This window comes from Drosophila willistoni, assembly GCF_018902025.1.
Source record: "Drosophila willistoni isolate 14030-0811.24 chromosome 2L unlocalized genomic scaffold, UCI_dwil_1.1 Seg196, whole genome shotgun sequence".
In the NCBI taxonomy this organism is placed as follows: Eukaryota; Metazoa; Arthropoda; class Insecta; order Diptera; family Drosophilidae; genus Drosophila; species Drosophila willistoni.
In genome coordinates, this window is record NW_025814048.1 from 5393349 (window position 1) to 5522913 (window position 129565).

Below are 129565 nucleotides of genomic sequence, written 5' to 3' on the forward strand. Positions count from 1 at the left end.
GAGCAGTTGAGCTAAGTTTGTGTCTTCAGTCATTTGATTAATGCCGTTAGACGTCGCCAAAGCGCAACCGCCACCGCCAGCACCAACAACAACAACAGCAACAAACAACAGCAACAAACAGCCAACAAGCAACACCAGCCAAAGTAGTTATTCATTTTCTTTCTCCTCTAATGCCTCACACACACACACACACACAGACACACCACTTCGGCTTCTTCTGTTACCTTTTGGGTGTGCGTTCTATTGTCTTGCCACTTGGCCACTTTTGTTGTTCATTTAGTCTGAACTTTTAGCCAATCGAACACAGCAAAGAAAAAAAAAAAACAAAAATAATGAAAAACCAGATTCAAATACAGATTCGCTTTCGGTTTTTGTTTGCTTTTGCCACTCAAGCGCCATCAAATGGGTATATTAACTATGACCAGAAGTTTGTAATTCAAAAAGTGAAGCCAAGTCTAAAGAGACTGATATAAGTTACTTATTTTTCTGTCTAAGTTAGTACAGGATTAACTCTTTTGCTTTCAAGTTATTTTCTTTTTCAACAAAGTTTACTAAGATCAGTAGTTTTAATCGATTTCCCATCGATTCCCATTGACATACCAATGGGTTATCCTAATACTTAAAGATACAAATTAGAAGCTGCTAATTAAAGATTTTCTAAAGTCAATTTCTCATAGAATTTACTATATAATGCTTTTAAGTATTATAACAAATCTAAGCTACTAAGTATAGAACTAATTGACAATTGAGTCTGTAATAACTTTAGGAAGAGAAACGTTCTAAATAAGACTTAGCAAACATTTCTTTGTAAGTCAAACAAAAATATTTGTCAAGCTCTAATTACGTTACGAAAAACTTATTACCTTAAATGTAGCTGCTTCTCGTTATTGTTTAGATCTTTAGTACTATAAAAGGTAAATTAAGTGGAAAATCTAGATGTTTAGCTCACTTGCCCAGTGCGATTATGAATGAAACTATATCGTATGCCATTTAAGGCTAAAGCCCTGAAAGATCTGTCTAAAAGTCTATAACATTTATATAACTTTTATAATACAACTTTTTATATTCACTTTAAGTCGCATTGATCGTTTTTAAATTCAACTCTTTCGTTAACATAAAGTAGATACGATTTTTTGGTTTTATATCGTTTTCCAATTAATTTTATTTACTTTAGTTTCGCTTTCAAATTGTCTCAATTAAACTAATTCAAAAATTAAAATAATTTTGAATAACTGTTTTTGAAGCCAATTAATCTAAGTATCTTTTAAATTTGTGTAGAGTATAGAAACTGCGGTGTGTGTGTGTGTGTTTGTAGAATATAAGTCCGATCGCCTAGTTCATTTGTTTTCGATTCTCTTTAGTGCCAAATTATATAATCATTAGATAAATATTCAAATGTGACTTTTGATATTTGGGTTTTTAGCTATTATACCATATTTCACGTGTTTGGCACAAATTTTTTGGTTGCTTTTGAGGCTCATTTAAAAAACGAATGTCTTATTAAAAATTAGAACAAAAAGTCAGCAAGTTTTTCGAATGGAACCAGCCAACGAAATAAAACTGACTAAAACAACAACAGAGAGCCATAAAAAAATATAGTTAAAAGATGTACACACACACACAAACACACACACAGAGAAGGAAAGAGGAGGAGGAGGAAGCAAAAGGTGTAGGCCTGGCAGTAAGCCAAGTTAAAAGTTATTCAAAAATTCAGTTTTAAAACCCAGGCATGTCTGGTTCTAGAGTAAGAGAGAGAGAGGGAGAGTGACAGAGAGGGCTAGATATTATATATAGATAACCGTACGTTGAATTTTTTCTTCTCTCGTATTTTTTGATTTGAATTGAGCACTTGTTGCTTACACTTAGTTAGATTCGTTTTGCAGTAGACTTGGCGAAACAAATAGATAGACGGAGGGTGGAGACAGAAAAAAAAACACGTCCAACGCGCACGAGTTGCTCACAGTGACTGAAATTGGCCAGCTTTGGGTTTAAGCCAAGTTTCGAAACGATCGAAAAAGCTTTTTAATTTGAGTTGGCAAGTGGCGTTGGTTGGGGGGGGTGGGGAGAGCAGAATGAGCTTGGAATGAGAGAAGAGCATAAAGCAAGACGTCATCATTTAGAGTGAGTGAGCGATTTGATCTTGGCTTGTTTTGCTTGCCTGGTTTGGTTTAACCGTTTTTGTTTTGGGCCCTCAATTCGCTCACGTTGTGTTGTGTGACTCTGTCTCTGTCTCCTTCTCACTCTCTCTCTCGCTTTGGGATTCTCAACTTTGGGATATTTAATGGACTTACTCGACTTTAATTGCAGGCCAAGCATCGGCAATGAGTGTGTGGTTTTTCATTTTTCCACATTATTGTTTATTTTTTTCCTTCTTTTTGTATTGTAATTGAACAATTTTTGCGGCTTTTTACCTTTAGATGTTATATTGATTACTTACCAAATGCAGGCAACAGCTAAAAAGCTCAATTGCTTGCTAATGTAACTACGTTTAGATACCCTTTACATATGCCTACGTTTACACAGTTCAAATGTTAGACGTTAGTCTTATTGTATGTATAATGGAATAGACCTTAATACTACTTTACGTTTTTGCAATTCCTTATTATTAATAATATATTTTTTTAAAACATACTGCTTCTGAATCCTTGATTTTAACAAAAAGTTATTTCAACAATGTAATTAACTAATAAAGAATGGTTTCTGGTCGTATTGTTATAATTTGAGGATTCGAAAATGTTTTAACAATTAATAAACATACAGAACAGATTGTTTTTTGTATACTTTTATTTTGGATAACACTTTCGACTAACAATAAGAGTAGATTAAAAAGGATTCAGATAGATTCTGATAGAATTGCAAAACGAATACCTAGGTATTTTCCTTGTTAGCTTTTCAATGCATTAAAAGGACTGTTGGAGGTATTAATGTACATACATGAAGTTACGGAATATAAAGGTATATACATTTTCCTATTATAAATTATGTACTTAACCAAGTCATCATCAATTTGGACCACTTTCGACACTCCAAAATTTTTTTTTAACAACTTCCGGAACATTTTATATTTTCCATCTGAAAATGCGTTTATAACGACGTTCAAGGGACCAACCAATTTTCGTCGTTATATCCGTAAGACGTACTAACCGGAGGCCCCTTCATATAAGTTTGTATTGGGACCAACTAATCACTCATCGAACTTTAGACGGTATAACCGGATTCTACTGTAATAATAATTTTATAAGTATTATTTTTGATTTCTATTTTGTCCATCAAGTATAACCAGTATTTTTTACTTTTATTATTTTTAAAATACTTTTACTTACTATACTTCAATACTTTACTTTATATTACTACTTTATTTAATGAAATATAATTTGTATTTAATAAAATTTAATAAATAATCAGACATAACACTTTTATTCCATATTGACTGATCTCAAAAGGATGATTACAAAGTAGTTTAAAGCCAAGAAACTTAGCATTCAAATCTATTAAAACTATGTGAATATATTTGCAATACTTACTTTTATGGAAAATTTTAACTTGGATAAGTTTGCATAAAATTCTACCAAAAATATTAGAGTTGTCAAAAATATATCGAAAATATCGATGTATCCAATTGTTTTAAACGATATATATTATATCGTATTGATATTTTTCCAAAAGCTAAAATATAATCGATACGATATTTGAAAAATATTCGACAACCCTAAAAAAGATACAAACATTAGATGTATCGAACCTTCTAATGATGATTTTCATCAGTCCTATATAAATAAAACCAGAGAGTCCCATCTTTATCAATTTGGTTTGATCGCTTTTTCATTGAATTGCTACTGCAATTTAATATACCCCACTTTTTTCTGAAAGAGTATTAATCGAAATGTAATAATGCACTTTACACATTTCATGCAGCTAAAAAAGACAGAGAGAGAGAGAGAGAGAAAGAGTGAGAATAAAAAGTCAGTTTGAATTTCTTAAGAATTTTTTTTTAGGTTTTGTTTTTATTTTTGTTGTTTTTTTTTCAATTTGTTTGTTTTTTTGTTTTGTTTTTGGTTTTATTCTTTTGTTTTGTTTTACCCTTTGTGTGTGTGTTTTTTCTTTTTTGTGTTTAGATTTTATTCCAGAAATGCCTGTTGCGATTAAGTTATCGCTATTCAGCAAATCCGATCTTAAAAATGCCATTATCTTTCGATCTGATGATGAGTTTTGGTTTCGGTTTTCTTGTGTTATGTTTTTTTTCTTCTTTAGTTTCTTTTTTTTTTGGTTTCTTTTATCTTTTCGTTATGACATCATAATGAATTAATTTGTTATTGTATAATACTTAATTTAATAGTGAAAAATAAAGCTATAAATGTTGTTAATTAAAAATTATTTCCTTTTCTTTTGACTTTCATGCCTTTTCCTCAACATCATCATCATAATCATCATCATCATAATCGTAATGATCGTAATCATCATCTTCATGATCATTCTTCATTCTTAGCAACAACACAACCGAATCGATGTAGTTTCTCTTTGCAATTATAATATAACAAATATATAGATATAATATGTAATTAAGGAAAAAATCTAACAAACATTTGCTGAGTATTATTTCAATTCTTAAGCCATTAAATTTAATTGGTTTTTTTTTATGCTTTTATATCATTCATCAATTCATCTCCTTTACGCTTGTTTTTCTTTTTCCCATTTGTTTTATATTATTTAATAATAACAAACATTTTGGCTAACTAAAAAATTATACATACATACATAAATCGAAATAATCTCTATTAATGTTTTTGCCACTTCTCATTGTATTTTTTGTTTTTCTTTTTTTTTACATTTAATATTTGTTTTTTTTTTTGGTTTTATTTTCTTTTTGTCTTAGATGAAACCCCATTTGATGTTTTCTTTTTTATTGTTATTATTATTTATTAATTTTTAGTTTGAATTAGGTTTCAAATGTTTAGGGAAAACAAAATGTCAAAGTTTTAATTTGAATCGGAAATGTTAATCTAATCAGAAGTGAATTGAAAGAAGCTAACAAAATATCAATTTCATTACAATCAGCAGCATGAAATAAAAGTTTAACTATATAGCATCTGATCATCATTCCATTAGAGTTAGTTTTTCTATATACCTTGGCAAAAATTGACAAAGGCTTCAGTTAGGAATTATCTTTGTAGTATAAGTTTTTAGAATGATTTAGACGTTTTATATTATTTTGTCTAGTATTTATCTATGAGATAAAATTTGTTTAATACTTTTCAGTAGACTTCTTTAACTTGTCTTGAACTTTGTGATAGTTTAGAATAACCTATTTTATTTCAATCCTTTTCGACAGTTTAAGGCTTTAGTAAAAGCCTCTAAAGAATCTAATCAATCACCCGAAGTAGTGATTAAGTTTCTTTCTTTCGAACTCAATTTGAGTGATTTGATCTAGTCTCAAGAATAATCTAAGTGAAAAGTATTTAATACCATTTTGTAATGTTTTCTAGGTTCTTCTTGTTTAAATTTTTATGAAATATAAATCGAGCAAGCCGTCTCGAGGTCAATCTTACAAAAGAAGATTATTTCAAAGGCAACACACAAACAGGTGAGCAGGTTGTCTGTATAGCTATTTCAAGAACTACCAAGTTCTATCATCAGCAGTCTTTGCTAAAGAACTCCAGAATTGCAATAGCCATACCATGTCTTCAACGCTTAAACTAGTTGAAAACTGCAACTAAATAAAGCGAAAAAAGTTGGCGAAGCCTACTCACCTCCTTATGACCTCATCTTTTTGTGTGTTGCCTTTGAAATAATCTTCTTTCGTAAGATTGACCTCGAGCCGACTAAGCTCGATTTAAATTTCAATAGATCGGATCGTAATCTAACCAGAAAATTTTTATGAAATACCTTCTAATTTATCTACAAATTTAAGTTTTGTTTTTAATCAACTTATTTAGCAGGAATAATCTCATCAGTTGAAGGACGTTGCTGGCATCTGTTAAAGGCAAAGCATAAGTTAGTTAATCTGAATTTTTTTCAAGTAAAAATTAGCACCCTAATATTCAGAATATTTTGTTGCTCGGACGATTTCATAACCAAATTGCTTTAAAATCAGTTTACAGAAATTTGTCTAACAAAGTTAAATCTTCTGTTTGAATAAGTCGATTACTTATGAAATAAACTTTAAGGTTTCTTCCTACATTTTACTTTTATATATTGAGCTATTGATTCCAGAGATCTTGATTTCCAATTAGGGATCTAAAAGTCAGTAAATTGGAGTAAAGATTAAGTATCTCCCATTTTGCCAAGGTATATTAAATTCGGTAGACCGAAATAAATGAAATATTTTTTATATGCACGTATGTCATTTTTTCTTTGTGTATACGTGTATGTCTGTGTGTGTGTATAGTTGTGTTTGTGAACAATTTCTTCTTTTTTTTTTTGTTGAAATATTTTTTAGTTTTACGTTTGTTCATTTTTGTTGGTCTTCCATTGATTACATCTAAATTGGTAACTAATTCTAGTCTAGCTTCGTTACAACTAAATTTGAATTCTTGCAGACCCTCTCCATATTATGGAGATATACCTGAACTGCTCTCTGACATCGGTCTTTCTTGCTAAGTATGTGTATGTGTGTGTGTATGTATGTATGTAAGTGTATCTTTTCTTGCTAACTTATATAGTTCTGCTACAGAACCTAAAGATCAGCTCAATTCTCAGATCTGTCTACTACAGCTTCAGCATTCAATTTGTCACACATTTAGAACTTTATTAATTATATTTATATATATATATATATATATTTGTTATATACCTAAAAGTTCTACATTTCTTAGCTTATCATTTGGTTTTTGTATGTGTGATATTTTAATGGAAATTCTGATATTATGATTAATCAGTTTATTTATGTATGTATAAGTGTGTGTGTGTGTATTTGATTTTCTTTCTTTTTTTTTTATTCTGGTGTATTGGCTCTGGCAGTTCTTTTCCAATAGTACAAATATTTTCCAAATATTCATTAAAGTTTTTATTTTTTTTTTGTTTTTTAGTTTTTAATTATTACTTTACGAATTTAATTTAATTTTTGTTTTTGGTATTTATGTTTTTAAAGTAAATCGTTTCCCATATACACATCTAGTAAATTTTTTTGTTATTTTTGTTTTTTTTTTGTTGAAATTACAATTAGAAAATATTTTATTACTTAAAATGAAGTTGGTTTTTTTTGGTTTTTTATTAAAGTAAATTTTGGTTTAGTTTAGTTTTTAGATGATGTTTTCTTTTGGTTTTGTTTGCATTATTTTTAAGTTTAAATTTAAATTTCTAAATTGAGTTTGAGTTGCCTAGAGTGAAATTTATTTACAATGGGAATTATATCGTATATATACTATATATAGATACCCGTTTCTTTCTTTTGGTAAGTATTTCATTAGTTTATAATTTGTTTTTTTTTTTCGTTTTAGTATAGTTATATAATTAATTAAAAGTAGCGAAGAATCTAAGGCTAATGATGAATTACTAATTAGTAAGTTCTAGTTGGATTTAGTTAGTTAGTTTAGTGGAGGAATGATTTTTGGTATTTTTGGTTTTTGTTTCTCTTTTCTTTTGTTTTTTTGTGGTTTACATATATATCCGGAAAAGTTCTAATAAAGCTTTTCACACTAACCTAATTTGGCTTAAAATTAGACTGAAGGTAGAAGGGAAAAGGATTTCTTTAGAACTTTTTACACATTTTGTTTTTTGGTTTTTTGTTGCTGGTGCATTTTAATTTGTTGGTATTTTATCTTTGGCAGTGCCATTCTGTTGTATGTATGTATGTATGTATGTGTATGTAAGTAGGTAGTAAATGTGTGAAACTAACTATCTATAGATTAGGTAAATGAAGACAGATAGATGCCAGATGGGCCTTGTCCATCCTTAAAGCGAGCAATATTTGTGGCTGGTCATCTCTTCCTGATCCTCAGCGGCTTCATCTTCTATATACTGCTCCTCCTCCTCCTCCGCATCCTCCTTATCCTCCTCTTCATCATCATTTTCCTCCTCATTATCATCCATCTTCTCCTGTTTAACTTCCTGCTGTCTAGCTGCTGCTGCTCCTGGTCAGGTTTTTTGTTTTGTTTCGTTTAATTATGTGTTTGTTTGGTTTTTTTTTTTGGGGTTTTTTAAAATTTGTTTTTGTTTTGGTGGATTTTTAGGGGTTTTAGTTTTGAGTTAGTAAGGCATTTTTTGGTAATTTTCAACCGCATGCACGCACACACACACACACACAGACACAGAGACAAGCACACAGACACAGATAGAGAGATGCACAGAACAAAAATGGCAGATGAATTTATTCGTATGACTTTTCTTCTTTTTCGGTTAAGGATAAAGAGTTATAGACAAAGAGAAAGAAAGAGAGAGAGAGAGTGTGGGATTGAGATGCAAAATGGATTTGTGATGCTTCTCGCTTTGATGGGCTCTTGCATATTCCATGGAGGAGTTTTGAATTGATTTTTTTTGGTGTTGGTATTGGTATTGGTATTGGTATTGGTATTGATGCTACTGATGCTGAGCTGATGGAGTCATGAGGTACATGATATGTTGTTGTGGTACACCATACCGATCGACTGATGGGGCAGCACTCTCCCGTGTTATATGATACTCTCCCGATTCCTTTCCAGCTCCTCTGTCTCATTCTCGGGATCCACACTGGATGTAGACGATACGCCGCATATTTGCATTTCAATTTCGGCCAAACGATTCTCCAAATCCCATTGCTGTTGCGATAGCTTCGTATTCAATGCCTGATTCTCTGATTCCACCGTGTGTAGGCGTTCCCGTAAACGTTTTATCTCATCCTCGAGTGCCTCATGGGACCCGAGAAGTGGCGTAGTTCCACCACCAACTCCACTCACACCCGGGCCATAGCATTCCAATTGAGAACTAGAGTCGCAAATGTAACCTGTAAAATGGGCAAGTGGCAAGTGAATGCTAGAAGACTGGAGAGTCTGGTAGTCTATAGTCTATGCCTGTTACCTGTATGACTTGGCTGGGATTGCGGTCTCATGGAATGATGCGATGTAGCCCGACTGCGTGGTCGTTCCTCAGAGCCATGGGCACTGGGGCTAGCAGATCTGGGTGAGTCTGTGGCACGGGCCAAACGTTCGGCATAGCTGCGGGGACTGCGTTAACAACAAACAGAAAAGAAACAAAGTAAGAAAAAAACAAACATGACACTGTGTGTGTGTTTGAAACAGAGGAATTTCATTTTCCTTTCACTCACCTATAGCCATGTGACTGAGAGAATTGTTGCTGTTGTTGCTGTTGCAGCTGTTGTTGCTGTTGCAACTGTTGCTTCTGGTTTGACTGTTGCTGCTGCTGTTGCTGCTGTTGATGATGTTGCTGCTGCATCACTGCTGGTGGTAGCCACATTTCCTCCAACGAAGTCCGACCACAGCTTTCCACCAGGCCCGGAGTTGATTGGCAGCGGCCCATGGCAACTACATTAAAGTATTTGACTATGTTATATAAAAATCAAAAAAATTCATACAATTCAAACCAAACCAAACGAAACAGAAAAAAAAAGAAGGAAGACACAATTGTGGAGAAAAAAAAACGAAAGACGAAACGAAAAAATAAGAAACAATCGAATTGTGTTATTCGTATTTTGCAACTTTTTGAATTTTGAGTGGCGTGTGAGTGGCATAGGAAACAAGTAGGGTAAACGGGGGGGTTGGTTGGGGAGGGAGCAACATCATTTCTTCATCCGCTTACCTTTCTCTAGCGGCGCCTTCTTGTACTTCTCCAGACGTTTGACAGCTATCGATTCGAGACGTACACGCGCCGCTGGATATTCCTTTAGCACGTCCCACATGTCCTTCTTACTCAGCACGAACAGGTCGCTATAGCCCACAGAACGAACGCTGGCAGTGCGTCTGTTGCCTATATAAGATGGAGTGTGTGTGTGTGTGTGTGTGTGAGTAAAGCGTAAAGAGAAAAGTTTAATGGTCTTTCAAAAAGCAGGCGCTTCTTCTTGTCTTGTGTTTGTTTCTTGTTCTTGTTGACTTGGACGAGCAGCACAAAAGACATTAAAATTGCATGCCAAAAGCAAACTGACTGAGTAGTGTAAGTAGTAGTGAAAGGTAACGCAAAGAAGGAAGGAAGGAAGGGCCTACAAATTAGGGAGAAGACACAACAGTACATATGTAAAAGTAACAACTAAATAAACACCACTGAGTGAACATGGGAAAACTACAATAAATGCATTCTCTCTCGTACAACAATATATCAAGATGAGTCCCCATCAAACTATATCAATATTTCTGTATACTTCCTTTCAAACATGTTAAAACAAACAAGTTTCGACAACTAAATGAAACAAAGTGTATGGCACGTATCTGCATCACTGCGAAAACTGATCTCAAGACTGTCTAAAACTTTTGTTAAGTTCGAAGTTCAATTGAAATGTATCTATGAAATATTCTTCAAGTCAATTTCGACTACATCGCATGTTTCACAATGTTTCAAAAATCTGTGAATTTTAAGGGGGAAACCGTCTGAAAAAAATGTTAGCTTAACCAGTCTTACATAAGACTTAAATGAAAATAGATAACAAGGCAGAGCATCTTTTGAATGGACAAATTCATCTCATTGCAATATTTCTTTGACTTAGAAAGCTTTATGAAAAGTGATAAAAGTAGCAAGAAAGTGTCTAAAGGACATAGTTAAAAAAGTTTATCAAAATTACTAAAATTTCCATTTCCATTGTCATTAAGAAAGCATTTGAAAACTTCAAAGAGACAACTCTTCAAAATTCTCCAAATAATTTGAGTTGAAAATGACACTTTGATAGACATGATCAAACTGGATTTTCTGCACTCTAATAGGAGCCGAATTAAACTGGATTTTTTTCACCCTAATAGGATACGAATTAGGTTGAAAAAATCCAGTTTGAATGTCAAAAGTTGAATAATTTTTATCAAAGTGGAAATTTTTCGAAATATTCACTTTTTTCTGTTACTTCTAATTTCCAGGATAAACATTTTTTACAAACTTTCTTTGGCAAAGTTTAAGACTTAAACAGACTACAAATCCTAAACCTAAAAAGACATCACCACAAGCCTCCATCTATTTGGGAGTTTATTGAACCTTTAACCATTTTTGTACAATTTTTTTTTCTAAAATTCTGCTAATGTTACAAATTTTCTATTCAAAGCTTTTTTGTTTATTATACTCAATAGCAGCATCAGAGACCCTACACCTACATATCTAATTTACGATTTAAAGTATACAAATTGTATCATATCTAGTTTCTTTACCCATAGGTAAAGTGACATACTAACAATATTAGAATACCTCTATTCGTTTGGTTCTTAAAAAAGTATGTATAAAGTTTAAGTAATCATTTATTAATTTAAAGTAGCTTTAATTTATAAAATCAGATTAATATGAAATCCGAATTGGAACACCGTAAAAATAGAAAGATTTTCCCTTAAAAATCTACTGTTTTCATTAACAAAACGAGAAAAAGTTTAATAAAAAATTGCTTTTTTGTTTATAACAATCAAAATACTTTTGCACTCTTAGAATCACAGAAGACTCATCAAATACTCTTGCAAAAAAAATGACATTACATTAAATTATTGTCAAATTCATGAATTTCAAATACTTTTAAATAGAATTAATAAAACTTCTATGAATTAATACAATTATAGAAATTGGTAATAAAATACACAAGTATTTTGCTACTATAGTTGCTTAAGAGTGAAGAGATAAAAAGGTTTATCTTGGCACTAAAATTCATCGAGTTTATATCCACAAAAAGATCTTTCTAGGCTCTTTAATTAAATTTATATAGAAAGGAAACTTTTGATTTATTAAATCTTTTATGATATTTTTTCACTTTAAGTCACAATTTGAACCTATTGTTCAATTGATTTTATGGGGCTTAAACAATTTCAAATTAATGTCAGTGATTTTTAATTAAATAAAATAATTGAAAGATGAAAACCGAAAATTCACAACATTCTCTACATATTTATGTGGGAAACGGATTTAATGTTACTTTTTTTTTGACTAGTTTTCTAGGGGCAAAATCGTAAATTCGTGGGGATTATGGCTCAGTTGGTGTGCAATTTTCATAAATATTTCAAGTCAATTGGCATTCCATGGACAACAACAACAACAACAAACATACAATCATTATATAATTTTTTTAATTTTTTTTTTCGTCTTATTTTGTTTTGTACTTTTTTGTTCAATAGTGTATTTAAATGGATTTAAATAATTTAGTTTTGTTGATTTCCAAGGTTTTGTTTTTTTTTGCTTATAACAATTAGAGGTTAAAACGTTTAAATTACGTCCAGGCAAAGCAATACAACAACAACAATAACAATAATGTCTCTTTCAAGAGACACACAGAGAGAGAGAGACAGAGAGAAAAGAGAGATAGACAGATAAATAGATAGAGGGGAAACACACACAGAGACAGAAATAGATAGAAGGTAAGTAGAAATAAGAGAAGAGATTTTTTATGGTTGTCTAAAAATGTCTAACAAATGAAATTTTCCGTTTTACACTTTTTAGATATATACTTAGTGTGTTTGTATGTGTGTGTCTGTGGTGTGTGGGGATATATATTTTTTCTGCCCCGCCTTTGTTGAAAATCAATGACAGTATGAATGAAAATGGGCGTGTATAATCATGCAAAATGCAAAACTCAAGAATGATTCAATTTCACTTATCAAACTCAATTTGATGATGGCCTGGCAAAAGTTTATGGTGCGAGAATTGTAACTCAAACTGTTTTGTAACTTTTGTCAGCAAATTAAGTTCTTAACTCTAAGGTTGTGTGTGTGTGTAGTGTGTGAGAAAATTGAATTAAGTGCCCTGAAGTATGCAATGGCAAGATATTTGGCAGACAGTACAGTTGACTGAGTCTGCCCATCTTTCTTGTTAATTACATATACAATATACCTACACATATGTATATGTATATAACAATATCTAAGTGCTATATACTTTGCATATGTATGTTTGTATGTGTGTACAGGTATCTAATGCCAGGACAAAGACCAACTGCTGTGAATGCACAGCATAAAGATCAAAGCTTTGGATAATGATTAACACTTGGTTAACGCTTCTATTCACCAACGATTAAAGTGACATTAATACTCTTTACACTAATTTAAATTTCTAGGCAATTGTGTTTAATTGGACAATCGAGCGGACAGTTTGTGCATGTTATTTAATGGAGAATTAACCGCAATTTGATAACGGCAATGCAATTTACATGAATCACCCCAAAGGCATCTCAAATTTCACATTAACTTTGGCACAGAGATAGAGCAAGCAGTTAAAGTGATTTATTTGAATTGAACTAATTGAAATGGTCTTCTCGTTGTCTGATTTCTATACAATTGAAATGTAGAATGCTAATCATTTTTATAACTTTCATGAAATGATTAAGTTTCGCGCAATAATAAAATTATACTAATTATAAAATTAATTTTTGTAGTATTGTTCTAGTCAAATGGGTCGAAATTGATCGAATCCGGCATTGATTTAGGTGCATTTGTGTGCATATGTATCGTAGATAAGGTAAAGATGGATTTTATTATAACATAACTATAATAATTCGCAATAGTTTTGTATCGTTCTTCATTGTTTAAGTGTTTTAAATTTTTAAATTCACGTTTTAAACAAAGACTTTTTATTTCTTTTCTTATTTGGTGCGAAATTCTGGATAAACTTTTAGAATTTCATTAGCAAAATACAAAATTTAAGATATAAAAATGTTTTTTAAGGGGTTTTTTTTATAATTTAGAAGTTTATATAATCATAAGCGAAACTAGGGAGGTAAAAACCGAGAGAAATTTATAAGTTAAGTTGCAAGGCGTACGAAAGGCTTTAAATTTGTTAAAACTAATGAATACTTTTCAGCCTATTGCATACTTTCAGGAGCACACTTTTCCCCCGTTCACAGCCCTAGATCCATGTATGTAATTGTTTATTTAAAGAAAAAAGTTTTAGAATCAGTTCGAAAATTGGAAAAAGCCAAACAAATTATTAATAATTTAGTTCTGCTTTTGGTATATAACATATTCAACCGAAATAAGGAGATTTATATTATAATCCAATCTGTTAGAAATTCATTTAAGGGTATTTCGTATAAGTACTATAAAAGAAAATGTTTGACCAAATGTTCTTTTTATTTAATATAATATGCATTTAATTTTTTGTTCTATTTTTTGGTTATATTTCATAGATAGAAAAAGGAAAAAAAAACCCCGACATGTTTTAAGTGTATTTGTCAGAAAAAGAGGGTAGAGTGGAGACGGAAGGGTGTGCGGGGGGTGACGTCATGCAGGTGCAATAATTGCATTTGACATTCATTAATTTTGTAGCCTTGTGTGAGTGAGTGAGTGAGTGTGAGAGAAAGAAAGGGATGGAAAGGGTGAGCTTACGGATTTATGTTTGCGTACATCTGTGTATTTCTACGTATTTGTGCATTGTATGCGTGTGTGTGTGTGTGTTTGTGTACGCCATAATAAAATCACATTGCATACTTTTTGGGTTCGGGCTATAAAAACACATTGTGAGCAAAATGGCGAGAACAAAAACTGAAACGAAAACGAAAAGAGTAATACAAGGGAAAAAAGTAAAGTGGTGGGGTGAAGGGTAATAGGGTAAAATATATGCGCACATACACATACAGAAAATGAATTCAACAAAATATATATATATGCAAACGAAATGTTATGTAAAATGAAAAGCCACACAAATTCGTAAAGGTGGTAAAACCAGTGCATTTTGTTGAATGCAATTTAAACCGAGAATGGTGTAGTGCGAGGGGGGTGGTGTGGTTGGTGGTTTCTCTTCTAATAGTCTAATAGGGAAAAGAGGTGTGGGGGTATGGAAAAGGTGTGAATGACTAATCTAATATAGTTGGTTAAAATCATCATTTTGAATATGCAAATATTTAGACAAATAGAAAATACATTCCACACTTAGGTAAACTAAAATATTTTTTGCAATAAAATGTTTCAAGGGTTCTTTATATTGAGGGGGTGTTTTTTTTTTTTTTCTTTTGGGTTGTTGTAGTTACACGTTATGTCGTTTTTGATTATTGTTCCGCCTGTCGCACTAAAACGGGATATTTACCAAGCTCTTTACCTGCTGTGCCCATATTGAGTATACTAATCTCTCCGAAATAGGAACCGGCCTTCAATGAGGCCATCACCGTTTTGCCATTGTCAGCAACGACCTGCAATCGTCCTCGATTCACAATATACATCTCTTTGCCCACCTCGCCTAAAAACATAAAGGAATTTATATATCTATATAAACCCCCAGAGAAGAAGAGGAAAAACAGAAACATTGGATTTGGCTTACCCTTCCTGCAGATGTAGTCACCGGGCGAGAAGAGCACCGGCCTCAGGCGTAGAACCAATTCACAGAGGAAACCAGCTTCAGTATTTTGAAAAATCTCAACCCGCTTAAGTGTATCTAAATGGACGTTAATTGCTATTTCAGCCTGCAAACAACAGCACAGAGAGAGAGAGAAAGGACAAAAAAGAAAACACGTTTTATAAGTATGTGTAAGTGGCAAATGGAACTATCTGTGAATCTGTGTAGCTGTTTCTGTATCTGTATCAAATGGCCGACTCATGTTTCTCATTACGTTGTTTCACTTGTTTCGTCTCTTTTCTCTGTGTATGTACATGTGTGTGTGTTTGTGTGTGTGTGTGTATTGTACCTTTAATTTATCAGGAAGACAGGATACGGCGCGCTCCTCATCCGAGCATTTTTGCGTTAGCCACAGGTAATCGAACCATTTGATGACCTTCACCTGCAAATGATTTGGCACACGTCGCATCCGCATATACGTCTTGACGCCGTCCAGTTTGGCTGGAATGACAAGAAGAATACCACGAAAAAACATCAAGAACATAAGAGAAAACATGTTTTATTTATATTTGCCATGGCTACTGCCTGGAAATTCTTTACGCGACCGGCATACAAATTGTATACTTTTATCTTTTACGGCACAATGGGCAAAATGAGAACAAATGGTAAAAAACAAAAAAAAAAATTTGTTCCAAAATTAAACATCAGCAGGTTTTCAATCAACATAAACAAAAATTAAAAACCATTGTAAGACAGCGCTTTAAAAATGTTTTTAAAATAAAAACCCTAATGAGTAATGTAGTTCACCTTTTAATCAATTTTTAAATTAACTACGTTCTTTAGGACTAGTTTTTTTTAGAGCTAGCTTACTAACGGAACACCACAAAATAGTAAACTAGTTCTTGGATTAGGATTAGCATTAGAAATGAATTTGATAAGAATTGGAGATAGACTAAGATGATGCAGTTAGCCAGTATTTGAATGTCTACTATTGACTACTAAGCCAAGTTACTACAATTTCTCCATGCGGATCCAGCTTAAGCTCAACTAGTTCGACAATAGAACGAACTACAAACAAATTTATTACTGTGGGAATGGTCTGGCAATCCTATTCAGCCAGCCCTAGTTCAGTCAGCTGACTCATTAAAGCGCAAGACAATCTGGCAAGCCGGTCAGACAGAGAAGCATTAAGAAGACGAAGTTAAAGACGAAAAGACGAAGTTTTAAGACGAAAGTGTAAGACGCAAGGACGAAAGACATTAAACAATTAAGTATAATTATATCTAATATTAACTAAAAACTAATACTTATCTTAACATTAAATAAAACTATTATAAAACTATAACCGGGACTGTGTTTATTCGTAATACAATACCCCAGTCCCACATTACAGTAAGTTTTGTTGGCTACTAGACCACTAAGAAGTTCATGCTCCACTAAAAGTATAACTTGATCTATTTAAAATTGACTTTGCAATTACAAATACTTATATTTAAGACACTACCTAGACGGTGGCTTAGTGGAGACCTACTAAATCTACAATTCTGTTGTTCTCGAGTTCGAACCGCGACGTAGGTGGAGTTTCCCCCTGATGAAGCAAGTCTAAAAGGTAGTTCAGTCGGGGATAATGGAAACGATTGTGGATAACGAATAATATTTAAGAATTCAATAATTCAGTCTAATTAAACTTTCTTTTGTATGAATGAAGTTACAATTACTAAAATAATTAAAGAAATTAGTTACTAATAGGACTGACTTATAGATTTATCGGAAGTAATTTCAAAATTCAAAGTCAAAATTGAAATTGAAGTAATAAACCAAAATTCTTAGAACCGAAAGATAGGGCCAAGTTTCTATCACACAATTCCCGCATTGATTAGGTTGAAGATAACAAATTCAAAAAACAATTATTTGCCCTAAATATCCCACAATTGTTCCATAGTACTTGGGATGCGTGTCCAAAATGAAGTATATATATACATATATTTAGGTATATGTGTATGTATCTTTTGGCACTAATCGCTAGGACTTTGTAACCAATCAAAGGGGGTTCTGCATAAAATGTTTGTGATATTCAAGGGCTTAGTGACTGTCCGAATTGAATTGATAAAATGCTCAAATTCGGACAAAAAAAGAAACGAAAAGTGTTCCCCGCCCCGTACTAGCTAATATCTGGTGATGGGAACTACCTTTTAGTTTGAATTGTTATCTTATCATTCATACGTTTCATGTGTAGGAGGGCGTATATAAAAAGCCATCGAACCATTTGCTACTCAGTTAACTTTTACAATGTTGTGGTCAAAAGTAATCAGTTTCGCCTTGGTCAGCTTGGCTTTGGCCCACCTGCAAACAGCCCTGCAGGAGGAGTCATTCTCGGCATGTCCAGCTAATTTCACCCAGGTGGGTGAAAAGTGTCTTATGGTAGATTCAATGTGGAAGACCTGGTATGAAGCTGATCGGAATTGCCGCTCTCTGAGTGCTGGTCTCGTCAGTGTGGAGAATTCAGTGCAATTGAAATTAATTCAAGATTGGTTGCCCATCGCTGCTCAATATACACTTGAATTCTGGACTTCTGGCAATAGTTTGGGCAGCCCCGGAAAATATTTCTGGCAGAACACGGGAAGCAGTGCCACTTATCTACCCTGGGCTACTGATCAGCCCAAGACCGATGCCGGAGATTGTTTGACCCTGTATGCCAATTATAGTATGGCAACTGGAGAGTTTGTTATAGATGTGCATCGTCTACGGGTCAACAATTGCACACTTTGGGCCAAGAGTATCTGTGAGATTGAGCCCAAGGCATACAAGACTTTGGTTTGTCTTAATTCGTCGGCCTTCTATGAGGCACAGATACCAGTTTGAAATACTTAATGAAATAACAACGAAAAGACAAAGAGTCAATTTTTGAGCAAAACTAAAGTGACTTTTGTTTTATTTTACTTCCCTTGGCACTCAGACTCAGTCTCCTCCCCTCATCAGCACTCTCCATCTCTCAATTCACCGAGTCGATAAGAGGAAATTAAATCTCTTGGCTCGTCATTGCTGACAAATATTGACATAGAGGAAAAAAGGGGGGAGTGATGGTGGGTGGATGGGTGGGTGTAATGTGTATGTGTGTGTGTGTTTGCTCGTGTAAACATTTGAAAACCAACTGGCAAACAAGCAAACAGATTGAATACAAATAAATTCCGAGAAAGAGAGCAAGAGAGAAAGGGAAATCAAACTCCGCCTTTGGTCATTTGTCATTACTTTACTCATTTGTCATCATGTTCGACTAAGTGAACATAGTATAAAGTATTATACCCTGGAAAATTGGCAAAGCATAATAGTTTTCAAAGAGAATATTGATCAACATTATGGCACTCAGTTTAGTTGCTAAATACATAGAATTCTAATCGCTCAGTTCATTGAACATTGATCAGCAATATGCCATGAGTCAAACGAGAAACTCTATAGTATTACATCAACAACAACACGATGTATTGTCATAGTACATTGAACTTATTTTTAGTTGAAAAACATTTATTAGATTGAATACAATGATAAGATAGCGCAATCAGGGGGGTTACAATGGCAATTTTATTATCTAAAATATGTAATCATTGAAATCAGTTTAAGCTAAATTAGCCGATAAAATAGTCAAAAGTAAATTGAAATCCAAAAGCTCTTAAATTGAGCCTTGTTCTTTAGTAGATATATTTTGAGCCCCTTTGGGAATACAAGTGTTTAATCAAACAAAATCAGTTAAGAAACATTCAAAGAAAATTTCGTAAAACATTTTTAATCCAACTTTTTAGGTATAAACAATATACTAGTTAAAAGTCAACATACTACTTAAATTTTGTGGCAATGTATTTGTTTACATTTTTAAATCAGCTTTATTAATCTTAATACAATACTTATTTACCATATAATATGTATAAGAACATTGTTTTAATTGATTTATTTTCTTAATTAATTACTCTACGACAATTTTCCATCGTCGTATTGGACTTTAGATATAAATTTTGTTTATGTCAAATTAGCAGCCAAGTATTGATAAATATAATGGACATACAATAGAAAATTCATTTAAGTAGACAAATATCAATCCATATATTATACATTTTTATCATACGCATTTAAAAATTTAATTTAATTTTAATATTTTTTAGTCTAGAGCAATTAGTAAGAAGTTGCGAAACAACAATTGACAAAATCAATCAAAATTTCAAATAGGGTATCGGACTATCGGTTTAATGAATGTTCGTGACACTTTCTGGTTTTTGCTGTCTCTGAAAGATTATTGAATGCCAACCCAATGGCTCTTGGCAGCCATTACACATATGTATATCGGATATGGCCAACGATAGAAAAAAAGTGTATGCACGTACAGCTCCCATCCCCCCTCATGTTTTCTTTCCCTCTCAATCGCCTCCTATCCGCCCCTTTTAGTCATGCACAAATTACAACAATTTTTATTGCGGTTCTGCTTGACTGCATTCAACTTGGTCGAAGGGGATGCCCCTTTTCCATCACACAATTGAGGGTTTTGGCACGTTCATCGGTTGACGTTACGCTTTGTGGCGTTTTTTCTTCTTCATATTCTTGTTGTTTTGTTTTTGGTTTTCGTTGTTGTTACAATTGAAAATCAATCTAAATATTAATTGCATATTCCATGACACAGAGCGAACAAAACACAGAAAACCCAAGATTCCTATAACAAATAAAATTTCAATTTTTCCTCTCGTAATGGAATGGCAAAAGTTTGTGTCTTTATTTTGGGTTTATTTCTGGGCCTGATGTTTCTCTTGAATAGTTTTAAATTAACTTTTCTTTCTATTTTTGGAAAAAAGTATTTGTTTTTATTTATTTTTCTGTATCAAAGAGTTTCATTTTATAAAATGTTTTGTTTAGTATTCATATCATCAAAACTAAGGTAAAAAATGTTTAGGTGAGACATTCTTTACTGCAAAAAATGTACTATGAAAATCTATTAAGTTACAGAGTTTTCAAAGAAATATATTTCTTTTTTGTATTAGAATAAAGGCCCGAATAGCTTTATTTATATCTCATTGAGATTGTTCCATCATTTCATATTTGTAAATGCGATCGATTCCAACTCTATAGGCAACAATTTTTATGTTTTTGGTTACTTTTTGACTATATTTTGATAATTTGTTACAAAGTAATATAATTGAAAATTAAGCATAGCTAAACCCACGGGAGATTACCTTAGGAAACATTGGAATATTTCTGTTTCTATTTTTAAAGAGACGAAGAAATTTGAGCATCATCAACTCCTCGCATAGAGTATATACGCTTCGGAGATAACCGAAATAGCTTCCGGGTAATTTTTTGGTTTACTTAGCAAATTTATTTGAGCTTTAATTTCTTTTAGAAGCTCCGGCTGCTGCTGCTGCTGCTGCTTCTTTGGCTGCTGATGCCAGTTTTGTTCCATTTGGTTGCATTTTGCTGAGCAGAAAAAAAATTTAATTTGCCATTTTTATGCCCGCCGGCAGAGTGGTTGGAAGGAAGGAAAAGGATGCGGCAGCGAGGTGGTGCAGGATGGCAGACGAAGGCTAAACTGCATTTGGCTTCATTTTTTTTACTCATTTTTTTATTTTTTTTATTCTTTACTTGAATTTCTTATTTATTTTTCATTTATGCTCTAGCTCGTCCACAGTTGCTGCCGGGCGAACTTTGTGATCTTATGCTTCTGCTGTGGCATACTTTTAGGCTGCATTGTGAGCGCGGCAGGTGGCAGGAGATGTGTGTGGCAGAGAGTTGGTCTTAATAGTTATCGATAATTACATTTAACAAGTAATAACTTTGTCTCTCATACACTCAGAAAATCAACCCGGCAGCAGCAGCCACAGACACAAAAAAGTCAACGTCAACATCATGCGAGTTTCATCTTTTTGTCTGTTCGGAACAATAAAAATATATCAAATTGGTTTTTATCTTTTTTTTTTTTGTTTTTTGGTTTTCTACTAGTATAACCCACATTATACTTTCTTTCTACTTTTTGTACCCATTTTGGGAGGAAAAAGTTCAAACTATTGTGTCTGGGGTGAACAAAAACTGCAGTTGCCAGTAAGTTTCCATACACCACCACACAGAGGACGGAGGGGGAGGACAGGAAAGGGACTGGAGACAGCACACATACAAACAGTAAATATGCGTGACAAAAACTTGCTCTTCCTGCCTTTTCATGCATTCACAAAAAGCAGAGACAATGTGTGCTGCTGCCGTTCTTGCCTCTGCTGCATGTGTCATGGAGTGGGGAGGGAGAGGGGTTAGAGTCTGAGTCTGAGAGACCGAAAGAGGGGTCGAAGGGTATATACATATACTGCCCAAGTGAAAATTGCAAACTAACTAGAAACCACTTAAGAACCATGGCTCAACTGGGAACTCTCGTTTTTGTAAAGACGGAAGTTCTCAGCCCAAAAGGAAGTACAACAACAAAAACAGCAACAACAACAACAACACCAACAATGAAGTACACAAATAATGAAAGGTGTGGAATGAAGAAAGGAATTATGAGTGAATCGAAAAACCATAAAGGATTACATAAGAGAAAAGCAAGAAGACTGAAACAGAGAGAAAGAGATTAAAGTGTTAAGAGTGTCAATCATATAAGAGTCTCTGAGGGAAGGATTTTCTTGCAATACTAACGGCAGGACAACTCTTTTTAAGGTTTCTTTTTTTTTCTTAAACAAGCCGTTAACCTAATTGAGATATAAGCTAAGCTACCTTAAGCCCTTAATTAACTGATCAATAATAAGAATAATTACTTTATTTTAATAATTATTGATGTTATATGTATGTATTGTAGTTATATTTAAGCTAAATATAAGTATCCCTAATGATAAACTCCAATAATACTCATTGTGCAATACATAGATCTTAAGATAAAGATAAGCTTTCTCTCACAACGAGAGAGATAATCTTGAACCACGAGATAAATCAAATAAAGCGACATTCTGTGAGTGATAATTGAAGTGAACTGACGTGTTTAACTGTCCTTCCTAAAGTATAGATGGCTTAATAACAGTCTGATTTACTTTATACGTTGATGTCTGATATCTGATATATGTGCCAACGTTGAAAACGTTAAAATAATTATTCCTTTTATCGTTCTATATGATTCTATAAGAACTGCAACTGTTTACGATTAAAATAGTGGAAAAACCTTAATTCATTTTAAGGCAATAGTCTTTCATTCACAATATACTCTAAAAATGTTGAATGTTTGAAATCACGTATACGCTATGTTGTCATATATGGCAAAAAATTTGATCAAATATACCAAATTTCAGATTGTCATCTTTAAAATTTCAAAGAAACATTTAAGTTTATATTTTACCCAAATTCATTCCCATTGCCACTCCAAAATCTTGCAGCCTTCATGGTTTAACTACCTTTTATCTAGTAAGATTTCATAAAGGACTAGTTAAAATTAAATGCACTATTAACATTATCGTCTCCAAGTTCCTGACCACACGGTACGTTCTTATTTTCAGTCAAGGATTCACAAACCATTAAATATTCTACACTTCATTTGGTCCTTAAAACCTTTCTTATTTATTTTAATCGGTTTGGTGCTTTTTCGATATTTCGTTTTTAGTTTTCAATCAGCAAGTTGTTGTTATACTTAGTTTTTTGGTTTTACCTGCAATTAAATCATATTTTCCATTCAATAGAATTTTTTCCCCAACCTTGCATTGACTATAATACCACCTCGCCACCAAGAATCACCCGACCACCCAGCAACCAACCAACTCTTCGCACACCTTAATTATGCATTTCGGAACATGGGAGAACAATGGTCTGCCGCAGTCGCGAAGTGGTCGAAGTGGAATTGGAATGCTTCTACTGGTAAATTTATTCAGGCGGCAAACTAAAAATATATGAGCTTGGCTGGGGGGGGAGGCGGAGAACTTAAGAGGGGTGATGAAAGAAGATTAGGAATTGTGGGGGGGATAGGAGGAAATGAGGAGGGGGCAGGCGAATGGCAACGTCAGCAATAGCAATAACAATGCGCATGCCAGAGTTCTGCACTAGTATTCTCATCTTTAGCCAGTGCAATGGAGAATGATGCTGGAGAAGAGATTGGTTGCGGCGGGGGAGAGGGATGGGGCTGGCAATAGTTGGTGAAATCCTTGGGAAATACGCTTTGCTTTTCAAGGATAATGGAATACTTTTTGCCCTTAAAGAGCAGCAGCAACATACCGTAACAGCAGCAGCAATAACAACAAAAACATTTGCCATGTTCTAAAAATACGACGGTAAGTTGGCGTACATGCAGCTTAATGGGCAAAAGCGGCCAACATAGGACGAATCGGGCGAAGGACCAACCGACCAGGCGACGGCGACGGCAACGGCGTCGACTGCGTCTACAATATTGATTGGAATCCGCATACAAATACACACACACACACACACAGTTATGGCTGTGGGGCATAACCAATACACACAACACACGAACAGAGATGCTGTCAGGGAGGTGGAGAGGACAAATTTACTTGGACATTTGCTGTGGCAAGCGAAAGCAAACAGCGAAACGAACAACAAACACACTAACACACACACACACACTAACAGAACACACACACATACGAGAGGCAAGTTAAAGTGGATAATGGCTATCCCCACCATTCCAGCACTTCTCATTCTTCTTCTTTGTGTCGTTCCTTCCCTCTTTGCTCTTCTTTCTACCTGCTGCTTCCTCAGCTTCTTGCTTGTATTAAAAGCAAAAGAAAAACCTTTGTAAAAGTAACACACACACAAACGCCCACCCAAACACACACACACATACACGCACACATTTTCTAGGGAAATTCCAGAGAAATCAATGTAGAAAAAGAATTCGAGTTAAATTGTATAATATAATCCTTTTGGGAAAAATATATAATATCTATGGATATAATACTTATTTATTTGAGTTTGAGAATATTTTCACTTAACAAACTAAAGAGATTATAAAACATTTACAAGGATTATTACTATATTTGAAAAAGGAGTGTTGATTGACATTTACTCCTTGGAGATTGGAATGGTGAAAACTAAAGATTAGCATAACGTTAGAAAGTTTTCTTTATGATTCTAATCAATTGATTTGAAATTTTATGAATTCCTAGTTGTTTAAATTTTCTAGCTTAAGTTTGCTAGATCTAACTTGAAATAAGCATGTTTATAATTTTTAATTTTTATTCCAATTACGACAAAAAGTATTGAAATGAATAAGTAAAAATACAAAAGTTTTAGCTTAAGCAATGTAGATTGATAGTTGAATTTTATATGGGGAAAACAATCAAAAATAATATGAAGGTAATGATAAATATAGCTGTTATACCTTTTATACCCTTTTATACATTGAATGCTTGTAATTCTCAACTAGTTCTAGCCTCAATAAAGTGGAAGTGGGCATTAAAATTGCTTGATCAGCTTCTAAAAGAACTTGGTGATTGAAAAAAAAACTACACAGACATTTTGTGAAACTTCTTAACGCGCTTAAAATTATCAGGTTACATTAAGATTAGATAGATTTCTTCACCTTTGTCGATTTAAAAAAGAGTTGACCAAAACAAATGTGATTAGCTTAATTTCGCTTTTTCGAAAGTGTTAATAACAAGATTTTACATATTTTTTATCATTTAGTTGCAGTCTAAGACAACATATAGAAACATGGAACATTGTTTTAAATATCTGTCAAAATATGTAAGTATTAAATTTTGTATTGCTTATCTTTAATTCATGCTCTCATTTATTAAGTAATGTTTTGGTTATTAATTGTTTCCACTTCAGTGAGAGACAAAATCGACAAATATGTAGAGCAAGTTATCTATTTAGAATTGATATTTTGGTGGTATAAGAAACTCTACTCTGACTAAGAGACCTTGGATTCACCACAGTGTTCTTCATTTATTTAGACAAAGCCGCCTTCCCTCTACTCTCTTGAATCACTGTGCTTAGCTGGACATGGCAATGGACAAGCTATTTGTCGTTTAGCATCCTTGGATGCTTCTCGCTTGGTTCGTTTCATTTTACTTTGTTTTGCTTCGTTTCTCTAGCTTCTATTTTTAGACTGGGCACTTGGTCTTGGTTCTACACACACACAGACACACACATATACACTTTCCCCGCCCATACGTACATACATACATATATGTGAGCTGCTGCATCCGTAATGGCCAAGTCAAAAATGGCCAGGACTTAGCAGTTACAACAAATTTAACGCCCACTCTGGCGTCCTCCCTCTATTACTCTTTCTCACTCTGTCTGTCTCTCTCTCTCTCTGTCTGCCTGTCTCCCTCTGACACAGTGTGAGTGTGTGTGTGAGTTTACTTAAATTGAGCGCGTAAATTGTTTTAATTGCCTGGCCCAGGCAGACGAGAAGGAAATGGGCTAAAATAGACATATGTGAAAAATTAAGATTTAAAATGGCGCAAAATTCTCTCTCTTTCACTTTACACTGTTATACGAGGTGTATAATTGTCTCTATCTAGCTCGAAATAGACATATCAATCAAATGTCGCAAACAGCAGGAAAAATTTCCATGGAAAACTATTTAACATAACAATTACACAGACCGGAGACGAAAAAAAAACAGAAGGAAAGAGCCCACCAACAACTGGAGGAAGTTGAGGATTAACATAATTTTGAATGGCATTTTGTGAAAAACCAAAAACTAACACAAACACACACACACACAATCAGACAGATACATAGACGTAGATAGGAGGGGGTTGGGGAAAAGTCCTGTAGTCGATTATGGGGGTAAAAACCCTAGAAATGGGCAAACTTTACGTTAACAAGGCGCAACACTTTCCGCCCACCTCGCTCCCGGCTTGGCGTTTAACTAAGCGTGAATGTAACTGTGTGTGTGTGTGTTTGTGTGAGCGAGGTTGTTCGTGTGAGTGTGTGGGTGTGGGTGGGTGGGGGGATTAAGGCAACATTGCTGTAAAATGATTTTGAGAAAAACCATCAATAACTCAAATATAATGACAGTTTTCCACTTGTTGTTGCCTTTGCCAACTTCGCTTCCTAAGTGGGGCTAAATGGATGAATAACTTAAACCAGCTGCTTGTATAAGTCCTTCCTCATGACCATCCTCATGCCGCCTTACCCACCTCCTCTCCACACACACTATGTGTGTGAGTGTGTGTGTGCTTGCTGATGTTATGTAATGTAATAACGTCAATCAAATTTAAAAAAAAAAGGCAAAATAACTATTTGAAAATCAATTTTCATGCCAAGACATAAACAGAGAGAAAGAGAAAGCAAGAGAAACAGAGAGAGAATGAGAGAGGGGGAGGGAGCGAAAAAAAAGTAAAGTGGAGGTGGACGAGTTAAGATAAAAAATGAGAAAAAACTGTAAGCCCAAAGAGAGAGAGAGAGAGTAAAAGAGGTGGACCTCTCTTAAGTAAATACAACTTTTCCTGCCATTTATTCCTCTTTCTTTTTTTTTTTTTTTTGTTCTTGTTGCCTATGACTAAGGGAATTTACTCTAAGCCAAAGGGAAACAGTAGATGGCCAAGCACTCGGGCAGGCAACACCGCTGTGTCACCATGTTAGAGCGTTAACTGAAAGTTAAAAAGTTAATACAAACTTGGCAAAAACACCTTCACTCAAGCATAAATCAAGCATTATTCTTGGTTAATTTTAAGTTTGAAATGCCATCAGTTAGGTGACACAATGAGTTGACAGAATGTGACTAAGCAAATGATTAATAGTCAATTTTCTAACTTACATCCAAAAGGAAAATGCAGTAAAATAAAGTAAAGCCTTTGTTTCAACAATTTATATGGTAAAGTAAGGGCCTAAATTTAGTTACTTAACTTAAGGTTGAGGTGAAGATTTCGTGTAAGAAAAAATTTGCTGGTTAAAAATGAGTTAAAGTTCTGACTTAAACTATTGTCTCTTTAAATTTTAGTTTAAATTCAAAGCGTAGAAGCTCTCAAACAAATACGTCTTTTTTAATTTAAAATTTTTTAACTAACTATTCCTATCACTTGATCCAAAATCATTTTGAAATTGTTCTAAATTAGTTTAATTACATTTAAGAAAACGTTTATTTAATATAAGTGATCGAACACTTTTTTAAATAAATAAAAGATTAGAGAAGTGGCTTTTTGAATAAATAATGTGTTAAGTTTGAAATACCGAGACAGAAAGATATGAAGTTAAAGAAGTGTATAGAAAGAGAAAGTATTTGTAAGTTAAAACAAATTACTTATTCAAACATGATATCTAAGCCAACATTTTATATAGACCAAGTTTAAAGTTATCTCCTAAGAGAGGGTTAAAAAGATAAGTTATTCAGCAAAACCTCAAAAAAGAACTAAAAACATTATTGAATTGATCCACTTACTAAGCCAGACTCACAATAATATACATGCGCATATATGTATCTATGAATTCAATCAACTTGAGCCGAAAATTGAATTGAATTTTTTTCCATGTTTAACTCTTTGTAGCCTCTTGAATTGTTATTTATTCATTCCATTCTCGTACTCATCCTCATAGTCATATCTATGTCCAGGTTACAACTACAACTATGACCCATCGTCGGCAGGGTTCTCATCATCATCATCATCATCTTTACTAGGTACCTCACATTGACTACATCGCACAAAAAACTACTGCTATCCACTCAAGCCAAGCGCTGAATTGACAAATTGATGGATGGCTCTTGAAAAATAAAAAAAAATGCTAGAATACTTATACATGATGCATTATTATGCCATGCAGACCAGACCAAACTAGTGAAAGAAAATGATAAAGAGTACCCAGGAGAAGGAGAAAAAGTATATAGTAGATTGAAAGTTGCCGCTGGTGCTGCGCTGTTGCTGTCCTAAGTGTTTTATTAGCCATTGAATTTGCTGTCGGAGTTTGAAACAGAGTTCAAAAGCTTAGTAGCAGTTGAGTTGATTGTCAGTTTCAACTTGTACTTGGAGCGACATGCAACATTGTTGTACATATCCAAAATAGAAACACTGAGACTCCGAACCACACTATTTATTCTCGTATTTTAGTTGTTGTTTTTCAAGACATCCTTTCCTTAATGGCCGAGCAACAGGAACTGACCAATGCGCAGATCGAGGAAATGCGTGAACAATTCCAAGTCTATGACCAAGATGGCGGTGGCACCATTCAAGCACCTGAATTGTGCAATGTTTTAACATCCATGGGGAATCTTTTAACTGAGGCGGAAGTCTATGAACTGATTGATTCGGTCGATGTGGATGGCAATCGTGAAATTGATTTTCCCGAATTTCTAACAATGATGGCTCCGCGCATTTTTGAGACCGAAAGAAATGAGAATCTAGAGAAGGCATTTCAGTTCTTTGATCGGGATGGCGATGGCTATTTCAATTGGCAGGATATAAAGGCTGTGACCAGTAATCTGGGTGTATCGATAACCGATGAGGAGATCAAAATGATATTACGCGAAGTCGATGCCAATGGGGATAACCGTGTGCATTTAAGTGAATTTATGACCTTTATGCGTGAAAACAGGGATGACATGGGACGCAACTAACTGCATTAAATTTCCAGTGTGCCAATAATAAAACGCGCAACAACAAACCGCACCAAAAAAAAAAAAATAATAAAATAAAGCAAAGCAAAAAGGAAAACTGGAAAAAAAATTGAAAATTTGCTGCATGCAAATATGACAAAGAAAGGGAAAAATGGGGAGAGAAAGTACTAGCACACTACGAGTAGGTAGAAAGAGAAAAAATGTGGATAGCATAAAGCCAGAAATTAATTCAGCAGCACGTTTTGTCCATTAAGCCGGTTGGAGCTTTGCTTGCTGACTTTACTTCCACCCCTTTAGGCCACTTCTCAACCATCCACACCATTGGCCATTGCTGATGTTGATGCTGGTGTTGGACATGGACATGGAACACACATATGCAATGCATATACACATGCAAAGTGTTGTGTAAACAATTCAGTCAGCAGCTGCCCTCGAAAGTTACTTTACCCTCGTACAAGAGAGAGAGAGAGGGAGACCAAGTTCTGTTGGATGGCATGAAGATGAAGGTGCTGCCACGCCCACAAATTGTAGAAATAGTGCTTTATCAGCGATTTGTCCACTCTTGGCTTCTGCGGTTGGTCCTTTGTGACTCACTCTCTCTAACTCTCATTGTCGCCATTTCCTTAATATTTTTTTCGCTGACATTGCCTAATGAAAGCGACTTTTCTTACTCCTACCCCTACGCCCCTCTCCTTCTTCTTCTCACCTTTTTATCCACTCCATCTCTGTCTTTAGTGTCTTCTTGTGGCACTTGTCTGTGTTTTGGATGCTTTCTGGTTTTTTTTTTTGCCTTCGTTTAGTTCTTGGCATTTTCCACTTAACTGTTTGAGAATTGCTCTTGCATTTTTGTGTCCAAGTTATTTATGGACCGTATAAACGAGTTCATTTAGCTAATGGTCATGGCATGCCCAACTGCGCCTACAAGTGGTAAGGGCGAAAGGGGTTCCTTCAACTGAGTGAGTTGCCAAGTAACTACACTTGGCGAAATATTCCAAAAGAAAAGTTAAATTCCATGCCTTTGCAACAGATTTCTTAAAAAACTATTGCCTACTTATAAGGGGCTCTCTATTATGCTCTCTATTCTTATTTCAAAATCTATTGCCTACATAAAAGGGCTTGAAGATTTTTCTCGGTGCAGCAACTAGAATTTATAGTCCCTTTGTACGAATGGACACTTATATCCCAAGTAAAGCATCATTCGTCATTGTTGAGCGCATCGCTATGACAGCAGATTTCAATAAATATTTTTGCATACAACCAACAGAGAGATTTATATATATATTTTTTTACTTTTTGCATATCTTCCACCAGGTGAACACCAAGAGCTCGAGAATCGTATCAAAACAAACAAAAGCATGAGAAATATATGCATACATATTCGTTTGGCATACTTAAATATGCCATAAGTTGGAGAATTGGTTGAGTGGAGATACAGATATGAAACTCACCTTGAAACTCCTTCCTGGCCGCACTGACCGATGTCACTATATTGGCCACATGTCCAAGCACTGTGGCAAATAGCATCAGACCGAATAGCAATTGTAAGATGACAAAGACATATTCCCCCTTGGAGCGTGGCTTGGGTAAGTCGCCGATGGTCGTTAGGGCCAATGTACACCAGTAATAGCTTTGCAAGTATTGCTTAACCACATCCGCCGATTCCGAGTCATGGTAGACCCAATTGCGTGAACCAAAACCGTTATTCTTATGTATAATGTGATATAGACAGCCATTCCAATGGAATATCACAAGCAGATAATGTATCAGGGCTGTCGATCTGAATAAATTTGGATAGTTTGTATGCCTCTCGGTGCGATCCATAAAGGCCCAGAATCTATAGATTTTAACCAAACGAAAACTTCGCAATATCGAATTAAAGCCAATGGATAGATAGAGAAAATCCAATGGCAATAGGCATAGGCAATCGATATAGAATATCGTTGAATTCATATAGTGTGTGCGCAGTTTTAGAGCATCCGTTTGTAGAACCCCATCCTCCAGATAACCGGTACGAAAATGAAAGAATATATCAATCAGATATAGAAAATCTGATAGATAATCCAAACAGAACCAAATGGCTATTGTCCTTCGATTGATCTCCTGGAAGGCGAAGCGGTAGATTATCACCCAGAAATTGTATAAAAATGCCATGGAAACCACCATGGACCAATAGTAGCAAAGCCGCCCCGCCGGATCGAAGACAAAGTGCAGCTTGCGAGCCGCTGTGGCGGCTCTAATACGCTGCGAGGCAGTGCGATGCGGTTTCTGATGATGCGGCTGGCCGCCACCCATGTGAGAGCCACCACCGCTTCCAGGACCACCGCCAACACCGCCAGATCCGGCTCCAGCGTGTGGCCCATGGCGAGGCGGTCCTGGTCCACCGCCTCCGGTCTGTGAGGGCGGTCCATGTGCGTGCGGGTGATGCGACACTGTGGACGACGAATGCTGCAGCTGGTATGGATGATGTGGCTGTTGTGAGGCATTGTGATGTGCTTGTTGTTGCGAACGGGAACGCGGATATCTGCAAAATGAAATGAAAAAAAGAAACAAAATACAGTATATACCATGACAACATGTCGTATGAGTTATATTCATATGCATACGCACTGTGGGTCAAACAAAAAGATTGGTATCTTTTGTCAATAACTATAAATTGTCAGCCTGAGATTTAAAATTTTGCATACTCATCGATAAGAATAAAATATAAATAACTTTTCTTGTTATACTAGACAAACATAAATTTTTACATCTCCTCTCATAGGTTTACATATTATTGTTTTTATAAACATTTCCGATTACCTGCATACTTTTAGGCTGGTATTTTCTTCTACGATATTTCAATAAACAATAACTAAAAGTGTAGATATTAAAGACTTTATTATCCGGTCGGTGCAAATTAAGTGTGTGCATGATTATATAAACAATTTAATATTGTTTTAAGGACTATATTTCTTACTACAAATCGGCAAACCATTAAAATGTAAAAACCAGAGGGCCGGGGTTAACTTCGACCGCGTCAAAGTTTGTATACCCTTGCAACATTTTTGGTAATTCTTTCCTAACCTATCCATCAAAGTGGAAAAACATTTTAACTAAAAAGTCGAATGTTTGCGAAAGAACGGCCTACAATCTTAGCATAGGAAATAACGAAGATATTGATCAAAGTCACTGTTTTATACCGATCGTTCCTATGGGAGCTATATGATATAGTTACCCGATCTTTATCAAATTCGGCACAGTCATTTACAGATATATTAAACTAACAAATGTTTAATTTGAATGCAATCGCGGCAAAAGTAACGAAGTTATTGACAAAAGTCACTATTTTCGAAAGATCGTTCCTATGGGAGCTATATGATATAGTCACCCGATCTTGATTAAATTTGGCACAGTCGTTTATATGTGTAATTAACTCATCAATATTAAATTTCACGACAATAGCTCAGAAAATAACGAAGTTATTGAGAAAAGTCACTGTTCGTGACTTTGACGTTTGTATGGGAGCTATATGATATAGTGGTCCGATCCGGCTGAATCCGAGATATACAACGCCTGCAGTATATACAAGCCTACATGCAAAATTTGAACTCTGTAGCTCTAACGGTCTAGGAGGAGTTTGCGTTGATCCAGACGGACGGACAGACGGACAGACGGACGGACGGACGGACATGGCTATATGAACTCGTCTCGTCATGCTGATCAAGAATATATATACTTTATATGTTCGGAGGTGCTTCCTTCTATGCGTTACACACTTCTGACCAAAATGAATATACCCTTTTTCCAAGGGTATAACAAAACAGAAGTTTCTAACTGTTTTTGTAATTAGTTAATTTTTCTAAAGGTGAGGTGAAATTTTCAAGTATGCCTTCTTTCCTAGGTTATAGGTTCAGGTAATGAATAGGAGTTGCTTTTAGACCCTTGTGACTAAATCAGCTAACTTTAATAGGATGTCAATTCTAACCTAGAATAATGTGTGACTTACCTATCCGTGCCATTGCAATAGTTGCCACCATATTGACTATGGCCACTCATGGCCAAATTTGTGGCACCGCCACTAACCATACTGCCACCGCCAAGTGCCAGCAGTGTGTTATCCTGCGAGCCTCGGCCTGTGGATCGATTCCAGGTGCCCAGCAATGGCTGATCGCCGCTTGTTGTCGTTTTCAGACGTCCGCGCGATGATTTGTTGTTGCGTTGCTTGTTGTGCAGTAAATCCATTTCGGAGGCAGTGCTTACGGTGGCCATAATATGAGAATTTGATGCTCTGGAGGCGCATGGTGGTGTGGCCAAGCTGTCATGCGACGTAAAGAAACCTTGTTGCGATACGCTTTGGCCGAATTTTGGCTGGGTCATGCCAAACTTTGGTCCTAGATCTAGAGAAGGAGAGAGGGAGAGAAAGAGAAAGAGAGAATGCAAATTATTAATCTATGAGCGATTGGAAAAACATAAATTATAGGTTTATTTATCAGATTGGTTAGAGGTATTAAGGATTTGGGTGAGGGCTCGGCCTTACCGAGAAAGCTCTGGCGATCAATGGAGAAGCGACGCAGGCTACCCAAATCGATATACTGCTCATCCCCGGTCATTGTTGGTGTTATTGATAATTCAGTTGTATGTATAGATGTACCAGCACCACCACTAGCACCACCACCAGCACCACCACTACCAGCACCACCAAGATGATGTGTTGTGTTACCACTATTACCACCACCAACACCACCTCCTCCTCCTCCTCCTCCTCCTCCTCCACTTATGCCCAGTGTTAAATTCGTACAGGTTGTGGCTCCTCCGGCACTGCCACCCATTCCGGCCCCCAGATAATTCGCATTGCTGGCATAGAAACTGCCATCCAATTCGGCCATTTGCTGCTCATAGGCAGTTAACGGATTGATGGACCGTGAACTGTGATCCCTATAGAGAGGACGTGGCGATGGCATCAATAAGGGATTGAGCAGCCCATTCAATGAGAGTCGTGGCTGCATTATCTCGGGGAAACTGGAACGTGGGGCTAATAATCTAGTTGGAGCAATTGCTGCAGCAGCTGTTGCTTTAGTTTTTCTACTCGTTTTTGTCTCTGTTGCTGTTGCTGTTGTTGCTCTTGTTATTCTGTTATTTTGACTTTTTGCTATTGTTGTTGTTGCTGTTGCTTTTGCTGTTCGGTTTGTTGTTTTAGCCTGCGGTCTGTCATTGTATCGTTCATCATCGTCATCATTTTCATCATCATCATCGTCGTCATCATCACCATCATCATCATCGTTATGGTTATCGTGATGGGCTTCACCATTGACAGCGAATTCAACATCATTGTCATTTGCTTCTGCTGCATGCGTATTGCTGTGTTGTTTGTTGGGCGTGGCAGTTGTGGGCGTTGGCTTGGCCTCAGCTGCATTTGCATTTTGCATATTTCATTTTCCATTATGTATATATGTAGATATATTTTCATTTAAGAGTTTTCGTTTATTCATTTATGTTTGCAGTTGTTTGTTTCGTTATTTGTTTGTTTGTTTGTTTGTTTGTTTGTATTGAGAAGGAGAGCAGAGAGTATTAATTAATTGGCATATTGTCCATATTATTAACAATGTATTTTCTCTACATGAACAAGACTGACAGAGAAATAGAGATAGAGAGAGAGAGCGACAGATAAAAAGGAGGGGCAAAGGGTAACACAACAATACACACACACACACACACACATAGAATAGAATAAAAGGTAAAATTGGGTTGTGGGTGTGAGTGAAATGTAATGGAATTGATTTGGTTTTTTTGTTTGCTAGTTGCTGGTTTTTAGGTGGTTGCCGGTTTGCCAGGTCATATTAATCAACAACAACAACAACAATAACATCAACAACAAACTCAACTGCAAATAGTTGAAACAATTAACATACAACAATAACAAGAACAACAACAATAACATTAAAACTAATTTGTGTTAAAGAGTTGAAATAAAATTTTACTACAAAATTTCTGCATATCCAATTTGCCATAAGAGAGAAATATTTTTGTGTGCAAATTTTTATTAAATTTAGATATTTATATCTATGAGGATGAAATGTCATTGGACTCGTGCAGATAATTAGTTAGCTACACTTAACTAGTTCAAGTTACTTTTTTAACAAGGACAAGGATTGTCATCAGAAAAGAAAGTCGCTAAATTGTCTTAATATTCAACTACATGGAAAACATTTAGAGATGCATTTAGCTAAAACATTAATATTTGTGGGAATTTACGATCCATTAGCCAAGTTAAGAAGGTTCTAAGAAAGTTCATTTTGCCATTTTGAGATGCTAAGTAACAAAGCGAAGAGCAATAATTTTAGACCAGTTTTTATTTGGAGCAATGATCGAGGAATTCATATAAACGATACAGACAGAGATGATTTAATTTTTTGCTTCTCAAAACAGCTTTGAGAATGAACTAAGAATTTGTCATGAATCATATACAACCTAGAAAATTAGCCATAGCTTTAATATTCCAATACACCTGAGGACAATTTTCTTAATCCAAAGAGGAGAAGGACATCATACATGAAATATGCTTAGTATAGTGCAATTTAATCACCAAGGGCAACTAAAGACAAAGTAAACATAATTGGTCTTGGATTACTGTCAAGCCCCAAAAACATAAGTAGATGCAGTTGGCTCTTTAGCAGGGTGGTGAGGGGGGTATAGAACTTGTAACTGGATATTAAATTTACCATATAAGCCCAGTTCTGTTTTCTATTGACAAGTGAATTACAAAAATACTTTACAAATACATTTCCAAGGATTATTGAAATTAATTTGCACCACAATTGTAGACATGGCTGCAATATCATGTAGCCGTATCAATTACACTCGCAATTCATTCAATATAATTGAATGTCTTGTGTCTCTTGTATCTGCTAACATGGGTGGCTTAATCTTTGTCTTCATTAATCAGGCTTAGCCGCAGGATTTACCTGTCGTTAAAGTCAGTTCGAAATGTTAGATATTTTGCCGCAACATATTTATTTTTGGCAAAAGGCTTTGCACACACACACACACACACACACACACACACACACACACACACACACACACACACAGACACACACACAAACATTTAAATGTCGGGGCCTGTCTTGCTGTTGGTCTGTCTGTGTCGTGTCAATTTCTCTTAATTTCTAACAAAGAGCCAAAATGTGCTAATAAAGTTAGATTTAATTATGTGCGCCCCAAAATGAGGCATGCAACAGGAATGAATAGGAGACAGAGAGAAATTGAAAGAGAGTGAGTGAGGGAGAGAGACTCAAGGCTAAACCAAGCAATAAGAATAAAGGGGAAAATACCAAACAGAATGGCAGTCGAACCTGAATGAAAGTCGAGAGCAAAGTTGCACGGCTTCCTCACTGTTTTGCCACTTGGAAATTCATGAGCCGCTGAGGCAGCTGAGGCAAATGGCGGCACACGCAAAGCAAAACCACTGACAATGAGTCGAAGTCAAGTGGCCCAACGTCCACTTGGCTAGATGGGCTGACTTTGCTGGCTGGTTGTCGAGTCTGTCGAGTAGTAACAGCAATGTCAAGACAATGGACAGTTGGCAAGCCTGTCGCCAATATTGAGCTGCATGAGGCGCCAATTTATTTCTATTAAAGCCAAGTACTTTCGATGGCCTGTTGCTGCTGTTGCTCTATGCCAATTCGAGCTTTGTCCTTGTCTCTTATGTCGTACTCTACCTGTCTCCAGCTGTGGTCAATTGATTATTGGCAGACCGCTTTTAATTATTGCTAGTCCAGGACACAGAACAACGAGCAATCTCCATCTCCCCCCCTCCCTTTGTCTCTCTGTCTCTGTTCAGCCACCTTCGTGTAATTCAATTAGGCCAACAAACAAAGCTCTCACTCATGTTGCTCACTCTGCTGCTTACTTCTAAGACTGTATCTGTGTCTTTGTCTATGTTGGCAAAGTTGATCCTTGTGGAAAAAATTGTCAATTAATTTTGGCCGCGCAACATGAATTTGCACTCAGATTCCACCATTCCACCTTGATTCTCATTTGCCTTTACTACACCTGGCTATAATTTATAATTAATTCACGCTTAATGACCGTAGCACACAAATCAACCGCTTTGCAACTTCTTCGTCTCATCTTCTACTTTGCTGCCTGCTTTCAAAGCGACTGCGAGTCTATAAATTGTATTTAGCCTAATACATTTTTAATAAATGTATGCCCAACGACGCTTATTTAGTGCTTCTTGAAACGAAGCACATTCAAGTTTTTCAGCCGAAAAACAAAGTGCATTTCAATGTTGTGGAAAGTTGCCCGAGTTAAGCATTCCAGCAAATTGATTTAATCAAAAGCGGAAACTTTAGCTACTGAAACTTTAGCTATTGAGATGAAATCCATTATCCATGGAATAGTTTCAACAATTTTATCCATAATATTGTGTTTCAGCAATATTTTTCCAACGGGAATGTAGGAAAATTCCATAAATTCCTTTCAAAATAATGTATTTCAAATTAGAGAGCAAAGCTTTTTTATGGAGAATTGTTTAACAAATGTGGTTTTAAGTCATAAGCAACAAGGCAAAGGACTAGTTTTTTTATAGGGAGAAAATTATTGTAAGCATTTTTTCAGCTAAAACTCTGACAATTAATTATGCAACATGCTTCTGTTACGTATTACTAATACGACATGTTGCACATGGATAATTAACTTTTTTTCTGAGTAGTTTTTAATATGATTTAACTTTCTGTTATCAATTAAAAAAGGTTTTTTCATAGAATCTTATTAGAGAGAATGCTGTTTAGTTCCTAGATTTACAATATTTACTTGCTATATTTATTTACTTTAATAAAAATTTAAGCTAGACTCTATTTGCTTAGGAGGATAAGGTCCTTTTTTTTTGAATAGAAAAAATACATTTAGACTTTCAAACTTTGCTTAAAAAATAAGTTCAGTGAAATGCAGAGTATAAATATTTGGGTTTTATGAATAGAACAATGAGTTAGGCTGAGTCTATAAAATTAACCCTCCAACTCTTCATTTCCAAAATAATGAAGGTTAATTAGTACGTATAAGTAGTTTGTTTTAAATCACAAATATTAATTTCTCTGCTGCACATCTCTTATGTAGATATTTTTAATTCTAAAACCCAAAGGGACGGCCTTTTTTATTACATTTTGGAGTTTTGAGAAAATAAAAAAAACTGTCAAAATTGTAATTTTCTTTTAGCTGTATGTAAAACTCTGCTTAGGAGATTCATGTAAATATTTGGGGACATTTCCGAAAAAGCTGATTCAACTTCATTGATTCATTTCATTTCATCATTCACTAAAACCTAGCAAAACTATAACCAAATAAGTCATATCGGCGCGCTTTTTTAATCGTGTTAATTAGGAATTGTACATTTCTATTGTGGCATATTTAAAAGTTTTTAAATGATAACAAAGTTATAATTTATCGCTAAAATTAATGGCAAAATAGGAGCCTAGAGGCATTCTTTCTTGCTTTTGTTAAAGGATTGAGAGATAATATTCTAGAAGAACAACCATCTCTTTATTTTTCTAGCTTAAATCTAAATTATGGGAATAAATTGAATGAAATTAGAATAGTATGTTACTAATATTATATTTTAGACTAATTTAACATTTTTTTTCTTCTGCAATACAGTAAGAAATTAACCCTTTAAGACTGAAAGTATATTAAAATATTTTACGCTTAGATTATTCTGATAGAGACCCGTTCTAATTTGAAAGGATATTTATCCATTTATTGAAGAGTGGTAACGTAAAACTTCATCAGTAACCAATAGCAACTACTGCAAGCATAAGTTGTATGCTCAATTAAACCCAATACTCTAGACTTTGTTTCAGCTTCGTGAACAATATAGTTTCCGCTTAAAGTCAGTTTCTCAGTAGCAGCGATGGCAAATTGAACCTGTTAATAAGCCAGTTAAGATTTGCCATATCACATTTCAAATTTCATGCAAAATCGACATCCATGACCTACTGACTCACGCAAGCACACGTACAAGCACGCACACACACACACACACAGAGAGAGAGAGAGAGAGACTGGGGCTAACGCATTGGCAAATCTGTTGCCCACTTTTCAGGGCCCTGTCAACATTAATTGGGCCAGCGAGTGAAAGACTTAGAACTTGTCCCTGACCGCACCTAAAAACAAAAACTTTCTGCACAAATATAATCTTGGCAATTTTCTGCATATTTTTTTTTTGTTGTCTTTTTTTTTTGTTTTTAATTTAACTAATAGTTAAGTGTCATTAATTTAAACTTGGTCTTTGGCTGCGTCCTCAATGATAACACATAAAAACCAAAAAATAAAACCAAAATGAGCGAAAACGAGAGAGAGAGAGAGAAAAATTGCCAGCAAAATAAAAATGAAAAATCTTTGGCTTAATGTGCGGCAGTTTGTCATGGCAGCCCCCACCAGGAATGAAGGAAACGGAAACTTGCCACACAAACTTAGGCGAAAAGTTGAACAAACGAGCGCAAGAGAAAAAAAAAACACAAAATATATATATATATAAAACAAACAAAGCTTGACAAACTGGTAGAAACTGAGGCCTGGCCTCAGTCAGTGGAAAGACTGACTGAGTAGCATGAATTGTCAATAAATTTGCTTGCCGCAAATCATCATCAACCCAGCGCGGCCTCTTTGGGGTCCAACAGAAAAAACATCAGAGACACAGCCAGAGATTCAGAGAGAGAGAGAGAGAAACACAGATTCTGATAAAAAGAGACAGATAGAGATACTGAGCCGCAATTATTTGGTGCAGCTGCCGTTGCCAAAAGAAAATATTTGAGCATAGCCAAAAATACTTTTGACAAAAGTTTGCCAGCAAACTTTTGCTTAAAAACATTCTTAAACACACACAGAGAGAGAGAGAGAGAGAGAGAGAGAAAGAGAGAGAGAGTGAGAGCAAGCGGGAAATGCGATGTGGTTGGGTGTCCGCTCAACTGACTGTCGGTTGTAGGTAACTGAAAGTGGAAATGGAAACTTGAACGACATAAAAAGGAAGTCACGCAATAAAAACTTCAACCAGTAACAGCTCCAGAAGCAACAACAACAACAACACACAAAACAAGAAATTAGAATAGTCAACTCGTTTCAGGCCAAATGAAGTGTAGGAAACTGAGAGAAGAGTTAAATAAGAGTCCATGCCAGGAGGTTGGTAACCAGGCAGTCAGGCAGCAGCTGCTTTAACCATAAACTGTAGAACAATTTCTGTTATTTGCTTTTACCTAAAACTGAAAACCATAAAAGCCAAACACTCCCCAAAGACGAGTGACAGCGGGGCAGGATGCCGGGCGGTAGGTGATACGAAATCGAGGCTAACAAAAAATCTACACAAAATTTTTGTAAGGAATTTTCCAACAATCTTAAATGGCATTTTTCTCTATACATACATACATACATATATACATACGTTGACGTTTGTATATCTAGTATGTATTTTTTTTTTTAATTTTTCTCAAAACAGTTTTATAAGTCAACTCAATGAAATATCAAAATTCTTCAGTTTTAACTTTGATAATTGGCCTCATTTTGGTTACTAATGTATTCCTCTCCCCCCTGACCGAGGCCAAACATCGGGTCAAACGTTTGTCCTCACCCGATTTTGATAAAGATGAGACCATAAAATTGGCACGTTATGTTGTATCGATACAATCACGAACACCCAAGAAATATTTCGGTGATAGTCATTTCTGTGGTGGTACCTTAATAAATCCCACATATGTTCTAACATCGGCCCATTGCACCATGGAGTAAGTAATACCCTAAATGATTTATATTCAAAAAGATCTCTCTGTATGTTCTCTTTGCAGTTCAACCAAGACCATGTTTCGTAATAGAATGTTTTTGGTTGTTGCCGGTTCACCGAATCGTTTCAAATTTGTCAGTGGCAAAACATTTTGTGCGCCCGTTGATAAAATTTTTGTTCCAAAAAATTTTACCCAATATAATACTGATAATATTGCCTTGATGCGACTAGCAGAGAAAATGCCAACAAATAATCCAAGAATTGCTTTTATAAGTCTACCAACTGTGCCACCAGATTTTGGTAATAAGCACACTGTTCTGGGTTGGGGTCAAATGTATAAGGTAAAGTAAATATTTGAAGCGTTTTTGTTACACTTCCTAGTTTTGTTTCTAGGATGGACCCATGTCCGCATATATAAATCGCATCGATATTGTACTGCAGAATCGCAGTTCGTGTCAGGATAAGTTGACTATTTTTAAACCGGAAATGATGTGCGCATATAATAACGGCTCAGATGCAAGTCCTTGTCATGGCGATATAGGCGCACCCATGCTTAAAAATGAAGTACTCATTGGCATTGTTAGTTATCCAATTGGTTGTGGAAATACAGAAGTCCCATCGATCTTCACAAATGTCTATTATCATTTGGACTGGATCAATATGAAAATGAATGCTGCAGGACGGCAGCAGCTATTCAATATTTCCAATGGCCTAATGTATTTGATTTTACTGTCATTGTGTGTCTGAGAAGGGAAGACCCCTTTCAAAATGTATATAGATTTGATTCTCTACAATTATCTACTACTAATTGGTCAAGTCTGGTGCAGCAGCAGCAACAACAACCATTCAGGACGACAAATACTAAAAGGCAAGGGGATATTCGCTTTAAAACCTGTCGATTTACCGTTGAAAACTTCTGTGGTCTCTCTACGTTCACGTACCGCTGAGGCCTATTTTGGGGATAATCATTTTTGCACAGGTTGCTTAATAAATGATTTCTTTGTTATAACATCGGGAAAGTGTGTAACAAGTCGGGGTAAAGTTCCAAGACGACCACGTGAACTAGTTGTTGTATCTGGATCACTGAGTCGTTTGAATCAAACTCGTGAAACGGAAAAGTTACCGGTTAGCTTTGCGGCAGTTCATCCAAATTATATCATGTTCAATACAAATGATATTGCCTTATTGAAATTGAAAGATCCAGTAAATGAAAACTTTCAAGAAACTGATCCTGCGCCACAAGCTCTATCGCGACCGCCCTATGGCAGTAAATGCATTGTAATGGGCTGGGGTAGAAAATTTGCGGTAAGTTAAATCACACGAAAATTCACACATTTCTAAGTTAATTGTTTGTTATATTCCATTTAGAATGGACCCTTGGTAAGTAATTTAACCATGTTGGAGGTACAATTGATTACACCGGCTCAATGTCGACGCTTTATACCCGAAATGACCGACGAAATGTTATGTACAGTGTCTCGTAATAATACTTTACCAGTGGGACCTTGCCCAGGAGATACCGGAGGACCGCTCTTTTGTAATGATGCATTAATTGGCATTGTGTCATATACCATGGGCTGCAGTCGTGTAAATTTTCCCACTGTATACACAAGTGTTTTTTATCATCAGCTCTGGATAGAGGATTTGCTAGATCGTGGTGGACAACAACGGATTAAACTAGCCATTGGTATGCTAATATGGTCGTACATGATGACATAAAGCAATCAAAGTGCTTAGCCCCATCATTGCAGCACTTAATTGCCACAAAAGCAGTGGGAAAAAGCAATTTAATTGACCCTGTTTCAGTCTATCATTGTCTCTTTGCGTCTCTCTCTCTATGTTCAATCCAATAAAGCGTTGGAAAATTTCGATTTTAAAAGTGCTCGACAATTGAAACACTTGACGGCACGTAGACAAAGCCGAACTGAACTGAGCTGAACTGAACAGAACTGAACTCATAAACCTAAATTCTTATAAGTACATAGAAGACAAATTTTCTGTACAAAATTATCGCGCGTATGTTTTGAGTCAGACAGTTAAGACATACAGAGAGAAGTGAAGACACCTGCTCTTCAGTTAAGTAATGAATTTTCGGGGCCACCTGGAAAAGCAACCTCCTATATCACCATGGAGGAGAGAACTTTGCTCTACTTACTCTCTTATGTCTTTTTGTTGCTTTGTGCTTTTGGCTCCGTAGGCAAATGCGTAATGACAACATTAATGCAAATGACTTCATTTAATTAAACGCTTTTCGCAAAACAGACAGAACACTTCGTTCTGATGTCGCAAATGTACAAGAAGAGACGAGAAGAGAAACATTGTCATTATTTGGTAGTGTTGTGTGGCAGGTGGTGAGGGGAAATATATCCAATTCAACTGCTGTTCTTGCTCATATGCCGCCGCTCTATACGCTTCAATGCGTATTAAGGCTGCCATAATACGTAGTTGGGGGCAACGGCAAGTGGAGGCGGCAAGAGGAGTTTGAGCGCACGTGCGTGTAAAGGTGGACACCAGGTGCCAGGCAAGCCATACACACACATACAAACATTCAAATGCGGCAGCAGCAACTGGCCAACCGAGCCAATTCAATTAACAAAGCCCAAAAAATAACGAAAACACAACAAAAAAAAAAAACACTAAACAGGTGGAAGGCAGAAAGCAGCTTCAACCAAATTACGAAATGCAGGTGAAATAATTATGAAATTAAATGTAATCAGGTTGCCTGAAACTGAGCAGATTACCTCTCCAAAGTTTAGTATATTTTGGCTTGATATATAGTCGATTTCCTCTCTGATGAAGCCGCACGGAAATTTATTTCATAATTTGTAATTATTTATCAATTATCTACAATTTTTCTTTTGTAAATAGAAATGTGCATCAATTGAATTTAATTTGTTGCGAAATATGTACACTGAAGTTAGCTTAAGAAAACTGTGAAACCATATCGATTCATCATATGAAACATCTCATAATATATATATAGATTAGATTACACCATCAATACTAACAAGAAGTTTAAATATAATATAATAAAAGTTCAGTTAGTAAAATTTTCTTATGGGGCACTATAAATATTCAGGGCACTCATTGCAGACAAGAACCAATTTAATTCAGTTTTGTCAGACCTAAAATTAAATATGAAAGTTCCCTAATTCACTTCCACTTTATGCCGTAATAATAATCTCTACTAATTTTTGGAATCTTAAGCAAGTAATTGTAAAACTCTTAAAAATTGTAGCATACTTTTCAGAGCCAGTTGTATGCTCTGCGCGGTATTTCAAAGCATTTACAAGCAATCATAATGAATTCATTAGGAAACATATTTAAGTTCTGTTATTCGTTCAAAGTAGGCTTTCTAAAATTAAAATTCTTCAAAAACTATATATATCATTTAAAATTTTACACATTTATAAAGGATATTAAAGATCACGAAAACTAATTACCTGACATAGAGCAAAATACCGTATTAAATGCTCTTTCTTTTGAACTTTAAAAATTCATTAAAAACTCATTAACTGAAGAGTGAGGAATATTCTGTCTTTCCTTGCCACATCTCACATACATATGCTAAATAAAACCCGATATCATAATCATAGTCATAATCAATAGTCAAAGCAGTGAAATAGGAAGCAAATATATTTTTAATTATCTACTTGGATACACAGAAATGAAGAGAAAACTATAAATATAAAAAATATTCATCTCAGAACACAGCTAACTCTTATGTGACTCCTTTTCTTGTGCTTCCATTTCCTTGTCTGTGTCGGCAGAAGACACTGCATGCATTTTAATGCTCATTTAGTATGTATAATGTAGGGGAGAATATAGAAAATATGAAGAACTCTCAAAGGTGAAATCAAATAAATGATTACCATGGGGCTTACTGCTAGTTAAGCTCAAAGTCCTCCCACAAAATGATTTCTTTTACTTTTATTTCGATATCACATTAGAATGCAAACAAAATCTGATTTGTTCGTTCTATTTCCCTATTACTCATGTGTGTGTGTGTGTGTGTGTGTGTGCTTTTGTCCTTAGCAATTTGGCTAAATGCATTTTAAATTTTTTACAAAAAAAATTTCATGCAATGCATTTAAGTGACTCAGCTCATTAGCAACAACAAGGATAATGTTGGCACACAGCTGCTGCGGTCGCAAAAAAAACGAAAAAGTGAGAATGTGTGTGTGTGAGAGAGAGAGAAAGAGAGAGCAAGCGATGAGAATGAGTGGGAAAGGAGAAAGCCAAACTGTTCATTTGCATGCGCTGCCGCTCATTACATTTACATTAAACTTTTAATATGCACGGACATGTGGGTGAACACGCATACTTACACATGTGTGTGGCATGTATGTGTTTGTAAGTGAGTTTGTGAGTTTGTGTGTTCGGGAGTAGAAGAAGACGATGCGGGTGTAGTGCAGCTGAAATTGAGTGACATGATGCCCGCATATCCGCATATTTGTAATTTGCATTTATCCTCTGAATGTATACATATATAGATATATATTCTGTGTATATGTGTGTGAATATGCAGTTAATTATATTTCGGCCAAGTTGGATGGTAAAATTCTTAAGCAACAGCAGAGCCACAAACGACTGGAGCATTCGTAACTACACAACTGGGCAGAACATTAACCCCCCACAGGGATCATAGCGGGAGCAAAAATGTTCGGCTTAAGGTATGGTCACACTAACAACTACAACTCGCTATTTCACTCACCCTCTCTCTCTCTCTCTCTTTCGCTCCCTCTTTCTCACTGTCGTGTATGTGTGTGTCTGCTCAAGTGTAAGTGCATTTCGTTATGAGCTTAGCAAGTCTTATAAATGTTTGCGTATTTGTTTGCCTTTGCTGCAGTTCTTCCTCATTTTACCCATCCGCCACATTCCTCCCGCGTCATTTCTTTTGCTTTCTCTCTTTTACACTGAAACACATTTCAAACTGCAAACTATTCATAAATTTTAATATGAAATCCCAAATTTGTTATGTCTTGATGATTGATTTGTATGCTAAGAAGCTTTCATATTCGTTTACCCTTGCCTTAACCAAGACAAAAACATCAAATAAAGAAAAAATTGCAAATTTAAGTAAAAAAAAAAATTGGTATAGTAGTTTTAAATTAGCATTAAAATTAGCTCAAAATAAAATCCTAAGGAAAGTAAAGAATTATAATCCTACCATGCAGTATCCAAAAGAATTACTATGAATTCTGATATAAATTGCAAGGACTTCTACTTCAACATATGATCGAGAAAATACCGAGAAAAGTTTTCAAGGATTTCTAGAGGTTTATTTTGGATAAATGTCTTAAAGGAATTCGAGATCAGATACTGAACTTATAAAAATCACGAAGTTTGAAACTGAGTTTTTCGGAATTCGTGCTCAAACTCTAGGTATTAAGCTATTTTGGTTCCAATAAGACAATTGAGTGCTAAGAAACAATTGGATTCTGACTTTCTTTAAAATATCCTGGCTGATGATTTGAAATTCAAGTAGAATTGCATTCTGCTAGGGTAATTATTAAGAAGAGACTGATTGAGAGACTAATCTAATGCGATTCTTTAGTAGATGGACTACTTTAAAGTGTAACGATTGAGTGAGCCATCTCCACACTAATTCAACAGAATCAAAATGAGAGACATGTTAACTGCGAGAGGCAGAATCAATTTTAAAGCAAACATGCAGCGAGGTAGAATTAAAAACTTTCACTAGAAACCTTTTTTTTTGTAATTACTTTAAGTTTCAACAACCTTTTTTTATGGTTGTGACCCACTGTGCCTCCCTGCTGCATTGCTGTTGATGTCGTCGCTGGTGCTGTTGACGTTGCTATTTACTTGATATGACCTCTCTGCTCTCAAAGCTCCGGCGCCCCTTCTTATGGTCCCTGCTCTGCCCTAGCCAACTGTGCAACTGTACAAATGCAACTGTGGGGGTGTGTGTTTCAGGGGCAACTAGGGTGACAGGGGGGTTATAAAACTGCATGCACACATTTCACATAAATATCTAAAGCATTCTTGAGTAACTGCTCTAATGGATTTGGGTTAAAAATACACACACACATACACACAGAGACACAGACTCAGGATGAGTAAGAGAGAGAAAGAAAGAGAGGTATAGAGACAACGACAGAAACAGAGGGAGACAAGCTTACAGTTTGTTCTTAGCAAGGGCAAGTGGAGGACATGGAACAGTGAAGAAAAAAAGACCCACACACACAGACAGACACACAGAAATGAGAACTGTTTCTCGTTTAAGAATTTACAAATTAGTTTAATTTAAATTGCAAGGACGCTTTTAGCAATTGAATTTAATAAATGAAATGTCAATCCATCCAAAAGGATTGCAAAGTCTCAAGACGAAGGATTAGTTGTAGATAACTGTGTAACATGTAAATATTAATAAATTAAACTAATTGGCTTATAAATTTATAAAACTAAACTTCTAATCTGAGTTATTAGTTTAGGAAAAGATTAAATGACTGATTAATTGGCTTAAACTAAAACTTGAGCAAAGTTTTATGACTGCTGGAAGCTGCTCTTCCCTTTATACATATATAAATTTTTTAAAGACTTTTGTTTAAAGCCAAAAAGAGAGTCGGAGAAAGACCCTTAGGGCCTCTCTACATCAAAAGAAAGTAGAGACCCAAATTGAAATTGTAATGATAATTATTTAAGCCCACGTCCCATTCCCTGTCAACCCAACACACTTAGACACACACACACATAACACATTAAGGCAGGACATGGCAGCATATTAAATAATTTCATGCCAAACCTCAAGCCAAAATAGTTAATACCCTAATATTTCAATCAATTACTAAACCATTTAGTAAAGCTTTCTTTAAACATAAGTTTTGTTTAATCTTAAATTGAATGTGACATTAATCGGAAAAGTCATTTTACAAGCAACTTGTTACTGCAATTCATGCATGTATGACATGAAAAGTTCATAAAAACTTTGCAAATAACTTGATTTCAAACAATTTTCTTACTTTTTCCAGCAATTTGAATGCAGATTAGACTTGGGAATTGCTTTTCCGGTAGACTCTAATAAAAATAAAACAACTTTTTTTGAGGTCTTAACAGATAAATATTAAAAAGAGTTTTTCGAAAGACTTCCATTTTAAAAGTAAGCAGAGACAAAGAATCCAACATTTTTAACGTGAAGAGTATAGCTTGGAATATTTTTTGATTGATATTCTTAAGATTAAGTTTTCGGTATATCTCAGACAAAAATGATGAAACTTTGCCGATTGAATCGTTGTAAATACAAAAAGCACTCTGCAGTATCTGGACAAGCCTTGACCAGCCTCCTTTATTTGCATGATGCGTAAAACTAGCATCATGGGAATAGAGTGATGCCCTCACATAGAGTATAATTATGGTTATATGTAGTGCCATAAAGCTGCCTCTATTCCAAAAAAGTAATAAGCGTATTTTTACTATGCAAGGGCAAAGGAGGATAATGGGGAAATGGCAGGAGATGAGGCAGTGGCAGCAGCGGTGGCGGCTGGCCAACGCCAACTTATTGTTTACGATGTGCTTAGTGGCACAAACTTGGCTTTTGATAATGAAATGTCGTAGCAGTAATACGCATACACACACACACACACGCCGGCTGTTAACGGCAATTGCGACAAATGCCAAAAACAGTAGACAACAACAAGGACAACTAGGACAACAAAGACACTAACAGCAACACATGGTCGGGATGTGGTCCTGTGTCAGAGCCGGGGCCCTGGACTTATGCCTTGTCTTGGGTTTGATAATTTTTCGTTCAAGGGAAAAAAATATAGTTGCATACATATACAAACATATATGTATATGTACATATGTAAGTATCCAACTGAAAAGATGCTTGGTGGTTGCAAAAATGGTGGAGAAGCTATTTTGGCAACTTAATATGAGGCTAGGCCTCTAGGCACGTGATGTGATTAGCACAAAGCCAACCTATACACACAAACACTCGCACCCAGACTCACATTTAGATAGATACATAGATATCTTGAAGTGTAGAGTGGAAAAAAAAAATAAATTTCCATCTTTAGGCTTAGATTTTAATTTTCCCCTGGCCATAAAACTAGAGCCAATGAGCCAATTACGGTTGCGTCCACTAACAGTAGCAGCTGTTGGCCTACAACCACCTTCAATATATATTTCGAGGCCGACTGTGCGTATACGTAATGTGTATGCAGTGGGGGTGGAGGATAAGTTGCCTATTCAAATCACACCACTTTTAAAAGTGATGTGAGGGAAAGGTCACACACGGCGTGCCCCTGTGCGTATGCAATGGACAATTTCCCCCAGCTGATTATGCAAATCCCACTCACTCGAGGGCCATCGGTCGGCAAATTCATTTTCCAATTTCAAATTCATGCAGGCATGAAACCGAGAAATCTCCTAATTGTTGCCTATTCGACACTTTTCCTGTTTTCTCCGTAATAATTTTTTTTTTTTTTTTGGTTTTTTGGTTTTTTTGGTTTAAAGTTGTCGCTCGATTGTAATTGATGTTGCAATTAGTTAGTTGTTGTTGCAACAGCAACATCAGCAGCAGCAGCTGCAACTACACAGCACTTCATACTTCTTCCATGCAACCGCAAACCAGAAATCAATAATTTATCCAAGCAGCTGCCTCTCTCTGTAATGCTCTTCGTTTTTATCCCCCATTTTGGGTTGTGGTCATTCACTTCGATTTTAGGTTGCAGAAAATGAAAATGCCCTCATCAATCAATGGCTCAAAATGACTTAGTTAGACAACTTGGTTAGTTTCAATTGCGGGCGGTAAAACACAGAGAAAAAAAAAAGACTAACGAAAACCAAAACCGAGGGTGAGATATGAATTTCAAATGAGTTTAACTAATTTACAAACCATTTTGGCTAATAAATTTAAAAACAAAAAAAACAAAAACAATTTGCAGGCCTTTATGGGCAAATTTTTTTAATGATGTTATTATTCCGGAAATGTTTCAACTACATTTCAAAGTCTATAACATTGAAAGTTGCCGCAAAGATGGCATAAACATTGAAGCTACTTCATAATCGCTGAGGCTCAACTGTTTCCACTTGATTCAAAGTTTCTATTGGACAAAAATCAGTCAAACTTTTTAGTCTGTGGTTTTCTACTTCTTTTTTTTTTTTTGATCGACTCTAAAGAATTATGAAATAATTAGCTTATTGAGGTTCAAAGCAAAACATCTAGAAGTGAAAAAAATATAAAAGTTATATCAAATTCTTATTCCAACTATGTTGACAATGTTAATTTCAGCGATGAGCATTAAGAATTCAACATTGTAGATGAAATTTTTGAATTTATGACCATCATAATCATACTTTTGGAATCCCATACAACTTATGTAAAGAAAACATATTTAAACCTTAGCCAGAACTTTGAGCATTTAAAATATGTTGAAAATTGTTCTGTCTCACAACTTTCAAAATTTCTACATTAATGAATTTTAATGAATATAAATAGTTTTCCTTAGGTGGCCATAAAGCTATCTACAACTCCATAAATTAAATTTAATTATAAATCGTCCATTTCACTTACACTGCCTACACATTGTTCTCGTACAAATTTAACTCTCAAAATTAGCCTACAGCAGATTACAGCATTTTCACCTAGACTTTTGATTTGGGAAAAAAAATTTTCCTTCCATTTTTCCGCAATGTTTTTGCTTAGTTTTTGGTTTTTGCAATGTTTTTGCAAAATGTTGTGGTTTCTTGTATTTGTTTGTTTGTTTCCTTTCGGTTTGCAAGAGAGCGAAAGAGAGAGAGAGATAGAAAGAGAGCAAAATGTTCACTTCAGTTTTCACATAGCACTTTTATTTGCATGCTGCAAATAATTTAACAACCTTCTGTATGGTTTTTTCCTACCGCCCACCGGTCCAACCCCTTTTTATGCTTTTTGTTGTGCTGGCTTAGACAGTTTTGTTCATTGTTTTACCAGGGCAAGGCATAAGAGTGTGTGCGTTTTGTATGTCTAGTGGGTGTAATGTGTGTGTGTGTGTGTGTATATATAGAGTGTGTATGCCACACAAATTAAGCTAAAACCGCTTCAAGTTGCAATTTCCGAAATAAAAGCAAGCACAGCATAAAAACATAGCTCAAGGATATGAGCATCAAAAGCAAAAGGCTACAGCAGCAACAACAACAACAAAAGAAAAACTGCAACTATAATTAAAACTTGGACAAGTTGTAGACACACATAACACACACACACACACACACACACACGCACACTAAGGGAGAGAAAGTGTGAGACAGAGGTCGTATGTGTAAAAGGAAAAGGGAGATGAACTCAGGTCTCTTAGGTGCGCGGTCTCATAGGTGGTTAATCGGCTTAAGGGTTTGAGCTAAGCTTTTGTTAATTGATCAAAATGCATATGCAAACATGAGCTTTGAGAGGTCCTTAGGGAACAGGGGTCCTCTTCGTGCCCATCCCGCCCACTTTACATTAACCAACTAAAAGTTAAATTAATTTCTGTCGACAGCTTCGCCAATGGGGCAAAACTTTCAAATGAATTACATATTCTAAGCACGCGAAGTGCCCCCTCTTCACTCTGTCTAAGCCCCCACGCTATCTCTCATTGTTGTGTGTGTGTGTGGTGGATGGGGGCGTGGCATGTATTTGGCTGCTTCCTTTCGCATAATTGTATTTGCTTTGGGCAGTCTTCCCCGCCCTTGTTGCTTTCTGTCTCTCTCCTTTTCTCGTTTGCTTGCCCCTTTTCCTTTATTTTTTTTTTGGTTTTTTCGGTTCAAACTTTTGTTTTTTTTTTGCGTTTGTTGTTTTGTTGGTTGCCTGTTAAATTGTTAAAAAATTACAAATAAATTGAATGAACAACGTTTGGGGATGGAGAGTGGACTGGAGGGTGGGGGAATTGGTCTGAACTCCTTCTCAAGCGACCAGTAACAACAATTACATTGTATTGACTTTTCAATTTCATTTTGTGGGCAACTTTTTAAAGTGGCCGCCTGAAGGATGGCCAAGCCAGCGAAAAGCAGTGGGAATAGCAGTAGCCAAACCAGAAGAAGAACAAGAAATTGGCCAACAACAATTTCGTTTGGCTTTTTTTGTTGTTATTGTTGGTGTTGTTGTTGTTGTTGTTGTTGTTGTTGATGGTTGCATGTTTGCTTTAACTTGGCTATGTCGTCGTCGTCATTGCTGTTGTTGTTGTTGTAGCTCTTCCGCCATTATGCCATTAAGCTTTTGGACCAAACCAAACCAATTTGGGTCATCCATGGAAATGCTGGACGAATTGAGGGAGGCATAAAGAAGAATACCGGCTGCCTGCCTTTGCATTAATGGCTCTAGCCAGAGAATTGAAGGACCTTAGCATCAACATCAGCAACAGCAACAACAACAAACAAACAGACCGGACAAACGCAAAAAGCCCAACAAACGTATAATAAGAATCAAAAAGACAAGCCACGCCCACAATACACTCACGCACACACACACACACACAGCCACAGAGAGAGGAAGAGAGATAGAGAGTGCGACAGAGACAGTCATGGATAAAGCTGAATGCCTCAAGTCTGCAGTCAATTCGGCCTTAACAGAGCTGTACACAGAGACACACACACACACACACACACACACAAAGGATATCAAATTTAAGTGCACACACATCAAGCCCAGGACAAAAGCAGCCAGCCAGCCAAGCAACGAAACAGAGGGAGGCCATTTGATTTTGCCAATATGGAGGGGAAAAAAAACCTTTAAATCAAATCAAACCCTAATATTTGTCTAAATAAGAAATTTCGTACCCAAATGTGTCAAAATTAAAATGTTTCCTTCAAGGCAAATCATATCTGTACTTTACAGATCAGTCTAATATAAATGTTGCCTAAGGTTTTTATGAATTTAAGAAGAAATAGTAATAACACCAAAAAGAAACACATAAATTTGTTTAACTAAATCGTACATTAGGTAAATTACTTTAACATTTTATATCAACTTTTTGAAGTTATGCTTAGTTTTCAATGAGGATAAGAATGTTATAAATATTAATTTCAAGAGATGAGAGATACTTGAAACAATTTAACAGCTGAGTTTGATTGGAATCATATGTAATATGAACCAAAACATATAACTTATCAACATTTTAAACTTCATAAAACAGTTCTTATAAAAAAAAAGCCTTTTGTAAGTCTCTGCAATTATCCTTTTTCTTTCTTGTCAGAAATAAGTTTTGATATAAACTTTAATAAAGTATTAATCCCAAAAGAAATTTAACTTTTAAGGACCTATGAAATTATGTTAAGAAAATAAAGAGTTTTCTTCTACCTCAATGTTCGATTCCGTCAAAAGTTTTGGTAAACTTTTCAAAGGCCTCTCGGTATGGTTATATAGAATATCTCGTCTGTATATATTTTTGTGACCTAATCGCATTGAATTTAATGTCAAGCAATTCCTATTGCTGCTATCCTGCTTTTTCCTTTGTCCATTCACTTGACTACTGTGTTCATATTTTCTGTTATATTCCCCCACCGATACCCCTAGAATCTCTCCATTTATTTTGATACTTTGTTAACTTTATAAAAGGGAAAATTCCTTTCATCGGAATACTTTTGAACTTTTTATTGTCAATTTTCGAAAATATGTCTGGCTTGCTGGCTGAGAGACATCGAGACAGAGACATAATAATACAAATTGACATCATTTGGTAATTTTCATTTCATAATTTGCCCAACTTTAATGCTTTTCTATCGGGATGGAGGACCATCAGAAGAATGGTTTAAATATGCATGTATCAGGCACCATTCCCACATAGCCACACTCACACATACACGCAGGCACACACACACACACTTGCTCTCACAGAACATGTTATGATTTCATTGCTCGCTTCATCTGTCCCAATTGGTAATTTGATTGTGGTCATAATAGTTTACCGCAGGGCAACGATGTGATGACCAGGACATATACCAACACTCACTCATACACACACATCTCTTCGCATACCCCCACCTCAACCCCCCCACACACACACACACACATACACACGATTGATGGCAATGTGCAAATCATATCACATGGCCCAATAACATTTTTTTTTTGTTGGTTTTTGGTTGAATTTTCGTTGATACTTGAAGCAGCTTTTCACGCATTTTCATTCGCAAAAAGGAGAAATACGTGGGGAATGTTTAGCATTTATTGGCACATTAAATGATTGGCAAGAGACAAATGAAAATTCGTCAAGACTGATGTGTTCAGTACGAAACTGGCAGAACATTTTAGTGTCTCTTTTATGTTGAAGGATTAGGAGCTGTATGAATTTCTGATGCATTTTTCCCTTCTCACCGAAAATATAAAAAAACGCATTACCTCAAATACTTCTCTTGACAATTCCATTTGGGAACTCAAATACTTCTAAGAGTTTGAGTTCTGTTGAGTCAAAAACTTTAGATTTTGTAGTGAAAAACATATTACTGTGTATAATTACAACTTAATTATAATTTCTTTGATTCAATCATTGTTTGTTGCTTTTGAGTTTAATAAGGTAAATTACTTCTTAAAAAGCATAGAAAGTATTAAGTTATTTCTTTAAAAACGTTAAAAATATTAAATAAACAGATCCCCATGGCAAATGTATATGTTCAAAAGGTCGCCATACATTGTAAAAAGTTCACAACTTTAATTAGAAACAAAAATGAGAAATGCTCTTAGGCAGTTTCCGAACAGCCATTGAAATAAAAGCTTATAGGGGGAAAAAGTTGAACACTGCAAATAAACGTCATCAAAGTTAAAGAGATATAGTCATGTTTTAATTAGAGTTCCAGCTTAAATATAGTAGTCAGAGACCACGTCCAAGTTTAGTATATAAATTTCTAAAAATTTCAGAGACCAAGTCCAAGTTAAGTATATAAATTTCTAAAAACAATTTCAATATCCTTCTTAACAAAGACATAGAAAGCTTAAAGGAAAGAATTTATAAAAACTCCTGTTTGCACAACTTTATGTTGACATTTGTTATTTATCGATGCGAAAACTACTGCAGATAAAGTCAGTTATTTTACATAAAGATTTTACGGTCGCTTTAATATCATATTGAAAATTGTAAGTCAAACGTTGTCTAAAATAAAACTAAGCTTAGGTGTCGAAGTAGCAAACAAAAGAGAATAGGATAAAGTCTATTGAACTCTTTTAAGAAATTTCTCCTCCATTGGTCAATGAATGGATGGAAAATGTTTTATGCCAAATTTCTTTTGCCTGCATATATTTATTATTTGTGGCAACCAAAAAAACGTGGGAAAAAAGAGAAGGTAAGTAGCTTTAGCCTATACGTGATCAAATTGCTTAAGATTTAGTCACTTTTGCGTAACCGCTCTGCCCGGTGGCTCTGCTCTACCTTTTTGGTTAGCGTTTGGTTGTTTTGCCAATTGCGCTTATCGCCAGTGTATGAAAAGGCAAATTTTAGCCGCATTGCCACGCGGACGGCAATCAGTAGCAGCCATTCGAAGCCATAGACCTATATACACACCTAAGGGCAAAAGAGGAAGTTGATAATAATGATGATGATGATGTAGAAGGAGAAGTAGGCGAAGACAAAAAACTGGCACAGCAAAGTAAAAATTTTTGTAATCCGCTTAGCGGTCGACGTTCGTCCCCTCTCTCGTTTTCTCTCTCGCTCTTTTTTTTCTGCTTCCTGTGTCCTGTGTTCTGTGTCCCAAGTCCTGTGTCCTTTGCCAGCTGGCAAAGAGCAAAACTTAATTTGCTGCTGCTGCGGCATTGCGCGCGTTGTAATTACAACATAAATTTTTGCCAAATTGCTTCTTTAAAAAACTTTGCCAACGGCTAAAACACAAATACGAAAGAGAGAGAGAGAGAGAGAGAGAGAGACAAAGACAAAGACAGAGACAGATAGAGAGAGAGAGAAAAGCTGCTGATGCAGCAGACAGCAGAAGGTCAAAGATTAAAGTGAATTTTGTGGCCCCGTCCAGACTTGGTCGTTGTCTCGGTTTACCCCAACCCAGCGCTTTCCTCCTCGCATGAGTGTGAGTGAGTGTTTGTGTGTGTTAATCCCTTGCGCCAGTTAATCCCAGCCAAAACATATGTATGTATAGCTCAGACGGATGCCAGTTGACCAAATTCTCTCTCTCTCTCTCTCTCTAGCCCTCGCTCTGTGCTTCAGTTTGGGGCACAGTTTGAGCTTAGCCACAAACAGAGCCAAAAACAGAAACTGAATTTTGTGGTTTGAAAAATAATACGTTTATGGCTGTCTCTCTCTTACTATGAACATGGCCCAAAAAGAACCCATAGGCCAAGTGATTGATATGCCCGGCATGTCCATTGTACAAGCTAAGTTCGTCATTCTCATTCATTCATGGGCTTTAACGTGTGCTTATTGTTTGATCTGCCTAATGGTTATGCTTGTGTTTAAGTATGTGTGTGTGTGTGTGTGTGTGTGTGTTTAAGTGTGTGTGTGTTTGCACTAGGATGATGGGAAAAGTTTCACTTAACTTAACACTTTCATTTGCATTAGAGCCACAAAGACAGATAGGACTCTGATCGATGTGCTTATTGCCAATTAAGTCAATAAAATACATTTATCAATTTTGTGGCCAAAAACTTTGCAATTTTCATTAGGTTTGAACAAATCAATTTGTTTATTGGAAAATATGCAAAATATTAATATGCTTTCAACATATGTATAAATTGTCAATAATTGATATCGAAGATACATAAATATATTGAGCATATTTTCCAATTCCAAATGTATTAATTAAAAGCTTATAACACACAAAAAATTACCACTTATAATGTATATTGAATGTCACCACTTTATATTTTGAATAGAATATTTACCGCACATTATAATTCATTTATTTTATCAGATTTAAATATTTGAAAAATTTGAGAACACTTCTTAATACCAATTTTGAAATATTTGTGCATTTTTTAACACTAAATAAACTTTTCTATTTTAGAGTCTAAGTAAAACTGTTCTACTTTAAAGTCTAAGATTTAAACCTCATCAGTTTTTAAAAAACAAAATGGCATATGTTTTTTTAATGCGTTATACAACACTCTTTAAACCTATACGAGTGTTGTCCAACAGGCTTTAGTAATATTTTCTTGCTTTAAATTCTTGTTCCAACACTATTCTATTCAATTTTAGAACATACCATCCATAGAACATGGAACAAACCAGCGATTATTATTAAATTTTAGATCATATTTAAGGATAATCTTCATTAATATCGACCGAAAACCCTTAAGACTTGGCCATTTTCTAGATACTTATCGACAATAACAACCAAAACGTGCATCATATAGTACTAAGCAACACTTAATTAGTGAAACAAGTTTTTATTATTATTGCTCTACTTGGCATTAAAACTTAACTTTTTTGCCAAAGTCTCTGTCTCTATCTCTGTCTCTTCTTTTCTCTACTCAGGCCATTTGCATATCAGCTTATCTCGGGCCAAGCCATTGCTTATGCTCTTTGTCTATGTCACATACACACACACACACACAAACTGAGAGAGAATGAGAGAGATAAAAATAAAGAAAATGGAAAGAGAGTGCGAGAGAGAAGAGCAACTTGAGACGCATTCAATGGCCCTGCAAATGTGCAAAAAAAAAAAGGGCGAACGAGAAGGTTTTTTATTTTTGTCCTTTATTTTTTGTAATTTTTTTAATGCTTTGCACTTTAGTTGATAAGTCAACCACTTGAGCAAAGCTAAATCCATGGCCATCTAACTGACTGTTTTTCCTGCCTCACCGCTCTCTGGCTGGTTAGCTGGATAGACTGGATCTCTCTGTGTGTGTGCCGCTATCAGTCTTTTTATCTTCGTCTTTCTGTATTTTCTTAAGCGTACTCAGAGCCACACCTGGCCGCCTGCCAGTGCCAGGGGGGAGGGGGGAGGAGGCACCTGCACACCAACTCACCCAGCCTGGTTGCATTCGTAATTGCGTTACAGACTTTTATTGGCGCCAGCACGCCCAACGCAAACGCAAACGCAAAACCCAAAGCCACTCTTGATGCTGGCCATGTTGCTATCCTGTCGTGTCCTTCCTCCATTCACAGTGTCGCCGACAAAGCAAATCCTGCCCTTTAGTTGAAAGCGCTGCTGTGTGTGCCAACTTTAAGTGGCCCTTTGTGTTATACTTGCCGTACGCACTTTCAGTATAGCATTACACCATCTTTTCCCTTGACTCTTTCGTCCATGCAACCAACCAAACAGCCATCAACCTGCTCCTGGTCTTGGCCACGATGCTGGTTGGTGGATGTCATCCCACTACACAAATGACAATTAAAACCCAGCCGTGAGCCATCGGCAACAACATTGTGGCAAATCTCAAGTGGAAGTCTGTTTGTCCTGATGCTTGCAACTATTTTTAAATCCTTTTCGTTAGCGTACTTTGTAAAGAATTTTTTAAAGTGAAATTCCTCTAAAAACGTGAACGAGAAATGGCAGGAGAAGTGAATAGATAGCGGGAAAGACCTGCGACGCTGTATAAAAAGGATGGCAAAATTCAATTTTCATTTTATCCTCTAGCTAAAGAAAAAACTACCATGACATGGCAGTAGTCATTCCTGCATTAGACAAAAGAATGAAACGAGGAATCATAAAAGAGACTGCAAATAATGACTTCTACTTTTTTAGATCAATGAAAATTTCTATACAATATTGTCCCTTATGAAAAAATTTATGCAATTTATGGAATTTAATAATGATTTGCAAACTTATTAACTTTAACACTTTAATCACAAAAAATTTCTTGATTTTCATTAAACTTTTTAGTTGATTATAATTCTTAATATGAAACTAATTAATAGCTCACAGTTGGAATCCTTTCTAGAGACGTTTAAGCTTTCTTAACTGCAGTTAAGGATCCTGTCTAGAGAAGTTGAAGCTATCTTAACTGTTGGATTGCCTATCTACATATATCAAACAAAATTGTGTAAGTCCTGACAAAACAGAGCTTTCTATAATTTCAGAACTATACATTTAAATGTACTTCATCTTTATTTTCTCTCTGATTTGTGATTTTGATATATAATTTTTAAATTTTGTTTATTTAAAAGTGGTAAAAATTTAAAACGTTTTTCTAAGGTGTCTATTTATATACTTAATACTCTTGTCTTATCTCATTAATGCATTTTTAGAATAAATGCATCAAAAATGGGATAAATTTTTTCCGGTTTTAAATTGGCTACCAAAATGAACTGTAATTCAATCCAATTCATATTCAATGATGCTCTCATAATCCACATGTAAGTACATATTGCCCTGTTTGGCTTTCATCCGATAAATTTTGTAGATTGCATTACAGTGAAACACGTTAAGTGGAAGAAACCAATGTAGTATCATGGCACAATTGGTAAACTAATCCTTTCATTGTAAACATCACCAGCTTTACACCTTCATATCCCCTCTAATACCCTTCCGTCGCCTTGACCGTTGCCTAACATCTTGCAAATTGCTTTTTATAATTGAAATACTCAAATTACATATGACCATGGATGGGTAACTAAACGAAAGGCAATCAAATTGTCAGCTAAGTTTACAAAACAGAAACCGAAACACGAGCAGAAGGAGAGAAACTGCACCAGGAGATAGATAGACTTAGGATGAGTGTATCCTAGACATGGATAGAGAGAAAGAGAAAAAGACAGAGACTTAAGTAAAGACATTGCCCGGTTTGGCTTGTCTCGTTGGGGACTTTAATCGCTTTTGCAACTTTCTCGAAAATAAAGCCTGAGTGAAAGCCAAAGAGCATAAATTCTAATTAAAAAACTACGTATATATATCTATGTATTTGGCTGTGGATGTAGAGAAGCCAGGTGGGTAAATAAAACTAATTATACATGGGGAAAAGACGTGGAGGCTATGGCAAAAAAAAAAAAAAAATGCAAACCAAAAATAAAGACTCTTTAAATTCTGTTCCAGAAATGTGAAATGGAAAAAGTTTTGGACAAAAACCAAAAAAAAAAATAAAACCAAAAAAACACATACAACTATGTCTGGCGGTGAAGTCTGAAAAATATATAAAACTTTGCAAAACTTTCAAACTAGAAATCGTGAAAGAACGAGACAGAAACTCTCACAGAAACATAGAGAAAGAGAAACGAGGAGACAAAGAACAAGAGAGAGACAGAGTAGCGCCAAGTTGGTTAGAAAGGGCTAAATCAATGATGCAGTTGGCTTAAAACCTTCTAAGCTCAATTATGTCTGGCTAAAGACAAAGAGAAATAGGAGAAACGAGAGAATGTAAGGTGGAAATGAAGGGAGACAAAGCGCTTTAAGGCTCCCAGAGACAAAGAGTCATTGTCAATGACTTTGGCACGTTATGACTGAACAAAGGCCAATGAAAGTCATCGAACACATCGAACTGAGTTTTAAAGCTAACTAACAGAATTTAAATTTGAAGAAACATTTTTTTTTCTGTTCAAAATAATGAAAATTATGTATTCTATTTAAATAAGCTGTTAAAGAATAAAGAGTGAAACTATGTTTAATTAAAACTGTATAACTTTCAAATTTGTGCAAATTTAATAGAAATTTTTTTCGTCAGTGTTTGTTGTTATAATGTAGCCGAATATATTTTGGTTATCTTTTGACTAGATTCAATTTTATCTCCATTTGCCTATGCCACTCAGTTAGCTAAAAAAAAATCTGATAGAAACCGCCCCAAAAAGTAGGCAAATGATTCAATTTGCTTTGATTTCCAAAACCAAAAAAAAAAAAAAAAACGAGAAAAAAACGAACCCTGAGAATAAATAAAAGCAGAAGGAATAATCTATATATAGAGCTCAGAGCTCAGTTGTAATGTATTTCACTTTATTTTTATCCAGTGTATGTATGTGCAAGTCAAATTTAATTTACTGACTTTGATCAAAGCCCTAGTGAAAATTGCCTTTGTCAACGACCCCAAAAAGTAAAAAAAGAAACCTCCAAAGCCCAACCAAAAAGGCCAAAAAAAAAACAAGTGAAAGAGTACAAAAAAAAGAGCAAAAGAGAGGGAGGAGTAAAGCCAAATGACTGAAACGAGAGTAAGTAAGAGGGAGGGGAATGTCAGGAGCAATGTACTAAAAATTGTTCAACGCTCAAAGGCAAGAGAATGGAAAAAATTATGGCAAAAGTTGCGAAAAAACACAAAACTTTGTTGTTTTCGGTTTTTTTTTCCCCCCATCTCGCTCTTTTGCTTTGTCTATCTCTCTGTCCCTCTCCCTCGCATCCCCTCCCCATTTTTTTAATGGGGCGTTAAAGCGACAAGTTTTCCTTTTGGTTAGTCATTAAAAGCTAAGTTCATACGATAAATGTCAATTACAATCACACATATGTAAGGAAAATGCACTTAAAGACCATTAAATGCATTGCTCATACGTCATGTATGCCATTGGCAAATTCAAAGGCAAATATAGTTTGCCTAATGTGAATATAAATACAATACGACAAGAACACACACAAATGGAGATGAAAACAAATACAATCGAGCAAATAAATCTAAGTGGCGTGGATCTGAAACTGGTCTGGTCTGGTCTATGTTCCTAACGAGCCCCAAATAATACGGATTTATGCCCCCTACAAATGATAAATTGAATTTCATTCAAAATTAACTGTAAGCCAAGCAACCGAAGAGAGAAAACGTGCCGGGGCAACAAACAACAACAACAACAACATCGTGTTCTTGTCTTGGATTGAAGAAAAATCTCTCTTTTCTGCAACATATTCGGCAAAACTAACGAAGCACTTGGCGTAGCCTAAGACAACACATACATACATACATACAAACAACACCCAAGACAGCCTATGAATCTAGGGTCTGACTGTGGGTATCTGTGGGGGTTGGCTTTGGCGACCGCAAGATGAAATTAGGACAAACCCAAGACCACAAAAGCAACCCCAGAATCGAATCGAACCGTAACCGGAGCATATGCCATTTGGTCTTGACAATTGCCTAAGCATATTTGTCATTTGATTGATTTATATTGCCAGCTAGGCCACAATCGAAACCAAAAAAAAAAAAAAACAACGTTTTCCCTCACCACTCTACTACTACCAAGAACATTAAGGGCTGTCGTGCTTTTGCGCCATATTAAATTGGCCAAGATTGTCGTCTAAGAGGCTTTGTCAAATCAATTCTCAGTCTTCTGGTCACTATTAGTCAGATTCTTGCTCACACTCTTTCGCTTTCCTATCTGACCAGTTAAATGTCGCCTACCACAGCTTATCTCTAAGTTAACCTGTAGGTAAATTTAACTCTTGGTATAGATTTCAATAAATGTTGAAAGATCACAGTATTTTTTTCCCTGCTTACAATTATTTTAGTTGTTAATATTGTTTTTTAGACTCCTAAGCATTTAGATAGTTAGCTAAATAGTTTGTTTAGTTTATAGTTCGACGAATAGAAAGACTAGACATGGTTCGGTTTATCCACTTTGGTGTTGAATGACGTCAATGATGACACCAATTTGCTGCAAAAGGTCATAACTGGGTAATGAATCATAGTTATGACGTCAATACCATAACCCAGAAATATCCAAACGAAAGCGGCTAGAAGCTAGATGCGATCAAATGCCAACTTTTTGCCAAATGCCTTTTTTGACTATCATTGGTTCTTACCGCAAATTTGAATATTAAAGTTATGAGCAATAGAAGAGAAAAACTTTGAAATGTATATATAAATTTATATATTTTATAAACGTTTTAATTTCAAATTTTATCGGATCTTTAATAATTTTGAAATACAAATTTGATATAAAAACAGTGACGAAATTTATTCTACTCTAATTTTGGATAAAGAGTTTACCTAAAAGTCGACATATTTCAAAAAGGTTTCCTAATGATTTTAAAAAAATTTAGAGTTACTCAACTAAATATCTAATTTTGCTTTTGTTCTGAAAACATTAATAACTGACGGCATAAAATATGTACATGAAATCTTTCATCATGATAAACTATTTATAACTAAATATAAATATTTGATAGATCTTTAAATTCTTGTATTTCTATCACCTAAAAATTGCACCATGGTTGAACTACACAAAACATTGAACATAGTTTTTAATTTAAAATTACAAGCATTAAATTTTTGCAGTTATCTGTATCATCTATGAAATCGGTAATACAGATTAGCAATTATTTGCTATTTCAAGACAAATTTGCAATTATTGCTAAACAAAAACAAAACAATTCGAACAATTTCCAACTCTATGAATGGAATGAATGATGAACTTGATGTTTCTGCTACACAAAATACAAGCATGCAGGAAAAGTATCTGACAGATCCCAATAAAATTGATTGATGCTTGGTGGTTTAAGGTGGATTGTTTTGTTTTATTTTTTTGGTGGTTATGGTGGTGGTGGTGGTGGGACTACATTGGTTAGAGGTGGCTCACTAACTGTGGTTCGTTCGTGCGGGATATTCAAGTGTTTGTTTTATTTTTGGTTGAATTCTGTTTGTTTGTTTGATTGTTTGCAAATGTTTTTAAACTAATTCACATACCTGTTGAATATCTTGGCGTTGTGTTGGCATCGGATGAATTGCCAATACAACCGCCATAGGAGAAATGATGACTACTCGAACCGGTGCCAGAGACAATGGCTATTTCATCCAGCTCATGGCCAGGTGAAGTGCCCGCCGAGACCAGACGTGTCGATGATGTGGCCGAGTTGCCCTGTGAATTTTTGCGTCCACGTAGTGAGAGCACCAGCCTTTTGGCTGTGGACATGCCCACACAGTCCAGATATTAAAATCCTTGCTCCTTTACTCTTTTCCCTTGTCTTTTTGCTTTTATTTTTTTTTGCTTGTGTTTGATTTTTTTTGTTTTTTTCAATTAGAGTCTCTGCAATGGCAAAATTTAAATGAAATTGAAATGAGAAATTTTTCTTCTGAATTTTTCGTTAATAATTTAGATGTGGGGGAGGGGAGAAAAGAAAAAATGAAGAGAAGAAGCTTCAAAGGAATATGATAATATCTTAACAGTCAGCTAGGAATTTTCCATTTTTATGCTTTGCCAGCTCGAGACAATGCGGCATGTGAAGGGTAAAGAGACATCATAGGGAATGGACTTTCCGGCACAGAGCGAGAGGCAAAGAAATGGAGCATTTTCATCTTAAATTATGCAAATGCTTGCAATCAAGGCTAGAACGAAATGCTATGAAATAAAAGGCGAACGAAATGATTGCGACATGAACAAAATATATGACTGGAAAATATTAGCATATGAAGTGCTTAAATTGAACAACGAAAGCCACCGAGATAGAGGGACCAAGACAGACATTCATTCTGAGTGAATGTTAACAACAAAAAATCGGTATACAAATTCCACTAATAATTCATCTTCTATTTTGTTTAGGATACCAAATTTAATCATATAATTTCCACTGCGGCATAGTTTCTATTTTCTAATAAATTCTCTGCCATAAAGGAGGTTAACGGACTAATGGGAGTCATTACTTTTACATATGTGAGAATTTATTTTTTACTTATTATCTTAATGCGGCAAATCGACGTAGTTTACTTATATGTAGAATTTGGAATCCAAACATCATTGTGTTTTTCCCAGTACTCGGAGTGTTTTAGTTAGCTTGGTTAAAGCAAAACTCTTTGATTTTGTCTAGTTACTGCAACTTAATTTGCTTTTTATTTGTTTTGATTTATCTACCCTTTGAGTTATTATCAAAATTTTACATATGTATGTACATTTATACATTCCGTCAGCACAACAAAGTTCTTTAATTTAATATTCCTGTAAAATTAAATATTTTAATGACAATAAATTGATTATTAGTAAGAGAAACTCTATCGGAACTATAAATACTTTTGACCCAGCCTTTTTATCCGATTACTATTAAACGATTACCATTTCGTTTTTAAAAAACGTTTAATAAACATTATAAAAACTGTTTGTCTAGATTTCGATCTTATTGAAGTTAATCAAAACTGTTTTTTTTTCTCTTCATGTAGTTTGAATTCCCAACTACTTTTAGCGTTGAAGATATGGTATGGCCATTACAACTGTGGATTCTTTAGCAAAGTCTGCTGATGATAGAATTTGGTTGTTCTTGAAATAGCTATACAGACAACCTGCTCACCTTTTGTGCTGCCTATGATTTTAGATCTTATAAATTATTAAGATTTAATGACATGAAGCCCGGCTTAAACCGAGTTTTCATTATAAAAACTTATCTTAACCATCTGTCCCAAAATTCCATACTTTCCTCATGTTAAAAATTGTTGTATGTTATTAAGCTCGGACAACGCTATTTATTTTCAACTAATTAAAGGTGTATAGGTGCTTAGTCCACGTATGTCGACAGAAGGGGCGTCAATTGTGGTCAATTTTTCGTTGTATGAGACACAACCAGCTAGATTTGGTTCACATGCTACATTTGCAGGCACATGAAAACTTGTCCCTGGCAACTTGTCAACTTGTCCTTCATTCCACTTCACATTTTGTGGCTGTCACATACGTGTGACAAATGGACACTTGGCTTTCGCTATAAGAATATACACTTTCATATCAAGCACATTTTTTTTTGGGCATTAACTAGCGCTAAAGGTGATTTTGTCACCAAACAAAGTTCACGTGAGATCAATACTCAGAAAAACCCAGTTACAGGAAACAGTATTGAGTAATAACATTTATTGTCTCAAGTGCTGCATGAAGTTAAGGTACCGAAGGGAATATAATATGTTACTATTGACTGGTTTACAACTTTTCAATTATAAAAAGTTATATTTTGGTGTGGTCAGTGTTGGAAAACTACTTAAAAAATGATTTCCCACGATTTAAATTTGTTGTTATAACCAAATTATTATAAAAATATACTATCTCGCGATTAACTATGAGGATTCTTTTTTAAATTGTATGTCAGAATTTTATTTAAAAAGAAATCTTTGCAATATAAATGTGAATTCGACAATTTCTAAGTTGTTTTAGGGTAGGAAAAAGACAAAAGCTTTTGTGAGACCTGCAGATTCTTTGTCGCCTTAAGAGTAATTACAGTTCGACTATTTGGTGAAACTGAAAAAGATGCTTCTCTTTTGTGCTGGCTTAGATTTCATCAATCTCCCTCACTCTCCTATTATGGCACTACTCTGTGCCAGCGCCCAGTTGCCAGACTCCTCTTTTGCCTCTAATTAGTTGCCTTTTTTTTGGCTTTTTGTGTTTTTTGTTTCTAGTCCTGGACAAATGTCAGAGTGGCGCGAGATTGATGGTCATACATTTTTTATGCCAGAGAGAGGAACTAACCCAACTCAGCTCAGGACATAGGATATAGCGCACATGGCACTGGAGAAGGAGAAAGCCCGGGAGACACTTTTGCGTTGAGCGTTGGATCCACATTAATTAGCTGCGGGACAGGCAAACAAAAAAAAAAACATTGAAGCTGTCTCAGCTCAAATAGCAGCTAAAATGCAATTAAATATTGTCAAATAAACAACAATTTTCATATGAAATTGGATCAAGCAAAACTAAGTGGATGTATATTTCTACACATATATGTATATGTATGGAATGTATTTCCATATGTCTAGTTAAACCAAAAGCGATTTGTGAATATTGCCAAAAAACTTTTCAATTGAAATAATATGAAAAGCGTTTTCCCAACGGAGACCCAAAAAGAAAATAGAGAAAAGCATTACCATATTTTCGTGTGGCAAACGATAGAAAGAAGAGGGTGAAAGAAGGAGGTTGAAAGGATAAAATAAAATTGCATTTTTCTATTTTTGTTGATGTTGTTTTTTACGTTTTTTATTTTTTGTTTTTTTTTCGGTTTCTTCCATCTTTTTTTTTTTGGTACGACAAAAATTCAACAACGGGAATTGCAAATGCTGTTGACACTTGCACAACGCAAACAATTGGCTACCGAAATATACCAATCTCTCACCTGAAGCTAACCTGACATCACCTCCCCCCTCCTCTACCCCAGCTCTTACGCCCACTGAGCACCACCTAACCACCTAGCCTAACTCTCACCATCTTCTTCTCATTCCCGCCTGCGGCCATCATCTCAAAAACCATTTGAAAGTGCAATTTCTACTTTTGCTTGGGGTTTCCTTTATTTTCGGAAAGAAAAAATACGTTTCATACCCTGGCAAATAACTATAAACGCCATATTGGATATTAGATATTATATTAAACTATCACTTTAATTAAACCAGCGAATTAAAATTGAACATTTCATTATTTGATCATTCAAACGCTTACAAACAACTTAATTTAATATTGTTTTTGGCAGTGCTAGAATAAAAGAAAATTGCAGAGGCTTCTAAAATAACCTCTAAAACAACCTCTTAAAGGCAAAACTCTTCTTATAATTTGAATTGAAAGTTTTAATTGTTTTTTTCTCTTGATTTAGATTTCGAAATACTGTTGACGTTTAATATCTTATGGGAATTAGTTGAGTTGTATTTTAGTATGTTAAATTGGTCACCTATAGGATTTGCCTTGTTTTCAACTCAATGGAAATCATGGAAAATTCATCGCGAACAGGTCCCAAAGTATGTGTGTAAATTACAAGGAATACTAACAATAAGATTTAGACAAAAATGTTTAACAAATTTCTAATCCCATCATTTAGTATGGCTTATTTGTTTTTTTTTTTTAGAATTTCTTTCATTAGCATTATTATTACATGAAATATCTTAAGCTTAGCTGACCAACGCTGCGTATGATTAATGAAATTTTTCAATTGATTTTAATCCATCGTACAGGCCCTGTCATTTGAGATAGCCATTGATGATTTTAAAACAAACAATTTCTAAATGTTCTCTACAAAGTTTCCCTAATGTTTTAAAGATTTGAATTCACTTGAATTTTATTTCGCCTAAAACCTAATGGTTTTTTAATTTCCAAATTTATTTGCACAGTTTTTCACATGAAAGGTATTTTTCAGTCGTTACTCTCCCCATCCTAACACTGGGAATTGTTGTCATACTTTTTTGGCAATTTTCATGTTTGCCTTGTCGGTTGCTGTTCCTTCTGCTGCTGCTGTTGCTGCTGCTGCTGCTAGGGGGCAATATTTGATTGCCTTTTGGGTCCGCCAGAGGAGAACATGCGAATATTTTTCCTACATAGTATTGCTTTCCTTTTGATGGCTGCTTTTTTTTTGTTTTTTTTTTTTGTTTTTTGTTTTTTGTCCTTACATTTTCTCTTTGCCTAATCAGGAAAAGGAAGTGTGCCATATAGACCACAACAAAACAAATAAGAGAGAAAACAATTTTTAAGTTTCTATTTCGATCTTTTTTTTCTATTGTTATTATTATTGTTTTTTGTTTTTTTGGCTGTGTGCAACATCTGCAGTTAAGTCTCTGCAATGCTGTTGAGTCATAAATCATATTTGCTTGGGGCTTTTCCTGCCACTCCTACCGCTGCCTCCCACGTCAACAACATTTCAATCAAAAAGTGTTGCAAGAAAAAAAAAAGCCCCAAAAATGGAGAAAGAAAAAAAAGAATCCCACAAATTTGTTATTCGTCACGTAGCCTCAGAGCAATGTAAAGAGTGGCATGATGTTTGCTGTGTGTGTATGTGTGCGTGTAAGTGAGTATGTTGCATGGATGTGTGTGTGTTAGTCAAAAGGGCGTCTTAGCGGCAAAGAGTTTAAAGTCAGGCCAAAAAGCATTTAAAGTGGCCTAATATGTTAATATTGGAATCCAATAATATGTAGCTGCTTTCCACTTCCTATAATATTTTTCTTTTCTTCCTTTCTCCTCTACCACATTCCACCAATACATTTAACATACGTTTTACATTCCAAGCACACACAGGGAGAGATGCAGGGAGCCAGAAGGGAAGCAGCTATACAAAAAAAGAGAAGACCAAAGAAAGGAAGAGGGTGATAGAGAAAGAGAGAGAGTGCGAGACCAACCTAACTTATCAAGTTTACACTCAACTGAATATTTAGAGTCCTTGTTGAGTTTTTTACTCCTAACACCGCCCCTCCTTTTTAACCTACACACACACAACCACACACACACACACACACACGTGTATATACATGTTTTCCCTTCTTCGTCTACTGGTTTTTGCGCATAGCGTATTAAATATTAAAATGATAAGGCATGAGAAAATGTTAAAGAGGGAAAATAGAAATGAGTACAAGGGTAACGCATGTTGATGAGGGGGCAGCAGTGGGTAGGAGGGAAGGTGCCAGCTATTTTGTTGGTTTCTATGTGGAGAGAGAAAACGAGGAGAAGGGTCTGACAGCATTTTTTTTCTACTTATTCCACTTCTTTTGTGGATTTACATTTCTCTCGGTGTATAAACATCTATGTGTGTATGTGTGTGTGTGTGTGCATCCAGTTATCATTTTGTTATGGCCAAAGCTAAGCTGATTTTGGGTTTTTGTAATCTCTTGGAAAAAAATATATTAAATGATAAATTACAGAATATGTTTCTGAAAGTTTAAAAAACCGCATAAAAACAGGAATATTAAAAGATCAACTGTAGTAAGTTTCCTTTCATTTCTCAACTCACAACGGATTAGTTAAGCTCGTCGAGAACGTGAGCTTAATTTAAACAGTTTTAACTAAATCTAAATCAATCAAATGAAGAGAAATGACAAATAAAGTGCAATTATTTTGAGAAACCAATTGTAATCGTTTTCCTATTGATTATAGAAATTTCCTGACTGCAATTTACTATTACCTTTCTTGGATAATTATATGTTTTTAAACCAACACAATTTCTTAGAGAAGTATCAGTTCCCAGTTGACAGTCTTCCTTTTAGTTATCTCTACACCAATTGGTAATATGATATATGGGTTTGGTAAGTAGTAAAACAATCAAGATATAGAAAGGGATAAAAGCAGTTCACTTGAAACTCTAAGTAAAAGACCGTCACCATCTGAGTAGATAGTCTATTGATAATTACATTAAACACAAAAGGTATCTTATTATTTATAAGAAATAATGGCTAATATTTAGAACTTAGAAACTAAATTCATAAAAGTCTCGAACTTTACTAAATATATTACAATTAAAAACTTGTAAGACCGTGGAATGTAGATAATTCTTTTTGAGAATTATTGCCTTTATCCAAGTTTTGAAGAAAAAACATATTAGTACATGTCATTTCAATTATCAATTATTAAATGAATCAAATAAATTCGACCATTCCTCAGTCAGTATTTTAAAAAGTCAAAGGTTTTTAAGAAAGTTTGATTAAAGAAAGATTTTATTGTTATTAGAACGATATGAGAACTAGATTTTTTTTATAGGTTTTTTTTATTTACAATCTGTTCTTGGACAATAAGTAAATTTGGAGATACATTGAACATAACTTAACAGGAATAGTCGGCATCACTGAGTCAACTATTATATATAAACTCTACGTTGTACAGATGTTTAATCTACTTAAGTATTTATACCAATGTGTGTACATTATTACGTATAGGCATATATATATATCTAGTATATATAAACCTTTTAGTCTTCTTGGTGTTATATTATCAAGTAGACTTACAGCTAATGAGTAGAACGATATGAGATACTAGATTGAAACTAATACCTAATTCAGCAAAAAACTTAATGGGGGAAAACTCATTAAAAATTTCTGCGATTAAATATAATAGTAGTACACTGATACAATTCTGAGGTTACTAAGGACCAAAGCGGTATATGCAGGTTCCATTGCTTTGTATAAAGTTATAAGTTTTTAAGGCTTTATCTAAGGCATCTTAGAGTTATACTTAAAAAACTTAATGTTTTTGTAAATTTATCCAAAAGCTCTTATACGATATATTGAGGTATGAGATTAAACCTGAGATGACAGTCATCACACTTACAATTTGTGATTATTATGTGGCCATATTTTATACTTGCAAAAATCACTAACCACATTAACTTAATAAACTTTTAAAATTGATTTCAGTTTATTCTTATTTTTGAAAGTTAATTCTTTCGAAATTGCAATATGCAATATTCTATTAATAATCGTTAACAAAAAATATTCAACAATATTGATTGCAATTTATTTTCTTCATAAATATCAACTATAAAGTTTAATAAAAAATTTCGTTATGCAAAGTGTGAAACATGGCCTATGGCTTTCTCTTATATACAGTGAGCAGCAAAAATTAAAAAACCAGCTACCACGTTTCAAGTATCGCCCACTCGCTCTTACACAATATTCGTAAAATATTTTCATTTTCATTTATTTAAACAATTATTTTGCGCCTGAGTTAAGATCACGAAACAGCAAGCCAACCAAATGCCCCGCATTTTTAATGCAAATTTATATGACCAGCTGAATATAGCAGCTGCATATCCGTTTCTACCACCTTTTATGGCCCACACCAATGGAAAGGGTATATACATTCAGGAGTTGGAATCGAATTGTTTCATCATGCAAAAAGGTAAAGTCATGCAACATGCAAACAATCTCTTTCCTTTGACAAAAACAAACACTTTATTATCAAACTTCTCTGAATTTTAGTTATATACGCTAAAAAAATGTTAAATAAAAGTTTCCTGACATATATGATTTCTTGTTATACAAATTGATTAGCGATTCAATCTAAGATCAGTATCGTTAAACTGCTGAATTAAGTATCATTCTTCATATGAGTTTCTCTTATTATTACTATATCCTAGTATCAGTAGAGGGTAAAAGAGTATAAAAAAGTCGTTGCAGAATGTTTACTATCTTCGTTATCTGGTTTTAATATGCAATTTTCATTTTATGCGCATATATATGTATATAATAAAAGAGAAAAAAAGATATATATCTTGTTGCAATTATCGAGTTTATTTTGTGCAATTTTTAATTAGGGCAATTTAAAACTCAATTTCAGGGTTCCTTTTCAAATTCAGTTTCTTCTGTTGGCTCAGTTTATGTTGGTGCTGTGTTTTTTGTTGTTTTTATTCGTTGTCTTTTTAATTCTATTACAGGCAACCTTTTTCCGCCCTTTGGAGATGCATCTCCTTGCATCACCTGGTGCAAACTCGACCTCGATTGTGGCCCCAACAGCAAACTAAACTACCATCTCCATCCATCTCCAACTATTCGTTTTGCGCCTGCCAACGTTTCGCACGAAGTGCAATTTATAACTGCACATACGTGAGCAGTAAAACCTTCAACAGACCCCAAGACCCCCGACACCCGACCCCAAGAACTAAGAACTCAGACCCAACGCACTTCCATCCTTCTGGATGATGGTGGTACATAAACATTTTTGTTAGCTCCGCTTTAGTTTGCCATTGTGGAAAGGTGGCCAACTCCATCACCTTCTTTTCTCTCTCATCCATTCTAGTGATCCGCTAGAGCGCATATAAACAAAAAACCGGGTGGATGGGCAAAATAAAAAAAAAACAGAACGCCACGCCAGAACAACAGCAACAAACAAAAAACAACTAAAAATGGGCCAGAAGGTTTGTATGGTTGGTGAGGTTGGTACATAGAGAGGGGACGGGGGGGCTTTAAGGGCGTGTAGAACAATAAAAAATGCCAACTGTGTTGTTGGCTCCAAGCTTCAGTTGCAGTTTTCAGAGTCGGTGGCTGCAACAAATTTGCTGGCATAGCAAAGGCGAAAATATGTGCCAACCTGGCAAACTTGGTCGAATGTAGGGAAAGGAATGCCAAAAGCAGTAGCAGCAGCAACATCAGCCAACAAAACAGGAAGAGGAAAGAAAATTTTTGCTTTATTGGCAAAGTCGAAGATGGAATGCGCTTTTGCCATACTATAGCATCAGGCAGCTCATTCAATTTGTTTGTGTGACACAACAAACACATAAAAAATGCAACTATCTTTAAAGTTGACAATTCAACTGGAAAAATGTGTTTTTTGCCAACGTCGTAAACTCATTCATTGTCTGTATTTCCAAATCCCTTTTAGCCATGGAATCTTTTAAGTGATCTGAGTGATTCGGTAAGACAATAAAGATTTCAAGGATTTAACTTAATTAGATTTTCGATTAAAGAATTCCAAAATGTATCTACTTTAACGATATCGTTGCCCACTGTCCTTAGTCAATTTGTTTATTTACAAAATATAAATAAAATAAAAGTCTAACGTTTCACTGAAATATTGTTTTGTGATGGGGAAACAAAAAACTGCAGAACAGTTGATTGGATAATCCTTTGATTTGTTCCATTTTTCCATTAGTTTACTACTTTTTATTGTTTGAAAAGCCATAAAACTTTTGCTTTTTGCAAAAGGGGGAAAGCCATTTTACCATGACCGTAATGGAATAAATACAAGCATTGTTTTTTATTTAAACAGATTATATTAATTAACAGCAGATTAAATGCCTTATCAACAAATAAACTGCATAAATGTGGATAATATTAAGATTGTTTCCTCTTTGTTGGAATTGCAAATTGAAAAATTGTTTTTCTTCTTTCTGAATAAATATTAAAACTAAAAATCAATAAATGCATTCAATACTTAGTCTAAAAAATACATGAATATATATATTTTTTTTTTGTCAATTGTTTGTATTAAACTTTTCCTTTACTAATTAGGATGAGCCCTTAGAATGTGTTATACACTCAGCACCATTAAAAACAATTTAGATGATATAATCGGTAGCTCGAATCCATAAATCGTTTATTATAGATATATTTTTAGGATGCATCGCATTAGGAAAAGTAACGAAATATATATTTCCTCTTTGACTTTGCAGTTGTCTGTTGTTTCTTCCTAATAGAAACCTCTTTCTTCGAAACCTTTTCTGATATCAACGCAGAAATTTACATAATTAAACCACAATTAATAAGAAATAAGAAAATAATAAGAAAACTCAGCCTTGATTATTTTAAGTTGATATTATTTTATTCACTCCGTTTCTAAATAATAATCAAATTCATGGGGTGCCACTTCAAAACGCTTCATCCGTTCATGATATTGGCCAAAAAAGAAGGCCTCCAACTGATATGTCTTGTAGGCTCGATAATACCCTTCATGGACATAACGACTGTTGAATGCCCACACGCAGTGATTGGGAAATGCCCAGATATAACGACGAACTCCATCAATATCCATGTCACAAGGTTGGTGAGTTGTCTGCAAATCCATTGGCATTTGGGGTATAGGGACATCGCGATAATTGCGACGAATGTGCAATAAACTTATGGGGCTTGAGACCTCTTTCATGGGGGGTAGAGAACGGGCCTAGAGTTGGGTGAGAAAAAGATGAACAGAGTTTCCATTTGCAATTGGTCCCCGATCACTTTTTGAAGCTTACTTGAACGAAACATATCATTAAATATAATTGTAGTAATCGTTTGAGTTTAAAATACATTTTTTATGTGAAAGTACGTGTGTGTGTGTGTTAAATGGGCAGCTATTGCAGAGTGTACTAAGAGTTGAACTAGCCAAATGACAGTTGAGGATATTAGAAAAGTCACTCAAAGGACATGTCCTGCCAAAGAGTAGGCGATGTAAAGTGACAGCCAAGTGTCATGACTCTTGATAATGGCCCAATAGCAAGACCAAACCCGATCGATGAGAGCTCATTTCAAGTGTGAAAATAATATGACATCAGTAATCAAGGCGTTGACACAAGTATCCACCCCCTAGCCTCTAGGCTCCAGCCTCTATACACTGATTCGCATCACCCCGCCCCCTTGCACATATTGATTTCATTTTCCAAAAAGGCTACGAGGCGGAAATGGGCAAAAAAAATATCTAAAAAGGAAATGTGAAGGGACACACGCACACGTCACCATGAAATAGAAATAGATAGAGGGAAAGAGAGAAAGAGGAGAGGAGGACTGAACACTGTCATTAGCAGCATTTCCAGTTTAGATTCCATTTTTTGTCGTCGTTTTTTTTTTCGTTTGCTTTTGCTTGAAATTAGAATTTTCTGGCATCCTTGGCATTGAATTTTCTTACCTTAGGTTTAGGTTAGAGAGAGGCGCTTATATGGAATGCTGTTTGGCTAACCTAAAGAATTTTAGCTTCCTTCTAACTATCCATGCAACCCTTAACAGTTAATTTTCGATTCAATTAAGTAAAGGGCCAGTTTGAAGTTTGTTGCTGCAGTCAGCCCTCAGGTGAAATTTTCCATCCCAGCGCCATGTGTGTGTGGAATGTAAATATTTCCCTGGCAAATTGCAAAGATGGATGAGCAGATGACTATGCAAAGAGAGAGAGAGAGAAAGGGGAAAAGGGAAGGAATGGACCCTAATATTATAGCTTAGGAGTTTGGCTATGAAAAGATTGTCCGATTATAACTTTTCATGGTTTTTTTTTTTTACATTTTTTAGACCAACCTTGAGCAAACAAGACTATTAATTACCTTTGTGTGCTTTATCCTATATAAACGTTCTATTTTTATCAAATTTAGAGTAGACTAAAGTAGAAAATATTAAAATGAAACAAATATCGATTGATAAATATCGATTGTAATTATGGTTTTTTGAAAATAAAATTGATGTGTCTGACTCCTACTCTAATCGAATTGTTTTTAACTACAAATGGAATATCACAAATGTTACAGCTGTATGTACTTTTAGGAGAAGGTACTAGAAATTATATATCAAATACTTTAATTCTGTGCTTTAATCGATTTCACCCCACAAACGCCAGCAACTCAGCAATATGCCACAAAAATGTCAAATCAAAGTTTTTAAATGTTATTAAGTGTCTTTTCGTTTTAACAATGTACTTGCAACAATAAAGCTAGTAAAAGGATAAGAAAAATTGAAAGTACGCAGACACTTCGTCCCTTCAACGTTTCTTCTTCGTTTTTGTCTTCCTCTGTGTCCGTCTATATACATTAGAACCATTTACCATTGAAGCATAAAAATGCGATTAAATTTTAAGTGTTTAACACTGATTATTTTGATTTTTATAGTGGTAAGTGTGAAAATAGTTAGTGATTTTAATGATTATTGAAAAATGAACCAATTTTATAGGCTAACGGTGGGGAGAGCAGAAGTATTGCACGATTAGATAGGAAAACAGATGCCTTTAATAGCACCAGCTCAATTCCACTCAACACTAGAGTGAATTCTACAGACACAGGACACAGTGAAGAAACGGTCTTCCATCAAACATCATTTTCTTTTTCATCATCATCGTCATCTTTATTGAAATCTTCATCATCACCTTTATCTTCATCGTCATCATCATCTTTATCTTCATCGTCATCTTCATCCTCTTCTTTGATGCTGCAGCATGTAAGGCGCCGTGCTAAACGTGAAATGGAACCCGATATGCCATTCGATTTTCAAACAAAACATTTATCCTGTGATCTGGATCAAAAAGGTATCTCACAATATATTGATGGATATCCAAATCATTGCATTTGGGTATGGAATAATCGATATGTCCATGAGGGATTCTATCGCGTTTACAAAACCTATCAATTAGAGGCATTCACTTTTGGACAATTTTTTGACCGCATGAATCGTTATGAACTTGAAACACATTCATGGGACTATTCATCAGTACACATTTAGTAATAGTAGGCTTCAAAATTAATATCATTCGATTTGTTATTTGTCTATCACAAATAGAGAAAAATTCGAATAAGTGTAACAAAAAATTGCCAATGTCTTCAATATGAAATTTCATTTAAATTTAATGTTAATATCAATAATAGGTCTTTCACTAAATTGTATATGGGTAGGTAACAAGAGCAAAAAAGCTTTATCCTATTTTGCTAACATTCTGAATTTAGACTAACGCCAAAGCGATTAATCATGAAGAAGTTGTGAAGGATGCCCAAAATGCCACAAAAGTAAACTCATCATCGGTTACCACATTGATTATGGCTGACAAACAGGATGGAGACCAGAAACCCATTCCAACTGTCTTAAAACATATTGTTCGACGTCGTGAAACGTCACCCGATATGCCATTTAGTTTTCAAGTTAATCATTTGCCGTGCGATATGGATTCATTTCTTAGGACTAAACTCATTCGATATTTTCCCAATCATTGTATTTGGATATACAATAATAAGTATACTCATGAGGGATTCTATCGCGTCTACAAGATCTATCAATTGGAAGCTTTCTTTTTTGGCCAATACTATGAACGTCTGAAGCGATACGAAATAGATCCTCATGCATTTGATTATTCGTCTGAAGTCAAATCCTAAATATAATCCCAACTTGATTGTAGTCATATCATTTGTAATAAATATTTTGAACTTACGTAAAACGAAAATAAAAAATCGTAAATAAAAATGTTTTGCAGCTTGAAATATTTTGTTTTAAAATATGTTTTGCCGGCTCGAGGGCATAGAACATAATTTAAAACAAACCGTTTTTTATATTTATTCTATAAAGAATTGACCTCGAGTCGGCAAAGCATATTTTCTAATAATTTTAAATTTGCTGAAATTAACAACAAATATTTTGTTTTGCTAATGGAAAAAATTGTAAATCAACTGATAAATTGTTCTTCTGGATTAGTTCAATAATTGTTTTTTGGGCTTTGTTGACATTTAACAAGAAAATGTGCAACTCACCAAAAAAATTGTATTTACTATGAAAATAAGATGACCCTTGTCTCTACTAAAGTTGTTCGAATCTGAGAAACACCAAAAAATCTGTCATTTATTTATGGAATATTATATTATGCCTATGTGAATTTATGACGATAGACAAAGAAAGATTATACAATGAATAAAATTTATTGATTTTGTCTTATTAACATTCTTTAACATAAGACTATGAACAATTATTTTGTATAAAACAAAGTTTGTAGAACAATTCCCTTATTGTAATTTACTTATAATGCATTTAAGGGCTTACAAAATTTGTCGGTCCTACTGTAGTTTAGTATATCAATAGATCAATTGTAAAGACAGATTACCTCAACAGGCAGATGTTAATAAACTTTTGCTTGTTTAAGAATTAAAAGTTTAGCTATTGTAAACTTTAAAGACTCACTAATTGTTTAAAGATTAGAAAAAATGCTGGTCCCGAATAAATAAAACAATAAATATTATTGGTAAATTTCAAAACATTCAGTTATGAAAGAGATTTATGATTTTGAACCTCAACTTAATGATTAATTTCCATTCTAGAGTGAAGGTTTAATCGTTTTGATTTATCGTAATTGCTATCTGAAGAATTTGAAGTAAATGAGTGATCTATTTTTTTATTGTTTGTTAAACATTATTTTGTGATTGATTTCATTTTTCTTTGCTTTGCTTTGGTTTTTTTTTTTTTATCTAGCAACACAAATTGAATTCTATAAAAGCGGAAATTTGATATTTTTTCTGTTATCTAACATAAGAAAGGCGGGGCAAGGTTGAGTCGAAGAGGAAAAAAAAAAACAGCTGCTCAATTTCCCAGAAATGAAAAAATGAAAACCAAAGCAAACAAAGCCAAACAAATCAAACATCTAACCTCGTAGCAAAATTTCACCTCTCTCACTCTCTATCTGTCGATTTGGTAGCAGTACAAAATTTGTAGTTTTATCCCATTTGCAAATATGAATCGTTCTGTTGATATGAGCCCTGAAGATTTGGAACATTTTAGAGATGCTTTTGCACTTTTAGATCGTGCTGAAGATGGTCATGTTACCATTCAAGAGTTGGCTATGTTTATGCGCACTTTGGGTCATGAGCCAACCGATGCAGAACTCTGGACAATGATCAATGAAGTGAATATGGATGGATCGGGTACCATGAATTTCGAGGAGTTCTTAACAATGATGCAACGGAAGATGAGAGAACCATTCAAAGAGGAAGAATTGCGGGCCGCATTTCGGATATTCGATAAAGCTAATACTGGCTATATAGACAAGAATTCTCTTGCCGAAGTCTTCATTGCCGTGGGTGAGCATCTAAACAGCGAAGAGATGGATGAAATAATACGTGAAGGCGATTTTGACGGGGATGGCAAACTAAATTTTGACGAATTCGTTCAATTGCTTACCCAAAAGTGATGGAAACCAAAAGAAATCGAAGAGTCAAGTGAGAGAGGAGGAGATAAAACAGATTTAGAATTAGATGACGATATTGTTGCCTAACATCAAGGATTCCTAGAAAAGCCTTACGAATAGTATTGACAAATTAAATTTTGAAGTATTTATTCGATTAATAACGATTTTGTAGGCGAGTATATTAATAATATATATTGGTACATATCGTTTTCTATATCATTCGTTTTGGACGATTCATTCTTTTGTCTTTTAATTGAAATAATCAATCATTGCCATGTAAAGTGAATTGGCTCCTGGTGCTACTTGTGGTTTAGGTTTTAGCCTTTTCTTTACTTTCGTTTATATTTTTTTGTGGTATCTCTGGAAACGATTTGTGTGGGTGCGCGTGTGTGTGTGTGTGTGTGTAATTTGTAATTTTGGCAATCATCAATCAGCTGTTGTCAGGCTGACGAGTTGGGATTTCTTTGTAAAAACCTTTTCTTTTTTTTTTGGGCTACGTTTTCCTGTTGCTTTTAGCTTTGATTTATTGATGAGTTGGCAAAAACTCAAAAGGGAAAACTCAAACAAGTTTCATTTTAATTATTAGACCATTTTTCATTTATATTTATGTAATTTTTATTATGATTTTTAATCAAATTCCGAACAAACAAATTCTACATCAAATATTTCAATTAAATGCCTGAAGAAACAGAGATAGAGAGCAAGAGAAATAGGGAAGAAGGGTGAGGAAGACAGAGCGGGAGCGGTAGATGTAAACTGAGACAGACATGGTGTAATGTTTGTCTTTCTATTTTTGCCTTGCCAGCCAACTTTTCCACATGAATTGTGGAGTAAAAGTTGAAATTGAGTTTTCTTAATGTACACACACTCACACACAAACACACACACACACACACAAACACGCACACTGGGTACAGTCATATAGCATCATATAAATACGGACACACAAAAGGATGTTGTTGGTTGCCTCCGACGTCTTCCCTGTGGAGATACACGCTGAAAGAAATGTCAAGAGAACCGAAGAGACACGAAACCAAAGAGGCAAGAAAAAAAATACTCCCAACGGCCAAGCCAAGCCTTAAGTAAAAAGTAAAAAAAAAAAAGTTCTTTATATAATTTTCGATCGAACCAAATTGTATACTCTAATTTTGTTAAAGATATTCTCAAGAGTCTTTTAGTTAGAGCTTAACAAGTTGCAATATTAAACATGTTTGTTACTCAACACTGCCGAAAAGTGTTGGCCATTAAAGCACACACTAATGACGAGTCGTATGAATATAGCCATTTTAAAAGAAAAAGGTTCAAAGAATTATTTTAGGTAATATAATATTTTTAGCAAACAACAAACAGCAATAAAGCAAAGATTGTATGTTTTGCAACCCTGTCTAAATTGGGGTCACCAATTTGTAAAAATAACAATGGCTATGTGAATTATAAGCGTAGAAAACTCTAATGTAAACATTTTTGCGATAACTCTGTTTAAATTTAGACAAATAGCTAAAGATCTGATGGAGTTTGATAAAGAAGAAAAGTCATAAATTCACTTGTTTCCTGCGCAGATTGTGCAATTTTCTCTTTGCTGCCAAATAAAACAGCAACGAAATGAATTTTTTTTTGTACGCTTTTTATGTACATTTTCCTCTCTGACGATTTTTTCTTCTTTAACCACTTCCGCTTTTGCTTCTCTTCCGTCTTCTCATTTATTATTATATACACTTAATGTACTCGTTACATATATGAGTGGTAAATTTTTGTTTCGTTCTCCCTTTTTTTTTGGATTTTATATAATTTTTGTTATTTTTTTTTTTGGTTCTTTTTGACTCTGCCGCTTAATTTGCGAAGTGTTGTAAAGTAAATTGCCAGACAGTTGATTAATGCATTTTACAGGCAGGTGGCAGCAACATAGAGACAGGGAAAGGGAGAGGGAGAGAGAAGGGAGTCGAGAGAATCGGCTGAAACAGATTACTTAATGACACTGCCGACCGCGGGGCGTATGAGCAATGTTAATGAAATTTCACATCAATGAGTGTAAGCGTGTCTGTGTATGGGGAGTTTGTGTGTGTGTGTGTGTGTGTGTATGCAATGTTAATTTGCATCGCAATAAGAAGAAAACTTGTAAGCTCAAACTGCAAACTGTGAAACATTGTAAGCAACAAATTGAGGATGAGGAAAGACTCTGACAACAATGAACGGAGGGGGAAAAAAAATACACTAGAAAATTCAGAAAAATAAAACGCGGTGTGGCTTTCCCTTTTTATCTAAGAAACGGTGGAGAGGAGTAAAGAAAGAAGCGCAAAGAAAGCAGCTGCAAGCCTTTTGGCCTATGGCATTTAGTTGCCATCATAGGCAGTGCAACCTGTCATATGCAGGAGAATGCCTGCTGTTGCTGTAGCTGTAGCTATTACTGTTCTTGTCGTTGCCTGGCGGCCATGTAAAAATATGGCACACGTTGCGTATACGTCACACACACACGCACATATACACAAGAAGACAAAGTTACACTCACACACACGAAACCTCTACATACATTTATACATACATAGATATACAAAATGTGTGGCAACATGGCTGGGAAATTGAGAAAACGTTGCATGGGGAAATGGCAAAATGGGAATGGGAAGAAATGTGAACAAAGAAGGAAATGTCTTGTATGCGTGTGTGTGTTTGTGTGTTTAAGGAGAGGTAAGACACGAGTCGAGATGGAGTGCCAGCCAGTGCCATCGACATGAGCCGTGACGTTAGGCTCATTTATTTATTATTTCCTCAGATTGAAGCACTATCAATAACCATGTGCAAACAAGGCGAGAAAAGACTCGAGAGCCAACACGAAAAGGAAACGCAAACGATGAACACAACACAAAAAACCCCCTCACACACACACACACACACATACTCAAACTCACATGAAAAGCAAGCATGGATGGAAGAAAAACAGAAAAACAAAAAGAAGTAGGCGCGCATTTTACCAACATCTGGGCTCTAGAGAGCTATAACTTGAAGCCTTTGTTATTGGCATATACTCGTAAGAATCAAGTTTACAACTGCCTGAAACACAAAGTTAGGTAATAATATTTCTTCACGGATGATGGCCTTTATATCTCAGTACATACTATATTGCTTTAGGATAAATTTCACTAGTCAATGGTTTTAAGCGATAAAGCGAAACTTTTTCTCACATTCCATCAAGTCTTTCACTGTTGTTAAAGTTCTTTTCACTAAAAATTGCCTTTCCATGAAAGTCTTTTAGTCAAAAAGTCGTTAAATGAATACATTTAAAAGAAAATGTTTCACTTCTATTTCATCGAAATTATCTTTAAATTCTTTTAAATTTTCCTTTATATACTGTTGCTTCAGTTTTTCTATGTTTGACGACTTTTGAGTTGGCATTAAGAAAATATTTTCCTTACTTCCAATGTTTCATTACATCGGATAAGAAACTTTGATTAAAGAAAAACCAAAGGAAATAGAATTAGCAACAAAAGTTCCTTTTATTTTTATGGTTATTTTCTTACCTATTACAACTATAATATAGTATGGTATAGTAAAATGTAATCGTTATTATTTATTTTTTATTTTAATTTAAAATGAACTTTATAATTACATTCAACCTCAAAAAGGCAAACACTTGATTTTGTTTGTGATGACTGTTATCCAAAATCTAATGCCTTTAAAATAAATTAAAATGAAATGTATAAAATTTTAGGGACCTTTATTTATGCATTTAAAATATTTATTTATAATTATGTTGGTCACTTGTGCTCTGTCATGTGTGAAAATCAATTTTTTCCGCTGCTCTTGAATATTAAAATACAAATTGTTTTGCGGATTTTCACATTCTGACTTTAGTCTATAAATTTATTAGCAAAAAAGACCAATCTATATATGTTACTTAATAGAGTATTCAAATAGTAACTAAAATTTCATTACAGCAATGCCTAAAAGTAGGCTACACAAATATTTTTGTCAACTTTAAACTTTCTTTTCAGTTCCAGAAAGTGGCACACACAAAAGATTTAAATGATAAAAACATTAATAAAGAAAAGATTAAAATAACCTTTTGTTAATCATAACAAAAACCAGAAAGCAAAAAGGTTGCTTTTGAAGAACTTGGAAAATTTGACATCGTTGCCTGGGATCTAAGAAGATTTGCCATTTAAAGTAGGCTCTGCCACGGTTCTTACATTAATTTAACAACTAAAAAAAAAAAAAGGACTTTAAACTTGCCTTAATTTATATTGTTTGCCATTTTTTCCTCGCCACCATAGGGGTCCATTGTAGGTTCACAGTCAACCCTTTTGATTTTGTTTTTTTCTGTTTGTTATCTCTTGTCCATTCTTTGCTAAGATCTGTATCACTCTTTGTCTGGGTGGGACTCTGTGTGTGTCTGTTGGTTTATTTTTCGCTTTTGCTACAACTATTTGCATAAATCAAAACCGTATAACTATATACACACATGTATATACATATATTTCCTAGACTAAAGTCCCACGTGTGCTATACATTTAGGCGAGCATTTTATTATTGTATTTTTTTTTCTCTGCCTTTATATTTTCTTCTCAATGCCTTTTTTTTTTTGGTTGGTTTGGTTGGCGGTACATGATTTAGTACCCACCGCTTAATGATGTCAATCTGAGCGTGTTTGGGCTTTAAACTAAGGCCGTGCATATTTGCCAACAAATGTTTTGGGGCATGAGGTAGAAAGTAAGCGAGTTTATTTGACCAAAACGTTCCCGCAGTCGCCTCATATTCATCCGTACATACGTCATAAATGTGTGTCTACGTGTGTGTGTGTTTGTGTTTGTGTGTGTGTGGAGGCAACATGAAAAAGCAATCTACCAGGCCAAAAAAAAAAAAGGGGCCATCCATCCAACCAAGCAACGCACACATACAAAAAGGTTAACCCACACTCGAGTACTCATTCTGATACGGACAAGAGGAGATGCTTGCCAAAAAAATTACATGGACCATTGGTCAGCAATAACAACAGCAACAGCAATGGCAACAACAACAACATGGCAAAAAAGGCCGCAACAACCCTTAAAACATTATGGGTACGGGTATACACCTACTCCTTTTACCCCACTCCGGCTCCTGCTTTCTGTTCTCGCATATTCATAAAAAACAAGAAGAAAAAAAAAAGAACACCTTTGATGTATGTAATTTTGTTACCGTTTTTTATGAGTATGTGTGTGTGTGTGTCTCCTCATACCAATGGCATTCTCCTGTTTTGTTTCGTCCACTTTTTGGCCATAATGTTACTCTCGTTCGTTCCCTCTCTCTCTCATTCTCTTTCTCTCTCGCATTTTCATTCTCTCGGTGTGTGTGTGTGTGTGTGTGTGTGTGACACAGAAAGCAACTTGTGCGAGGTGCGAAAATGTGACGTAAGCAATGGCAAAGTGCTAAGGGGAACTGAGGGGAAAAAAAAACAGCAAAGCAAAGTGAAAAAAAAACATACAGACTCGAACCAGAGGATGATGCCCCGCCACAAGGGAAATGAGATTTGCGCCTCAGAGTATGCAACGTGTCAGTTTCAAAGCGTCGGCAGCTGGAAGCCGGCTCTGTATGTGTAAGTGTATATATATGTATGTGTACCTACAATATATAGCCTCAGCCTTGGCAACGTTGTGGCAACTTGGTTTATCGCTTGATACATATATCTGTTTCTGTCTATATACATTTACCTATAAATATATTCCGGATATAGAATAGTGATTGATTTGCAGAGGAAATTGTGGTCGGGAAAGACGTTAAAACAATTGACAGAACGCTTGATACTTCAACCGTTCAAAGGATCAACTCAGATGCAATCTTAAAGCATAAAATGTTCATTAAACAACCTATTAAATGTAATAGCTTAACACCGAAATGCCGTTATGCAAAGGGCATAAAGGGAATGCAACCAACACACAAAAAAAAAAAAACAGAGCCAAACACTTTGGGCTGCCCAGTTTCATTATGTCACACAAAATGGACGTTAAGGGCTACATTTTCGGTTGTTCTTTTTTCTCGTATTTTTGTTTTCACCCCATAAACTTGTTTAATCATTTCGTTTTTGCTTTTAAGGCTTAATTCTTTTTTACTACTGGCCTAAAAGGCGATGGTAAAATAATTTATGATGTATAAGGGAATACTTGATCAGGGTTATCTCACATCATTTTGGTCATAAATTTTATTAAAAACCATTGTATTGTAAATATTGGAGTTGGATACATTTAAGAACTTCAAAGAAGAGAATAACTCTGACGTATCTGACGGGGAATGATCCTCTTAAAAGGTATCAATCAGTTCAGTTGAATAAATATCAGTTAGGTAATATTGAAATCTATTAAAGAGAAGTACTTTTGTAAAGCTAATGAAAATATATATAATATCCATTATTCCATGAAGTATCCATCGTCTTTAACATTAATTTTACAATTAAAAACTTTAATTATAATGATTGGAATCAAACTGGAAGTCTTTATGTTAGTAATGTTTATAAAACAGCAACAAAAAAATAAATGATGATAAAGCCGATATGGCGATTTATCAATTAAAAGTATCTTTTTCTTTAAGAAACTCCTACTTGTCAAATAAGCAACAAATGAAAAATTCTGCAATCCAAGTTGTATTTTTTATCTGTATGACAAAGATAAAGCTACAAATGAAACATTATCTTTGTGATACAGATATCAAGCACAACTTAAATCTCAGGCTAATCATATAGCGCCGAAATTGTATAAAAAATGTTTGAAAGTCTCAAAGCTCAACTTGACTTACCAAACATCTTAAGGTCGAATCTACCAAGAAACCGAAACCCCTGAAAGGTCTTATGAGAATTCGCTTTAATGTGACTAAACATCAACTAAATAAATAACTAGTTAAATGAGTATTACCTATTTACAACGTCCATGTATATATGTATATGTACATATATACTTGGTGTGTACATACAACTAATTGAGTGCTATCACATCATCTGCTCAAGTAATTGAATGATTAGTCATTTCCTTTTAACATCAAACCAATTATGGGTCAAGACACTTTTGACCAAGAACTTAATTACTGTAAACTAAATTTTCAAGACCATACGCCTCAACAGACCTTGGGACTCTCAAGTTCTTCTCGTTCCAGAAAAAAACAAAAAAAAAGAAAAACAACGCCTGTCATTTGGTCAATTCCCACAAGCTGAAAGACAAAAAATAAAAAAAAAAAAACAAGAAGAAGAAAACACGAACAAATTTCACAGGCACTTGGCAAGGCAGAAAAGCGCAAAATTTTTATTGTGTTTTCATTAGACAGAGCCTGAAATACAATGGTCAAAAGCAAAAGACAAATCTAGGGCCAAAATCAAGCAACACTCCCCAAGCTAGGCCCACCCACCCAGCAGCAGCGTCAGAGGGGCGTGGCTATTGGGCCCAGACACGCTTTCATATTATGGAGAGAGATGGAATAGAGCGCGAAAAAAGAAACTTAATGAACTACATAGAAATGAAAGCAAAATGACAGTTTTGTGTATTGTGTATATATAGATGATGATATATAAATATGTATCTTAGGTATATATATATTTGGTATGTATATGCTAACTAAGCCTTAGAAAGATGGACAAGCTGAGGCATTCGTGTGTCCCCCCACTGGGCCAATGTTAAAATCTCAAGGGCACGTTTCCGGAAATAAATAAATAAATTTCTCAAAACAAAAAAAAAGAAGAAAAAGTAGAGACAAGGGAGAACAAGTTGAAAGATGAAAATGAAGAGGCCCAACTAAGTCAATGCTTTTTGCTTTCCATCTCTCCTCTTTCCCTCTTACTTGCCTATCTATCTCTTTCTGCATTGCTCTCTCACTCTTACTCTCTTAAATTTTAATGATACACAAAATATTTGCTTAAGCAAAGCTAACAAGAACAGGCAAAAGAAGAAAATGATGTTCACGAAAGAAAACTCATAAAATTGTTCTCGAGAAAAATTTCTCATTTTTCAGGTTGTTGTTTAATTTTTTTTGTTTTGTTTTTTGGTTTTGGTTTTGGGAATTTAAAATTAATTAAAAAAGTACAAAAACCATAAATCTGGTTCTGTCTGTTTCTCTCTCAATGTCTACGTTTATCTCCCACTCTCTCTCCTTTCTCTCTCTCTCTCTGTGTCTGTGTGGTAAGTCTTTAAAATTGCAAAAGGATATTTGCTCATTCTCTGTTTTCAAAATTGGGTTTTCATGAAAAACACAAAAATAAGACGGAAAAAGGAAGTAGGCTTGGCATATTAGAAATCTGTGGAACGAAAATTACAAACTTTCCAAGTATTCAATAAATTTCAAATGTACTTGGCCTAGAGTTGCTAACTGATTGACAATGAAACTGTCTTTATTTTCCATTTACTGGTAAAGTGTTTGATATTTTAGATTACATCGACTAAAATGTTGGCACAATACTTTTTTTTTTACTATGAATGGAGTTTAATTTGCAGTACATTAATTAGTTAAAACACCATCTAACAATAGATGGCAAATTAAATAGACATATAATTGAATAAGTGAAAGTCATGGGTAACATGTCTGTCGGAATAATGGTTATGGTAGGGAAACTCATTAGAGAAAATGTTGGAAAATCTATTTTATTATGCTTAATATTCAAATGAAACTTTAGGAATTGTACTGTTTAAAATCAATCAATGCGCTTGTTTAGTTGTTTTTAATTACAGTATTTATCATATGTATATGACATGGATGGATTGAAAGTTAGACAAAGATAAAGTAAAGGTTTTTAATAAAAGAAAGGTAAAGTTGTCATTTGGCCGATAAAAAAAACCTATCACTCTAAAAGGTATATTTTCACTGGATATCTATATTTTCTAAGAATAGAACTCACTTAAGTCACTTATTGAAAATATTAACAACAGTTTTTGTATAATTTGTCAGCCATTGCAAAATGATTTGCTTCTATTCTATGAATTTAGATTCTATGCATACCTAGAAGGAATCATCTAGGATAATATGACATATATGTATATATTCTTGATCAGCACGACGAGAAAAGTTCAAATTCCGCCCGCCTGTCTAATTGTTCGCATGTCAGGATCAGCACATTTACCATGGATTACAATTTTTAAGCCAATCTTCTGGTATGTGCCTTAATCACCTTGGATAAACATTTTCTGTATTCAAGTTCGAAAATAATACTTATATAGACTTTAGATTAAAAATCAATAAAAATGGTTTGATCTCTTTGCCTATTTTTGTACATATGACCGCCCAACATTTTATTTAGCCATTACTCAGTCTAGTAGGAAAAATAGATTCCTTATCTCCTTGTTATCATCTAATATCTGTCCAGATTTTGATCTGATTAAATTGTATAAACTGTTGCGTTTCAGCCTGATTAATGTCAATCTAACATAGAAAAGATTATTTTATAGACAGTCAAAAATGTAGGCTTATTATATACATATATACATACATATGTACATATGTATTAGACAACTGCATGACTAGCAAAAAAACACATTCGAATATACACCACTCGAAATGAATTGAGTGAGTATGAGTGAGTATATATCTATTTTAAGAATAACCCTAATCAAACAATTTTCTGAGTCGAAAAATGCGCAGCAAGATATATAGTATCTTGTGTTAGGAATGGTATAAAAACGTCTATCCCGCTGGATGCATCTCTGATAATCATGACTAATGCCCAAACTAATTAAGATTTCCTGCTAAATGCAGAAGAAAAATATTTGCGCAGCTTACACCTTTTATTTAGGATGAAATTATTTATTTAGTATTGCTTTATATGCAAAAAGACTTTATGGAGCAAATTTTTTCCATTTACCAGTTTTTAATTCAAAATAGAAAGATTTAACATACCTAAGAAATGTAAAGAATGATCCACCCATTTGTGAACTATCTCTTTTTTATTGCTAAGGAAACAAATGAACTCCTTCCAGATCTATCGACTTCTGTATGGGGCTGCATAACAACATTTATCGGTTTTCATTTAAGTACCAGAACAAAATGTATTTATGGGTAAAGGGCCAATGGTGTGAATAATAGTTCTTGCAAGTTTTTTTTTCAAAATGTACTTTAGTTAGAATTCAAGAATTGCAATTGCTTGGGAGTAACCACATTTTTATTGGCTCTGCAGTATACATAGATGGTACAGTTGTCTAGCCCCATCTTTACGCTACCCCCACACTCCCCTACACCCACACCCTTACAATAGACCAACGCCCTTATGGGATGCTTTTGTGTGTGCCACAAGATGTTCAAGTGTCTGTTGCATTCATTTGTGTGATTGAGTTGAATTGCAAAATTGAATTTACCGCAATATTTGCTTAAGCTTGTCTGCCTATGTATATGGGTGTGAAAGGACACACAGCGTTGGTGTGATTGTGTGCGTGTATCTGTATGCGGTAGTATGGGTGTGCCATTGACAGTTGCCTGTCAATCAATGAAAGTTGTCGTTGCCGTTGTCGTTGTCGGTGGTCTGCCGCAAAATGTTTGCCGCCTCTGCTGCATTCATAAGTCCCAGTCCCAGCACAGATACACACACACACACACAGAACCACACACACACACATACATGCATACATACATACAGACACACATTATGGGTGTGTACATGTTATATGCAAATATGTTCTTAATTGGTTTGTAATTATTATTGTTGCGGTTATTTCTCGTTCAATGTTGTATTCGTTGCACCATTGCATTGTTGCTGTAATTGTATTTGTATTTGTTTAATAATTAGTGCATTAAATGCATTTTAGCTAAAACCAAAATTGCATAATTGAAATTCAAGCAAATATTTCTAACAAAACTCTAACAAAGACACACCCATCCACCCATTTTTTCTTCACATATATGTATATTTTGTTGCCAGTAAATCGATTGGTAATATATAATTTGAGGTTATTTCTCATTTCCAATTATACACATCCTGCAGCTTTATCCCACACAGTTTATCAGTTTCAGATCGCTTAACATTTGACATTTAAATTTTTTGTTACGAGGCTCGTAAAAGCTAAAACCCCCAAAAAACAACAACAACGAATTTCATTTCACAATGTTTAATCGTTGCTACGACATTTTGATACCCTATTAAAACTATCTAATAATACAAAAACACTTCATACGCTTAGCTAAAGAAGAATCATTTAAATAGGTTTTAAGCTTTAAATTAAAAGAGAACTAACACCATTTATAACTTCAATAAAAAAAATCCTTTTTATCCTCCTTTTCTAGTCAAAAGTATGCGTAATTTTTTTAACTTAATTTTTTTTTTAAATAAAATCTTTCAAAACATATCAAAATATTTGCAGTTGGGATAGTTTTAAGTTTAGATTAGAAAATTTGAATTGAATGGTGCTTTCCAACACTATAAGAGTTGCCATCAATTTTAAATGTTTTTCGCTCTTGAGATTAGTTAATGTTTCTGTTTATGGTAACGAAATTCTTATCTCTTGTTAATCTGCAATTAGTAAACTTCATAAATAAATTAATGACAGAGTTTAATGACCAGAAATATATATCGTTTTGATAATTCCAAAATACCTTTTCACATTACAAGGTTATATACGGTATTAGAACGCATAAAATGCAAAAGCAAAAGCGGCGTAAAATTGAGCGAGTTTTTTCTCCTGCAGCCCACTCCCTTTTAGTAAAAGCAAATCAAAACACGTGCAGTTAGAAGTTAGCAAACTCTCGCCCGCTCACCCACCCACACACACTCACACAAGCGCACACACTAACACTCTCATACAGATAGATGTAGATAGCAAGCGTTGCTGTTGATGCTTTGTCCTCCTCTGTCTTACACACACACACACTCTGCTGTTCACTACTCTTTGTCTCTGTGTCGCTGCTCTACATCTCTCTCTGTCTAACCATTTCCGTTACGTTTTGGTCTCAATGCAATCACAATAAAAACCGCACGCATACGCACAATTTTCATTATAATAAAACTGCGCATAAATATCTAAATGAGCAATAAAAATGTTTTATGTGCAATGAGACAGGAGAAGATGAAATTGGAAGAGGAGGTGGAAGCGGAGGAGGAGGCGGAGAAGGCAAAGCAGAGGGTGTAAAATAAAAGTAAAGCACACACGGAGACAGAACAGACATACATATATATATTGAGATAGCTGTGATTGGCAGCCCAAAGAAGAAGAAGCAGCAGCAGCAGCAGCAGCAGAGACAAAACTTGACCTTACTCTATCTGCAGACTTTGACATCTCATGCATATATGTATGTAGATATATACATATATATTTATCTACATATGTTTATATGTATGCATGTGTGTATGTGTGAGCGTGTGTGCATATATGTAAATGCCTGAAAAAGTGTCATAAAGTTTTTAAAAGACCCCTGACAGTCCTTTACAAGTACAAGAAGATGAAGCAGGAGCTAACGGATAAAAGAGAAGGACAAGGATGGTGAAAAGCAGAAAATGGAGAATTTTATGCATACATATGTCCGTTAATATTGAGTATGGATATTTTCACAATAAAATAACCGACATTAAAATGTCAGTGGAGAGACATATTTATATATATATATAAACATACATACATACGTACAAGTATTTTTGCTGAATTTTTACAATAATAAAATTTTGTGAGCATATACAAGATGGCCAGACACACACACACACACACAAAGAGAGAGAAATCATACACACATTTGCAGATGCCGATGGAACGATAACATTTTGGCATTTGAAAATGCCAAAACCAATTGACAGCAAGTTGAAATTGAAGAGCCAAGGGTCTAAGAAATGCAAATGCTATACAAATATATATATATACTTATATACGTACATATATATGCATGTGTTTAGCATGTTTGTCTGTTTGTGTAGCAAAAGTGGCAACTTTTTGAAGCAATCGAAAAATTCTAAATATTTTATTTGACAAAAGGAAAATATATATATATAAGCATTATCATTGATAAAAGTAGAAAATATACCATAAACCTTAGTGACCCAATGCAGTAGGAATCATGGGGGACATAACCCCATTCATCATTTTGCATTATATGCCGCCCAATTTGAAATTGAGATGTGAATCTAATCGAAATATAATATATTCGAGATGGAGTCAGTTGTTTTCCATCAGATTTGGTTTCTAGGTGTAATTTTTGTAGATCTATTCCTTGAAATTGGTTAGGTACAACTTTTGAAGCATACTTTTAGGCACTCTTTTGCATAAAAACAACTTGATTCCTGTCGATTCACTAGTTTTTTGTCATAAATCATTAACAATACGTTATGAACGTGTATCATTTAAATCTATTCTTTATTGATTAAGGATTTTATAAACATTGTTAACTATGAAATTGTCATTAAAAGCAATATTGAAACCTTTTTTTTTATCTATTACATTTTACTGTTTGAAAAAATGTTACGTTATTCATCTCTTATACATTATAATTAATTTTATTTTATTAAAAACAAAAGTTTAATTCTGTTAAAGTTAAAGTTTAAGCTGCCTCTAAGTGCATGCTTGAAAAAAGAATCCTTGAGAGAAAATAAGTTTTAGCAGGTATATAAAAAAACTCTCAAAAGCAATTTCAGGACTGTTGCAGTTGCAGTAAAATTTCATTTAAATTTCTAATATAAAAAATTCAGTTAAATATATTCTGAATAAAATTGGTTACAAAATTAATTTTATAAAGGATCTCAAAACTAAAAGTCTCTCAAGACATGACCAAAAGTAGCGTGGAAAATCAATTTTCAATATTCTTGAAACTTTTTTCTTGTATTAGGGAACAACTTTCAGCAATCTTTTTCCATTGTCTGCAATTTTCCTTAAGTTCTTTTCAACTATTGCATCTAATTAAAGGGTACTTTGATAGATGGCTCTGACACCTGCCAACATTAATAAAAGTTGGCAACAAAATATTGCTTAAAGGCAACAAGAAGCTTCAACAAGCTCAGGGACCATTAAGTTGCAAAAAAACACATAATAGAGGCCACAAAACGAGGTATTTGTCAATTTTTAATCGTTTTAAATGCCTTGTGCTTTTCCCCCTCTCCTTTCCTAATAGCTGTGTTAAATTCTTTGTGAACTTTCTTTTACAATTTTAGCCACTAATTAATCATAGAGCTAACAGGGGGATGTGGAGGACGCACTAACGTAAAAGCTTACGTTATGTTTTTTTGCTTTTGTTGGTCCAATTAAGTGCATTTCTTCGAGTCACCTTCAGCTAAAGCCACGGAGCCTCCATGCCCCTCTGATAGATGTTGGCCTCTACCACGACGACGGAGACGACGTTGACGACGTGCTCCAATTAGCGTGGCAGGCCACGATGGACCAAGCGCCATAACGAAACACAGAGGGATACTCAACATACAGTTTTTGGTATGTTTTCCATGCTTTTCACTTCAACTTTTCACTTGCCAAACGTGTTCGCATTGCGTGTCAATCAATGGCAATAAACAAGAGAAAAACAACAGCAGCGGCAAGAAAAAAGAAAGAGGAAACAAGTGAAAATTCCCTTTTGATGTGACTAATTTTTATTGCACGTCACCATTCCGACAGCATTTCCACAGAGAGCAAGATGTCTTCCCTACACTTTTTTTATTTGGGGAAAAATTTTAAGCTGTTTACCTAAGAGAATGAATATTTGTTCTTCTCTTACACACTGTTGGTCTCTATCTTGCTTTCTCTCTCGCCAACTCATTCTCTGCCTAATTAAAAGTGCCTCCTACCCGAGTTCCGGTTTCTTGTGCAATGAAAGTCAAACAATTTTTAATTTGCCAAACAAACCGTATATAATTAATTAAAGTAAGAACAACAACAGCATAAGCAAGAGCAAGAGCAACGTGGGTGTCACAAATGAAAAAGTAGCCTTATAAGTGTATACCCCTCCCACACCTTCTCTCTCTCTCTCTCTCTCTCTCCTTCCAACTCACCCCTTAGTACTTTTCATATTCTTCTTCAATTTGCTGCTGGTTCTGCATTCTCATTTTGTTTTAATATGCAAAGTCAACAACATTCTGTGTCAGCCAAAGGGCAAAATCAACAAAACTATAGCCAGTATGACAAGACGGAGAAGGCTGATGGCCGTAGAGAGGGTCCAATGGAGAGAGGGAAAAAAGAGACTACCCCACTGGCCGCATTAGCCAAAGGATATAGCAAAAGCTGAGGACCTCTACTCTCTGCCATCCGATGGGATGTCAACTGCTGGCCAACTGACCAGTCTAATGGACCAGAGGCAGAACCCGAAGAGTAGGGTTATCTGATATAGTTGGCATGCGAGAAATTTGCATTATTCGCTCACTCATTCGGCCAACCACCCACTGGCTGTGTGTCTCTCTCTGTATGTATGCCTGTGTCTGTGTGAGTGAGTTGGGGAATGCAATTGGCATTTAATAGGCGCCATGTTACCCTCTGTGTGTGTCAGACCAAAGGGACAGGTTGATGACATGGGCAAATATGCGTAGACCCAGGTGCGTGCGTGCAGGTGCCAGTGCAAAATGTTGACAGTTCTCTGAACTCAAATTTCAATTAAATGCCTAAGTAGACATCGATTAAGACTAATAACATAGCTGAGACCATAGTGCAACCGGAAACAAACGTTCGAGCAAAACCCAATCAGCAAAGTACATCGAGATAATTGTCCTTTTGTAATTGAAGAGCTCTCAAAACTAACGAGTAGAATTGAAAAACGATTTAATTTCTTTTTTTTTTTTTTGGAGGTTGCCAACACATCGTTTTGCATCAACGAAAAAAATCCAGCTAAGTGCAGCATATTTACTTGTTTGGCCATAAAAGTTTGCCATTAAAAATGCTGATGGCGATATTTTTAGCAGATTTTCAACAAAAACAACCACAAAAAGGACAAATAAAAATGACTTTATTTTTTTGTTTAATTTGAATTGCATTTAAAAACATCATGAAACAAGCCAGAAGCTAAATTTTATCAGTTTGCCCATAAAAGTATGCTAAAAAGAAAGGTGATAAGTAGATTTTCTCATGGCATAATGATAATTGGAGTTACATTGGTAACTAACACTATTGATGAGTATGATTTCTCTTTAAAATAACTCCAAAAAGGAATCAAAAGGAACTTAATCCATCAAAGAAGTTGAAATTACCTTGATAACTATTATAAGTCAAGCCAGATGAACTATATTCGACTTTTCCCATAAAAGTATGCTAAGAAAATGCTGATTAATAGATTTTTCATCAGTTTCTAGCAAAAATAACAATATGATAAAAAGAACTAAGAACATATTTCTTCTAAAAAGTTGTGTTTACAATGATAAGGACAATAAATATAGTCATAAGCAATGTATTGCCCATAAAAGTATGCTAACCAAACGCATTTGTACACTAACTACACTTAGTTTTTACTTAAAAAAGTAAAGGAAAACGTCTTACCTTAGAAGTTATATAAATGTTTACTTTTCTAAACGGAACAACAAATTAAATAAAGTTCATAAATTGTCATTTGCCCCCAAAAGTATGCCGTAAAGTAGAAGCTTTGCGATTAACTATCGATTATCAAAATGGCATTTAAAGCATATTTAGCAATTTTTTTTAAGACATTGCCCGTCACTTGATTTTAGCACCATAAAAATTATACTATCGATTATTTTATCGTAAAATTTTAGCTAGTACGCTTTACGCTGTGTAAAATTTATGTTTTTTTTTTGCCAAATAGTTATTAATTGAGAGTTACTGAAATGTTGCCGTGTAACTGTAGGTTTTTGTAATCATCTCACATCTTACGCCTAATTACCATTGGAGGAGTAAGATAACGATGACGATGAAGTAAAAGTAAATTTCTTAAGCTGCAGTTAAAAGCCATAAAACTCATGCGCATCGTTTCACTGCCATCATCATGTTAAATTCATAATTTCAATTTCAAATTTGCTATTACCAGACACACCTCCATCCTCCCTCCCGCCCTAACCCGTTACATTATAACCCTTGTGTATTGCCGCCACTTCCCTCCTCATCATCACCCTTCTCCATTACTTCTGTTTCTTGTTCTTTGGAACAAGCTCGTTCGCTCACTCACTTGGCTGATTATTATTGACAGTTGCCGTTGTCGTTGCCATCAAAATTATTATTGTTGTTGCTGTTGTTGTTTTGGTACCCTTCTTCACCTCTCTTCACCCCTTACTCTGCTCATTTTAGTCTCATAAATATGCAAATTAATCATTTGTGAAAATTTACATACTTAATAAGTTGCTTTAATTAAATGTTCACGCACGCATGCCTCAGAAAATCTAGCCCACGAGAATTCCGTTGGAAAATACAACAACAAAAATATATAAACAAAACACGAAACAAAAATGAAAAGAAAAATGAAATTAAAACAAAAATCTACGCTAAATCCTTTTCAGTTGAAAAATATATACACAAATATATGTATAAGTCGGTTATATCAAAAATTTAGTTAGGCAAAAGGTATTCAACTGAAATTTGCTCCTTTCTTTGTATATACTATATACTATATACAACTTGTGTTTTAATTGTAAAAATCGAGCAAAAAAGATGGCAATTCTGTTTCTCCTTAGTCACGTTTCTATTTGCTCTTCTATGCCATTTGAGAGAAGCGAAAACGAAAAAGAAATCTCTTTTTTTATGTTTGCCAACGAAAATATGCAAAACTCTGAACATAAATTAACATTTTTATGCCCCCCTTGCAATGGTCTAAAGAATCCGAAAAAAAGAGACGAAGAAGAAGTAATAGAGGGTTCAGGGCATCGACTGGCGGCCTGTGACTGTGTTGCTTCTCTCCCCAGTCCTGGCCTTTTCGGTTCGGTTCGGTTCTGTTCTGGTTTGGTTTTCTCTACTCATGCCCTCTTCTAATGCCCGCATTATTTACGATGCCAAAAAAGCAGTGGCAAGTTGCTGGTGGTCGAGATGGAGAGAGGTGCTGGTAGCTGATGGCGCCTACCGATGACTCCCTATCCCCAACCCCCCTCCCCACTATATTTCACATTTCTTCATTTTCATTTTATTTCATTTTCGCCTTTTTCGCCGCATGCCTTCCTTTCCTTTGTCGCCGCAAAAATAATTTTAATTGGTTTTTCGTTTTTCTCTGATAATGAATTTTCTCTGTATCTATATATGTCTTCTCATGTAAATTTGTATGAATGTATGTGTGTGTGTAGGTGTGTATAAGTTTTCTGCAAATGTGTAAGTAACTGTAAGTGTAAACCGAAGTTTTCTTGCGGTTACCCACACTAAAATAACAACAACAACAACCAAATTGTTTGTATGGCAAATTTGATTTGCATAAATTGTCTGGCGAAATTGAAAGTTGAAAGTTTTTCGACAAAAATTTCGCTCTACAATTCACCGCAAATAAGTTGAATGGAAATGGAAATACATTTTATTACTGAATACATATATTCAAATTACATACATATCTAAACCAACTGTTAAGTAAGTCTGTTTGATCATTTAGTTGGGTACACTAAAAGGATCAATCCTTAAAGCAACGTTTTTACTACTAAAACAAAGATTAACTTACTATACACTCATTAATTTATGTTCTAATTAATAAAATATGTTGTGATTCTTAAACAATAATCTAAATTGATTACTGAAAAGCACCAAAGTTGTTCAAAATTAAAAGATAATATTATAAAATCAAGTTTATTATTCCCTAAAATATTTATTACGAAAACAAAACCAGTCAAATTCCATTTAAATCAAAAATCTCATTTTGTTTTTTCAAAAATTAATTGAAGTTTAGATTTTATTTAATTTTACTATATTCTATACAAATTCCTAAAACTTAAGAGACAACAAATTGATCCCAAGCTAATTAATTTGAACCTCAAATAACTTTAGTTTTGTTGCATTTCACACCAAAGTCTAATAATAATATTTATCTTTAACTCTATTCTCAAAATTTGATGGAAATCTTCTGTTGTTATTTAGCAATTATTTGCAGAGTTCAACTTAAAATAATTAAAGAGCTCAGAGAACTCAAATGGAAAATGCCATTCCTTGAGAACTGATGTGCCTCATAAATATTCATACACATCTTTGGCACAGTCTCTTGACAAAAAAAACATAAATTTTTATACACAATTGAGTGTGGCAAGAAAAATAACCCAAAACGTGATGAAAATTTATCGGTAGACGCCAAGAAACATTATGTGTCAAATTCTGTTTCAGGTAAACATAGAAGATATTGAAGTTGGAAAAATAGATGAGTGTATTTGTCTGTTAAGAACTTAATTTATTTATAAAACAAGAAGAAAGGATTTGATTTTTAATTCAAAAGATTGTAGCGTTTTCTTCGATGTTTTCTTCTAGTATCTGGACTTCATTACCTTTATAATTAACTTTAACTGGTTAACGTTATATGTAAAAGAACACCAAACAGTTAAATACTAAGAAAAGATTCAAGTCTATCTATATAAGTCAACTAACAAAGAGAAATCGTACTGAAGTTATGAATGTCTATGTAAACTAGTCCAGTTTATGGCAAACTTTGAAAATATTTGAGGGTTAAATTAAAATTTAATCTGTTAAAAGTTTAGATTGACTTAGCAAATTATGCTGATCAAGTAGTTGAGTATTAAATTTCATTAACATAGCATACTTTTTTGGGCACACATAGCAATTAAAAAAAGAATAAATGAAATGAAACTCACCTCACGTTATTTTAGCGTTAGTTTGTCAACCCTTTTGTCTGCGTTTTGTGTGCGAATTTTCACTCACTCTCTTTCTTTCTTTCTCTCTGGCTCTCCACAGTTTCATAAATTCCCGTTAAAATTTTCACTTTTGCTTTCTTTATTTCGTGCTTTTTCCTATTGCTGTGTCTCGCTATGGCTCATTGTTTAGTTTTGCCGCAAAGTATGCCACACAAATACACATATATACGTACACTCTCTTGCATATCACACAGCACTGGGCGCACACATACACACACTCGCGCGCGAGTACACACACACGCATACATAGACGTCACAGACGTCAAAATGTTGAGAACATTTCGAAAGGGATTTTCGGTTGGGCAAGGGGACAAGAGAAATGGCTAGCTATGACGATGACAACGGCAAAGTCATCGGCGGGGGTGGGATGGCGATGGCGACGGAGACGGCGACGACAACGACGATGGCAAAGAGAAGGGGGAAAATTCATTAGGCATGCGGGAATTTTAATTTCACTTGCTCACACACGCGCACATATGTGGCGACATATTTCTCAAACATTTTTGCTGTCAGTCCAAATATGGTAGGTGCAAACGGGATGAAGACGTTGGCAAAGATGGCGGGCCGGGACGGGGGTGATGTCAGTTTTTTAGGCGGCTGCTCCCTACGATGATGCTGCCATTGGTACCGATGCTGCTTCTGCTGCTGCTGCTGCTGCTTTCTAGCATTGTTTTTAGCTGAAGTCTTTCAATTTGCATGCCGACCTTGCCCCAGCAGCAAGTGGAACAAGAAAACAATCATCAAAAAACAAAAAAAAAAACAAAAAAACAAGAGAAAACTATGCCACCAACACAAGCAACAATAAAAACAACAACACGTTGACAGCTGTCAAAAAGAAATTTCGTTTCGTTTCAGTTTTCCCGTGTGTTTTTTGTTTTTCTCTCTGTTTTTTTGGTTGGGTGGTTGGGTGGTTGGCGGGGGGGTCCTATTACAGACGTACAATGCAAACCGCAACGACTTGGGGCTGCCGGTTTGGCATTAATGCTATCAAAAGCATTATGAAGTAAGCCTCCACAATTTCCATACTCTCCTCTCTTTTTCACTCTCTCTCTCTCTACATATATGGAGGGGGCCTCTTAGATGGAGGCGCTGGCGATGGAGGCGTGAGGAATGCAGAGGAGGACGCGTTTAATGTTCAAGTCAAGTGCGAAGCTTATGCGCCTCGACACGTGCAAAAGAAGGGGGAACGAGCGGAATTTGGAGTCCCTCTCGTTTGTCTTTCTGTCTCTTTCTCCCCTTGGTCGCCTTTTTTACTATTTCTCTCGCTGCGTTCTTTTTCTTTTTTTGATTTTAGAACCGTTTTCTTTTGTTCTTAAAATTTGATGACAAAATTTTTTTCCTCTTTTTTGTCAAGAGAACTTCCAGTTATATCTGTGTGTGTGTGTTTTTTTTTAACTGCCTTTCACTTTCCTTTGTATCTCTCTTCTTTGTTTTGTGTGTTTTTCCTCTTGATTTTTTTTTTTTTGGAGATTGGATGTGGTTGGTGTTGTTTCGGTTTTTCTTTCTTGTAGTGTGGCTTTTGTTCTCTTCTGTTGGTTAAATAATTGGCAGCATTTGTTGTTGCATTTGCATTGTTTGCATAATGCCAGGATGCGGTTCCTGTTCACTTTCCCCCTTTCTTTTTTTAACGCTTTTCGCCCTTTTAATAGCACGTGTACTTTGTAAAGGATTTTAAATGAAACAGCTGGGTGCTACATTTTCTTTACACACATTTCTTTTCCAATGGGAAATTTTTCTCATTTGAATTTTTTAATTTATTTTTGTAATTTTTTTTTTATTTTCGGAGTTCACATTTTCTTTGCTGTCTCTTTAAGTGGTTTAAGCGATTTAATTTTACATTCCTTTTGCTTCTTCTTTGATTTTTCTTTTTTTATTGCATTTTTTTGGTGTCACCGCGCGCTGCTGTCGCCATGCGTATTCATTGTGGCACAGACTCCGACTGACTAACCGTTTGGATGCCTCCACATTATATTACTGAAGATGAAAAGGAAAAGGCACCAAAAAAAAGGTCCTTTGCTCTCATAGCAGCATCCGTGTAGAGTTTCTCTCTTTCACTCGCTCGTTGTCGGCATCGTCCTGCGTTCTTCGTGTTTGCTTTCCAGCCCCCAGTAGTTTAAAGACCCCCACATTTACCCCGCCGCCTGATATACGCCGAAGCAACAACACCAACATTCATTTGGCGCTGAAAATTTAAATATTTTTGCCGCATAATAGGGGGTAAATGAGAATATGCTGGAAAATACGGACAGGGACTTAACAAAAGATTTTGATATAAGGTATATCCATTAAACTGTTAAATTAATGAATACAAATAGTTTTATTTCAAACATAACTGCATTCGATAGCAATACTTTATTATCGATAAGTGACGATTGTTATCGCATTCAGTGTTGCTTAACAAATTCTTGGCGCGTTACATAAATTCAAAAGCAATTAGTTTATACCTTTTATTCTGTTGAATGAATCGTTTCAAAAAATCGGATTCAATTATAAAATACTGATTGGTATCTATACGAAATATCTGAATAACATCTAGCGTGACAAAGTAAGATTTTAACAATTGTAAACCGCAGTAATGCTGCGATATGCACATACGATAAAGTAACCCGATTTGTTTTCTACTATGTATGTATGTACATATATTATATGGTCTGAGGTGGTTCTTTCGATTCGTTGTACATATTTGATAGATACCATTTCTGTGAGCCACAAGATACCAACAATAACAGCGTTTAACCCAACCGATAACCTGTTTTCGTTGTATCATTATTTTTGCACATGTTCGCGATACTCACAATTTAAATTCTAAATCAACAGGTGTCCGATTCCTACTGGCCCTTATGATTGCGCGCGACAGAGTTGCAAAACGTTAATAATATGTGGCATCGATTCCATCATACACTGCAAAAAACAAAAACAATTTAATTTCAAATAAATGGAACTATTATATTAATAGTCAGCCGTTTTTTCCTATACAGACATTAAACACTCAAAAAGTACTGTTTAATTGTAAGTTGCGTTAATAGTTGCTTGGGAATTTGCTGCTTTTTAAGCAAATATATTTAAAAATCAATAAAAGGTTTAAATTTTAAACTTTAAAATATTCAATAACGTTTGAGCTCTACTATTATCGTTTGATATGACGTTTGATTTGATGTGACTTTAATTTTTATTTTTCCCCCATTAGTGAAATTTATTATACTATCGATTAAAAACAAGTACTTGCTTATCGATAGTATCGATTTATTTCCCAACACTAGAGTGCGGTAACACTTGCACAGCTGGTCACACCACCCCATCTTTCTGTGAAAATTTACTACGAGTCGGGAAAAAGTACGAGGAGTTGGTGTAGGAAATTAATTTGTTAAATTGTTTCTTCGACAAAAAGTATATAAAATATAAGAAAAAATGTCGATGCTTTCTGCTCGTTTGGCGTCGTCTGTCGCACGCAGCTTGCCCAAGGCTGCCACACAGGTATACCACGAAATAAAAAAAACCGAAAATTACACCGAAAAAATACTAATTGGAGAAATTTACGGGAAATTTGCAAATTATTCGCATTAAAGCCGATTGGGCAGGATTATTGCGGATCAATGGATGAGTACCACCTATTAGCAGATATTAAACATGTTCTCATCTTTTTAGCCAAGTTTTTTGGTCACAAATTCCGTGTGGTTATGCAATGCGAAAAGCAAAATGTCGGCAAACTACTCTTGGTGACAAGAAGTTGCATAATCTAGTCAAAGAATCATTGCCAAAGTAATGCAGAAAACTAAGTTAAAACTAAAAATTAGTAACTAAAAGTGCTTAAAAGTATTCAATTGACAATTAAATGCAAGCGAGATTATGTAATTTTTTTTTTATATGACAAAAAATTTGTGAGGTTATGTTCGGGTTAACAGCAAGTCAATAATGTTAGGTGCGCGAGAGGGTGGCACGCAAGGAGGTGAAGAGAAATTAAGAAAAAGTGTAAAAAATAAGGAAAAAACTTTCAAATAATCTACGTAAAATTTGATTTGCACGTTGGGGTTATTCAACTAATACTCCCCTGGCCCCCTCCTCACCCATTATCTACCCTTACATAAGATATGGTAACACTTCTTACTCTTCTTCTTCTTCTTGTTATTAGGTTGCCTGCAAAGCCGCCTACCCAGCTGCCACTCTTGCTGCCCGTAAATTCCATGTGGCCAGCACACAGCGCAGCGCCGAGATCTCCAACATCTTGGAAGAGCGCATTTTGGGAGTCGCCCCCAAGGCCGATTTGGAAGAAACTGGCCGTGTGTTGAGCATTGGTGATGGTATCGCTCGTGTCTATGGTCTGAACAACATCCAGGCTGATGAGATGGTGGAATTCTCCTCCGGTCTTAAGGGCATGGCCTTGAATTTGGAACCCGACAATGTTGGTGTTGTGGTCTTCGGTAACGATAAGTTGATCAAACAGGGTGATATTGTCAAGCGTACCGGCGCCATTGTCGATGTCCCAGTTGGTGATGAACTTTTGGGCCGTGTTGTTGATGCTCTGGGTAATGCCATTGATGGTAAGGGTGCCATCAATACCAAGGATCGTTTCCGTGTCGGTATCAAGGCTCCCGGCATTATTCCCCGTGTCTCTGTGCGCGAGCCCATGCAGACTGGTATCAAGGCTGTCGATTCTCTGGTGCCAATTGGTCGTGGTCAGCGTGAGTTGATCATTGGTGACAGACAGACTGGGTAAGATTTCAATGGTAACCACTTTGTATGTACTTGTTAATCCATGTGGAACGTACTTTTTTGATGCAGCAAAACCGCTTTGGCTATTGATACCATCATCAACCAGAAGCGTTTCAATGAGGGACAAGACGAATCCAAGAAATTGTACTGTATCTATGTTGCTATTGGCCAGAAGCGTTCCACTGTTGCCCAGATTGTGAAGCGTTTGACTGACTCCGGTGCCATGGGTTACTCTGTCATTGTCTCTGCCACCGCTTCTGATGCCGCTCCCCTGCAATACTTGGCTCCCTACTCTGGCTGCGCCATGGGAGAATACTTCCGCGACAAGGGCAAGCACGCTCTGATCATCTATGATGATTTGTCCAAGCAGGCTGTGGCTTACCGTCAGATGTCCCTGTTGCTGCGTCGTCCCCCAGGTCGTGAGGCCTACCCCGGTGATGTGTTCTATCTCCACTCCCGTCTGTTGGAGCGTGCCGCCAAGATGTCCCCCGCTATGGGTGGTGGCTCGTTGACTGCCCTGCCCGTGATTGAAACCCAGGCCGGTGATGTGTCCGCCTACATTCCAACCAATGTCATTTCGATCACTGACGGTCAGATCTTCTTGGAAACCGAATTGTTCTACAAGGGTATTCGTCCAGCCATTAACGTGGGTCTCTCTGTGTCCCGTGTCGGTTCCGCTGCCCAGACCAAGGCCATGAAACAGGTGGCCGGTTCCATGAAGTTGGAGTTGGCTCAGTACCGTGAGGTCGCTGCCTTCGCTCAGTTCGGTTCCGATTTGGATGCTGCCACCCAGCAGCTGTTGAACCGTGGTGTTCGTCTGACTGAACTCCTCAAGCAGGGACAGTATGTGCCCATGTCCATTGAGGATCAGGTATGGATCAAAGAAACAAGATAAAACTGAAATTCTGATTTATCATTCTATATTTCGTTTAGGTTGCTGTCATCTACTGCGGTGTCCGCGGTCACTTGGACAAGATGGATCCCGCCAAGATCACCAAGTTCGAAAAGGAATTCTTGCAGCACATCAAGACCACCGAGCAGGGTCTGCTTGATACCATTGCCAAGGAGGGCAAAATCTCTGATGCTGCCGATGCCAAGCTGAAGGATGTTGTCACCAAATTCATGGCCACCTTCCAGGGTTAAGTTCTAAATAAGCTACAGCACGTCAATATCAAATCAGTAGCCACAGTCGAGAATTAACCATCCAATCTCAACTGACCTTAAAGCTTAAGTTGAAAAAAAGATAAACAAACAAAAGATAAAACAAAAAACATAAAAACAAAAAACCGAAAGCTCTTTTATGCATTCATATCTCTTCATATTCCTTTCGTCTTGCGTCCTGTGTGCCTTAGCCATATTAAATGGCCAAACATCTATCTTGGGAGAGAGAGAGCGGCGCCAGTCATGTGGTTGATGCACACAGGTTACGCAACATGTTTCGAATTTCAGCGGAAAGCCGTCAAAAATCCAATTGTACTCCTTACACCTACTCCTAATCGAGATTGATAATTTGTAATCAATATTTGAAATATTGTAATAATCGAAAAATAGTCGAAAAAATACTGTTTTATGGATGATTGTGAACACGATGATAACTAAATAAAAAAAAACGATACTATAAATTATAAACTTAAAACAAAACAATATTGTGGAAATGTCCAAATTGATGGTGTTCACTCAAGCGGAGGAGCAGCATTTGGGGAAAACTCAAAGTTGGAATGGAACTTTACACATTTTTGGAATGTATTTCAAATCGCTAAGAATTGAATTGAAACCCCTACACTTAACACACTCAAGTTTATGACTTACACACTCAAAGTTATGACTTATTGACCAGATTTTAGGTTAAACAGGTTGTATTACTTCCTTTTCAGATCGAAACATTCCCTCATTGGGATATTAATTCCATTATTATTTTATTTTTCAATACGTACTTATAAACAAAGTTAAGCTTTGACATAATAAAGGCGTGTCTTTCATGTTTGATCATAAAATTGTTAAAGGCAAGACCAACTTCCAAATCAAAGCTTTCTTCTGAAATTTAAATCATTATTTCTAAATACAAAATATTATATTTTATTTGGGATAAATTATATACGAGTAACATATATCTTGAGTGCAAAAATATAGTTGTGCGACATATTTAAGAGTTATATATTATATATATTTAAACAAGGAAAGAAAAATTCAAATATTATGGTTTGATTAGCGATAGATTAATATCATATTATTTTGTTGATTTCTTAAATGTAATCTAGAATCTGTTAAAGTTAAAAAGTATCTGTTTTGAGTAGGCTTTTTTGGTTTAGTCCATATAAATACGATTTACGTCAATGTTTTTCTCGTTACTGGCAGAGGTACTTGGGAATATTTCACACCAAGTCCGGATCAGCAAAAGATCATATTAATCAAAGCTATTTCATCACGTATTAATATATCTTTTGATATGTTTGAAATATTCCTGTATTACATTCGAAATCATTCAATAGAACTAGCATTTATATAAATAGGAATTGTAAATTTCGTAGAGGGACCTGAATATTTTCTTTACATTTCTGAATGCAGGAACGAGAGAGTATCCAAAATTATAAAAATTTTGAATTTTTGGAATTTTTAAATCTGTAATTTTAGGTAACTTGCTCCTAACTGTGCATTCCGCAACCAAATATACATATTATAATTATTAATGCACAATGTTGACCGTTTCAGAATCAGTATTAACAATAACAGGACGAACCAGAATATCTCAAAATCAATTTTGGTTAATACTTGTGATTATCAAACTATTTTCTAGTCTCCCTACCTTGAATCTGTTCTAAAGGGTCTTACAATATTTCTATTGTGTCTCAAGAATAAATATTTCTGTCTGAAATTATGAAATTTTAATTTGTGTAGATGATTTTTGGAAACCTCGCCAAAATTTAGAAAAATGTTTGTCATGTAAATATTTCAGTTCGAAATATGAAATTGCAATTGTTGTAGATGATTTTTTGGATAATAAATGGTTACTGAAATCAACAAAGATTAGAAAAATGATATTTTTCTACCTCCTTTTCGTTTGCTGATTGTTAGAAATCTAGATTTTAACACATGTATAGCAAAAATTTCCAAGGACAATTTAGAATTTCTCTTTTTTTTCTCGCCAGAGGACGTCCTATATATGTAAGTATACAAATATGTTAGGTCTGAGTGAGAAATCAGTTTATGTACGCATCATTTTGAATCGTCTTGGCCAATTCTGGTTCTCTGTTCTTAAAACAAACATCACAAATCCAGATTTTGTCCTTTTCTTTTCTTTTCTTTTGACTCGGCTCACAGCTGATTTTGTGGACGGGCAGCTGATGGACTCGACCCAACCCGAATCGACCCTAAGTAGCTACACCCCTCGGAGCCTGAAGAGGTATCGTGCAGCTACCTGGTGGGCTACATAATTGGCCCTTTTTTGGCTGACGTCTAGACAGGATAACCAAAACGCAAAACCAGTGACAGTCAGTCACAGTTCAATGGTCTGCATATTTGGGTAACAGCAAGCCAGAAATGGGAGCAAGGGAATCCCCCCTTAAAAAAAAGAAAGAAGAAAAAAGAAAAGGAAAACCATTGCCTTTGACTGTGATTTTCCAGGCTATAACAACTTCCTCCTGCTGCTCCTCCTTCACAGAAACTGACGGTATCTGTGTATGGTTCCCTCTCTCTAGCTCTCTTACTCTCCCTCTCCCACTCTCTCTTTCTCTGCTTTTCTGCGTGGCTTTCTTTTTATGGCATTTTGTTTTGTTTGCTCGTAAAAGTGTCCAAAATTAATGAGAGTCATAAAACCGTCAAACTTAAATTTCGACCAGGCGCACAGAAAAATCAGAAGGCCGAAGCAGAAGCAACAGCAACAACAACTGAAGCACCAGCAGACAAAGGCCAAAGCAGAGACCCGCGCAATACACACACACACACACACACACACACAACACACACTGTCATAGCGGCACAGGCATCCATGAGTGTGTGTGTATACACAGACACGTGGGGCAAATTACCAAACGAGATACAAGAAATATGCCCATAAGGGAGGAAACCAACAAACAACAACAACAAAATACAAAGAACTGACCTGCGATCCCTTCTTTTGGCTATCCTTGGAGAAAAAGAGACAGAGCGGGAGGGTGATAAGGCAACAAAATTAATTTCAGAGATTCCCACAGATCTAAAAAAAACAGAGAAAAGAATAAAGATTTCATTTGGGTCTTTGACGTTTCTCTCGAAATTGGATAAGAAATTTGTCTCATATTAGGCGAATGCATTAAATATACTTTTAAAAAGTGGCAAAGTTTAAACAGTAGAACTAAACCTTACACTAAGGTACATAGTATAACAAGCCAAAATTTATTAAATTTTTATATAAATATATGGGATAACTATTGCACCACTTTCCACTTCATTTTTTTCCATACGAACTTCAGCTGATTTAAATTAGTTTATTTTATTTGGTAAGCATTTTTAATAAATAAGTTAAATAGACATAAAAAGGGATAAAGGGATTGGAAATAGCACAGTAATAGTTAAGTTTTTACTTTCTTAAATGAAAAAACCACAAACATTTTGTTGATTTTTAGGTGGCTAAAAGTAAATTTTTCAAAACTCTTTACGTAAACGCAAAACTAATTTCTCCACATGGTTGGAGCTCCAAGTCTTAATGTTTCCTAAATGAATTTACAAAAATTTCATATAATTTTAATTTCAGCAAACTTTTTTTTAAATTTTAGAAAAGTTATGAATTCTTTTTAAAATGTTTCAATGGTCATCGAAGTGTTACCTTGCCTTTAATTTGGATCGTGGTCAATATTTTAAAGTAGATTATTTTAAAAGCATCAAAAAAGGATGTTTAGGAGGACCCAAACACTTAGCAAAGTACCTAATATTTGATATTATTTTCGGAATTTCTGATTTCATGAAGAGTTTTGAAATACAGACTTGATTTTAATGTTAGATAAAACTGGTTTCTTTATTTAACGTTCTTATTTAATTGATATCAAACAGTTTTGCTCGCCGGCTTTAGGTTGATAAATAAAAATACCAATTTTTTTTTCATTTTTAGATCGTCTTGAGAAATATATACATACGTATATTTCACAAGTTGGGTGTCTCAGACGTGGAAACCTCCAAATGAAATCAAGTTTTGACCAAAAAACATGTTCATTTTGTTATAGTTTTCTTTATATTAATAGGTTTATTAATTAGGTTTAATACATATATAAAGGAAACTATAACAAAATGAACATGTTTTTTGGTCAAAACTTGATTTCATTTGTTTTTCCATACAACATTTATATTTGGATCATAAAAACTTAGTATAAAATTGTCTTCTATTTTTATATTAAACGGTCTTCAACCCACCTTACACTACTGCACAGTAAAACTCAAATGTCATTATTAAAAAAAAAATTTCGTATTAAATAAAATTCAAAAATTTACCTCAATCCAGTTACCAATTCTTGGAATAAAATGAAATTTATCAAAACTTTTATTATAATTACTTGCTTTTATAATCTATCAGTCTTCGTTGCATTATATTTTTGCCCAAAAGTTGCTGCATTATGTAAAAGGATTTAATTTGCTTCCTTTTTAAGGAGTCTTTACGACTCTTATGGTTTATTAGATTGTACTTTGTGAATACATAAACCATTACTTCTCCAAAAAGTCAATTTGTTATACCGATCTCATTGTGACATATATAGCTGTACAAATTAACATTATTTACCTTTATTGACATCAAATAACAACATCACATTAAGGATGATTAATTTACTGCCAAATAATTTTAATGTGATTTAAGAAAGTACATTTATTTATTCTTTTTTTTTTTGCTTCTCTTTACAAAGGTTTTCCTTTTTCTAAGAAAATTGAATTTTGTCTTGTTGATATAAGTCATTTTATAATTAATTTAATTACTTTCTATATAGATTACAAATCGTTATCTTTTGTCTTTGTATTTTTTTTTTGCACAAAATATGTATAATTTAATTGTTTAAGACATCCAAATTTGTTGAATTTATAAATTATCAATAGGTGAAGGTGGGAGGAGGGGAAGGATTATAATATGTATATATATATGCATTTTGTAGAATTATATGTTTCAATTTCGAGAGACAACGCCGATATGTTCAGCCAGCAAAATAAGCTCGTTGTTTCTCAGGGGATCCGTGTCGTCCGCCATTCGTACCATAAAATCAAAAAGGATACAGCGCAAGGGAAGAGATGACTCCGATGGGCGACTTTTAACTAAAGTGGCTGGAGTCTACTTATTTTTTTTTTTTTCAAAATATATATATATATCTATATTTAGGTAGTGCCTTGTCTTCTTGCTTTTACACTGACAAGGCATACAAAATAAAACAAAATTAATACAAAGATTTGGCAAGTTAGAAAGGAAAAGTGAACACACAGGACAGAAAAATTAGAACACGATAACGAACGAGAACATAAGATAAACAAAATGATTAAACTAAACTTAAATGGATTGACAGACATTGTTGCGTTGACAGTGCGGGACTATCTACTTCTTTTGAGCTACTATGGAATCCATCAGAGGACCACTCAATTCGGGTCTCTGGGCGATTTTCTGAAACTTGTTCTCTTGATATTTCTGATAAATGGAACGCAGCTTGGCCTGCGGAGCAGAACGTGCCAATTTGGCAATCAGTCGAGCAATTGGCCGCAAATATGTGGCCGTATAGCGTGAATAATGGACCAATGTGGGGGTCCAGTGTTTGTCATTTAGCCCCACTCTGGATTGATAATTACCATTCAACAAGTTGAGCGACAAGAACAAAGATCCAGCGGCAATCTAGAAGGAAATGTTTAAGTGAAATGAAATGCTGGATATGTTAGTTGCTTGTGATCAATCAACCTACCTCAGAGGGCTTATAGCTAGCCAATTCATAATCGACCATGGATAATTCCACAAAATATTTCGACATGGCATGATGTTCATCTTCTGCCCCAGCGGCCTTTGAGTAACGTCTTAGGAAATGTATTGGCAAAGGACGCGATAGATTGCAATCGATTGCCTTTAGGATTTGCAGCTCCATTACGCGTATTTGCCTGGCAGTATAGGTATCATCGGTGATGTACACAAAATCAGCAATGGTCGGTGGGAATAGCTCCTCGTATTTGGTGGCTATGAAGAGGGCAGTCACGCCCACCAATTGCAAATAGCTGCGCTTGGTATTCTTAACCACTTGCAAATAGCGGTCAATAATGGCTACAGCCAACTGGAAAGTCTCTGCAGCCATGTGGAATTGCAAATGCACCTCATTTATCCAATCAATCAGTACTGAACGCATTCTCTGCGATACCTCCAACTGGCCATCCAAATGGTCTGGATGTATTGGCTGCTCATCCTCCAACTGATAAAGATAATCATAGATATCATTGACGTATTCAGAGACAAGTACCAAGTTCTCTTTGTCATTAGCATCAATGTCCTCAATGTTGGCCAAACGCTTGCTGGACAAGGACAGAGCGGCTGAGATGGAGTTGCAGCTGCTGCTGCCTGTGGCCTGAGCTGAGGATAGCTGCGGCTTTGGCAGACGGTTAAGTGTCAACGCTGAGGCAGCAGCAGAAGTGCTCTCCTTCTTAACCACTTCTTTTTTAACGACCACCTCCTTTTTAACCAATGCTGCTGTAGCCGACTCCTTCTTTATAGCAGCCACACCCATGGCAGGTTTACCCAATGCTGCACGCAATTTGCTCAAGGATTTCAATGACAAATGGCTATCCTCTCGACGCAAAGTGGTGGTCGTCGTAGTGGTGGTAACACCAGTCAACTGCTCATTAGATCCACCCGATTGGGACGAGGAGGAGGAGGTAGACTCCGCCTTGACTGTAAATGTAAAAGAAAAAAAAAAAAAAAGGAAAAATATTAACAATTATACTTAATTTGATAAAGTTTATCCTATAGTAATAGTTTTTTAAAATAATAAATTAATATATGTATATATTATAAATTAAAAGGCCCATTTTAAGCACTTGAAAAAAAATATACATATAAGTGAAAAAGAGAAGGCAAGACTTTCCTTCTCTCTCTCTTCCTCTTTTTTTATTACTTCCTTTCACTTACCCTTCGAGCTGGCAATGGTAATTTGTGATCTGGTAGCAGCTCCAACATTACGCAAGGAATTGGCCCGCAACAAGGGGCCAGCAATTGGAGCGGCTGCAGCAGCATTTGTTGCATTTGGAGCAAGGCTGGTCAAGGGCTGTTTCTTCCAGTGGGTGTCCACGCGGGGCTTAGCATTGCGCACAGCATTTGTCAATTTTACATCTTTCAATCTTCAAAAGAAAGAGATGACAAACAGTTAACAGTTAGAAATGAAAGAAAAAGAAATTAGAAAAGGAGAGCAAAATAGCGGGAACTTACTCTTTTAGTGCCGCATCCTTCGTGTTGGTGGTGGTCTTTGATGTCAAGCCACGATTAAGTCCACGATTCTGTAGATCGCCTAAAGCTGCACGTTTTGTGGTTGCCTCATTTTGTGAAGGCACTGTCATAGTTTTCACCTGAACGGGACGAATATTCTCCGTTGCATTCTAAAAAAAAAAAAAAAAAGAATATCGCAAAATGAAGAAAAAAAAATCTAGATTCCATTGCAGCCATCTTACATTTACCGCAATCATCTCAAATCTCTATGGTGGAGACAGAGAGAGAGAGGAAGAAAGTGGAATAGAAAGACATGATAAGCGGTACTTGATTTACAGCTATGACAATTGAGCGCCAAGAAAAAAATTCTCAACACAATAACAAACGGCACTTTTTCACCCTCCCTTTTGCACCTACGTCCCGACGCCATGATGGCGTCCCTTTGACCCTTTTTTTGAACACTTTAATACTTACCTCATCCATAAGCATTTTCATCGTCGTGCCCACCATTTTCCTTGTTTGAAAAATTTAAAAACTTTAATTGAACAATTTAAAATATATGAATTTAGTTTTTTTCACTTTTTTTTTCGAAGCGTCGTTTTTGATCTAAAAGCGGGCGCTATTTAATCGAAAATTTAGCTTCTTAACGGCATTTGCTTGAATTTAATTGCACAGCGTATGTGATAATATACGAAAATATATTATTTAGTCGAATGTAAAGTTATACAAATTTAAAAATTTATTAATAATTTTTTTCTTCTGCGAAGCCAAGCTGCTGCCGCCGTTAAGTTTGAAATTAAAATGGAGAGTGAACTAGAGATGGCGTATCGTCGATGGAAAAAACATCGATGTTGGGTGATTACTATCGATAGTTGAATTCGCTTCTGCCAAACAACAACCACAGGGCCAATTCGCCCAGCCTGAATATTTCGCTCAGCCATGGCGTACCGTCGATATAGTTTTGTGTATCGACATATCATCAAAGCGCAAATGGATAAGTAAATATTAATCGATAAGTTAAAAAGAGAATTCGATCGCGCTCAACTTCAAACAGCTGACTATCGGAGTGCAGTAAAATAATACATGAAATGAATAAATTGGGACCAAGATTATGCAACTGTAACCTGGAAAACTCATGCAGACAAGTGCCGCAATATGTTGCCCAATATTTCAAACTTAATTATTTGGACAAATCAGTCAGTTTATTTCTCTTCTGAAATTTTTAAATTTCCTTCCTTATAACGAAATGCCATTGCTGATCCAGTGGAAATCTGGTTAGAATACCCTGTATTTATATACCATCCAAATGTATTGATACTTAAAACGTATTCATTTGTTCTGTTTTCACTTAATATGTTCTTTAAAAATAAATGGAAATTCCTTAATTTATCAATATAAATATACTTTAAGTCAAATAATAAAATTGTTAGCATAGTTTTAGGTGTCTAGTTTAAGTTGGTTCCCAGAATTTAAAACACCTATTTTAACATTTTGCTTAACAGAGTAAGAGGCTGTTATTGACAGAGGTCCGAATTTCGAAGGCAAATGGCGCCGAAAGAGATTCAATTCAAATAAATTTTGTAAAATGATTAATTAAGGATTTTTTTTCTCTCTTTGTGAAATAATAAAATAAGCTTCTACTTAAAAGGCAAAACATTGCCTAATTCAAAACTGTTGAATTTAATATGGCTAATTGGAAAAAATATAATGTATACAAACATATTGTTGAATTGATATAAGAAACATATCTTAATTGTGATTGATGTTGGCAAATTGCCTTCTTCATTTACATTTCATTTCAATTCAATTGTATTGACAATTGGCAATTGTTGAATTAGCATTTCTTGATTTACAATTTCCCTTCAAGTTTTGCTGTTTTGTTTTTGTGTTTTTGTATTTGTTTCTGTTCTTTGAACGGATATGCAGCATAATTCTTTCATTCTTTTGAATGCAGAGATCAGATGATGTTGATCAACTGCTGGTCAGTGTCAAGTTTTTAGCCCTGTCTGCCCCATCATTTTCAGGCACTTGACCATAAAACAATTGCCGCGTTTTTTGCATATTTTTTGGTGGTTGCTAATTTATGTTGTTTTTTTTTAGTGTATATCTTCTTAACGGTGTTCTTCGTTTTGGTAAGTTTTTTGTTTTGAGATTCTTCCGCCCCCCATACTTAGATCTCATTAGCATATTAAAGCCGAAGCCCCCATCTATGCAACCAACTTCGTGCCTTGGAGCCGATCGTGTTCATAAAGTTTTCCGCAATGATGAGTTTTCATTTCATTCGCAAAAGTCGAGTCAACTCGAATGGTTCTCGGAGAGTGGAAATAAAATTGGTCGAGAGTTTTCGGATTTTATGCGGCTATCAAAAAAATATGAAAAATCGAAAATAAAAAATAAAAACGAAAACAAACTCGCAGATTATATTTATTGAAAAATGTATCTGACCTCACATTAATGTGGAGTACTATAAAAATGGTCTGAAATAAAAATATTCGTTATGCTTGAGAGCTAATGATTTGTGTGGCGCTTAATTGTTCAACTAAATAAAATCTAAATGCTTATAAATTCTGTGTGTGTGTGTGTGTGTCAGTGTGTGTTTGTGCGTTTTTAAAAAACAAAAGCAGAGCATTATAATAAACATGGATTTTTGGACTGGACTCAAGTGAACTTTATGTCGGGATTGGCATCATTGAAAATTGACAAATCGCTAGATTAGCTCCTTCTCTATCTCTTTCTCTCTCCCCATTTGTGTTAGTTTGTTTGTGTGTGTGTGTGTCTGAAGACAAGGAAGAACTTAAGCAACAAACTTAACTAAATGTACAACAAACAAACGAACAACAACAACAACAACTAAAAACCGCAAAACTGGAGTCAAAACTTAACGCAACGTTAAGGCAATTAATTAGTGCATAAAACAGTTACAATTAACTAAGAAAGAAGAGGCAATAACAGAAACCTAACTCTATTTGAAATTCAGGCATTCACTTTTTACTCTACACCCACACCCACCCACCACCCCCCTCAACCACAAATCCTCCCACACTCTTTCTCTTTCTCTTCCACAAAAAATTTCCAACGATTTGTAATTATGAAATTAGGTTGTATATACTTATAAAGTGTAGATCTTATCGATGTTTTTTTTTTTTATTAAATCGCAATGATTGTTATATCATGATAGTTTAGAAATAATATACAACTTTCATAGAGCTAAAAGTTTTTTCAAAAAAACACAAAATATTTTGTGTAATCTTCAAGATTAGATCTAGATCTAAAAATTTTCCATAGAAAGTCACAAGAATAGAAAAACTTTATTTGAATCAAAAGATTTTTTTCAAATAATTCATATATATAAAGTGTAAACTAACATATAACAACATGAAATGAGAAATATGTTTCATATATCTTTCTACTAATGTAAAGACTTTACATTAATACTTAATGGTATTAAAAGAGTTTTTATATTGACTAAAATGCTAACAATTCAAAAACGAATTAAGCAGGTGAAAAACTTTTTAAATTTGTTTCAATTTATATTCCGATTAGTTTGTTTAAAATCGAAAATAAGAACAGCCTGAATAAATCAGCATTTTGATTCGAAATATGAATATATGAATATATGAATTCGAAATATGAATATAATTATTCCCTTTCACATTTATGGCAAAATGTTGAAATATTTTTATTTCGTAAACATTAAATATCAATTTAATATAAATAAATAGCCTTTGCCAAATATTGTTTTTTTCCAAAAATGTAAGTCACTTTGCAAATATGATATTTAAAAAAACTTCGTTTAAATAAAGGTTCTAACTTATAGGACAATTAACCAAGAAAAAGTAAACTCATAACCATTAGGTAAATTCAACTTATGTACATACTTTGAAACAAAAACAATAATAATTCAAAGATGTATAGCCAAAAAATAATTACACTGCCAGCCACTTGAATAAGAACACTCGAAATTTGTTTTTATTCGTTATGGCATGTTAAAAATCTTTATACTTTTGACTTGGTTTTAATTTCTAATCAAAGTACATAAAGTTGTCAATTTTTAAATTTGTTTAATTAGGAAAAAAAATTTATGAATGATGTATAAAAAAACGATGTTTATTTTTAATCGATATATAATTAAAGTTCGTTGAAATAGAGACGGAACCGAAGAAAACAAAGCAAAATTAACACAAGAGTGTTCTTATTCAAGTGGCTGGCAGTGTATGTATAAATATAATTATTCAGTTTTAACAACAAGATAAGATATGAAATTAAACAGCTTAATAGATATTGAAAATACTGAAAGGAAAAGTAGTTTATCTTGAGTTTAAGAAGAGTTCAAAGAATGTTCAACTACCCACTCAGCATTTGGAAGAATATTTTACCTAATACCACATTGATGATTCTCTTAAAATTAACAAACGATTATTTTTATGTAGTTAATTAAAAAAAGACTTGTAAATTAATCTTCCTGTTTATCAAAATGCATTTAAGTACAATAACAAAAAGTAAGACTATTGCCGTGTATGAATATAAATATGACTCAAATAGGAGTTGAATCTGATTTATAGAAGGATTCATAAGTAACTCATTTGCCATGAGCTTTATTAGAATAACATTTTGTCCTAATAAAAGAGTAATTCTTGATGAAAATCCGAGGTCATTAATACAGTCATATAGTAATCAGAAAGAAGATTGGAAAAACAAAAACGAAATGATCAGAAAATTGATAAATTTGGTGGGTCAGAGACCCAAAAGGGCATGAGTAGCTAAACAACATAGACTTATCTTAGAATTGAATATATTAAAAGTAAGGAGTGAAATATGTATACATACATATATAGGAACACATAGGAAAGAAAGAAGGAAATGTTGAAGAACCAACTTAACTCTTAATCATATTAATATGCCTCAAGTGGAAAAAAAACTTCATAAGGACTTAGCTTATTTCTATAAAAAAACTAAATTTGGAGTATTCTCTTTTTATCCTTCTTAGAATTAAAACATAATATCGATAATTTCATAAATCAACATAATAATTTACATTTCATAGGCAAAAGAAGGATACATCGAAAGTAAAGTGTAAAAACAAAATAATGATATTTAAAAAAACATAAGAGAAGAAAGAAAAACTCTTCATGGCGTGCATTTTGCTTAAAATTACCCAAAACCACAACAAACGAAATTAACAATTGCGTTTAAACTAAACTAAGCTCTGACAATAATTACTAAAAAAATATACATAAAAATACAAAACGGCAACATTACAACATTGTAAAAAACGAAAGACGAAAGATAAGCAACAAAATTGCATCGTTGTCGCATCGTTATGAGGGCAATTGGTGGGCCTAATCAACTTTATCAAATCTCAACTCTAATTACCTTGGCCACCTTCATCTCTGCCGTTGCCAGCGTCTTTGCCCCGATCCCATCAACCAGCGATGACTCCATTCACATTAAATTGCGTCGCCAGAGAAGTTTACTGTGGCATGGCATTGAGGTAAGTCAAATCAAACAAAATCGAATGACAAAATCTTGATCTTGATTTATGCTTGACAATTAATTGGCATACGTTTGTTATTAACCCACTCGGAGTTGAAAATTAATCATGCCACACAGTGCCAAAAGTGTCGTGTTAGCAGAATAATTAGTTTTCTTGTTCTTTTCTTTTCTTATATTTTTTACATTTTCATGACTCAACTTCATTTTACTCAGATAAGCCCATAAAGAAAGAATAAATACAAGTGTACTGAAAACAAAAAAAAAAAGAGAAACATAAATAATATTAGCATTTTGTGCCAATTTCTCTTGCGCTGCAATTGAAAACCTTAGGCGTTTAATGACCTCCGCACAATTAGGCTTTGAAAATCCTCAAGAATATCACTGGAAGATAGAAGACCACGAAGTTTCTATGCCCTTGCTGAAGGGAGTTTTGTAGAAAGTTTCGTCTCATTTTGTTCTGATTCTAATTCTAATTTGAAAGACATATTTATAATATATATAATTAGACTTATCAGTTCTTATTTTGATATAAGTATGTAGGTAATTCTATTATTATTCAAAATTGTTCTTCGAATTTGATGGGGCTTTGTGAAGAATTGTTAAACGTTAAAACTAATCAATAGTTTTTAAAATACCAAGTTTTCGAAAAGGATAAGGATAAGGACAAAAAGTTGCTATTTTATACCAAATTCATAGCAAGATTTAGTCAAAAAATGTAGTAATACTTCTGAAATCTTTTGAAAAACCGAAATAGTAAATCAAAACTGTGTTTTTAGCCGGCTTCAGGTCAATAAATCTTACTATTGATCTTAGATTATATATCATAGGTCAATAAATCTAAGATCAATAGTAAGTTTTATTGCCCTGGAGAAGGCTAAAACCCAGTTTTGATTAACTTCAATAAGGTCGAAATCAAGACAAACAACAAAAGAATAAATTTGTATATTTTATAGATGAATTTTTAAAAAATTTCAAAAGTCCTACCTGTTGTTAAATACATAATATGATTATTCAGAAGATTGCCATCATTCAAAAAGACTTTTAATTAACAAAACAAATCCAATCAATTGGAAATTTCTGATCAATATACATATATGTCTGTCTTTACAACTCATTTGTTAGACTCTATAGAAATTGAGCATACCCGAAATTTTTTTTGTAAAGGGTATCATAAACGAAACAGTGTGTTTGTAATTGGAAACCTCTACATCATACGACATGTTGTCAAATTACAACACGTTCATACTCTCTCTCTCCCTCGCCTGACTCAGTTTTGGTTTCCTTCGGGGGAAAACGGAGAAGAATTTATGGGTCGAAGCGTCTCATGGTCTCTGCAAAAGTTTTGCAGCTGTCTGGAACTGGGAACTGTCTGAGGAATGGCATCACACATGAGATTTAGCGGGAATAGGAAACTAAAACTATTTTGTGTCAGCAGACTCACATTGAATGACAAATTGTCAAAATGTTGCAAAACGTACTTTTTATTTCAGATTGTTTCATAATTATAATATAAGTGAAATAAATAAATGATGATCCAATAATATATGTAGATGATGACAGTTCATTATAGAAATTTATAGGTACATATTTTATCTTCAGAATACATTTAAGATAATTTGAATTGTGTTTACCAAAAGACTCTTGGAGGGGCAATATAAATTTTAAAAATAATTATTGGATTTTTTTTTTTTGAAATGGCTTTGGAATAAATATTTGTTTTAAGAAACATTTTTTGCATTGACTTTTTTTTTGAATATTCCTTAAATATATTCTTTATTTTATGATAACTTTTAACTTAATTAATATGATAACTTTTTCTTTTATTGTTATTTGCGATCTATCCTAAATGGACATTAAGCAAATATTGTCAATTTGATACCTAAAATTTAAAAAATACTATAAAGATTTTTGAAAAAACTTAAAAAGTGAAATAAATAAAATATATTAAATTCAAGAAGTGTTCTTAAAAAACTTTTGCGCGAGAAATGTACAGTGTTGGAAGAAATAATAGAAACGGCATACAATTTCCTTTTTTTTGAGTCTATCTTTGGCAAAACACAACTTTTTTTTAAGCTGAATGTTTTTTTTTAAAGACACTGTTGCAAGCAACAAAAAAAATAATGTTTTATGTTTTTTGAAATAAATTTAATACAAAAACAAAGGCATTTATTTTCCCCCCCTTGGAAGATAAAATAGAAACGATAATTTTATTAATACAAAATATATTTATGTACATATTTGAGACCTTTTTTTTTGACTTTAAATTCTGATTTGAATCGATTTTTATTTAATGTTGGTGAAAACTTTTGATGTGTTAATTTGTAGCGTTGAATTTGTCATTCTGTTAAGATGATGTAAATAGTAAATTAGATTTCCCGACGAATGAGATATTGTCCATCAAAATCGGATAAACAATAGATAGACTTCGTTGCCCTGCAAAAAAGGTTTTTTTTTTTAAAGATGTGTTTTCAGCAGCCCAACTATTTCCCTCTCTTTCTTTTGATGCAAAATGGCGCTAAGTAGGTAAAAGGGACAACGTTCGCCAGGCAAGCAACCAGAAGATGCAGTAGGTAAAAAATAATAAAATTGTTTAACTAGTTTTTATTAAAAATAACAAAACAACTTAAGAAATTTATTGCTGCCACTGTATATTAGTTAAACAAATTATAGTTTTTAACAAAAAGGCTCAAAAACTTTATTTTTTATGTATATTTCAATAGTTTTTTTTTTGCTTTATTATCAAAATGTATACATAAACAAAAGGAAACTACAAAAATCGTGACTGCAAAAGAAGAATAAAAAAAATAAACAATGTTTAAGGTTAAATTGTTGTATCAAACTGTAACTATACATAGTTAGATAGATAGATCGTATAGATCAGCTGTTCCATAATTTTTTCATAATTTTTTAACTTTCACAGTGAATTAAAAGCGTTAGAACAATTTAAAAGTTTTTAAAATGCTCCAAAAAAATTACCTAAGATCGGCGGGAGACTTGCCGAATCTCTGAGAAGAAAATATGTAGAAAGATACATAACATAACTGCAGGAGGTCAGCTGAAAAAAAATATTTTTCATTAAGAAAAAATTATAACAATGGAAATATTATAAATTCACTCTGTACAGTGGGCCAAAATAAGCTTATAACTACTAAGGTTTGAGAAGGCAACAGGGAAAATATTAGAGAATATTACTTAATAAAATAACTATTCCAATTGAGCAGAAGTTTTAGCAACATTTTTTTACCATTAAAATATCTAAGATAATTTAACTATAGTTTAAACTTTAAAATTATATATGACAATTATTATATTTACAATTTAATTAATTAAGTCAAAATATTTGGCACTTATGACAGAGTCTACACAAAATTTTACTTCAAGAACTATAATGTAATTACTATATGTAAAAATCAAACATTTTCATTAGTTTTTTTTTAGATCTGTCACAGATCAAGAACAAATGTTCACTAAGAAAACGTAAAAGTTAATCAAAAATGGCTAAAATACCAATATCCCAATATTTTGAAACTAAACTATGCTTTGCGTGTATAAATAGAAGCTTGTTAAATTAAAATTTGAATTAAAGTTTAATTTGTAGATATTGTGAAGTGTAACTCATACCTTTACGGTGTCTGACTATAAATCATGACCAAATTGGGTATAATCTTGGGATTGTATCTATATACATATGTATGTATATTTTCTCGTGCATATGTAATTGGTTAGCAATTTCATTTAGCCAAAAAGTGTTTGCTTCTCATTTTGTTGGGCAAAAAGTTATTGACCCAAGTTGTTGTTGTTCTTGAGACTTCTTTCACGCTATGTGAGAAGTTTCAGGGCAAGGGGGAGGGAAGACCTTTCGCTTGGTTGCGTTACGGACTTGACTTGACTCTTCTTTTTGCTTCTATCTCTCCTTTTTGGCATTTGGCTAGTTCACTCGTTTGTGATATAATTTTCGTTTGTTTTGCTCTTTTATTTAGTTGTCTCTTTTATTTTAATGTTGTTTATTTCTTTTTTTTTTTGCCCATTTCGTTTGTTGTCCATGGGTCACGCAAAATTTCATCACATAATCGGGCGGGGGAAGCGTTTAACTCGCTCAGAGATGCAGTTCACTTCAACCAGGCATTCTCCCCTCTTTATTCTCCATCTGTCTGTCTATCTGTCTCTATCTGTCTCTTTCTCTCTTTCAGTATAACTCTCTATTTGATTTTTATTGCTGTTGTTGGGCTTTTCCGGCACTTGATCTTTTGTGCAAATGTGTTTTTTTTGTTGTTATTTTCTGTTGCCCTTGCAGTCAATTAGTGTCCATTTCATTGGACAATTGTTGGCAACACAAAAACGGGGAAAAAAATATATAAAACTGTTTTTCTAATTTTTTTTTTTCGTTTATTGGGAAAAGAATGAAGTCAACAATTGCGCAAAATTTAGGTAAAACGAAGTGAATGGAATCTATTTCAAAATTAATACACTTCTAAATGAAGGTGAAGTTTTTTAAGAGTAAGTATATATCTCGGTCTAAGAGAGTTGTGATTTCTACTAAATTTATTAATTTATTATTTTAAATTTACATTTTTTCAAAAGAATTAATTAGATTAAATCAGAAAAAGAACCTTGGGTTTTCTTATGTCAACTTATCTAAGGAATAAAATGCAGAGAGTTTCTTTAGGGTTTCTTTTTCAGTTTTTTTACTCTCCTGAATTCAAAAATTCATATCAAAAAACATTTAGTTAACATTTTAGAAACCGGTCTAATGTTTTTTTTTTAAAGTAATGTGATTATTTTCTTAATGGAGTTTCTTTAAAACCCTTTTCTTCGAAACTTAACTTAAGCAACTTCTTTAGTAATCATATGATTAGGGATTTTAGTCGTCGATAAAACTTAATTTCAACCAACACATATGTATGTACATATGTATCTTTAGTAAGCTATGTATGTAAGTAAATTGGTAAGACAAAAAATAAGAATCTTGAGCGGTGAAACTTATCTTCATGAATCTAGTATGTACACTCCTCATCACTTGAATAGGACACATCCAACGTATCCAACCAATAAAGCTAGCAGTCCATTTTTTTTTAAATTAAAGATTATTTAATAGTTATGTTCTAAGCAAATGAAAAGCTTCATAAAACTGCTAACAACATTTTTTGAAGGGATTCATACAAACTGGCCAGATAATTCAAAGAAATGGAACTCCAAGCCAATTTGATTGCTTTAATTAATTCCGGAACACTTGAATATTGTTTTCCTGAACTATCAATCTGACGATCTTTTAACCTTTTAATTTGTCTGTATCTGCTAATTTCCTTTTTCCATTTTTATTGTCATTGACATATACATTTAAAGTCAAAGAAAAAAATTTATTCCAAACCGATTTTAGGCATAAAAATATAATGGAAAACTATTAGTAAAATGTTTTTAGCTTAAAGCCAAAACAAATAAAAAGAATTGACTTTTGCATGAAAATGTTTGAAAAGTAACAAAATTTCAAAGCAAATCTTTTGGGTTTTCTACCAAAAACCTAATGAGCCTTTGCAAATATAAGTCTGTAAGATCATTGACCTTTTATAGATTAGAAAGACTTTTAGATAGTTTGACAAATACATTTTGAAATAAACAAATGAAAGTAATTGCTGTGCACTTTAATAGTAAACTTAATGGACCTCAAAAGCAAAACATGAAATTTTCTCCGGAACTTCACTCAATTGAATCCTGGGGAAACGTTGGAAAGTTAAGCTCCATATAATATTTTTTCTTTTTTTAAATGATCTCAAAGAGCTAAATTAATTAAATGATCTTCATTTCACTAAAGTGCAAAAAAGTGGTACAAAAATTCTTGGTTAGCTCTCTCTCTTGGCTTTTAAAGATTTTCTTGCTTTCTTATGTTTCTTGGCCATTTCCGTAGATGCCACAATTAGTTCGCCTGTCTGCCTATCCGCCTCTTTTCCACACATAACCCTATTACAATGATTTTTGTTGCCTATAGTTAATCATAACAACAATTTGTAACACCTTCGTCTCAATTGAGAGAGGCGTGGGCGGAGCAGGCGAAACACTGCTCTTTATGCATCGTTGATTACCGCAAACAAAAGCAGCAACAGCAAACAGCAAAAAAAGTAAAAAAGAAAAAAAAAAATACACACAGAAAATTGGTTACAACAAATTAAATTAAATAATCGGAGCGCACGCACTGCCAAAAGCTGTAGATATAGTGCCTCGTTTTTATATCTGTTCGATCGATTTCGGTTTTGCTCTAGTGACCCATTAGACCAGTTTTTGGTTTTTGTTGTTGTTGTTTTTGTTTTGTTGGATCTAATCTTTGGAGCAGCTGTCTCTGAGCAACACTAATTGAGGTTTTTTTTTCTTTGTGCCTAAGTGAAAGTGTTTTTCCAAAAACTTGGAAAACAAAACCCTTTTATATTTGGTAGACTTTTTCACGGTTTGTTGCCTTTTGTTACACTTTCCGCTTTGCATATTAAACATCTTGATGACTTTCTATCTTCTTTTGCATTTATTTTCTTTGCCAGCTGGATGAGAACAAGCTGCCAGACCTTTTAATGGACCATGAGAGAGCTTTGATCTTTGGCCTAAGATCAGCCAAGGAAGAAGGTATGCCAACTAGATTCTAAGTTAAGTCGATTGGAAAGATAAATATTGACATACATAAGAACGGGAAGTCAGTCAGTTGGGGCCTTAAACATATCATTAAGTAAAACTATCGAATGTTAAACTTGAACTATTACCTTGTGTAATGCCTTTTGGGCAAAAGGCAGAGGAGATGACGTGGTGTTGTGGTCGTGGTCGTGGTCGTGGAAATCTGCACAGTTGTTTATATTGATCCAATAGTGAATTGCATTCCTCTTCTTTCTGACTATTTTGTGTTTACCTTGCAGCGCCCGAATTCAAATTGGTGCACTGGGCACAGCATGAAAAGAAGACCAAGAAGGCGGTGGAGAAGCAGCAACAGCAGAGGCCAAAACGAAGGCATTCACGCAGTATTTCAGTGCAAGGTAAATAATTCAATATCCATATAACCATTCCACCATTCCATTACACGCAGCTGCAGGCCACCGGCAACAGCAGTTCTCGTGCTGCTCCAGTTGCGGTCATTATGCGAATAGTTTTTGTTGTTGTTGTTTGTCTTTCTGTAATTCATTCAAAATGCATTCGACAGCAACCAATGTGGATGTAGATGATGCTAATGATGATGATGATGATCATCATCAACACACTGGAGGAGCCGACAACGTCGATGAAATGTCGAAGGGAAAACAAAGCGAGGGGGATGACGATGTGGAGGCCAAGCTGCAGCTTCAACAGTCACCGCAGCTAATTGACGATGCCTTCATCTTTATTAGAAGTACGCCAAATGGTACAGAATTTGTGGAGCATTCATCAGAATTGTTAAAGCAGCTGGAAAAGTGTTTCTATCGTGGTCCATCGGCGGCTGTCAATTTGTGTGAAACGGGCAGTGTGGTAAGTGGATGGGTGCACATTTATATCAGGCAACTTATATAATTAGACTTTCTTCTAAAACATTAGAATTAACTTAAAATTTTAGCGTTAAGTATACAGGTTTAAAAATTTCGGACCCAGGTAGGCAAACATGTTTTTCTGTGTATTTTCGCTCACTTAATTCAAATCTGTTGCCCGTTTCCCGCCATCTGTTTGGGTCAAAAACCTTGTAAGCCTGTGATATTAAAGAAGACTAAACTTATGCTTTAAAAAATAAAAAGCAGGATTATACTCAACAAAACAGGTTCTAAATAGACTCTGCGCTTTTAACAATTTTTTTTTAAACTATTTCAAAACTTTAATAATTTTGTTTTATAAGTCATCATAAAGTTTCCAGTAGACAAAGCAATTTACATAAAAAATATATAGTATAAGTTTAGAAACTAATTTGAAAGTGATTTCATCAATTGGACTATTATACGGTTTTTTCTAAAACAAAATTTTTAAGAAAAAAAATATAGTAAAGGTTTAAAAATCCATTGGAAATTAATATGTTCAATTGGACAGTTCTATATTTTTTTTAAACATAAAAAATTGAACTGCGTTTTTAATAGAACTCGAAAGTTTCATAGTTTGAAATTTAAACGAAAATTTTCGAAGAAGTTTTTCATTAAAACTAACGAACTTTCTTTGTCAAAGTTTTTAAGAATTTAATTATGGGCAAGTCTTTGGGAGCTTTGTGTTGAAATATTAAAACAATCATTTTTTGGTACAATTTTTCTCTTAAGTTTAAAATTTAAAATTTTATATTTAAATTTTGTTCATGAAATGAGATCTTATTATTCTCAATAGCAACATCAGAGATAGCTAACTTATCTAAATAACAATTCAAAATAAAATCATTTAATAACAATTTATATGATCTATTATCAAAAAAAATTAAATGAAATATCTTTGAAAATATGTTACAAATTATAACTATTCATCATTTTGATGAAGTGTCAAATCAAATCAACTCTCAACACCAAAAGCCAGACATTAGGCCAGACACTCGATGAAAGCAACCGAACATTTTATAATCTTTTATTCATTTGTTATGATGATTGATTAATGGTTGTCCCTCTACCCATTCGTAGTTTCATAGGTTTTTTATCTGATGACAGATCGTAGTTGCCAACTATTGCCTATTAGTATGATGCTAGTTGCATTTGTCAGCTAAGTTTAAGAAGAAGAAAAAGTTTCTTAATGTTGTTGTACTTGTTTAAATGCAAAACTAAATATCAAAGAGTTCCTTAAACTTGAGATTGAAGGTTTGACTGATAGTGCCTAAAATAGTTATTTTTAAAAGTGAACCCTGGAGTGAGACCACCGAGTGAGAACGAGGTTGTTATAAGGACCACTTCGACATCTTTGAACCCATTTTAGGTATTAAAAACAGCCTCATTCGGCAGGGGGGGGGCTGATTTATATATCGGGATGACATACTAAATATATTGAAAACCAATGTTAGCTTTGTAATTTATGAACTTCATGGATAAAATTAATTAACTCTAAATTAATTTTTATTTTCGGGGCTCTTGCAGCATGGCGTCTTCCAGCAGAATGCCAGTGATTTTGTGATCCATCCACTGCCCAATCGATTTGGTGCTGGCCTCCATGTGATCTACCAAGCACGATCTCTGCCGAATAGCAACAACAATAATGTAACGCCTGAAGATATTCCCGTGCAATTTGAACCCGATCTAGAGGAATTCAATGAACCGAGACAAAGTCGTCGACGATCTCATATGCAAACGAAAGTTCAAGGTCTACGCTTGAGATTTCAACCGAGGCATCATCATGGAGCACAGCATCGGCGACGTCGTCGTCGTTACATAGGGCCACCACCGCGACGTTGGCCTGTGCCGGAGGATCTTAATATTGAGACGGCCATCTTTACGGACAGTCATCTTTATAGGCATATGGAGAGGAATTTCGGTAACAAAGATGCGGAAAGCAAGCTCATACAGTATGTACTGACTATACTGAACGGAGTGCAATTGCTCTATCATCATGCCACATTGGGTAGACGAATTAATTTCGTACTAAAACGTTTGGACGTTTGGAAATACTCGAATCCACCCGATTTAGAACTCTCTCGGGATGTGGACACATATTTGAATAATTTCTGCAAATGGCAAGAGAAATTTAATCCAGAATCAAATAACAATATATTGCATTATGATCATGCTTTGCTATTGACCGGTTTGGATCTTCTGACAATAGGCAAAAATGGCCAGGAAATGAGTCAAGTTGTGGGCTTGGCTCCCGTTTCGGGAATGTGTACAGCGACGTCGTCATGTACGGTGAATGAGGGCAAGAATTTTGATAGCGTTTTTGTGGTAGCTCATGAAATTGGACATAAGTGAGTGTTTGCTTAAATAGAGAAAGACAGATCAGTTTTCTAAAGTCTATTTTCTTTTTCCTCATTCAGTCTGGGTTTACGTCACGATAGCCAAGAGAATCAATGTGATTCTTCCATGCATATAATGTCACCGACCTTGGGACGTGGTAAAGTCACTTGGTCAAAGTGTTCCAGGGATTATTTAGAGCAATTTTTAACGTAAGTTTTTGAGAGAAAATCAAAATTAAAACTATAATTTCGTTATCAATTTTTACAGATTACCTCAAGCAGATTGTTTATTTCAAAGAGGCAATTTAAAGGGTCATTTGGATCATACAGCTAGTGGCAAGTTGCCAGGTGAAATCTTTGATGCCAATCAGCAATGCATGTTAAAGTATGGCAAGGGCTCGGAAAGGGCCACTCAACAGAGTCGATCACAAATCTGTCTTGATTTGCATTGCCAAATTGAACGTTTTACAAAAACCTCGCATCCAGCCTTGGAGGGCACGGAATGTGGCGATAATATGGTAAGTTTTTCAAAAGAAAGTTATCGATAAGTACTGAATTTTCTGGTCATTTCCTCTGCAGTGGTGTCGTGGTGGTATTTGTGTATTTCGACGGAATCCACAACATTCAAGCGGCTTCAATTCGCTGAGTCAACTGAGTGCAGCGTCCTCGGCGGCTGTGGGTGCTGGCAAGGGTTCGCCGAGTCATGACAAGGCCAGTTTTATGGAATCTAGCACAAGTATGAGTCAACTTTTGCATATGCGTAACGATTTGCCAGGCATCTCCTCTTGGAGTTCTTGGAGCGAACCGGGTGCCTGTGAATCTGGTTGCCTTTACGGACCATCACAGCGTTTGCGTGAGGGTAGCACGGGTTTGCGTACATTTAGCCGAAGTTGTCTCAACTATCATCATCGTTGCATGGGTCGGGATCGACGCTTTGAGAGTTGCATAGCCAAGAATTGCTATCATGTTCCAGTGCAAACAATCAAAACGTATGCCTCACAGGTTTGCCAGAAGGCAAGAAAATCCGACAGTGAACTAACTGGCGAGGGTCAACAGTTGGTATCAACTGTCGAGGAATCGTGTAAGGTGTTTTGTCTAACGAAAAACAATAATACCAAATCACGTCGCTGGATTTTTCCCGATGGCACAACATGTCGTACCAAGTATCATACACAAAATGATATTGGCTATTGCATCGCTGGACGTTGTGAGATCTTTTCATGTGACAATTCGACAACGAATTTCTTTAAAATGGATAATACATTCTGTGAGGATCGCTTTCCCCGCAAAGAGGAGTCCAAACAGCAGTCCACCTATAAAAGATATGCGGACAGGCAAATTGGTATAACGCCCAGGAATCGAAATGAGAATGGTAGACCTAATCTTTGATTGAACTTGTGAATTTGACTTACTAATACTTTCTTTTTGTGTGTTTTACAGAAGTAACCTTTCCTGTTAGTTATCCCAGAAAATCATCGTATGACAAATATAAAAATCACATAGAAAGAACATCTCCGCCGGCATCTCCACCTCCACCTCCCATGCCGGCGCCAGCTTCATTGGTTTCATTGGAACGGCAGAAGCATGATTCGGAATGGCTGATCAAATCTGGTTGCCATTCCAATTGTATGACCGACTCGAAGGGCATTCAAGTGGTCAGTTCACGGTATACTGGAGCTCAGAGCTTTCAACTGTGTTCTCATAAGTTTAAACCATGTGAAACTTTGCAAACTGCCGCCGAATATGCTGAACAAACCTGTGCCCGCTACAAGATGAAAGTGCGTGGTCTATCTGGCCATGGAGCACAAATCTCGGCCAGCATAGAGGAACCCGATCGTAGTTGTCGTGTCGGCTGTCAGGATGAGTTTATCAAGTATCGATATTTTTTGGTCAATGGAAATAGTGGACATTTTCCTCTCGGTACGCGTTGCTCGCAAGTTCATCGCAGATATTGTGTCTATGGCAAATGTTTGGAATTCGGTGAGGATAATTTACCATTGCAACAATCGCATATAAGTCTGGCTTTGTTGCGAAGTCGCCGAGATACGCGGACGAGAAAAAAACGCAGTTTTCTCTACTACGAACCCGTCAATATAACAGAGACCATTACACAAGATTTTCTCAATAGCATTGTGAGTAATCTTATGGACATTGAAAGAGAACCAATTGGTAGGTAAATCGTTATAATAAAGTTAAATATTGATTTCTTAATCGTTTCTATTTGCAGAACTTTCACCTGATAACATCGAATTTACCCAACCCATACACATCTCCATGGACGAACTGAATAGCCACAATAATTATAATAATAATTATAGCTGATAGGTGGGGGGAAAGCCAAACTCAAAGATATCTCCCCCCATCCACTGCTCTCCTGCTCTCTAAAATAGTGCTCTAAGTCTATGTAGCTAACTTATTCTTTAAGCTTTACGAACATTTCAACAAACAATTATCATTAGCGCCTAAGGCAATAAATACAAATATTTAAACAATTATATAAATATCTATCTAAATTTGCTAGGGGGTTGGAAAATATTGACTTTAACTAATGCTTCAATTGGTTCTCAATCAAATCATGTTTCTCCCATAGCATAAGAATATCATGTATTTATATTCTTTAAGTCGAATTATAAACATTTTGTTTATGGAATAATATATGTATGTAGAAATTCAGGAACCTTATTTGCTGTATTAAAGAATGATCATTCATTACAACATTTAGACAATTGCCACCCATGAGGTTTTAAGGACGATCATTTAAACACAATTTACATTTTAAAAGCCCTTTCAAATGATATCTTTTACTTTTGTCGTGAGATAAACCCTTTGCTTTTTCAATTAAAAAATTGTGAATGGATATAGACTCAAAATAGTTGAATGACTTCCTAAGTGGTAGTTTGTAATTTGGATTTGAAACAACAGAACAGAAACAATATAAAATTATACGAAAAATGTTTAATGAATCCAATTTTACAGGCTGACCTTTTTGAGGTCATATAAAAGTGTGTTTTAAGTGTGTGT

At 34.8% G+C, this 129565-nt stretch overlaps 11 protein-coding genes across 12 annotated transcripts; 8 read left to right on the forward strand and 3 right to left on the reverse strand.

Moving 5' to 3' along the window:
* Window positions 1-7555: 7555 nt before the first annotated feature.
* On the reverse strand, window positions 7556-63416 carry LOC6640242 (cyclic nucleotide-gated cation channel beta-3). Its single transcript, XM_023174766.2, has 11 exons — window positions 63088-63416; window positions 32874-33264; window positions 30337-31409; window positions 15713-15864; window positions 15349-15490; window positions 15130-15267; window positions 9730-9897; window positions 9239-9473; window positions 8992-9137; window positions 8576-8917; window positions 7556-8069 (listed from the first exon to the last, which is right to left on the reverse strand). The coding sequence occupies exons 1-10, from the start codon at window positions 63311-63313 to the stop codon at window positions 8607-8609; spliced, it is 2982 nt and encodes a 993-aa protein (XP_023030534.1). The 5' UTR covers window positions 63314-63416; the 3' UTR covers window positions 7556-8069; window positions 8576-8606.
* LOC6640244 (C-type lectin 37Da) lies at window positions 17653-18282 on the forward strand. Its single transcript, XM_002063278.2, has one exon. It carries the CDS (start codon window positions 17653-17655, stop codon window positions 18223-18225), a length of 573 nt encoding a protein of 190 aa, XP_002063314.1. The 3' UTR covers window positions 18226-18282.
* On the forward strand, window positions 28267-28980 carry LOC6640243 (calmodulin-A). Its single transcript, XM_002063277.3, has one exon. It carries the CDS (start codon window positions 28412-28414, stop codon window positions 28886-28888), a length of 477 nt encoding a protein of 158 aa, XP_002063313.1. The 5' UTR covers window positions 28267-28411; the 3' UTR covers window positions 28889-28980.
* On the forward strand, window positions 40325-41384 carry LOC26530149 (mite allergen Der p 3). The gene is made up of 3 exons (XM_023174768.2): window positions 40325-40641; window positions 40702-40978; window positions 41031-41384. The coding sequence occupies exons 1-3, from the start codon at window positions 40373-40375 to the stop codon at window positions 41382-41384; spliced, it is 900 nt and encodes a 299-aa protein (XP_023030536.2). The 5' UTR covers window positions 40325-40372.
* LOC124459657 (anionic trypsin-1-like) lies at window positions 41406-42516 on the forward strand. Its single transcript, XM_047010153.1, has 2 exons — window positions 41406-41942; window positions 42006-42516. Exons 1-2 carry the CDS (start codon window positions 41406-41408, stop codon window positions 42354-42356), a joined length of 888 nt encoding a protein of 295 aa, XP_046866109.1. The 3' UTR covers window positions 42357-42516.
* A 9925-nt stretch (window positions 63417-73341) lies between the features above and the next one.
* On the reverse strand, window positions 73342-73881 carry LOC6640609. The gene is made up of 2 exons (XM_002063272.4): window positions 73776-73881; window positions 73342-73702 (listed from the first exon to the last, which is right to left on the reverse strand). The coding sequence occupies exons 1-2, from the start codon at window positions 73830-73832 to the stop codon at window positions 73367-73369; spliced, it is 393 nt and encodes a 130-aa protein (XP_002063308.3). The 5' UTR covers window positions 73833-73881; the 3' UTR covers window positions 73342-73366.
* A 1225-nt stretch (window positions 73882-75106) lies between these two features.
* LOC6640608 lies at window positions 75107-76695 on the forward strand. Of its 2 annotated transcripts, XM_023174834.2 has the most exons (3): window positions 75128-75391; window positions 75451-76162; window positions 76218-76695. In XM_023174834.2, exons 2-3 carry the CDS (start codon window positions 76100-76102, stop codon window positions 76638-76640), a joined length of 486 nt encoding a protein of 161 aa, XP_023030602.1. In that variant the 5' UTR covers window positions 75128-75391; window positions 75451-76099; the 3' UTR covers window positions 76641-76695. The 2 variants fall into 2 exon arrangements, with proteins under 2 accessions (XP_046865900.1, XP_023030602.1); XM_047009944.1 differs by lacking the exon at window positions 76218-76695 and having other exon boundaries at window positions 75107-75391; window positions 75451-76121.
* A 1173-nt stretch (window positions 76696-77868) lies between these two features.
* LOC6640607 (neo-calmodulin-like) lies at window positions 77869-78655 on the forward strand. Its single transcript, XM_047010011.1, has one exon. It carries the CDS (start codon window positions 77984-77986, stop codon window positions 78437-78439), a length of 456 nt encoding a protein of 151 aa, XP_046865967.1. The 5' UTR covers window positions 77869-77983; the 3' UTR covers window positions 78440-78655.
* A 22710-nt stretch (window positions 78656-101365) lies between these two features.
* On the forward strand, window positions 101366-104435 carry LOC6640286 (ATP synthase subunit alpha, mitochondrial). The gene is made up of 4 exons (XM_002063269.4): window positions 101366-101570; window positions 102226-102806; window positions 102876-103677; window positions 103740-104435. Exons 1-4 carry the CDS (start codon window positions 101505-101507, stop codon window positions 103947-103949), a joined length of 1659 nt encoding a protein of 552 aa, XP_002063305.1. The 5' UTR covers window positions 101366-101504; the 3' UTR covers window positions 103950-104435.
* A 4284-nt stretch (window positions 104436-108719) lies between these two features.
* On the reverse strand, window positions 108720-112019 carry LOC6640285 (G2/mitotic-specific cyclin-B). Its single transcript, XM_002063268.4, has 5 exons — window positions 111682-112019; window positions 111211-111377; window positions 110914-111122; window positions 109706-110676; window positions 108720-109638 (listed from the first exon to the last, which is right to left on the reverse strand). The coding sequence occupies exons 1-5, from the start codon at window positions 111715-111717 to the stop codon at window positions 109348-109350; spliced, it is 1674 nt and encodes a 557-aa protein (XP_002063304.1). The 5' UTR covers window positions 111718-112019; the 3' UTR covers window positions 108720-109347.
* A 4280-nt stretch (window positions 112020-116299) lies between these two features.
* LOC6640284 (A disintegrin and metalloproteinase with thrombospondin motifs 16) lies at window positions 116300-129039 on the forward strand. The gene is made up of 10 exons (XM_023182176.2): window positions 116300-116698; window positions 123225-123306; window positions 123591-123707; window positions 123872-124173; window positions 125736-126556; window positions 126626-126754; window positions 126813-127062; window positions 127124-127916; window positions 127985-128713; window positions 128772-129039. The coding sequence occupies exons 1-10, from the start codon at window positions 116528-116530 to the stop codon at window positions 128864-128866; spliced, it is 3489 nt and encodes a 1162-aa protein (XP_023037944.1). The 5' UTR covers window positions 116300-116527; the 3' UTR covers window positions 128867-129039.
* The last annotated feature ends 526 nt before the right edge of the window (window positions 129040-129565 follow it).

Bases quoted from the DNA above. Each gene is read 5' to 3' on its own strand.
- LOC6640244 (XM_002063278.2), top strand. From the start codon at position 17,653: ATGTTGTGGTCAAAAGTAATCAGTTTCGCCTTGGTCAGCTTGGCTTTG.
- LOC6640243 (XM_002063277.3), top strand. From the start codon at position 28,412: ATGGCCGAGCAACAGGAACTGACCAATGCGCAGATCGAGGAAATGCGT.
- LOC26530149 (XM_023174768.2), top strand. From the start codon at position 40,373: ATGAAATATCAAAATTCTTCAGTTTTAACTTTGATAATTGGCCTCATT. The intron at 40,642-40,701 runs GTAAGTAATACC...TTCTCTTTGCAG, and splicing joins TCGGCCCATTGCACCATGGA to TTCAACCAAGACCATGTTTC. The intron at 40,979-41,030 runs GTAAAGTAAATA...TTTTGTTTCTAG, and splicing joins GTTGGGGTCAAATGTATAAG to GATGGACCCATGTCCGCATA.
- LOC124459657 (XM_047010153.1), top strand. From the start codon at position 41,406: ATGTATATAGATTTGATTCTCTACAATTATCTACTACTAATTGGTCAA. The intron at 41,943-42,005 runs GTAAGTTAAATC...TATTCCATTTAG, and splicing joins GCTGGGGTAGAAAATTTGCG to AATGGACCCTTGGTAAGTAA.
- LOC6640242 (XM_023174766.2), bottom strand. From the start codon at position 63,313: ATGTCCACAGCCAAAAGGCTGGTGCTCTCACTACGTGGACGCAAAAAT. The intron at 15,268-15,348 runs GTAAGCCAAATC...TTATGTTTTTAG, and splicing joins TGACTACATCTGCAGGAAGG to GCGAGGTGGGCAAAGAGATG. The intron at 9,138-9,238 runs GTGAGTGAAAGG...TTGTTAACGCAG, and splicing joins TCTCAGTCACATGGCTATAG to TCCCCGCAGCTATGCCGAAC.
- LOC6640609 (XM_002063272.4), bottom strand. From the start codon at position 73,832: ATGTATTTTAAACTCAAACGATTACTACAATTATATTTAATGATATGT. The intron at 73,703-73,775 runs GTAAGCTTCAAA...ACCCAACTCTAG, and splicing joins TAATGATATGTTTCGTTCAA to GCCCGTTCTCTACCCCCCAT.
- LOC6640608 (XM_047009944.1), top strand. From the start codon at position 75,341: ATGCGATTAAATTTTAAGTGTTTAACACTGATTATTTTGATTTTTATA. The intron at 75,392-75,450 runs GTAAGTGTGAAA...CCAATTTTATAG, and splicing joins TTATTTTGATTTTTATAGTG to GCTAACGGTGGGGAGAGCAG.
- LOC6640607 (XM_047010011.1), top strand. From the start codon at position 77,984: ATGAATCGTTCTGTTGATATGAGCCCTGAAGATTTGGAACATTTTAGA.
- LOC6640286 (XM_002063269.4), top strand. From the start codon at position 101,505: ATGTCGATGCTTTCTGCTCGTTTGGCGTCGTCTGTCGCACGCAGCTTG. The intron at 102,807-102,875 runs GTAAGATTTCAA...TTTTTGATGCAG, and splicing joins ATTGGTGACAGACAGACTGG to CAAAACCGCTTTGGCTATTG. The intron at 103,678-103,739 runs GTATGGATCAAA...TATTTCGTTTAG, and splicing joins CCATGTCCATTGAGGATCAG to GTTGCTGTCATCTACTGCGG.
- LOC6640285 (XM_002063268.4), bottom strand. From the start codon at position 111,717: ATGGTGGGCACGACGATGAAAATGCTTATGGATGAG. The intron at 111,123-111,210 runs GTAAGTTCCCGC...TTTCTTTTGAAG, and splicing joins AAGGATGCGGCACTAAAAGA to ATTGAAAGATGTAAAATTGA. The intron at 110,677-110,913 runs GTAAGTGAAAGG...TTACATTTACAG, and splicing joins TACCATTGCCAGCTCGAAGG to TCAAGGCGGAGTCTACCTCC.
- LOC6640284 (XM_023182176.2), top strand. From the start codon at position 116,528: ATGAGGGCAATTGGTGGGCCTAATCAACTTTATCAAATCTCAACTCTA. The intron at 116,699-123,224 runs GTAAGTCAAATC...TTTCTTTGCCAG, and splicing joins TACTGTGGCATGGCATTGAG to CTGGATGAGAACAAGCTGCC. The intron at 127,063-127,123 runs GTAAGTTTTTCA...TTTCCTCTGCAG, and splicing joins CGGAATGTGGCGATAATATG to TGGTGTCGTGGTGGTATTTG.